Source organism: Triturus cristatus, chromosome 1_1 (assembly GCF_964204655.1).
Source record: "Triturus cristatus chromosome 1_1, aTriCri1.1, whole genome shotgun sequence".
Classification (NCBI taxonomy): Eukaryota; Metazoa; Chordata; class Amphibia; order Caudata; family Salamandridae; genus Triturus; species Triturus cristatus.
In genome coordinates, this window is record NC_140579.1 from 1,181,346,294 (window position 1) to 1,181,490,472 (window position 144,179).

Consider the following 144,179-nt stretch of genomic DNA (forward strand, 5'->3'; position numbering starts at 1 on the left):
CAGATATAGGTTTGAGATCACTATCACTGCAGACATTAATTCAGAGATAGGTGTGAAATCACTATCACTGCAGATATAGGTGTGAGATCACTCTCACTGCAGATATAGGTGTGAGATCACTATTGCTGCAGGTATAGGTGTGAGATCACTATCACTGCAGATATAGGTGTGAGATCACCACCAATGCAGATATAGGTGTGAGATCACTATCACTGCAGATATAGGTGTGAGATGACCATCACTGCAGATATAGGTGTGAGATCAGCATCACTGCAGATGTAGGTGTGAGATCACTATCACTGCAGATATAGGCGTGAGATCACCATCACTGCAGATATAGGTATGAGATTATTATTACTGTAGATATAGGTGTGAGATCACCATTACTTCAGATATAGGTGTGAGATCACTATCACTTCATATATAGGTGAGATCACCATCACTGCAGATATGGGTGAGAGATCACTATCACTGCAGAGATAGGTGTGAGCTCACTATCACTGCAGATATAGGTGTAAGATCACCATCACTGCAGATATAGGTGTGAGATCACTATCACTGCACGTATAGGTGTAAGATCACCATCACTGCAGAGATAGGTGTGAGATCACTATCACTGCAGATATAGGTGTAAGATCACCATCGCTGCAGATATAAGTGTGAGATCACTATCACTGCAGTGATAGGTGTGAGATCACTATCACTGCACGTATAGGTGTAAGATCACCATCACTGCAGAGATAGGTGAGAGATCACTATCACTGCAGATATAGGTGTAAGATCACCATCGCTGTAGATATACGTGTGAGATCACTATCGCTGCAGAGATAGGTGTGAGATCCCTATCACAGCAGATATAGGTGTAAGATCACCATCACTGCAGATATAGGTGAGAGATCTCTATCACTGCAGCTATTGGTTTGAGATCACTATCACTGCAGACATTACTTCAGATATAGGTGTGAGATCCCTATCACTGCAGATTTTGGTATGAGATCACCATCACTGCAGATATAGGTGTGAGATCACTATCACTGCCAGTATCGTTGTGAGATCACAATCACTGCTGATATAGGTGTGAGATCACTATCATGGCAGATATAAGTGTGAGATCTCTATCACTGTAGATATTGGTGTGAGATGACTATCACTGCAGATATAGGTTTGAGATCACTATCACTGCAGATATTAATTCAGAGATAGGTGTGAAATCACTATCACTGCAGATATAGGTGTGAGATCACTATCACTGCAGATATAGGTGTGAGATCACTATTGCTGCAGGTATAGGTGTGAGGTCACTATCACTGCAGATATAGGTGTGAGATCACCACCAATGCAGATATTGGTGTGAGATCACTATCACTGCAGATATAGGTGTGAGATCACCATCACTGCAGATAAAGGTGTGAGATCTCTATCACTGCAGATATTGGTGTGAGATCACCATCACTACAGATATTGGTGTGAGATCACTATCACTGCAGATATAGGTGTCAGAGCATCATCACTTCAGATATAGGTGTGAGATCACTATCACTGCACATATAGGTGTAAGATCACCATCACCGCAGAGATAGGTGTGAGATCACTATCACTGCAATTATAGGTGTAAGATCACCATCACTGCAGATATAAGTGTGAGATCACTATCACTGCAATTATAGGTGTAAGATCACCATCACTGTAGATATAAGTGTGAGATCACTATCACTGCTGAGATAGGTGTGCAGATATAGGTGTAAGATCACCATCACCACAGATATAGGTGTGAGATCTCTATCACTGTAGATATTGGTGTTAGATCACTATCACTGCAGCTATAGGTTTGAGATCACTATCACTGCAGATATTACTTCAGATATAGGTGTGAGATCCCTATCACTGCAGATTTAGGTATGAGATCACCATCACTGCAGATATAGGTGTGAGATCACCATCACTTCAGATATAGGTGTGAGATCATTATCACTGCAAATATAGGTGTGAGATCATCATTACTTGAGCCATAGGTGTGAGATCACTATCACTGCAGATACAGGTGTGAGATCACAATCACTGCTGATATAGGTGTGAGATCACTATCACGGCAGATATAGGTGTGAGATCTCTATCACTGTAGATATTGGTGTGAGATGACTATCACTGCAGATATAGGTTTGAGATCACTATCACTGCAGATATTAATTCAGAGATAGGTGTGAGATCACTATCACTGCAGATATAGGTGTGAGATCACTATCAGTGCATGTATAGGTGTAAGATCACCATCACTGCAGAGATAGGTGAGAGATCCCTATCACTGCAGATATAGGTGTAAGATCACCATCGCTGCAGATATACGTGTGAGATCACTATCACTGCAGAGATAGGCGTGAGATCCCTATCACAGCATATATAGGTGTAAGATCACCATCACTGCAGATATAGGTGTGAGATCTCTATCACTGTAGATATTGGTGTTAGATCACTATCACTGCAGCTATAGGTTTGAGATCACCATCACTACAGATATTGGTGTGAGATCACTATCACTGCAGATATAGGTGTCAGAGCATCATCACTTCAGATATAGGTGTGAGATCACTATCACTGCAGATATAGGTGTGAGATGACCATCATTGCAGATATAGGTGTGAGATCAGCATCACTGCAGATGTAGGTGTGAGATCACTATCACTGCAGAAATAGGCGTGAGATCACCATCACTGAAGATATAGGTATGAGATTAATATTACTGTAGATATAGGTGTGAGATCACCATTACTTCAGATATAGGTGTGAGATCACTCTCACTGCAGATATAGGTGTGAGATCACTATTGCTGCAGGTATAGGTGTGAGATCACTATCACTGCAGATATAGGTGTGAGATCACCACCAATGCAGATATAGGTGTGAGATCACTATCACTGCAGATATAGGTGTGAGATGACCATCACTGCAGATATAGGTGTGAGATCAGCATCACTGCAGATGTAGGTGTGAGATCACTATCACTGCAGATATAGGCGTGAGATCACCATCACTGCAGATATAGGTATGAGATTATTATTACTGTAGATATAGGTGTGAGATCACCATTACTTCAGATATAGGTGTGAGATCACTATCACTTCATATATAGGTGAGATCACCATCACTGCAGATATGGGTGAGAGATCACTATCACTGCAGAGATAGGTGTGAGCTCACTATCACTGCAGATATAGGTGTGAGATCACCATCACTGCAGATATTAATTCAGAGATAGGTGTGAGATCACTATCACTGCAGATATAGGTGTGAGATCACTATCACTGCAGATATAGGTGTGAGATCACTATTGCTGCAGGTATAGGTGTGAGATCACTATCACTGCAGATATAGTTGTGAGATCACCACCAATGCAGATATTGGTGTGAGATCACTATCACTGCAGATATAGGTGTAAGATCACCATCACTGCAGATAAAGGTGTGAGATCTCTATCACTGCAGATAGTGACGTGAGATCACCATCACTACAGATATTGGTGAGAAATCACTATCACTGCAGATATGGGTGTGAGATCACTATCACTGCAGAGATAGGCGTGAGATCACTATCACAGCAGATATAGGTGTGAGATCACAATCACTGCAGATATAGGTGTGAGATCTCTATCACTGTAGATATTGGTGTTAGATCACTATCACTGCAGATATAGGTTTGAGATCACTATCACTGCAGATATTACTTCAGATATAGGTATGATATCCCTATCACTGCAGATATAGGTGTGAGATCACCATTACTTCAGATATAGGTGTGAGATCACTGTCACTGCAGATTTAGGTGTGAGATCACCATCACTGCAGATATAGGTGTGAGAGCACTATTACTGCAGATATAGGTGCAAGATCACTATCACTGCAGATATATGTGTGAGATTGCCATCACTGCAGATATTGGTGTGAGATGACTATCACTGCAGATATAAGAGTGAGATCACTCTCACTGCAGATAAATATTTGAGATCTCTATCACTGTATATCACTTTCACTGCAGATATAGATGTGATATCACTATCACTGCAGATATAGGTGTGAGATTACCATTACTTCAGATACAGGTGTGAGATCACCATTACTTCAGAAATAGGCGTGAGATCACTATCACTGCAGATATGTGTGAGATCACAATCACTGCAGATATTGCTTCAGATACAGGTGTGACATCACAATCACTGCAGATATAGGTGAGATCAACATCACTGCAGATATAGGTGTGAGATCACTATTGCTGCAGATATAGGTGTGAGATCTCTATCACTGTAGATATTGGTGTTAGATCACTATCACTGCAGATATAGGTTTGAGATCACTATCACTGCAGATATTACTTCAGATATAGGTATGAGATCCCTATAACTGCAGATATAGGTGTGAGATCACCATTACTTCAGATATAGGTGTGAGATCACTGTCACTGCAGATTTAGGTGTGAGATCACCATCACTGCAGATATAGGTGTGAGAGCACTATTACTGCAGATATAGGTGCAAGATCACCATCACTGCAGATATAGGTGTGAGATCACCATCACTGCAGACATAGGTGTGAGATCATTATCACTGCAAATATAGGTGTGAGATCATCATTACTTGAGATATAGGTGTGAGATCACTATCACTGCAGATACAGGTGTGAGATCACCATCACTGCATATATAGGTGTGAGATCACCATCACTGCAGATATTGTTGTGAGATCACAATCACTGCTGATATAGGTGTGAGATCACTATCATGGCAGATATAAGTGTGAGATCTCTATCACTGTATATATTGGTGTGAGATGACTATCACTGCAGATATAGGTTTGAGATCACTATCACTGCAGACATTAATTCAGAGATAGGTGTGAAATCACTATCACTGCAGATATAGGTGTGAGATCACTCTCACTGCAGATATAGGTGTGAGATCACTATTGCTGCAGGTATAGGTGTGAGATCACTATCACTGCAGATATAGGTGTGAGATCACCACCAATGCAGATATAGGTGTGAGATCACTATCACTGCAGATATAGGTGTGAGATGACCATCACTGCAGATATAGGTGTGAGATCAGCATCACTGCAGATGTAGGTGTGAGATCACTATCACTGCAGATATAGGCGTGAGATCACCATCACTGCAGATATAGGTATGAGATTATTATTACTGTAGATATAGGTGTGAGATCACCATTACTTCAGATATAGGTGTGAGATCACTATCACTTCATATATAGGTGAGATCACCATCACTGCAGATATGGGTGAGAGATCACTATCACTGCAGAGATAGGTGTGAGCTCACTATCACTGCAGATATAGGTGTAAGATCACCATCACTGCAGATATAGGTGTGAGATCACTATCACTGCACGTATAGGTGTAAGATCACCATCACTGCAGAGATAGGTGTGAGATCACTATCACTGCAGATATAGGTGTAAGATCACCATCGCTGCAGATATAAGTGTGAGATCACTATCACTGCAGTGATAGGTGTGAGATCACTATCACTGCACGTATAGGTGTAAGATCACCATCACTGCAGAGATAGGTGAGAGATCACTATCACTGCAGATATAGGTGTAAGATCACCATCGCTGTAGATATACGTGTGAGATCACTATCGCTGCAGAGATAGGTGTGAGATCCCTATCACAGCAGATATAGGTGTAAGATCACCATCACTGCAGATATAGGTGAGAGATCTCTATCACTGCAGCTATTGGTTTGAGATCACTATCACTGCAGACATTACTTCAGATATAGGTGTGAGATCCCTATCACTGCAGATTTTGGTATGAGATCACCATCACTGCAGATATAGGTGTGAGATCACTATCACTGCCAGTATCGTTGTGAGATCACAATCACTGCTGATATAGGTGTGAGATCACTATCATGGCAGATATAAGTGTGAGATCTCTATCACTGTAGATATTGGTGTGAGATGACTATCACTGCAGATATAGGTTTGAGATCACTATCACTGCAGATATTAATTCAGAGATAGGTGTGAAATCACTATCACTGCAGATATAGGTGTGAGATCACTATCACTGCAGATATAGGTGTGAGATCACTATTGCTGCAGGTATAGGTGTGAGGTCACTATCACTGCAGATATAGGTGTGAGATCACCACCAATGCAGATATTGGTGTGAGATCACTATCACTGCAGATATAGGTGTGAGATCACCATCACTGCAGATAAAGGTGTGAGATCTCTATCACTGCAGATATTGGTGTGAGATCACCATCACTACAGATATTGGTGTGAGATCACTATCACTGCAGATATAGGTGTCAGAGCATCATCACTTCAGATATAGGTGTGAGATCACTATCACTGCACATATAGGTGTAAGATCACCATCACCGCAGAGATAGGTGTGAGATCACTATCACTGCAATTATAGGTGTAAGATCACCATCACTGCAGATATAAGTGTGAGATCACTATCACTGCAATTATAGGTGTAAGATCACCATCACTGTAGATATAAGTGTGAGATCACTATCACTGCTGAGATAGGTGTGCAGATATAGGTGTAAGATCACCATCACCACAGATATAGGTGTGAGATCGCTATCACTGTAGATATTGGTGTTAGATCACTATCACTGCAGCTATAGGTTTGAGATCACTATCACTGCAGATATTACTTCAGATATAGGTGTGAGATCCCTATCACTGCAGATTTAGGTATGAGATCACCATCACTGCAGATATAGGTGTGAGATCACCATCACTTCAGATATAGGTGTGAGATCATTATCACTGCAAATATAGGTGTGAGATCATCATTACTTGAGCCATAGGTGTGAGATCACTATCACTGCAGATACAGGTGTGAGATCACAATCACTGCTGATATAGGTGTGAGATCACTATCACGGCAGATATAGGTGTGAGATCTCTATCACTGTAGATATTAGTGTGAGATGACTATCACTGCAGATATAGGTTTGAGATCACTATCACTGCAGATATTAATTCAGAGATAGGTGTGAGATCACTATCACTGCAGATATAGGTGTGAGATCACTATCAGTGCATGTATAGGTGTAAGATCACCATCACTGCAGAGATAGGTGAGAGATCCCTATCACTGCAGATATAGGTGTAAGATCACCATCGCTGCAGATATACGTGTGAGATCACTATCACTGCAGAGATAGGCGTGAGATCCCTATCACAGCATATATAGGTGTAAGATCACCATCACTGCAGATATAGGTGTGAGATCTCTATCACTGTAGATATTGGTGTTAGATCACTATCACTGCAGCTATAGGTTTGAGATCACCATCACTACAGATATTGGTGTGAGATCACTATCACTGCAGATATAGGTGTCAGAGCATCATCACTTCAGATATAGGTGTGAGATCACTATCACTGCAGATATAGGTGTGAGATGACCATCATTGCAGATATAGGTGTGAGATCAGCATCACTGCAGATGTAGGTGTGAGATCACTATCACTGCAGAAATAGGCGTGAGATCACCATCACTGAAGATATAGGTATGAGATTAATATTACTGTAGATATAGGTGTGAGATCACCATTACTTCAGATATAGGTGTGAGATCACTCTCACTGCAGATATAGGTGTGAGATCACTATTGCTGCAGGTATAGGTGTGAGATCACTATCACTGCAGATATAGGTGTGAGATCACCACCAATGCAGATATAGGTGTGAGATCACTATCACTGCAGATATAGGTGTGAGATGACCATCACTGCAGATATAGGTGTGAGATCAGCATCACTGCAGATGTAGGTGTGAGATCACTATCACTGCAGATATAGGCGTGAGATCACCATCACTGCAGATATAGGTATGAGATTATTATTACTGTAGATATAGGTGTGAGATCACCATTACTTCAGATATAGGTGTGAGATCACTATCACTTCATATATAGGTGAGATCACCATCACTGCAGATATGGGTGAGAGATCACTATCACTGCAGAGATAGGTGTGAGCTCACTATCACTGCAGATATAGGTGTAAGATCACCATCACTGCAGATATAGGTGTGAGATCACTATCACTGCACGTATAGGTGTAAGATCACCATCACTGCAGAGATAGGTGTGAGATCACTATCACTGCAGATATAGGTGTAAGATCACCATCGCTGCAGATATAAGTGTGAGATCACTATCACTGCAGTGATAGGTGTGAGATCACTATCACTGCACGTATAGGTGTAAGATCACCATCACTGCAGAGATAGGTGAGAGATCACTATCACTGCAGATATAGGTGTAAGATCACCATCGCTGTAGATATACGTGTGAGATCACTATCGCTGCAGAGATAGGTGTGAGATCCCTATCACAGCAGATATAGGTGTAAGATCACCATCACTGCAGATATAGGTGAGAGATCTCTATCACTGCAGCTATTGGTTTGAGATCACTATCACTGCAGACATTACTTCAGATATAGGTGTGAGATCCCTATCACTGCAGATTTTGGTATGAGATCACCATCACTGCAGATATAGGTGTGAGATCACTATCACTGCCAGTATCGTTGTGAGATCACAATCACTGCTGATATAGGTGTGAGATCACTATCATGGCAGATATAAGTGTGAGATCTCTATCACTGTAGATATTGGTGTGAGATGACTATCACTGCAGATATAGGTTTGAGATCACTATCACTGCAGATATTAATTCAGAGATAGGTGTGAAATCACTATCACTGCAGATATAGGTGTGAGATCACTATCACTGCAGATATAGGTGTGAGATCACTATTGCTGCAGGTATAGGTGTGAGGTCACTATCACTGCAGATATAGGTGTGAGATCACCACCAATGCAGATATTGGTGTGAGATCACTATCACTGCAGATATAGGTGTGAGATCACCATCACTGCAGATAAAGGTGTGAGATCTCTATCACTGCAGATATAGGTGTGAGATCACTATCACTGCACATATAGGTGTAAGATCACCATCACCGCAGAGATAGGTGTGAGATCACTATCACTGCAATTATAGGTGTAAGATCACCATCACTGCAGATATAAGTGTGAGATCACTATCACTGCAATTATAGGTGTAAGATCTCCATCACTGTAGATATAAGTGTGAGATCACTATCACTGCTGAGATAGGTGTGCAGATATAGGTGTAAGATCACCATCACCACAGATATAGGTTTGAGATCTCTATCACTGTAGATATTGGTGTTAGATCACTATCACTGCAGCTATAGGTTTGAGATCACTATCACTGCAGATATTACTTCAGATATAGGTGTGAGATCCCTATCACTGCAGATTTAGGTATGAGATCACCATCACTGCAGATATAGGTGTGAGATCACCATCACTTCAGATAGAGGTGTGAGATCATTATCACTGCAAATATAGGTGTGAGATCATCATTACTTGAGCCATAGGTGTGAGATCACTATCACTGCAGATACAGGTGTGAGATCACAATCACTGCTGATATAGGTGTGAGATCACTATCACGGCAGATATAGGTGTGAGATCTCTATCACTGTAGATATTGGTGTGAGATGACTATCACTGCAGATATAGGTTTGAGATCACTATCACTGCAGATATTAATTCAGAGATAGGTGTGAGATCACTATCACTGCAGATATAGGTGTGAGATCACTATCAGTGCATGTATAGGTGTAAGATCACCATCACTGCAGAGATAGGTGAGAGATCCCTATCACTGCAGATATAGGTGTAAGATCACCATCGCTGCAGATATTCTTGTGAGATCACTATCACTGCAGAGATAGGCGTGAGATCCCTATCACAGCATATATAGGTGTAAGATCACCATCACTGCAGATATAGGTGTGAGATCTCTATCACTGTAGATATTGGTGTTAGATCACTATCACTGCAGCTATAGGTTTGAGATCACCATCACTACAGATATTGGTGTGAGATCACTATCACTGCAGATATAGGTGTCAGAGCATCATCACTTCAGATATAGGTGTGAGATCACTATCACTGCAGATATAGGTGTGAGATGACCATCATTGCAGATATAGGTGTGAGATCAGCATCACTGCAGATGTAGGTGTGAGATCACTATCACTGCAGAAATAGGCGTGAGATCACCATCACTGAAGATATAGGTATGAGATTAATATTACTGTAGATATAGGTGTGAGATCACCATTACTTCAGATATAGGTGTGAGATCACTATCACTGCATATATAGGTGAGATCACCATCACTGCAGATATGGGTGTGAGATCACTATCACTGCAGAGATGGGTGTGAGATCACTATCACTGCAGATATAGGTTTAAGATCACCATCACTGCAGATATGGGTGTGAGATCACTATCACTGCACGTATAGGTGTAGGATCACCATCACTGCAGAGATAGGTGAGAGATCACTATCACTGCAGATATAGGTGTAAGATCACCATCGCTGCAGATATACGTGTGAGATCACTATCACTGCAGAGATAGGCGTGAGATCCCTATCACAGCATATATAGGTGTAAGATCACCATCACTGCAGATATAGGTGTGAGATCTCTATCACTGTAGATATTGGTGTTAGATCACTATCACTGCAGCTATAGGTTTGAGATCACTATCACTGCAGACATTACTTCAGATATAGGTGTGAGATCCCTATCACTGCAGATTTAGGTATGAGATCACCATCACTGCAGATATAGGTGTGAGATCACCATCACTGCAGATATAGGTGTGAGATCATTATCACTGCAAATATAGGTGTGAGATCATCATTATTATCACTGCAAATATAGGTGTGAGATCATCATTACTTGAGATATAGGTGTGAGATCACTATCACTGCAGATACAGGTGTGAGATCACCATCACTGCAGATATAGGTGTGAGATCACCATCACAGCAGATATTGTTGTGAGATCACAATCACTGCTGATATAAGTGTGAGATCACTATCACGGCAGATATAGGTGTGAGATCTCTATCACTGTAGATATTGGTGTGAGATCACTATCACTGCAGATATAGGTTTGAGATCACTATCACTGCAGATGTTAATTCAGAGATAGGTGTGAGATCACAATCACTGCAGATATAGGTGTGAGATCACTATCACTGCACGTATAGGTGTAAGATCACCATCACTGCAGAGATAGGTGAGAGATCACTATCACTGCAGATATAGGTGTAAGATCACCATCGCTGTAGATATACGTGTGAGATCACTATCGCTGCAGAGATAGGTGTGAGATCCCTATCACAGCAGATATAGGTGTAAGATCACCATCACTGCAGATATAGGTGTGAGATCTATATCACTGTAGATATTGGTGTGAGATGACTATCACTGCAGATATAGGTTTGAGATCACTATCACTGCAGATATTAATTCAGAGATAGGTGTGAGATCACTATCACTGCAGATATAGGTGTGAGATCACTATCACTGCATGTATAGGTGTAAGATCACCATCACTGCAGAGATAGGTGAGAGATCACTATCACTGCAGATATAGGTGTAAGATCACCATCGCTGCAGATATACGTGTGAGATCACTATCACTGCAGAGATAGGTGTGAGATCCCTATCACAGGAGATATAGGTGTAAGATCACCATCACTGCAGATATAGGTGTGAGATCTCTATCACTGTAGATATTGGTGTTAGATCACTATCACTGCAGCTATAGGTTTGAGATCACTATCACTGCAGACATTACTTCAGATATAGGTGTGAGATCCCTATCACTGCAGATTTAGGTATGAGATCACCATCACTGCAGATATAGGTGTGAGATCTCTATCACTGCAGATAGTGGTGTGAGATCACCATCACTACAGATATTGGTGTGAGATCACTATCACTGCAGATATAGGTGTCAGAGCATCATCACTTCAGATATAGGTGTGAGATCACTATCACTGCAGATATAGGTGTGAGATGACCATCATTGCAGATATAGGTGGGAGATCAGCATCACTGCAGATGTAGGTGTGAGATCACTATCACTGCAGAAATAGGCGTGAGATCACTATCACTGCAGATATAGGTATGAGATTATTATTACTGTAGATATAGGTGTGAGATCACCATTACTTCAGATATAGGTGTGAGATCACTATCACTGCATATATAGGTGAGATCACCATCACTGCAGATATGGGTGTGAGATCACTATCACTGCAGAGATGGGTGTGAGATCACTATCACTGCAGATATAGGTGTAAGATCACCATCACTGCAGATATGGGTGTGAGATCACTATCACTGCACGTATAGGTGTAAGATCACCATCACTGCAGAGATAGGTGTGAGATCACTATCACTGCAGATATAGGTTTAAGATCACCATCACTGCAGATATGGGTGTGAGATCACTATCACTGCACGTATAGGTGTAGGATCACCATCACTGCAGAGATAGGTGAGAGATCACTATCACTGCAGATATAGGTGTAAGATCACCATCGCTGCAGATATACGTGTGAGATCACTATCACTGCAGAGATAGGCGTGAGATCCCTATCACAGCATATATAGGTGTAAGATCACCATCACTGCAGATATAGGTGTGAGATCTCTATCACTGTAGATATTGGTGTTAGATCACTATCACTGCAGCTATAGGTTTGAGATCACTATCACTGCAGACATTACTTCAGATATAGGTGTGAGATCCCTATCACTGCAGATTTAGGTATGAGATCACCATCACTGCAGATATAGGTGTGAGATCACCATCACTGCAGATATAGGTGTGAGATCATTATCACTGCAAATATAGGTGTGAGATCATCATTATTATCACTGCAAATATAGGTGTGAGATCATCATTACTTGAGATATAGGTGTGAGATCACTATCACTGCAGATACAGGTGTGAGATCACCATCACTGCAGATATAGGTGTGAGATCACCATCACAGCAGATATTGTTGTGAGATCACAATCACTGCTGATATAAGTGTGAGATCACTATCTTGGCAGATATAGGTGTGAGATCTCTATCACTGTAGATATTGGTGTGAGATCACTATCACTGCAGATATAGGTTTGAGATCACTATCACTGCAGATGTTAATTCAGAGATAGGTGTGAGATCACAATCACTGCACGTATAGGTGTAAGATCACCATCACTGCAGATATAGGTGTGAGATCACTATCACTGCACGTATAGGTGTAAGATCACCATCACTGCAGAGATAGGTGTGAGATCACTATCACTGCAGATATAGGTGTAAGATCACCATCGCTGCAGATATAAGTGTGAGATCACTATCACTGCAGTGATAGGTGTGAGATCACTATCACTGCACGTATAGGTGTAAGATCACCATCACTGCAGAGATAGGTGAGAGATCACTATCACTGCAGATATAGGTGTAAGATCACCATCGCTGTAGATATACGTGTGAGATCACTATCGCTGCAGAGATAGGTGTGAGATCCCTATCACAGCAGATATAGGTGTAAGATCACCATCACTGCAGATATAGGTGAGAGATCTCTATCACTGCAGCTATTGGTTTGAGATCACTATCACTGCAGACATTACTTCAGATATAGGTGTGAGATCCCTATCACTGCAGATTTTGGTATGAGATCACCATCACTGCAGATATAGGTGTGAGATCACTATCACTGCCAGTATCGTTGTGAGATCACAATCACTGCTGATATAGGTGTGAGATCACTATCATGGCAGATATAAGTGTGAGATCTCTATCACTGTAGATATTGGTGTGAGATGACTATCACTGCAGATATAGGTTTGAGATCACTATCACTGCAGATATTAATTCAGAGATAGGTGTGAAATCACTATCACTGCAGATATAGGTGTGAGATCACTATCACTGCAGATATAGGTGTGAGATCACTATTGCTGCAGGTATAGGTGTGAGGTCACTATCACTGCAGATATAGGTGTGAGATCACCACCAATGCAGATATTGGTGTGAGATCACTATCACTGCAGATATAGGTGTGAGATCACCATCACTGCAGATAAAGGTGTGAGATCTCTATCACTGCAGATATTGGTGTGAGATCACCATCACTACAGATATTGGTGTGAGATCACTATCACTGCAGATATAGGTGTCAGAGCATCATCACTTCAGATATAGGTGTGAGATCACTATCACTGCACATATAGGTGTAAGATCACCATCACCGCAGAGATAGGTGTGAGATCACTATCACTGCAATTATAGGTGTAAGATCACCATCACTGCAGATATAAGTGTGAGATCACTATCACTGCAATTATAGGTGTAAGATCACCATCACTGTAGATATAAGTGTGAGATCACTATCACTGCTGAGATAGGTGTGCAGATATAGGTGTAAGATCACCATCACCACAGATATAGGTGTGAGATCTCTATCACTGTAGATATTGGTGTTAGATCACTATCACTGCAGCTATAGGTTTGAGATCACTATCACTGCAGATATTACTTCAGATATAGGTGTGAGATCCCTATCACTGCAGATTTAGGTATGAGATCACCATCACTGCAGATATAGGTGTGAGATCACCATCACTTCAGATATAGGTGTGAGATCATTATCACTGCAAATATAGGTGTGAGATCATCATTACTTGAGCCATAGGTGTGAGATCACTATCACTGCAGATACAGGTGTGAGATCACAATCACTGCTGATATAGGTGTGAGATCACTATCACGGCAGATATAGGTGTGAGATCTCTATCACTGTAGATATTGGTGTGAGATGACTATCACTGCAGATATAGGTTTGAGATCACTATCACTGCAGATATTAATTCAGAGATAGGTGTGAGATCACTATCACTGCAGATATAGGTGTGAGATCACTATCAGTGCATGTATAGGTGTAAGATCACCATCACTGCAGAGATAGGTGAGAGATCCCTATCACTGCAGATATAGGTGTAAGATCACCATCGCTGCAGATATACGTGTGAGATCACTATCACTGCAGAGATAGGCGTGAGATCCCTATCACAGCATATATAGGTGTAAGATCACCATCACTGCAGATATAGGTGTGAGATCTCTATCACTGTAGATATTGGTGTTAGATCACTATCACTGCAGCTATAGGTTTGAGATCACCATCACTACAGATATTGGTGTGAGATCACTATCACTGCAGATATAGGTGTCAGAGCATCATCACTTCAGATATAGGTGTGAGATCACTATCACTGCAGATATAGGTGTGAGATGACCATCATTGCAGATATAGGTGTGAGATCAGCATCACTGCAGATGTAGGTGTGAGATCACTATCACTGCAGAAATAGGCGTGAGATCACCATCACTGAAGATATAGGTATGAGATTAATATTACTGTAGATATAGGTGTGAGATCACCATTACTTCAGATATAGGTGTGAGATCACTCTCACTGCAGATATAGGTGTGAGATCACTATTGCTGCAGGTATAGGTGTGAGATCACTATCACTGCAGATATAGGTGTGAGATCACCACCAATGCAGATATAGGTGTGAGATCACTATCACTGCAGATATAGGTGTGAGATGACCATCACTGCAGATATAGGTGTGAGATCAGCATCACTGCAGATGTAGGTGTGAGATCACTATCACTGCAGATATAGGCGTGAGATCACCATCACTGCAGATATAGGTATGAGATTATTATTACTGTAGATATAGGTGTGAGATCACCATTACTTCAGATATAGGTGTGAGATCACTATCACTTCATATATAGGTGAGATCACCATCACTGCAGATATGGGTGAGAGATCACTATCACTGCAGAGATAGGTGTGAGCTCACTATCACTGCAGATATAGGTGTGAGATCACCATCACTGCAGATATTAATTCAGAGATAGGTGTGAGATCACTATCACTGCAGATATAGGTGTGAGATCACTATCACTGCAGATATAGGTGTGAGATCACTATTGCTGCAGGTATAGGTGTGAGATCACTATCACTGCAGATATAGTTGTGAGATCACCACCAATGCAGATATTGGTGTGAGATCACTATCACTGCAGATATAGGTGTAAGATCACCATCACTGCAGATAAAGGTGTGAGATCTCTATCACTGCAGATAGTGACGTGAGATCACCATCACTACAGATATTGGTGAGAAATCACTATCACTGCAGATATGGGTGTGAGATCACTATCACTGCAGAGATAGGCGTGAGATCACTATCACAGCAGATATAGGTGTGAGATCACAATCACTGCAGATATAGGTGTGAGATCTCTATCACTGTAGATATTGGTGTTAGATCACTATCACTGCAGATATAGGTTTGAGATCACTATCACTGCAGATATTACTTCAGATATAGGTATGATATCCCTATCACTGCAGATATAGGTGTGAGATCACCATTACTTCAGATATAGGTGTGAGATCACTGTCACTGCAGATTTAGGTGTGAGATCACCATCACTGCAGATATAGGTGTGAGAGCACTATTACTGCAGATATAGGTGCAAGATCACTATCACTGCAGATATATGTGTGAGATTGCCATCACTGCAGATATTGGTGTGAGATGACTATCACTGCAGATATAAGAGTGAGATCACTCTCACTGCAGATAAATATTTGAGATCTCTATCACTGTATATCACTTTCACTGCAGATATAGATGTGATATCACTATCACTGCAGATATAGGTGTGAGATTACCATTACTTCAGATACAGGTGTGAGATCACCATTACTTCAGAAATAGGCGTGAGATCACTATCACTGCAGATATGTGTGAGATCACAATCACTGCAGATATTGCTTCAGATACAGGTGTGACATCACAATCACTGCAGATATAGGTGAGATCAACATCACTGCAGATATAGGTGTGAGATCACTATTGCTGCAGATATAGGTGTGAGATCTCTATCACTGTAGATATTGGTGTTAGATCACTATCACTGCAGATATAGGTTTGAGATCACTATCACTGCAGATATTACTTCAGATATAGGTATGAGATCCCTATAACTGCAGATATAGGTGTGAGATCACCATTACTTCAGATATAGGTGTGAGATCACTGTCACTGCAGATTTAGGTGTGAGATCACCATCACTGCAGATATAGGTGTGAGAGCACTATTACTGCAGATATAGGTGCAAGATCACCATCACTGCAGATATAGGTGTGAGATCACCATCACTGCAGACATAGGTGTGAGATCATTATCACTGCAAATATAGGTGTGAGATCATCATTACTTGAGATATAGGTGTGAGATCACTATCACTGCAGATACAGGTGTGAGATCACCATCACTGCATATATAGGTGTGAGATCACCATCACTGCAGATATTGTTGTGAGATCACAATCACTGCTGATATAGGTGTGAGATCACTATCATGGCAGATATAAGTGTGAGATCTCTATCACTGTATATATTGGTGTGAGATGACTATCACTGCAGATATAGGTTTGAGATCACTATCACTGCAGACATTAATTCAGAGATAGGTGTGAAATCACTATCACTGCAGATATAGGTGTGAGATCACTCTCACTGCAGATATAGGTGTGAGATCACTATTGCTGCAGGTATAGGTGTGAGATCACTATCACTGCAGATATAGGTGTGAGATCACCACCAATGCAGATATAGGTGTGAGATCACTATCACTGCAGATATAGGTGTGAGATGACCATCACTGCAGATATAGGTGTGAGATCAGCATCACTGCAGATGTAGGTGTGAGATCACTATCACTGCAGATATAGGCGTGAGATCACCATCACTGCAGATATAGGTATGAGATTATTATTACTGTAGATATAGGTGTGAGATCACCATTACTTCAGATATAGGTGTGAGATCACTATCACTTCATATATAGGTGAGATCACCATCACTGCAGATATGGGTGAGAGATCACTATCACTGCAGAGATAGGTGTGAGCTCACTATCACTGCAGATATAGGTGTAAGATCACCATCACTGCAGATATAGGTGTGAGATCACTATCACTGCACGTATAGGTGTAAGATCACCATCACTGCAGAGATAGGTGTGAGATCACTATCACTGCAGATATAGGTGTAAGATCACCATCGCTGCAGATATAAGTGTGAGATCACTATCACTGCAGTGATAGGTGTGAGATCACTATCACTGCACGTATAGGTGTAAGATCACCATCACTGCAGAGATAGGTGAGAGATCACTATCACTGCAGATATAGGTGTAAGATCACCATCGCTGTAGATATACGTGTGAGATCACTATCGCTGCAGAGATAGGTGTGAGATCCCTATCACAGCAGATATAGGTGTAAGATCACCATCACTGCAGATATAGGTGAGAGATCTCTATCACTGCAGCTATTGGTTTGAGATCACTATCACTGCAGACATTACTTCAGATATAGGTGTGAGATCCCTATCACTGCAGATTTTGGTATGAGATCACCATCACTGCAGATATAGGTGTGAGATCACTATCACTGCCAGTATCGTTGTGAGATCACAATCACTGCTGATATAGGTGTGAGATCACTATCATGGCAGATATAAGTGTGAGATCTCTATCACTGTAGATATTGGTGTGAGATGACTATCACTGCAGATATAGGTTTGAGATCACTATCACTGCAGATATTAATTCAGAGATAGGTGTGAAATCACTATCACTGCAGATATAGGTGTGAGATCACTATCACTGCAGATATAGGTGTGAGATCACTATTGCTGCAGGTATAGGTGTGAGGTCACTATCACTGCAGATATAGGTGTGAGATCACCACCAATGCAGATATTGGTGTGAGATCACTATCACTGCAGATATAGGTGTGAGATCACCATCACTGCAGATAAAGGTGTGAGATCTCTATCACTGCAGATATTGGTGTGAGATCACCATCACTACAGATATTGGTGTGAGATCACTATCACTGCAGATATAGGTGTCAGAGCATCATCACTTCAGATATAGGTGTGAGATCACTATCACTGCACATATAGGTGTAAGATCACCATCACCGCAGAGATAGGTGTGAGATCACTATCACTGCAATTATAGGTGTAAGATCACCATCACTGCAGATATAAGTGTGAGATCACTATCACTGCAATTATAGGTGTAAGATCACCATCACTGTAGATATAAGTGTGAGATCACTATCACTGCTGAGATAGGTGTGCAGATATAGGTGTAAGATCACCATCACCACAGATATAGGTGTGAGATCGCTATCACTGTAGATATTGGTGTTAGATCACTATCACTGCAGCTATAGGTTTGAGATCACTATCACTGCAGATATTACTTCAGATATAGGTGTGAGATCCCTATCACTGCAGATTTAGGTATGAGATCACCATCACTGCAGATATAGGTGTGAGATCACCATCACTTCAGATATAGGTGTGAGATCATTATCACTGCAAATATAGGTGTGAGATCATCATTACTTGAGCCATAGGTGTGAGATCACTATCACTGCAGATACAGGTGTGAGATCACAATCACTGCTGATATAGGTGTGAGATCACTATCACGGCAGATATAGGTGTGAGATCTCTATCACTGTAGATATTAGTGTGAGATGACTATCACTGCAGATATAGGTTTGAGATCACTATCACTGCAGATATTAATTCAGAGATAGGTGTGAGATCACTATCACTGCAGATATAGGTGTGAGATCACTATCAGTGCATGTATAGGTGTAAGATCACCATCACTGCAGAGATAGGTGAGAGATCCCTATCACTGCAGATATAGGTGTAAGATCACCATCGCTGCAGATATACGTGTGAGATCACTATCACTGCAGAGATAGGCGTGAGATCCCTATCACAGCATATATAGGTGTAAGATCACCATCACTGCAGATATAGGTGTGAGATCTCTATCACTGTAGATATTGGTGTTAGATCACTATCACTGCAGCTATAGGTTTGAGATCACCATCACTACAGATATTGGTGTGAGATCACTATCACTGCAGATATAGGTGTCAGAGCATCATCACTTCAGATATAGGTGTGAGATCACTATCACTGCAGATATAGGTGTGAGATGACCATCATTGCAGATATAGGTGTGAGATCAGCATCACTGCAGATGTAGGTGTGAGATCACTATCACTGCAGAAATAGGCGTGAGATCACCATCACTGAAGATATAGGTATGAGATTAATATTACTGTAGATATAGGTGTGAGATCACCATTACTTCAGATATAGGTGTGAGATCACTCTCACTGCAGATATAGGTGTGAGATCACTATTGCTGCAGGTATAGGTGTGAGATCACTATCACTGCAGATATAGGTGTGAGATCACCACCAATGCAGATATAGGTGTGAGATCACTATCACTGCAGATATAGGTGTGAGATGACCATCACTGCAGATATAGGTGTGAGATCAGCATCACTGCAGATGTAGGTGTGAGATCACTATCACTGCAGATATAGGCGTGAGATCACCATCACTGCAGATATAGGTATGAGATTATTATTACTGTAGATATAGGTGTGAGATCACCATTACTTCAGATATAGGTGTGAGATCACTATCACTTCATATATAGGTGAGATCACCATCACTGCAGATATGGGTGAGAGATCACTATCACTGCAGAGATAGGTGTGAGCTCACTATCACTGCAGATATAGGTGTAAGATCACCATCACTGCAGATATAGGTGTGAGATCACTATCACTGCACGTATAGGTGTAAGATCACCATCACTGCAGAGATAGGTGTGAGATCACTATCACTGCAGATATAGGTGTAAGATCACCATCGCTGCAGATATAAGTGTGAGATCACTATCACTGCAGTGATAGGTGTGAGATCACTATCACTGCACGTATAGGTGTAAGATCACCATCACTGCAGAGATAGGTGAGAGATCACTATCACTGCAGATATAGGTGTAAGATCACCATCGCTGTAGATATACGTGTGAGATCACTATCGCTGCAGAGATAGGTGTGAGATCCCTATCACAGCAGATATAGGTGTAAGATCACCATCACTGCAGATATAGGTGAGAGATCTCTATCACTGCAGCTATTGGTTTGAGATCACTATCACTGCAGACATTACTTCAGATATAGGTGTGAGATCCCTATCACTGCAGATTTTGGTATGAGATCACCATCACTGCAGATATAGGTGTGAGATCACTATCACTGCCAGTATCGTTGTGAGATCACAATCACTGCTGATATAGGTGTGAGATCACTATCATGGCAGATATAAGTGTGAGATCTCTATCACTGTAGATATTGGTGTGAGATGACTATCACTGCAGATATAGGTTTGAGATCACTATCACTGCAGATATTAATTCAGAGATAGGTGTGAAATCACTATCACTGCAGATATAGGTGTGAGATCACTATCACTGCAGATATAGGTGTGAGATCACTATTGCTGCAGGTATAGGTGTGAGGTCACTATCACTGCAGATATAGGTGTGAGATCACCACCAATGCAGATATTGGTGTGAGATCACTATCACTGCAGATATAGGTGTGAGATCACCATCACTGCAGATAAAGGTGTGAGATCTCTATCACTGCAGATATAGGTGTGAGATCACTATCACTGCACATATAGGTGTAAGATCACCATCACCGCAGAGATAGGTGTGAGATCACTATCACTGCAATTATAGGTGTAAGATCACCATCACTGCAGATATAAGTGTGAGATCACTATCACTGCAATTATAGGTGTAAGATCTCCATCACTGTAGATATAAGTGTGAGATCACTATCACTGCTGAGATAGGTGTGCAGATATAGGTGTAAGATCACCATCACCACAGATATAGGTTTGAGATCTCTATCACTGTAGATATTGGTGTTAGATCACTATCACTGCAGCTATAGGTTTGAGATCACTATCACTGCAGATATTACTTCAGATATAGGTGTGAGATCCCTATCACTGCAGATTTAGGTATGAGATCACCATCACTGCAGATATAGGTGTGAGATCACCATCACTTCAGATAGAGGTGTGAGATCATTATCACTGCAAATATAGGTGTGAGATCATCATTACTTGAGCCATAGGTGTGAGATCACTATCACTGCAGATACAGGTGTGAGATCACAATCACTGCTGATATAGGTGTGAGATCACTATCACGGCAGATATAGGTGTGAGATCTCTATCACTGTAGATATTGGTGTGAGATGACTATCACTGCAGATATAGGTTTGAGATCACTATCACTGCAGATATTAATTCAGAGATAGGTGTGAGATCACTATCACTGCAGATATAGGTGTGAGATCACTATCAGTGCATGTATAGGTGTAAGATCACCATCACTGCAGAGATAGGTGAGAGATCCCTATCACTGCAGATATAGGTGTAAGATCACCATCGCTGCAGATATTCTTGTGAGATCACTATCACTGCAGAGATAGGCGTGAGATCCCTATCACAGCATATATAGGTGTAAGATCACCATCACTGCAGATATAGGTGTGAGATCTCTATCACTGTAGATATTGGTGTTAGATCACTATCACTGCAGCTATAGGTTTGAGATCACCATCACTACAGATATTGGTGTGAGATCACTATCACTGCAGATATAGGTGTCAGAGCATCATCACTTCAGATATAGGTGTGAGATCACTATCACTGCAGATATAGGTGTGAGATGACCATCATTGCAGATATAGGTGTGAGATCAGCATCACTGCAGATGTAGGTGTGAGATCACTATCACTGCAGAAATAGGCGTGAGATCACCATCACTGAAGATATAGGTATGAGATTAATATTACTGTAGATATAGGTGTGAGATCACCATTACTTCAGATATAGGTGTGAGATCACTATCACTGCATATATAGGTGAGATCACCATCACTGCAGATATGGGTGTGAGATCACTATCACTGCAGAGATGGGTGTGAGATCACTATCACTGCAGATATAGGTTTAAGATCACCATCACTGCAGATATGGGTGTGAGATCACTATCACTGCACGTATAGGTGTAGGATCACCATCACTGCAGAGATAGGTGAGAGATCACTATCACTGCAGATATAGGTGTAAGATCACCATCGCTGCAGATATACGTGTGAGATCACTATCACTGCAGAGATAGGCGTGAGATCCCTATCACAGCATATATAGGTGTAAGATCACCATCACTGCAGATATAGGTGTGAGATCTCTATCACTGTAGATATTGGTGTTAGATCACTATCACTGCAGCTATAGGTTTGAGATCACTATCACTGCAGACATTACTTCAGATATAGGTGTGAGATCCCTATCACTGCAGATTTAGGTATGAGATCACCATCACTGCAGATATAGGTGTGAGATCACCATCACTGCAGATATAGGTGTGAGATCATTATCACTGCAAATATAGGTGTGAGATCATCATTATTATCACTGCAAATATAGGTGTGAGATCATCATTACTTGAGATATAGGTGTGAGATCACTATCACTGCAGATACAGGTGTGAGATCACCATCACTGCAGATATAGGTGTGAGATCACCATCACAGCAGATATTGTTGTGAGATCACAATCACTGCTGATATAAGTGTGAGATCACTATCACGGCAGATATAGGTGTGAGATCTCTATCACTGTAGATATTGGTGTGAGATCACTATCACTGCAGATATAGGTTTGAGATCACTATCACTGCAGATGTTAATTCAGAGATAGGTGTGAGATCACAATCACTGCAGATATAGGTGTGAGATCACTATCACTGCACGTATAGGTGTAAGATCACCATCACTGCAGAGATAGGTGAGAGATCACTATCACTGCAGATATAGGTGTAAGATCACCATCGCTGTAGATATACGTGTGAGATCACTATCGCTGCAGAGATAGGTGTGAGATCCCTATCACAGCAGATATAGGTGTAAGATCACCATCACTGCAGATATAGGTGTGAGATCTATATCACTGTAGATATTGGTGTGAGATGACTATCACTGCAGATATAGGTTTGAGATCACTATCACTGCAGATATTAATTCAGAGATAGGTGTGAGATCACTATCACTGCAGATATAGGTGTGAGATCACTATCACTGCATGTATAGGTGTAAGATCACCATCACTGCAGAGATAGGTGAGAGATCACTATCACTGCAGATATAGGTGTAAGATCACCATCGCTGCAGATATACGTGTGAGATCACTATCACTGCAGAGATAGGTGTGAGATCCCTATCACAGGAGATATAGGTGTAAGATCACCATCACTGCAGATATAGGTGTGAGATCTCTATCACTGTAGATATTGGTGTTAGATCACTATCACTGCAGCTATAGGTTTGAGATCACTATCACTGCAGACATTACTTCAGATATAGGTGTGAGATCCCTATCACTGCAGATTTAGGTATGAGATCACCATCACTGCAGATATAGGTGTGAGATCTCTATCACTGCAGATAGTGGTGTGAGATCACCATCACTACAGATATTGGTGTGAGATCACTATCACTGCAGATATAGGTGTCAGAGCATCATCACTTCAGATATAGGTGTGAGATCACTATCACTGCAGATATAGGTGTGAGATGACCATCATTGCAGATATAGGTGGGAGATCAGCATCACTGCAGATGTAGGTGTGAGATCACTATCACTGCAGAAATAGGCGTGAGATCACTATCACTGCAGATATAGGTATGAGATTATTATTACTGTAGATATAGGTGTGAGATCACCATTACTTCAGATATAGGTGTGAGATCACTATCACTGCATATATAGGTGAGATCACCATCACTGCAGATATGGGTGTGAGATCACTATCACTGCAGAGATGGGTGTGAGATCACTATCACTGCAGATATAGGTGTAAGATCACCATCACTGCAGATATGGGTGTGAGATCACTATCACTGCACGTATAGGTGTAAGATCACCATCACTGCAGAGATAGGTGTGAGATCACTATCACTGCATATATAGGTGAGATCACCATCACTGCAGATATGGGTGTGAGATCACTATCACTGCAGAGATGGGTGTGAGATCACTATCACTGCAGATATAGGTTTAAGATCACCATCACTGCAGATATGGGTGTGAGATCACTATCACTGCACGTATAGGTGTAGGATCACCATCACTGCAGAGATAGGTGAGAGATCACTATCACTGCAGATATAGGTGTAAGATCACCATCGCTGCAGATATACGTGTGAGATCACTATCACTGCAGAGATAGGCGTGAGATCCCTATCACAGCATATATAGGTGTAAGATCACCATCACTGCAGATATAGGTGTGAGATCTCTATCACTGTAGATATTGGTGTTAGATCACTATCACTGCAGCTATAGGTTTGAGATCACTATCACTGCAGACATTACTTCAGATATAGGTGTGAGATCCCTATCACTGCAGATTTAGGTATGAGATCACCATCACTGCAGATATAGGTGTGAGATCACCATCACTGCAGATATAGGTGTGAGATCATTATCACTGCAAATATAGGTGTGAGATCATCATTATTATCACTGCAAATATAGGTGTGAGATCATCATTACTTGAGATATAGGTGTGAGATCACTATCACTGCAGATACAGGTGTGAGATCACCATCACTGCAGATATAGGTGTGAGATCACCATCACAGCAGATATTGTTGTGAGATCACAATCACTGCTGATATAAGTGTGAGATCACTATCTTGGCAGATATAGGTGTGAGATCTCTATCACTGTAGATATTGGTGTGAGATCACTATCACTGCAGATATAGGTTTGAGATCACTATCACTGCAGATGTTAATTCAGAGATAGGTGTGAGATCACAATCACTGCACGTATAGGTGTAAGATCACCATCACTGCAGAGATAGGTGAGAGATCACTATCACTGCAGATATAGGTGTAAGATCACCATCGCTGTAGATATACGTGTGAGATCACTATCGCTGCAGAGATAGGTGTGAGATCCCTATCACAGCAGATATAGGTGTAAGATCACCATCACTGCAGATATAGGTGTGAGATCTATATCACTGTAGATATTGGTGTGAGATGACTATCACTGCAGATATAGGTTTGAGATCACTATCACTGCAGATATTAATTCAGAGATAGGTGTGAGATCACTATCACTGCAGATATAGGTGTGAGATCACTATCACTGCATGTATAGGTGTAAGATCACCATCACTGCAGAGATAGGTGAGAGATCACTATCACTGCAGATATAGGTGTAAGATCACCATCGCTGCAGATATACGTGTGAGATCACTATCACTGCAGAGATAGGTGTGAGATCCCTATCACAGGAGATATAGGTGTAAGATCACCATCACTGCAGATATAGGTGTGAGATCTCTATCACTGTAGATATTGGTGTTAGATCACCATCACTGCAGCTATAGGTTTGAGATCACTATCACTGCAGACATTACTTCAGATATAGGTGTGAGATCCCTATCACTGCAGATTTAGGTATGAGATCACCATCACTGCAGATATAGGTGTGAGATCACCATCACTGCAGATATAGGTGTGAGATCATTATCACTGCAAATGTAGGTGTGAGATCATCATTATTATCACTGCAAATATAGGTGTGAGATCATCATTACTTGAGATATAGGTGTGAGATCACTATCACTGCAGATACAGGTGTGAGATCACCATCACTGCAGATATAGGTGTGAGATCACCATCACAGCAGATATTGTTGTGATATCACTGCTGATATAGGTGTGAGATCACTATCATGGCAGATATAGGTGTGAGATCTCTATCACTGTAGATATTGGTGTGAGATCACTATCACTGCAGATATAGGTGTGAGATCACCATCACAGCAGATATTGTTGTGATATCACTGCTGATATAGGTGTGAGATCACTATCATGGCAGATATAGGTGTGAGATCTCTATCACTGTAGATATTGGTGTGAGATCACTATCACTGCAGATATAGGTTTGAGATCACTATCACTGCAGATGTTAATTCAGAGATAGGTGTGAGATCACAATCACTGCAGATATAGGTGTGAGATCACTATCACTGCACGTATAGGTGTAAGATCACCATCACTGCAGAGATAGGTGAGAGATCACTATCACTGCAGATATAGGTGTAAGATCACCATCGCTGTAGATATACGTGTGAGATCACTATCGCTGCAGAGATAGGTGTGAGATCCCTATCACAGCAGATATAGGTGTAAGATCACCATCACTGCAGATATAGGTGAGAGATCTCTATCACTGCAGCTATTGGTTTGAGATCACTATCACTGCAGACATTACTTCAGATATAGGTGTGAGATCCCTATCACTGCAGATTTTGGTATGAGATCACCATCACTGCAGATATAGGTGTGAGATCACTATCACTGCCAGTATCGTTGTGAGATCACAATCACTGCTGATATAGGTGTGAGATCACTATCATGGCAGATATAAGTGTGAGATCTCTATCACTGTAGATATTGGTGTGAGATGACTATCACTGCAGATATAGGTTTGAGATCACTATCACTGCAGATATTAATTCAGAGATAGGTGTGAAATCACTATCACTGCAGATATAGGTGTGAGATCACTATCACTGCAGATATAGGTGTGAGATCACTATTGCTGCAGGTATAGGTGTGAGGTCACTATCACTGCAGATATAGGTGTGAGATCACCACCAATGCAGATATTGGTGTGAGATCACTATCACTGCAGATATAGGTGTGAGATCACCATCACTGCAGATAAAGGTGTGAGATCTCTATCACTGCAGATATTGGTGTGAGATCACCATCACTACAGATATTGGTGTGAGATCACTATCACTGCAGATATAGGTGTCAGAGCATCATCACTTCAGATATAGGTGTGAGATCACTATCACTGCACATATAGGTGTAAGATCACCATCACCGCAGAGATAGGTGTGAGATCACTATCACTGCAATTATAGGTGTAAGATCACCATCACTGCAGATATAAGTGTGAGATCACTATCACTGCAATTATAGGTGTAAGATCACCATCACTGTAGATATAAGTGTGAGATCACTATCACTGCTGAGATAGGTGTGCAGATATAGGTGTAAGATCACCATCACCACAGATATAGGTGTGAGATCTCTATCACTGTAGATATTGGTGTTACATCACTATCACTGCAGCTATAGGTTTGAGATCACTATCACTGCAGATATTACTTCAGATATAGGTGTGAGATCCCTATCACTGCAGATTTAGGTATGAGATCACCATCACTGCAGATATAGGTGTGAGATCACCATCACTTCAGATATAGGTGTGAGATCATTATCACTGCAAATATAGGTGTGAGATCATCATTACTTGAGCCATAGGTGTGAGATCACTATCACTGCAGATACAGGTGTGAGATCACAATCACTGCTGATATAGGTGTGAGATCACTATCACGGCAGATATAGGTGTGAGATCTCTATCACTGTAGATATTGGTGTGAGATGACTATCACTGCAGATATAGGTTTGAGATCACTATCACTGCAGATATTAATTCAGAGATAGGTGTGAGATCACTATCACTGCAGATATAGGTGTGAGATCACTATCAGTGCATGTATAGGTGTAAGATCACCATCACTGCAGAGATAGGTGAGAGATCCCTATCACTGCAGATATAGGTGTAAGATCACCATCGCTGCAGATATACGTGTGAGATCACTATCACTGCAGAGATAGGCGTGAGATCCCTATCACAGCATATATAGGTGTAAGATCACCATCACTGCAGATATAGGTGTGAGATCTCTATCACTGTAGATATTGGTGTTAGATCACTATCACTGCAGCTATAGGTTTGAGATCACCATCACTACAGATATTGGTGTGAGATCACTATCACTGCAGATATAGGTGTCAGAGCATCATCACTTCAGATATAGGTGTGAGATCACTATCACTGCAGATATAGGTGTGAGATGACCATCATTGCAGATATAGGTGTGAGATCAGCATCACTGCAGATGTAGGTGTGAGATCACTATCACTGCAGAAATAGGCGTGAGATCACCATCACTGAAGATATAGGTATGAGATTATTATTACTGTAGATATAGGTGTGAGATCACCATTACTTCAGATATAGGTGTGAGATCACTATCACTGCATATATAGGTGAGATCACCATCACTGCAGATATGGGTGTGAGATCACTATCACTGCAGAGATGGGTGTGAGATCACTATCACTGCAGATATAGGTTTAAGATCACCATCACTGCAGATATGGGTGTGAGATCACTATCACTGCACGTATAGGTGTAGGATCACCATCACTGCAGAGATAGGTGAGAGATCACTATCACTGCAGATATAGGTGTAAGATCACCATCGCTGCAGATATACGTGTGAGATCACTATCACTGCAGAGATAGGCGTGAGATCCCTATCACAGCATATATAGGTGTAAGATCACCATCACTGCAGATATAGGTGTGAGATCTCTATCACTGTAGATATTGGTGTTAGATCACTATCACTGCAGCTATAGGTTTGAGATCACTATCACTGCAGACATTACTTCAGATATAGGTGTGAGATCCCTATCACTGCAGATTTAGGTATGAGATCACCATCACTGCAGATATAGGTGTGAGATCACCATCACTGCAGATATAGGTGTGAGATCATTATCACTGCAAATATAGGTGTGAGATCATCATTATTATCACTGCAAATATAGGTGTGAGATCATCATTACTTGAGATATAGGTGTGAGATCACTATCACTGCAGATACAGGTGTGAGATCACCATCACTGCAGATATAGGTGTGAGATCACCATCACAGCAGATATTGTTGTGAGATCACAATCACTGCTGATATAAGTGTGAGATCACTATCACGGCAGATATAGGTGTGAGATCTCTATCACTGTAGATATTGGTGTGAGATCACTATCACTGCAGATATAGGTTTGAGATCACTATCACTGCAGATGTTAATTCAGAGATAGGTGTGAGATCACAATCACTGCAGATATAGGTGTGAGATCACTATCACTGCACGTATAGGTGTAAGATCACCATCACTGCAGAGATAGGTGAGAGATCACTATCACTGCAGATATAGGTGTAAGATCACCATCGCTGTAGATATACGTGTGAGATCACTATCGCTGCAGAGATAGGTGTGAGATCCCTATCACAGCAGATATAGGTGTAAGATCACCATCACTGCAGATATAGGTGTAAGATCTATATCACTGTAGATATTGGTGTGAGATGACTATCACTGCAGATATAGGTTTGAGATCACTATCACTGCAGATATTAATTCAGAGATAGGTGTGAGATCACTATCACTGCAGATATAGGTGTGAGATCACTATCACTGCATGTATAGGTGTAAGATCACCATCACTGCAGAGATAGGTGAGAGATCACTATCACTGCAGATATAGGTGTAAGATCACCATCGCTGCAGATATACGTGTGAGATCACTATCACTGCAGAGATAGGTGTGAGATCCCTATCACAGGAGATATAGGTGTAAGATCACCATCACTGCAGATATAGGTGTGGGATCTCTATCACTGTAGATATTGGTGTTAGATCACTATCACTGCAGCTATAGGTTTGAGATCACTATCACTGCAGACATTACTTCAGATATAGGTGTGAGATCCCTATCACTGCAGATTTAGGTATGAGATCACCATCACTGCAGATATAGGTGTGAGATCTCTATCACTGCAGATAGTGGTGTGAGATCACCATCACTACAGATATTGGTGTGAGATCACTATCACTGCAGATATAGGTGTCAGAGCATCATCACTTCAGATATAGGTGTGAGATCACTATCACTGCAGATATAGGTGTGAGATGACCATCATTGCAGATATAGGTGGGAGATCAGCATCACTGCAGATGTAGGTGTGAGATCACTATCACTGCAGAAATAGGCGTGAGATCACTATCACTGCAGATATAGGTATGAGATTATTATTACTGTAGATATAGGTGTGAGATCACCATTACTTCAGATATAGGTGTGAGATCACTATCACTGCATATATAGGTGAGATCACCATCACTGCAGATATGGGTGTGAGATCACTATCACTGCAGAGATGGGTGTGAGATCACTATCACTGCAGATATAGGTGTAAGATCACCATCATTGCAGATATGGGTGTGAGATCACTATCACTGCACGTATAGGTGTAAGATCACCATCACTGCAGAGATAGGTGAGAGATCACTATCACTGCAAGTATAGGTGTAAGATCACCATTGCTGCAGATATACGTGTGAGATCACTATCACTGCAGAGATAGGCGTGAGATCCCTATCACAGCATATATAAGTGTAAGATCACCATCACTGCAGATATAGGTGTGAGATCACTATCACTGTAGATATTGGTGTTAGATCACCATCACTGCAGCTATAGGTTTGAGATCACTATCACTGCAGACATTACTTCAGATATAGGTGTGAGATCCCTATCATTGCAGATTTAGGTATGAGATCACCATCACTGCAGATATAGGTGTGAGATCACCATCACTGCAGATATAGGTGTGAGATCATTATCACTGCAAATGTAGGTGTGAGATCATCATTATTATCACTGCAAATATAGGTGTGAGATCATCATTACTTGAGATATAGGTGTGAGATCACTATCACTGCAGATACAGGTGTGAGATCACCATCACTGCAGATATAGGTGTGAGATCACCATCACAGCAGATATTGTTGTGATATCACTGCTGATATAGGTGTGAGATCACTATCACGGCAGATATAGGTGTGAGATCTCTATCACTGTAGATATTGGTGTGAGATCACTATCACTGCAGATATAGGTTTGAGATCACTATCACCGCAGATGTTAATTCAGAGATAGGTGTGAGATCACAATCACTGCAGATATAGGTGTGAGATCACTATCACTGCACGTATAGGTGTAAGATCACCATCACTGCAGAGATAGGTGAGAGATCACTATCACTGCAGATATAGGTGTAAGATCACCATCGCTGTAAATATACGTGTGAGATCACTATCGCTGCAGAGATAGGTGTGAGATCCCTATCACAGCAGATATAGGTGTAAGATCACCATCACTGCAGATATCGGTGTGAGATCTCTATCACTGCAGCTATTGGTTTGAGATCACTATCACTGCAGACATTACTTCAGATATAGGTGTGAGATCCCTATCACTGCAGATTTTGGTATGAGATCACCATCACTGCAGATATAGGTGTGAGATCACCATCACTGCAGATATAGGTGTGAGATCATTATCACTGCAAATATAGGTGTGAGATCATCATTACTTGAGATATAGGTGTGAGATCACTATCACTGCAAATACAGGTATGAGATCACCATCACTGCAGATATAGGTGTGAGATCACTATCACTGCAGATATTGTTGTGAGATCACAATCACTGCTGATATAGGTGTGAGATCACTATCACGGCAGAAATAGGTGTGAGATCTCTATCACTGTAGATATTGGTGTGAGATCACTATCACTGCAGATATAGGTTTGAGATCACTATCACTGCAGATATTAATTCAGAGATAGGTGTGAGATCACTATCACTGCAGATATAGGTGTGAGATCACTATCACTGCAGATATAGGTGTGAGATCACTATTGCTGCAGGTATAGTTGTGAGATCACTATCACTGCAGATATAGGTGTGAGATCACGACCAATGCAGATATTGGTGTGAGATCACTATCACAGCAGATATAGGTGTGAGATCACCATCACTGCAGATAAAGGTGTGAGATCTCTATCACTGCAGATAGTGGTGTGAGATCACCATCACTACAGATATTGGTGTGAAATCACTATCACTGCAGATATGGGTGTGAGATCACTATCACTGCAGAGATAGGCATGAGATCACTATCACAGCAGATATAGGTGTTAGATCACAATCACTGCAGATGTAGGTGTGAGATCTCTATCACTGTAGATATTGGTGTTAGATCACTATCACTGCAGATATAGGTTTGAGATAACTATCACTGCAGATATTACTTCAGATATAGGTATGAGATCCCTATCACTGCAGATATAGGTGTGAGATCACCATTACTTCAGATATAGGTGTGAGATCACTGTCACTGCAGATTTAGGTGTGAGATCACCATCACTGCAGATATAGGTGTGAGAGAACTATTACTGCAGATATAGGTGCAAGATCACTATCACTGCAGATATATGTGTGAGATTGCCATCACTGCAGATATTGGTGTGAGATGACTATCACTGCAGATATAAGAGTGAGATCACTCTCACTGCAGATAAAGATGTGAGATCTCTATCACTGTATATCACTTTCACTGCAGATATAGATGTGGGATCACTATCACTGCAGATATAGGTGTGAGATTACCATTACTTCAGATACAGGTGTGAGATCACCATTACTTCAGAAATAGGCGTGAGATCACTATCACTGCAGATATGTGTGAGATCACAATCACTGCAGATATTGCTTCAGATACAGATGTGACATCACAATCACTGCAGATATAGGTGAGATCAACATCACTGCAGATATAGGTATGAGATCACTATTGCTGCAGATATAGGTGTGAGATCACTATCTCTGCATAGATAGGTGTGAGCTCACTATCCCTGCAGATATTGGTGTTAGATCACTATCACTGCAGATATAGGTGTGAGAACACTATCACTGCAGCTATATGTGTGAGATCTCTTTCACTGCAAATATAGGTGTGAGATCATCATTACTTGAGATATAGGCGTGAGATCACTATCACTGCAGATACAGGTGTGAGATCACCATCACTGCAGATATAGGTGTGAGATCACCATCACTGCAGATATTGTTGTGAGATCACAATCACTGCTGATATAGGTGTGAGATCACTATCACGGCAGATATAGGTGTGAGATCTCTATCACTGTTGATATTGGTGTGAGATCACTGTCACTGCAGATATAGGTTTGAGATCACTATCACTGCAGATATTAATTCAGAGATAGGTGTGGGATCACTATCACTGCAGATATAGGTGTGAGATCACTATCACTGCAGATATAGGTGTGAGATCACTATTGCTGCAGGTATAGGTGTGAGATCACTATCACTGCAGATATAGGTGTGAGATCACCACCAATGCAGATATTGGTGTGAGATCACTATCACTGCAGATATAGGTGTGAGATCACCATCACTGCAGATAAAGGTGTGAGATCTCTATCACTGCAGATAGTGGTGTGAGATCACCATCACTACAGATATTGGTGAGAAATCACTATCACTGCAGATATGGGTGTGAGATCACTATCACTGCAGAGATAGGCGTGAGATCACTATCACAGCAGATATAGGTGTGAGATCACAATCACTGCAGATATAGGTGTGAGATCTCTATCACTGTAGATATTGGTGTTAGATCACTATCACTGCAGATATAGGTTTAAGATCACTATCACTGCAGATATTACTTCAGATATAGGTATGATATCCCTATCACTGCAGATATAGGTGTGAGATCACCATTACTTCAGATATAGGTGTGAGATCACTGTCACTGCAGATTTAGGTGTGAGGTCACCATCACTGCAGATATAGGTGTGAGAGCACTATTACTGCAGATATAGGTGCAAGATCACTATCACTGCAGATATATGTGTGAGATTGCCATCACTGCAGATATTGGTGTGAGATGACTATCACTGCAGATATAAGAGTGAGATCACTCTTACTGCAGATAAATATGTGAGATCTCTCTCACTGTATATCACTTTCACTGCAGATATAGATGTGATATCACTATCACTGCAGATATAGGTGTGAGATTACCATTACTTCAGATATAGGTGTGAGATCACCATTACTTCAGAAATAGGCGTGAGATCACTATCACTGCAGATATGTGTGAGATCACAATCACTGCAGATATTGCTTCAGATACAGGTGTGACATCACAATCACTGCAGATATAGGTGTGAGATCACCATCACTGCAGATATTGTTGTGAGATCACAATCACTGCTGATATAGGTGTGAGATCACTATCACGGCAGATATAGGTGTGAGATCTCTATCACTGTTGATATTGGTGTGAGATCACTGTCACTGCAGATATAGGTTTGAGATCACTATCACTGCAGATATTATTTCAGAGATAGGTGTGGGATCACTATCACTGCAGATATAGGTGTGAGATCACTATCACTGCAGATATAGATGTGAGATCACTATTGCTGCAGGTATAGGTGTGAGATCACTATCACTGCAGATATAGGTGTGAGATCACCACCAATGCAGATATTGGTGTGAGATCACTATCACTGCAGATATAGGTGTAATATCACCATCACTGCAGATAAAGGTGTGAGATCTCTATCACTGCAGATAGTGACGTGAGATCACCATCACTACAGATATTGGTGAGAAATCACTATCACTGCAGATATGGGTGTGAGATCACTATCACTGCAGAGATAGGCGTGAGATCACTATCACAGCAGATATAGGTGTGAGATCACAATCACTGCAGATATAGGTGTGAGATCTCTATCACTGTAGATATTGGTGTTAGATCACTATCACTGCAGATATAGGTTTGAGATCACTATCACTGCAGATATTACTTCAGATATAGGTATGATATCCCTATCACTGCAGATATAGGTGTGAGATCACCATTACTTCAGATATAGGTGTGAGATCACTGTCACTGCAGATTTAGGTGTGAGATCACCATCACTGCAGATATAGGTTTGAGAGCACTATTACTGCAGATATAGGTGCAAGATCACTATCACTGCAGATATATGTGTGAGATTGCCATCACTGCAGATATTGGTGTGAGATGACTATCACTGCAGATATAAGAGTGAGATCACTCTCACTGCAGATAAATATTTGAGATCTCTATCACTGTATATCACTTTCACTGCAGATATAGATGTGATATCACTATCACTGCAGATATAGGTGTGAGATTACCATTACTTCAGATACAGGTGTGAGATCACCATTACTTCAGAAATAGGCGTGAGATCACTATCACTGCAGATATGTGTGAGATCACAATCACTGCAGATATTGCTTCAGATACAGGTGTGACATCACAATCACTGCAGATATAGGTGAGATCAACATCACTGCAGATATAGGTGTGAGATCACTATTGCTGCAGATATAGGTGTGAGATCTCTATCACTGTAGATATTGGTGTTAGATCACTATCACTGCAGATATAGGTTTGAGATCACTATCACTGCAGATATTACTTCAGATATAGGTATGAGATCCCTATAACTGCAGATATAGGTGTGAGATCACCATTACTTCAGATATAGGTGTGAGATCACTGTCACTGCAGATTTAGGTGTGAGATCACCATCACTGCAGATATAGGTGTGAGAGCACTATTACTGCAGATATAGGTGCAAGATCACCATCACTGCAGATATAGGTGTGAGATCACCATCACTGCAGACATAGGTGTGAGATCATTATCACTGCAAATATAGGTGTGAGATCATCATTACTTGAGATATAGGTGTGAGATCACTATCACTGCAGATACAGGTGTGAGATCACCATCACTGCATATATAGGTGTGAGATCACCATCACTGCAGATATTGTTGTGAGATCACAATCACTGCTGATATAGGTGTGAGATCACTATCATGGCAGATATAAGTGTGAGATCTCTATCACTGTATATATTGGTGTGAGATGACTATCACTGCAGATATAGGTTTGAGATCACTATCACTGCAGATATTAATTCAGAGATAGGTGTGAAATCACTATCACTGCAGATATAGGTGTGAGATCACTCTCACTGCAGATATAGGTGTGAGATCACTATTGCTGCAGGTATAGGTGTGAGATCACTATCACTGCAGATATAGGTGTGAGATCACCACCAATGCAGATATAGGTGTGAGATCACTATCACTGCAGATATAGGTGTGAGATGACCATCACTGCAGATATAGGTGTGAGATCAGCATCACTGCAGATGTAGGTGTGAGATCACTATCACTGCAGATATAGGCGTGAGATCACCATCACTGCAGATATAGGTATGAGATTATTATTACTGTAGGTATAGGTGTGAGATCACCATTACTTCAGATATAGGTGTGAGATCACTATCACTTCATATATAGGTGAGATCACCATCACTGCAGATATGGGTGAGAGATCACTATCACTGCAGAGATAGGTGTGAGCTCACTATCACTGCAGATATAGGTGTAAGATCACCATCACTGCAGATATAGGTGTGAGATCACTATCACTGCACGTATAGGTGTAAGATCACCATCACTGCAGAGATAGGTGTGAGATCACTATCACTGCAGATATAGGTGTAAGATCACCATCGCTGCAGATATAAGTGTGAGATCACTATCACTGCAGTGATAGGTGTGAGATCACTATCACTGCACGTATAGGTGTAAGATCACCATCACTGCAGAGATAGGTGAGAGATCACTATCACTGCAGATATAGGTGTAAGATCACCATCGCTGTAGATATACGTGTGAGATCACTATCGCTGCAGAGATAGGTGTGAGATCCCTATCACAGCAGATATAGGTGTAAGATCACCATCACTGCAGATATAGGTGAGAGATCTCTATCACTGCAGCTATTGGTTTGAGATCACTATCACTGCAGACATTACTTCAGATATAGGTGTGAGATCCCTATCACTGCCAGTATCGTTGTGAGATCACAATCACTGCTGATATAGGTGTGAGATCACTATCATGGCAGATATAAGTGTGAGATCTCTATCACTGTAGATATTGGTGTGAGATGACTATCACTGCAGATATAGGTTTGAGATCACTATCACTGCAGATATTAATTCAGAGATAGGTGTGAAATCACTATCACTGCAGATATAGGTGTGAGATCACTATCACTGCAGATATAGGTGTGAGATCACTATTGCTGCAGGTATAGGTGTGAGGTCACTATCACTGCAGATATAGGTGTGAGATCACCACCAATGCAGATATTGGTGTGAGATCACTATCACTGCAGATATAGGTGTGAGATCACCATCACTGCAGATAAAGGTGTGAGATCTCTATCACTGCAGATATTGGTGTGAGATCACCATCACTACAGATATTGGTGTGAGATCACTATCACTGCAGATATAGGTGTCAGAGCATCATCACTTCAGATATAGGTGTGAGATCACTATCACTGCACATATAGGTGTAAGATCACCATCACTGCAGAGATAGGTGTGAGATCACTATCACTGCAATTATAGGTGTAAGATCACCATCACTGCAGATATAAGTGTGAGATCACTATCACTGCAATTATAGGTGTAAGATCACCATCACTGTAGATATAAGTGTGAGATCACTATCACTGCTGAGATAGGTGTGCAGATATAGGTGTAAGATCACCATCACCACAGATATAGGTGTGAGATCTCTATCACTGTAGATATTGGTGTTAGATCACTATCACTGCAGCTATAGGTTTGAGATCACTATCACTGCAGATATTACTTCACATATAGGTGTGAGATCCCTATCACTGCAGATTTAGGTATGAGATCACCATCACTGCAGATATAGGTGTGAGATCACCATCACTTCAGATATAGGTGTGAGATCATTATCACTGCAAATATAGGTGTGAGATCATCATTACTTGAGCCATAGGTGTGAGATCACTATCACTGCAGATACAGGTGTGAGATCACAATCACTGCTGATATAGGTGTGAGATCACTATCACGGCAGATATAGGTGTGAGATCTCTATCACTGTAGATATTGGTGTGAGATGACTATCACTGCAGATATAGGTTTGAGATCACTATCACTGCAGATATTAATTCAGAGATAGGTGTGAGATCACTATCACTGCAGATATAGGTGTGAGATCACTATCAGTGCATGTATAGGTGTAAGATCACCATCACTGCAGAGATAGGTGAGAGATCCCTATCACTGCAGATATAGGTGTAAGATCACCATCGCTGCAGATATACGTGTGAGATCACTATCACTGCAGAGATAGGCGTGAGATCCCTATCACAGCATATATAGGTGTAAGATCACCATCACTGCAGATATAGGTGTGAGATCTCTATCACTGTAGATATTGGTGTTAGATCACTATCACTGCAGCTATAGGTTTGAGATCACCATCACTACAGATATTGGTGTGAGATCACTATCACTGCAGATATAGGTGTCAGAGCATCATCACTTCAGATATAGGTGTGAGATCACTATCACTGCAGATATAGGTGTGAGATGACCATCATTGCAGATATAGGTGTGAGATCAGCATCACTGCAGATGTAGGTGTGAGATCACTATCACTGCAGAAATAGGCGTGAGATCACCATCACTGAAGATATAGGTATGAGATTAATATTACTGTAGATATAGGTGTGAGATCACCATTACTTCAGATATAGGTGTGAGATCACTCTCACTGCAGATATAGGTGTGAGATCACTATTGCTGCAGGTATAGGTGTGAGATCACTATCACTGCAGATATAGGTGTGAGATCACCACCAATGCAGATATAGGTGTGAGATCACTATCACTGCAGATATAGGTGTGAGATGACCATCACTGCAGATATAGGTGTGAGATCAGCATCACTGCAGATGTAGGTGTGAGATCACTATCACTGCAGATATAGGCGTGAGATCACCATCACTGCAGATATAGGTATGAGATTATTATTACTGTAGATATAGGTGTGAGATCACCATTACTTCAGATATAGGTGTGAGATCACTATCACTTCATATATAGGTGAGATCACCATCACTGCAGATATGGGTGAGAGATCACTATCACTGCAGAGATAGGTGTGAGCTCACTATCACTGCAGATATAGGTGTAAGATCACCATCACTGCAGATATAGGTGTGAGATCACTATCACTGCACGTATAGGTGTAAGATCACCATCACTGCAGAGATAGGTGTGAGATCACTATCACTGCAGATATAGGTGTAAGATCACCATCGCTGCAGATATAAGTGTGAGATCACTATCACTGCAGTGATAGGTGTGAGATCACTATCACTGCACGTATAGGTGTAAGATCACCATCACTGCAGAGATAGGTGAGAGATCACTATCACTGCAGATATAGGTGTAAGATCACCATCGCTGTAGATATACGTGTGAGATCACTATCGCTGCAGAGATAGGTGTGAGATCCCTATCACAGCAGATATAGGTGTAAGATCACCATCACTGCAGATATAGGTGAGAGATCTCTATCACTGCAGCTATTGGTTTGAGATCACTATCACTGCAGACATTACTTCAGATATAGGTGTGAGATCCCTATCACTGCAGATTTTGGTATGAGATCACCATCACTGCAGATATAGGTGTGAGATCACTATCACTGCCAGTATCGTTGTGAGATCACAATCACTGCTGATATAGGTGTGAGATCACTATCATGGCAGATATAAGTGTGAGATCTCTATCACTGTAGATATTGGTGTGAGATGACTATCACTGCAGATATAGGTTTGAGATCACTATCACTGCAGATATTAATTCAGAGATAGGTGTGAAATCACTATCACTGCAGATATAGGTGTGAGATCACTATCACTGCAGATATAGGTGTGAGATCACTATTGCTGCAGGTATAGGTGTGAGGTCACTATCACTGCAGATATAGGTGTGAGATCACCACCAATGCAGATATTGGTGTGAGATCACTATCACTGCAGATATAGGTGTGAGATCACCATCACTGCAGATAAAGGTGTGAGATCTCTATCACTGCAGATATAGGTGTGAGATAACTATCACTGCACATATAGGTGTAAGATCACCATCACCGCAGAGATAGGTGTGAGATCACTATCACTGCAATTATAGGTGTAAGATCACCATCACTGCAGATATAAGTGTGAGATCACTATCACTGCAATTATAGGTGTAAGATCTCCATCACTGTAGATATAAGTGTGAGATCACTATCACTGCTGAGATAGGTGTGCAGATATAGGTGTAAGATCACCATCACCACAGATATAGGTGTGAGATCTCTATCACTGTAGATATTGGTGTTAGATCACTATCACTGCAGCTATAGGTTTGAGATCACTATCACTGCAGATATTACTTCAGATATAGGTGTGAGATCCCTATCACTGCAGATTTAGGTATGAGATCACCATCACTGCAGATATAGGTGTGAGATCACCATCACTTCAGATAGAGGTGTGAGATCATTATCACTGCAAATATAGGTGTGAGATCATCATTACTTGAGCCATAGGTGTGAGATCACTATCACTGCAGATACAGGTGTGAGATCACAATCACTGCTGATATAGGTGTGAGATCACTATCACGGCAGATATAGGTGTGAGATCTCTATCACTGTAGATATTGGTGTGAGATGACTATCACTGCAGATATAGGTTTGAGATCACTATCACTGCAGATATTAATTCAGAGATAGGTGTGAGATCACTATCACTGCAGTGATAGGTGTGAGATCACTATCACTGCAAGTATAGGTGTAAGATCACCATCACTGCAGAGATAGGTGTGAGATCACTATCACTGCAGATATAGGTGTAAGATCACCATCGCTGCAGATATAAGTGTGAGATCACTATCACTGCAGTGATAGGTGTGAGATCACTATCACTGCACGTATAGGTGTAAGATCACCATCACTGCAGAGATAGGTGTGAGATCACTATCACTGCAGATATAGGTGTAAGATCACCATCACTGCAGATATAAGTGTGAGATCACTATCACTGCAGTGATAGGTGTGAGATCACTATCACAGCAGATATAGGAGTAAGATCACCATCACTGCAGATATAGGTGTGAGATCTCTATCACTGTAGATATTGGTGTTAGATCACTATCACTGCAGCTATAGGTTTGAGATCACCATCACTACAGATATTGGTGTGAGATCACTATCACTGCAGATATAGGTGTCAGAGCATCATCACTTCAGATATAGGTGTGAGATCACTATCACTGCAGATATAGGTGTGAGATGACCATCATTGCAGATATAGGTGTGAGATCAGCATCACTGCAGATGTAGGTGTGAGATCACTATCACTGCAGAAATAGGCGTGAGATCACCATCACTGAAGATATAGGTATGAGATTAATATTACTGTAGATATAGGTGTGAGATCACCATTACTTCAGATATAGGTGTGAGATCACTATCACTGCATATATAGGTGAGATCACCATCACTGCAGATATGGGTGTGAGATCACTATCACTGCAGAGATGGGTGTGAGATCACTATCACTGCAGATATAGGTTTAAGATCACCATCACTGCAGATATGGGTGTGAGATCACTATCACTGCACGTATAGGTGTAGGATCACCATCACTGCAGAGATAGGTGAGAGATCACTATCACTGCAGATATAGGTGTAAGATCACCATCGCTGCAGATATACGTGTGAGATCACTATCACTGCAGAGATAGGCATGAGATCCCTATCACAGCATATATAGGTGTAAGATCACCATCACTGCAGATATAGGTGTGAGATCTCTATCACTGTAGATATTGGTGTTAGATCACTATCACTGCAGCTATAGGTTTGAGATCACTATCACTGCAGACATTACTTCAGATATAGGTGTGAGATCCCTATCACTGCAGATTTAGGTATGAGATCACCATCACTGCAGATATAGGTGTGAGATCACCATCACTGCAGATATAGGTGTGAGATCATTATCACTGCAAATATAGGTGTGAGATCATCATTATTATCACTGCAAATATAGGTGTGAGATCATCATTACTTGAGATATAGGTGTGAGATCACTATCACTGCAGATACAGGTGTGAGATCACCATCACTGCAGATATAGGTGTGAGATCACCATCACAGCAGATATTGTTGTGAGATCACAATCACTGCTGATATAAGTGTGAGATCACTATCACGGCAGATATAGGTGTGAGATCTCTATCACTGTAGATATTGGTGTGAGATCACTATCACTGCAGATATAGGTTTGAGATCACTATCACTGCAGATGTTAATTCAGAGATAGGTGTGAGATCACAATCACTGCAGATATAGGTGTGAGATCACTATCACTGCACGTATAGGTGTAAGATCACCATCACTGCAGAGATAGGTGAGAGATCACTATCACTGCAGATATAGGTGTAAGATCACCATCGCTGTAGATATACGTGTGAGATCACTATCGCTGCAGAGATAGGTGTGAGATCCCTATCACAGCAGATATAGGTGTAAGATCACCATCACTGCAGATATAGGTGTGAGATCTATATCACTGTAGATATTGGTGTGAGATGACTATCACTGCAGATATAGGTTTGAGATCACTATCACTGCAGATATTAATTCAGAGATAGGTGTGAGATCACTATCACTGCAGATATAGGTGTGAGATCACTATCACTGCATGTATAGGTGTAAGATCACCATCACTGCAGAGATAGGTGAGAGATCACTATCACTGCAGATATAGGTGTAAGATCACCATCGCTGCAGATATACGTGTGAGATCACTATCACTGCAGAGATAGGTGTGAGATCCCTATCACAGGAGATATAGGTGTAAGATCACCATCACTGCAGATATAGGTGTGAGATCTCTATCACTGTAGATATTGGTGTTAGATCACTATCACTGCAGCTATAGGTTTGAGATCACTATCACTGCAGACATTACTTCAGATATAGGTGTGAGATCCCTATCACTGCAGATTTAGGTATGAGATCACCATCACTGCAGATATAGGTGTGAGATCTCTATCACTGCAGATAGTGGTGTGAGATCACCATCACTACAGATATTGGTGTGAGATCACTATCACTGCAGATATAGGTGTCAGAGCATCATCACTTCAGATATAGGTGTGAGATCACTATCACTGCAGATATAGGTGTGAGATGACCATCATTGCAGATATAGGTGGGAGATCAGCATCACTGCAGATGTAGGTGTGAGATCACTATCACTGCAGAAATAGGCGTGAGATCACTATCACTGCAGATATAGGTATGAGATTATTATTACTGTAGATATAGGTGTGAGATCACCATTACTTCAGATATAGGTGTGAGATCACTATCACTGCATATATAGGTGAGATCACCATCACTGCAGATATGGGTGTGAGATCACTATCACTGCAGAGATGGGTGTGAGATCACTATCACTGCAGATATAGGTGTAAGATCACCATCACTGCAGATATGGGTGTGAGATCACTATCACTGCACGTATAGGTGTAAGATCACCATCACTGCAGAGATAGGTGAGAGATCACTATCACTGCAAGTATAGGTGTAAGATCACCATCGCTGCAGATATACGTGTGAGATCACTATCACTGCAGAGATAGGCGTGAGATCCCTATCACAGCATATATAGGTGTAAGATCACCATCACTGCAGATATAGGTGTGAGATCTCTATCACTGTAGATATTGGTGTTAGATCACCATCACTGCAGCTATAGGTTTGAGATCACTATCACTGCAGACATTACTTCAGATATAGGTGTGAGATCCCTATCACTGCAGATTTAGGTATGAGATCACCATCACTGCAGATATAGGTGTGAGATCACCATCACTGCAGATATAGGTGTGAGATCATTATCATTGCAAATGTAGGTGTGAGATCATCATTATTATCACTGCAAATATAGGTGTGAGATCATCATTACTTGAGATATAGGTGTGAGATCACTATCACTGCAGATACAGGTGTGAGATCACCATCACTGCAGATATAGGTGTGAGATCACCATCACAGCAGATATTGTTGTGATATCACTGCTGATATAGGTGTGAGATCACTATCACGGCAGATATAGGTGTGAGATCTCTATCACTGTAGATATTGGTGTGAGATCACTATCACTGCAGATATAGGTGTGAGATCACTATCACTGCACGTATAGGTGTAAGATCACCATCACTGCAGAGATAGGTGAGAGATCACTATCACTGCAGATATAGGTGTAAGATCACCATCGCTGTAGATATACGTGTGAGATCACTATCGCTGCAGAGATAGGTGTGAGATCCCTATCACAGCAGATATAGGTGTAAGATCACCATCACTGCAGATATAGGTGTGAGATCTCTATCACTGCAGCTATTGGTTTGAGATCACTATCACTGCAGACATTACTTCAGATATAGGTGTGAGATCCCTAACACTGCAGATTTTGGTATGAGATCACCATCACTGCAGATATAGGTGTGAGATCACCATCACTGCAGATATAGGTGTGAGATCATTATCACTGCAAATATAGGTGTGAGATCATCATTACTTGAGATATAGGTGTGAGATCACTATCACTGCAAATACAGGTATGAGATCACCATCACTGCAGATATAGGTGTGAGATCACTATCACTGCAGATATTGTTGTGAGATCACAATCACTGCTGATATAGGTGTGAGATCACTATCACGGCAGATATAGGTGTGAGATCTCTATCACTGTAGATATTGGTGTGAGATCACTATCACTGCAGATATAGGTTTGAGATCACTATCACTGCAGATATTAATTCAGAGATAGGTGTGAGATCACTATCACTGCAGATATAGGTGTGAGATCACTATCACTGCAGATATAGGTGTGAGATCACTATTGCTGCAGGTATAGTTGTGAGATCACTATCACTGCAGATATAGCTGTGAGATCCCCACCAATGCAGATATTGGTGTGAGATCACTATCACTGCAGATATAGGTGTGAGATCACCATCACTGCAGATAAAGGTGTGAGATCTCTATCACTGCAGATAGTGGTGTGAGATCACCATCACTACAGATATTGGTGTGAAATCACTATCACTGCAGATATGGGTGTGCGATCACTATCACTGAAGAGATAGGCGTGAGATCACTATCACAGCAGATATAGGTGTGAGATCACAATCACTGCAGATGTAGGTGTGAGATCTCTATCACTGTAGATATTGGTGTTAGATCACTATCACTGCAGATATAGGTTTGAGATAACTATCACTGCAGATATTACTTCAGATATAGGTATGAGATCCCTATCACTGCAGATATAGGTGTGAGATCACCATTACTTCAGATATAGGTGTGAGATCACTGTCACTGCAGATTTAGGTGTGAGATCACCATCACTGCAGATATAGGTGTGAGAGAACTATTACTGCAGATATAGGTGCAAGATCACTATCACTGCAGATATATGTGTGAGATTGCCATCACTGCAGATATTGGTGTGAGATGACTATCACTGCAGATATAAGAGTGAGATCACTCTCACTGCAGATAAAGATGTGAGATCTCTATCACTGTATATCACTTTCACTGCAGATATAGATGTGAGATCACTATCACTGCAGATATAGGTGTGAGATTACCATTACTTCAGATACAGGTGTGAGATCACCATTACTTCAGAAATAGGCGTGAGATCACTATCACTGCAGATATGTGTGAGATCACAATCACTGCAGATATTGCTTCAGATACAGATGTGACATCACAATCACTGCAGATATAGGTGAGATCAACATCACTGCAGATATAGGTATGAGATCACTATTGCTGCAGATATAGGTGTGAGATCACTATCTCTGCATAGATAGGTGTGAGCTCACTATCCCTGCAGATATTGGTGTTAGATCACTATCACTGCAGATATAGGTGTGAGAACACTATCACTGCAGCTATAGGTGTGAGATCTCTTTCACTGCAAATATAGGTGTGAGATCACCATCACTGCAGATATTGTTGTGAGATCACAATCACTGCTGATATAGGTGTGAGATCACTATCACGGCAGATATAGGTGTGAGATCTCTATCACTGTTGATATTGGTGTGAGATCACTGTCACTGCAGATATAGGTTTGAGATCACTATCACTGCAGATATTAATTCAGAGATAGGTGTGGGATCACTATCACTGCAGATATAGGTGTGAGATCACTATCACTGCAGATATAGGTGTGAGATCACTATTGCTGCAGGTATAGGTGTGAGATCACTATCACTGCAGATATAGGTGTGAGATCACCACCAATGCAGATATTGGTGTGAGATCACTATCACTGCAGATATAGGTGTGAGATCACCATCACTGCAGATAAAGGTGTGAGATCTCTAGCACTGCAGATAGTGGTGTGAGATCACCATCACTACAGATATTGGTGAGAAATCACTATCACTGCAGATATGGGTGTGAGATCACTATCACTGCAGAGATAGGCGTGAGATCACTATCACAGCAGATATAGGTGTGAGATCACAATCACTGCAGATATAGGTGTGAGATCTCTATCACTGTAGATATTGGTGTTAGATCACTATCACTGCAGATATAGGTTTAAGATCACTATCACTGCAGATATTACTTCAGATATAGGTATGATATCCCTATCACTGCAGATATAGGTGTGAGATCACCATTACTTCAGATATAGGTGTGAGATCACTGTCACTGCAGATTTAGGTGTGAGATCACCATCACTGCAGATATAGGTGTGAGAGCACTATTACTGCAGATATAGGTGCAAGATCACTATCACTGCAGATATATGTGTGAGATTGCCATCACTGCAGATATTGGTGTGAGATGACTATCACTGCAGATATAAGAGTGAGATCACTCTTACTGCAGATAAATATGTGAGATCTCTATCACTGTATATCACTTTCACTGCAGATATAGATGTGATATCACTATCACTGCAGATATAGGTGTGAGATTACCATTACATCAGATATAGGTGTGAGATCACCATTACTTCAGAAATAGGCGTGAGATCACTATCACTGCAGATATGTGTGAGATCACAATCACTGCAGATATTGCTTCAGATACAGGTGTGACATCAGAATCACTGCAGATATAGGTGTGAGATCACCATCACTGCAGATATTGTTGTGAGATCACAATCACTGCTGATATAGGTGTGAGATCACTATCACGGCAGATATAGGTGTGAGATCTCTATCACTGTTGATATTGGTGTGAGATCACTGTCACTGCAGATATAGGTTTGAGATCACTATCACTGCAGATATTATTTCAGAGATTGGTGTGAGATCACTATCACTGCAGATATAGGTGTGAGATCACTATCACTGCAGATATAGGTGTGAGATCACTATTGCTGCAGGTATAGGTGTGAGATCACTATCACTGCAGATATAGGTGTGAGATCACCACCAATGCAGATATTGGTGTGAGATCACTATCACTGCAGATATAGGTGTGAGATCACCCTCACTGCAGATAAAGGTGTGAGATCTCTATCACTGCAGATAGTGACGTGAGATCACCATCACTACAGATATTGGTGAGAAATCACTATCACTGCAGATATGGGTGTGAGATCACTATCACTGCAGAGATAGGCGTGAGATCACTATCACAGCAGATATAGGTGTGAGATCACAATCACTGCAGATATAGGTGTGAGATCTCTATCACTGTAGATATTGGTGTTAGATCACTATCACTGCAGATATAGGTTTGAGATCACTATCACTGCAGATATTACTTCAGATATAGGTATGCTATCCCTATCACTGCATATATAGGTGTGAGATCACCATTACTTCAGATATAGGTGTGAGATCACTGTCACTGCAGATTTAGGTGTGAGATCACCATCACTGCAGATATAGGTGTGAGAGCACTATTACTGCAGATATAGGTGCAAGATCACTATCACTGCAGATATATGTGTGAGATTGCCATCACTGCAGATATTGGTGTGAGATGACTATCACTGCAGATATAAGAGTGAGATCACTCTCACTGCAGATAAATATTTGAGATCTCTATCACTGTATATCACTTTCACTGCAGATATAGATGTGATATCACTATCACTGCAGATATAGGTGTGAGATTACCATTACTTCAGATACAGGTGTGAGATCACCATTACTTCAGAAATAGGCGTGAGATCACTATCACTGCAGATATGTGTGAGATCACAATCACTGCAGATATTGCTTCAGATACAGGTGTGACATCACAATCACTGCAGATATAGGTGAGATCAACATCACTGCAGATATAGGTGTGAGATCACTATTGCTGCAGATATAGGTGTGAGATCTCTATCATTGTAGATATTGGTGCTAGATCACTATCACTGCAGATATAGGTTTGAGATCACTATCACTGCAGATATTACTTCAGATATAGGTATGAGATCCCTATAACTGCAGATATAGGTGTGAGATCACCATTACTTCAGATATAGGTGTGAGATCACTGTCACTGCAGATTTAGGTGTGAGATCGCCATCACTGCAGATATAGGTGTGAGAGCACTATTACTGCAGATATAGGTGCAAGATCACCATCACTGCAGATATAGGTGTGAGATCACCATCACTGCAGACATAGGTGTGAGATCATTATCACTGCAAATATAGGTGTGAGATCATCATTACTTGAGATATAGGTGTGAGATCACTATCACTGCAGATACAGGTGTGAGATCACCATCACTGCAGATATTGTTGTGAGATCACAATCACTGCTGATATAGGTGTGAGATCACTATCATGGCAGATATAAGTGTGAGATCTCTATCACTGTATATATTGGTGTGAGATGACTATCACTGCATGTGAGAAGTTGGCCTGGTATATGATGCTCACTAGTTAAAGTGATCACCTTGTACCATGCCAAGCAACCCTTATGGTGTGGTTGTAAGTCAACCTTTTCGGACTAGCTGCCCTAGTGGTAGCGTAGGCTAAGCAGTCTTTGAGGCTAAACTCGTGAAGCGTGTTAAGCCAGCTGTTTTACCAAATGCAACCCCCTTTTATACCACTGAAAGGACACCACACAGATATATATTCAAAATATATATGTATTTATTTCTCAAAGTAACCCCTAGTCTCTTTATGAGCACAGGAGCACAAATCGTCAAACAAGATTATCACAGAATACACAGAAGTTGCACGTTATATGGATAGGCCCTGGTGGCCACTCAAACCATATACTAAAATAGTGGTATAAGTACCACGAACAGAAAAGGGAAAAGGCCTAGGGCCTCTAGAATCGCTGGGCCTACAAGGAGCTAACGTCAGTTAGTGACCAGGAGGTCCACGGGTGGCGTGTGCAGAGCAAATAGTCACACGCGTGCTCCCATAGGTTTCAATGGGTGCGTAAAAAGTACAAAGTTACTGCAAAGAGGATCTTCCGGATGGACTAGGAACTCAAGATTTGGAACACAGGCACTAGAGATGTAATACTACACTTGGGCACAGGTGTGCCAGCTTTACCTCACCCACAGGAAGCGGGTGCATAGGCCTCGAAGTGCGTCGGGTTTCTTCTATCTGTTCCGTGGAGCTTGAAGACAAAGATGCTGCAGGCGGTCGGTCCGGGAGAGATGCAGTGGATCCAAGAGTGGATCGGAGATGTTGAAGACCTGTAAGCAGAGGGGACAGTGTTCACAGTCACTAGCCAGTGACCAGCGTGGCACCAGGTGGGTACCAGGCGATGTCGGGTGCAAACAGGTGATGAGGGGTAGCTTGTCTCCGCAGCCACGTGGTCCCTGGAGGTCGACGACGTCCAGGAGTCGGCTCACGAGCTGTCCCACGCAGGCTCTCGCTGTCGGCGGTGTCGGCAACTTGATCGAAGCAAACAAGCCTTGGCAAAAGCAATTGTAGGAGGATTCGGAAATCAGCTGTTGGTTCTGACCAGCAAGGTCAGAGGGATTGCTCCTTTGGAGGGGAGCAAGGGCCAGTCTGGAGCAACCAGACCAGCGGTGTTTGTCGTAGATTTCGTCGCCAAGATGGCCACTAGCCAGCGGGCCAGCAACTGGTTAGGCGCGTCGAGTGGCAAAATGCAGAAGGGCCCCACGCAGATCGTGGAGATGCTGGAGGGCTCACCTTTGGTGCAGATGCTGCTCGAGGGTTGGGCTTCTCAGGACCCAAAGCACAACTTGGAGGGAGCCTCGGTTGTTGCACTGGTCAGCTTGTCGTAGTCGTTCCAAGATGGCTGGCTCCACGTGTCTCGGTGCCTCCACGGGTCTCTTCTTCTCAGGGACTGTGGATCGGGCGGTGAGAGGTCTGGAGGTCCAGGTCTTGTCAGTCTCAGGGCTCGGGCTCCGGCGGGAGGCGGCGGCAAAGCAGACGTTGATTCGCTGGATGGTGCTTGCGTTAGCAAGGTGGTCACTCCCTGACCACAGGGGAGATTTTCTTCAGTCTTCTGTGCAGCAGAATGTCGAAGTTCCCGTCTTCTTCTTAGTTTCAAGTTGATTCCAGGATGTCTGAAGTCTTAGGACACAGCTCCTACCTTTAAGCGGATTCTAGGGGCCGGACTACCTGCTAGGTCCCTCCCTAAGGGTGGGACCAGGAAGGGGGGTGGTTACACCCCCAATCCTTTGTCCAGCTCGCCCCAGGCCCGGGACTGGTGTGCCCCAGGACCGGTTTGAACTGGCATATGCACCGAGGCTCCTTGTGAGCCACAGGCATGTCTGGTTTCTTTCAAGCCCTACCTGACCAATACACAAAATCCTGTCTGGGGTGGTGCACGCACCTCCCCTGGCAGGAAACCCTTTGTCCACACCTCCCAAGCTGGAAGGACTCCCAGCAGCAGGAGGGCAGACTTGTGTCTGTGGTGGCAGCATCCATTTTGTGGAGCTGAGGCTATGTCTGATTTTACCCGGGTTTCAGGTACTGTACATGTCGTGTCCCTCTAGAAGGGTGGAATGCTAACCCCGTCACCAGAATTGGCGAGGGGTTAGTATTCCAATTCGTATGACACCTTATTCGACATGTTTTGATAAAGCCAAACCAAAGATAGCATTTAACCGCGAGGTTCATAATGCACTTAAGAGTATATGGTATGACGATATCTGGAAACAGTAGAAGGAAGTTGTTCCGACCACTGCAGACAGGCTCAGCTCATGCCAGAGCACCATCTCACATGGAACCAAGCACTCTGCCTTCAGGATTGTTAAGGCCTGCCATAGGAGTGACTTATAGGTTACCAGGTGTCCCATTTAAGGTTAGGTATAGGTATACTACACCTAAGTAAGAGGTGATTACACCAACTTACCCCAGCTGAGTGATCAGCCAGTTGTGTCAGATTGTTAGGCCAAGCCTGGGGTGGCATAATACATGCTGCAGCCCTTGGCAGGCCTTGGGTACACCAATGCCCTGGGTACCTAGTGTACACTGGTACAGGGGCTGACAGGGTGATCCACTTCCAATTGGTTATGCACCTAGGGTGCATAGTTTTAATTTAGTAGAGAGAACAGCAGGCTGGGGGTCTGATTGGCAGGCCCACAGCCTCAATATGTCAAAAACCAGTGAAGCAAAAAGCAAAAATTTGGGGTGACCATAGGATAGCAGACCCTACTCTCCTACACAACCCCCCCCCCCAAACGCTGGGACATTAAACTAGCCTTGACCAGTCTCGTCTTCATGTCCTAAGTGGAAGTACCTGGAGAGACCATCTGCATTCCCATGGTCAGTACCTGGCCGGTGCTCCACTGTAAAGTCCATCCCCTGTAGGGAAATGGACCACCTAAGCAGTTTGGGGTTTTCACCCTTCATCTGATTTAGCCACAAGAGGGGCTTATGGTCGGTCTGAATCTTGAAGTGAGTGCCAAACAAGTATGGCCTCAGCTTCTTCAGGGCCCACACCACAGCAAAGGCCTCCCTCTCAATAGCTGACCAATTCTTCTCTCTGGGGGTCAACCTTCTGCTAATAAAAGCAATGGGTTGGTCTTGACCATCTACATTAAGTTGTGACAGCACAGCTCCCACACCCAACTCAGAAGCATCTGTTTGGACAATAAACTCTTTGGAGTAGTCAGGACTTTTCAGGATAGGTGCAGAGCACATGGCCTCCTTCAGGTCATCAAATGCCTTTTGACAGCTTACTGTCCACTGAACCTTTTTGGGCATCTTCTTGGATGTCAGATCATTAAGAGGAGTCACAATGGACCCATAGTTCTTAACAAACTTCCTGTAATACCCAGTCAAGCCCAAGAAAGCTCGAACTTGAGTCTGGGTGGTTGGAGGGGACCAGTCCTTGATGGATTGTATCTTACTCTCCAGTGGTTGAACTTGGCCTCCACCTACAAGGTGGCCCAAATATACAACCTTACTCTGCCCTATCTGGCACTTAGTGGCCTTGATAGTGAGGCCTGCCCTCTGCAGGGCCTCAAGAGCCTTCTTCAGGTGGATCAGGTGATCCTCCCAGGTGGAGCTAAAGACAGCAATGTCATCAAGATATGCTGCACAAAAGTCATCCAACCCAGTAAGGACTTGGTTCACCAGCCTTTGGAAGGTGGCAGGTGCATTCTTCAGACCAAAGGGCATCACCACAAACTGATAATGCCCACCTGGGGTTGAGAATGCTGTTTTGGCCTTAGACTCCTCAGCTAATCTGATTTGCCAATAGCCAGCTGTTAAGTCAAATGTGCTCAAAAACTTGGCAGAAGCTAGTTTGTCTATGAGCTCATCTGCCCTTGGAATAGGGTGTGCATCTGTCCTGGTGACAGCATTGAGTCCTCTGTAATCCACACAGAACCTCATCTCTCTCTTGCCATCTTTGGTGTGAGGTTTGGGGACCAGAACCACTGGGCTAGCCCAGGGGCTCTCTGAGGGTTCAATGACACCTAATTCCAGCATTTTATGTACCTCAGCCTTTATACAGTCCCTGACGTGGTCAGGTTGTCTGTAAAGCTTGTTCTTTACAGGCAGACTGTCACCAGTGTCCACAACATGGGTACACCAGTCAGTTTGACTAGGTATCAAGGAAAACATATGTGAAAATGATTGTAGAACCTGTCTACATTCAGTCTGCTGATGGGCAGTGAGGTTGCCTCCAAGGGTCACTCCTTCAACTGAGCCATCTTCAGGGTTCTGAGACAACAGGTCTGGGAGAGGGTCACTCTCTTCCTCCTGTCCCTCATCTGTAGCCATGAGCAAGCCCATGTCTGCCCTGTCAACATATGCTTTAAGCCTGTTAACATGGAGTACCCTGTGGGGACTCCTGGGAGTTCCTAGGTCCACCAAGTAGGTGACCTCTCCCTTCTTTTCCAGGATTGTATGGGGTCCAGACCATTTGTCTTGGAGTGCTGCTGGGGCCACTGGCTCCAACACCCATACCTTCTGTCCTGGCTGATACTCAACCAAGACAGCCTTTTGGTCATGCCAAGCTTTCTGTAAGGCCTGGCTTGCCTCAAGGTTTTTGGATGCCTTCTCCATATACTCAGCCATCCTGGAGCGGAGACCAAGTACATAGTCCACTATGTCTAGCTTAGGCTTTTTGAGAGGTAACTCCCATCCTTCCTTCACCAAACACAGTGGGCCACTCACAGGGTGCCCAAACAACAATTCAAAGGGGCTGTAGCCAACTCCTTTTTGTGGGACCTCTCTGTAAGCAAACAGAAGGCAGGGTAGAAGGATGTCCCATCTTCGCCTGAGCTTTTCAGGTAATCCTTTGATCATACCCTTTAGGGTCTTGTTGAATCTCTCAACAAGCCCATTGCATTGTGGGTGATAAGGGGTGGTGAACTTGTAGTTGACACCACATTCCTTCCACATAGCTGTCAAGTATCCTGACATAAAGTTGGTACCTCTGTCAGATACTACCTCCTTAGGAAACCCCACTCTGGAGAATACTCCCAGCAGGGCCCTGGCCACAACAGGTGCTGTAGTGGTCCTAAGGGGAATTGCCTCTGGATACCTGGTGGCATGATCCACTACCACCAGTATAAATCTGTGCCCAGATGCAGTGGGAGGATCCATGGGACCCACTATGTCTATTCCCACTCTTTCAAAGGGGACCCCCACCACAGGTAGTGGTATTAGGGGGGCCTTTGTTGTGCCACCTGATTTGCCACTGGCTTGGCAGGTGACACAGGAGCGACAAAACTCCTTTGTATCTTCATTCATATGAGGCCAGTGAAAGTGAGGGACAAGCCTGTCCCAGGTCTTGTTCTGGCCTAAGTGTCCTGCTAAAGGAATGTCATGGGCCAAGGTAAGAAGGAAGCCCCTAAATTGCAGAGGTATGACCAACCTCCTGGTTGCACCAGGCTTGGGGTCTCTAGCCTCTGAATAAAGGAGCCCTTCATCCCAATACACTTTATGGGTACCTTGAGCATTCCCAGCAGCCTCAGCAGCAGCCAGCTGTCTGAGGGGTTCAAGAGAGGGACAGGATAACTGAGCCTGCCTCAAGTCAGCCCTTGAAGGTCCCCCTGTCCCCAGAAACTCAACCTGATCAGGTTCAAGCTCTTCAGGGACAGTTCCTTCAGGGTCCTCTAGATCAGCTTCCTGGGAAGGCTGATCATCACTCTGAGGCAGGGGGGAAGGCACAGCCTTGACCCTCCTGTTCTTCTTCTTGGTAGGTGCTTGGTCCATTGTTCCAGGATCCAAGACCTGAGGTTCAGTGAGGCACTTTTTGGCCTGTGACCTGGTCACAGCAAGGACATGTGATGATATACCTAACATCTCTGCATGAGTCCTGTACTCCACTTCTGACCATAGAGAACTCTCTAGGTCATTGCCCAACAAACATTCTACTGGGAGGTCTGCACTAACCACAACCCTTTTGAGGCCAGTTACCCCTCCCCATGAGAAGTTAACAACTGCCACACTATGTGAAGTAGTGGCATTGCTGGCATTGGTCACCAGGTAGTTCTCACCTGGTATGTACTGTCCAGGGTCCACAAAGCCTGGTGTCACCATAGTGACACTGGCACATGTGTCCCTATAGGCTTGAGCCACTTTGTCATTAATTAAAGGAGTCTGTCTGTACTTGCCCAGGTTACTGGGGCTCACAGTCAGGGACAAATCAATGTCCCCATCACAGATCAAGACTGCCTGTGTAAGGGTTCTGTCTAAGTCAGAATCTCCTTCAGTTCCCATAGTGATTCCCACGACACCCTTTGTCTGGGGACCAACACTGCTAACAGTAGTACTGGGAGCAGGTGCCTTAGGGGCAACAGTGTTGGGGGCTCCACCCTTTTTGCAATCACTAGTCCAGTGAGTTGTATTTTTACAATGATTGCACCAGGGTTTCTTCTGACCTTCTTTCTTCTTCTTGGACTGTTGGGACCCACCCTCCTTAGCAGTAGTTTGGGGCCCTGTTGAAGACTTCTGGTCTTTAGGTTTCTGATCTCCACCCTTTTGGTCTGTTTTCTTCTGATCACCCCCTTGGCCCTGGTTCTGGTTCTTTTGCTTAACCCTGGTTCTGACCCATTTGTCTGCCTTCTTTCCCAATTCTTGGGGAGAGGTCAGATCAGAGTCAACCAAGTGTTGATGCAGTTGCTGGTTTTGACAGTTATTTGAAATCTGTTCTCTCATCATCAAATTATACAATCCTGTAAAATCAGATACCTTACTTCCCAGCAACCAACCCTCCAAAGCCTTAGTGGCACATTCAACATATTCAGACCAGTCCTGAGTCTGTGTCTTTTGGGTGTCTCTGAACATTAACCTGTACTGTTCAGTGGTTAAGCCTAACCCATCTACCAGAACACTCTTCAGGACTCTGTAGTTTCTGACATCCTCTTCTCTAACAGTGAGGAGTCTGTCTCTGCCTCTTCCTTCAAAGGAGAGCCAGAGGATTGCTGCCCACTGGTCTTCAGGAACCTGCTGTACTTTGCAGGCTCTATCAAGAGCAGTTATCCACTTGTGGATGTCATCCCCACTTTTGTAGGGGGGCACAACCTTAGACAGGTTCCTATTGTCAAAGACCCTATCTTTGTCCTTAGGGACAATGCTGCCACCAGTGGGTATAGACCCACTCTCTCTAGGTTGCCTAGCCTTGTTCAGTTTTTCTTCCATCAGGGCTACTTCTAGCTCCTGCTTCCTGATCCTCAGCTGGGCTTCCTGCATTCTGGCCTCATGTTCCCTCCTCTGAGGGGTGGTCATCCTTTTCCTGGAGTGACCTTGAGAGCCTCTAGAGCCATGAGAAGCATTGGAGTCACCTGAGTGATTCCTTTGCCTCCCAAGCCCTGTGTTAAGTCCACTGGGGAGATCCAATGGGGTGAACCCATTGTCAGTCCCCAATAGCCTTAGTTTAGCTGGGCCAAGTATAATACTTGGCACTGGGCTAGTTCTCCCTTCATCATCACTACTTTCTGTATCCTCACCACTTTCCTCCCCTGTAGTATGGTTCTCATCTAAGGGATGGCTATTGGAACTGGGTACCTCTGTAGTATCTTCAGAAGGGGGGCCTCCTGTTCCTGACCCTAAGGGGGCTAACTGGGAAGCTTTCTTGAGTGCTCTCTGATTCTCATCATTCTGTAAGAGCTCTCTGAGCTCAGCAGAGTTTGGGTTCTTGGGCTGTTTAAGGCCTCTAAGAGTTGCCAAATGCCTGAGCTCATTCTGATTAAGGGTAGCAAAGCTGGATGGTGCCCTCTGGGGGTCACTCTCAACAGAGATGGGTACAGTGGACCCCTCTGCCCCGGCCATTGCTCTTAAGTGTGGGTGGATGTGTTGTAATCTACCTACACTTGTGTTTACCTACTAAACCTATCTAGTAGTTGTAGTCAGGGTGTGCTACTCCCTTTGCTCTACAACAACTAAGTTCAGTAGAACTTATGTATATCTAATCTTGTTTTATATGTACCTACAGGTACCTATGTGATCTTTCAATTGGTAACCAAGAGATTACAATGGTAAAACACAGCAAGCTCAAATCCAACCGCTGCTCACCAATGTGAGAAGTTGGCCTGGTATATGATGCTCACTAGTTAAAGTGATCACCTTGTACCATGCCAAGCAACCCTTATGGTGTGGTTGTAAGTCAACCTTTTCGGACTAGCTGCCCTAGTGGTAGCGTAGGCTAAGCAGTCTTTGAGGCTAAACTCGTGAAGCGTGTTAAGCCAGCTGTTTTACCAAATGCAACCCCCTTTTATACCACTGAAAGGACACCACACAGATATATATTCAAAATATATATGTATTTATTTCTCAAAGTAACCCCTAGTCTCTTTATGAGCACAGGAGCACAAATCGTCAAACAAGATTATCACAGAATACACAGAAGTTGCACGTTATATGGATAGGCCCTGGTGGCCACTCAAACCATATACTAAAATAGTGGTATAAGTACCACGAACAGAAAAGGGAAAAGGCCTAGGGCCTCTAGAATCGCTGGGCCTACAAGGAGCTAACGTCAGTTAGTGACCAGGAGGTCCACGGGTGGCGTGTGCAGAGCAAATAGTCACACGCGTGCTCCCATAGGTTTCAATGGGTGCGTAAAAAGTACAAAGTTACTGCAAAGAGGATCTTCCGGATGGACTAGGAACTCAAGATTTGGAACACAGGCACTAGAGATGTAATACTACACTTGGGCACAGGTGTGCCAGCTTTACCTCACCCACAGGAAGCGGGTGCATAGGCCTCGAAGTGCGTCGGGTTTCTTCTATCTGTTCCGTGGAGCTTGAAGACAAAGATGCTGCAGGCGGTCGGTCCGGGAGAGATGCAGTGGATCCAAGAGTGGATCGGAGATGTTGAAGACCTGTAAGCAGAGGGGACAGTGTTCACAGTCACTAGCCAGTGACCAGCGTGGCACCAGGTGGGTACCAGGCGATGTCGGGTGCAAACAGGTGATGAGGGGTAGCTTGTCTCCGCAGCCACGTGGTCCCTGGAGGTCGACGACGTCCAGGAGTCGGCTCACGAGCTGTCCCACGCAGGCTCTCGCTGTCGGCGGTGTCGGCGACTTGATCGAAGCAAACAAGCCTTGGCAAAAGCAATTGTAGGAGGATTCGGAAATCAGCTGTTGGTTCTGACCAGCAAGGTCAGAGGGATTGCTCCTTTGGAGGGGAGCAAGGGCCAGTCTGGAGCAACCAGACCAGCGGTGTTTGTCGTAGATTTCGTCGCCAAGATGGCCACTAGCCAGCGGGCCAGCAACCGGTTAGGCGCGTCGAGTGGCAAAATGCAGAAGGGCCCCACGCAGATCGTGGAGATGCTGGAGGGCTCACCTTTGGTGCAGATGCTGCTCGAGGGTTGGGCTTCTCAGGACCCAAAGCACAACTTGGAGGGAGCCTCGGTTGTTGCACTGGTCAGCTTGACGTAGTCGTTCCAAGATGGCTGGCTCCACGTGTCTCGGTGCCTCCAAGGGAATCTCTTGTTCTCAGGGACTGTGGATCGGGCGGTGAGAGGTCTGGAGGTCCAGGTCTTGTCAGTCTCAGGGCTCGGGCTCCAGCGGGAGGCGGCGGCAAAGCAGACGTTGATTCGCTGGATGGTGCTTGCGTTAGCAAGGTGGTCACTCCCTGACCACAGGGGAGATTTTCTTCAGTCTTCTGTGCAGCAGAATGTCGAAGTTCCCGTCTTCTTCTTAGTTTCAAGTTGATTCCAGGATGTCTGAAGTCTTAGGACACAGCTCCTACCTTTAAGCGGATTCTAGGGGCCGGACTACCTGCTAGGTCCCTCCCTAAGGGTGGGACCAGGAAGGGGGGTGGTTACACCCCCAATCCTTTGTCCAGCTCGCCCCAGGCCCGGGACTGGTGTGCCCCAGGACCGGTTTGAACTGGCATATGCACCGAGGCTCCTTGTGAGCCACAGGCATGTCTGGTTTCTTTCAAGCCCTACCTGACCAATACACAAAATCCTGTCTGGGGTGGTGCACGCACCTCCCCTGGCAGGAAACCCTTTGTCCACACCTCCCAAGCTGGAAGGACTCCCAGCAGCAGGAGGGCAGACTTGTGTCTGTGGTGGCAGCATCCATTTTGTGGAGCTGAGGCTATGTCTGATTTTACCCGGGTTTCAGGTACTGTACATGTCGTGTCCCTCTAGAAGGGTGGAATGCTAACCCCGTCGCCAGAATTGGCGAGGGGTTAGTATTCCAATTCGTATGACACCTTACTCGACATGTTTTGATAAAGCCAAACCAAAGATAGCATTTAACCGCGAGGTTCATAATGCACTTAAGAGTATATGGTATGACGATATCTGGAAACAGTAGAAGGAAGTTGTTCCGACCACTGCAGACAGGCTCAGCTCATGCCAGAGCACCATCTCACATGGAACCAAGCACTCTGCCTTCAGGATTGTTAAGGCCTGCCATAGGAGTGACTTATAGGTTACCAGGTGTCCCATTTAAGGTTAGGTATAGGTATACTACACCTAAGTAAGAGGTGATTACACCAACTTACCCCAGCTGAGTGATCAGCCAGTTGTGTCAGATTGTTAGGCCAAACCTGGGGTGGCATAATACATGCTGCAGCCCTTGGCAGGCCTTGGGTACACCAATGCCCTGGGTACCTAGTGTACACTGGTACAGGGGCTGACAGGGTGATCCACTTCCAATTGGTTATGCACCTAGGGTGCATAGTTTTAATTTAGTAGAGAGAACAGCAGGCTGGGGGTCTGATTGGCAGGCCCACAGCCTCAATATGTCAAAAACCAGTGAAGCAAAAAGCAAAAATTTGGGGTGACCATAGGATAGCAGACCCTACTCTCCTACACTGCAGATATAGGTTTGAGATCACTATCACTGCAGATATTAATTCAGAGATAGGTGTGAAATCACTATCACTGCAGATATAGGTGTGAGATCACTCTCACTGCAGATATAGGTGTGAGATCACTATTGCTGCAGGTATAGGTGTGAGATCACTATCACTGCAGATATAGGTGTGAGATCACCACCAATGCAGATATAGGTGTGAGATCACTATCACTGCAGATATAGGTGTGAGATGACCATCACTGCAGATATAGGTGTGAGATCAGCATCACTGCAGATGTAGGTGTGAGATCACTATCACTGCAGATATAGGCGTGAGATCACCATCACTGCAGATATAGGTATGAGATTATTATTACTGTAGATATAGGTGTGAGATCACCATTACTTCAGATATAGGTGTGAGATCACTATCACTTCATATATAGGTGAGATCACCATCACTGCAGATATGGGTGAGAGATCACTATCACTGCAGAGATAGGTGTGAGCTCACTATCACTGCAGATATAGGTGTAAGATCACCATCACTGCAGATATAGGTGTGAGATCACTATCACTGCACGTATAGGTGTAAGATCACCATCACTGCAGAGATAGGTGTGAGATCACTATCACTGCAGATATAGGTGTAAGATCACCATCGCTGCAGATATAAGTGTGAGATCACTGCAGAGATAGGTGTGAGATCACTATCACAGCAGATATAGGAGTAAGATCACCATCACTGCAGATATAGGTGTGAGATCTCTATCACTGTAGATATTGGTGTTAGATCACTATCACTGCAGCTGTAGGTTTGAGATCACTATCACTGCAGATATTACTTCAGATATAGGTGTGAGATCCCTATCACTGCAGATTTAGGTATGAGATCACCATCACTGCAGATATAGGTGTGAGATCACCATCACTGCAGATATAGGTGTGAGATCATTATCACTGCAAATATAGGTGTGAGATCATCATTACTTGAGATATAGGTGTGAGATCACTATCACTGCAGATACAGGTGTGAGATCACCATCACTGCAGATATAGGTGTGAGATCACCATCACTGCAGATATTGTTGTGAGATCACAATCACTGCTGATATAGGTGTGAGATCACTATCATGGCAGATATAAGTGTGAGATCTCTATCACTGTAGATATTGGTGTGAGATGACTATCACTGCAGATATAGGTTTGAGATCACTATCACTGCAGATATTAATTCAGAGATAGGTGTGAAATCACTATCACTGCAGATATAGGTGTGAGATCACTATCACTGCAGATATAGGTGTGAGATCACTATTGCTGCAGGTATAGGTGTGAGATCACTATCACTGCAGATAGTGGTGTGAGATCACCACCAATGCAGATATTGGTGTGAGATCACTATCACTGCAGATATAGGTGTGAGATCACCATCACTGCAGATAAAGGTGTGAGATCTCTATCACTGCAGATATTGGTGTGAGATCACCATGACTACAGATATTGGTGTGACATCACTATCACTGCAGATATAGGTGTCAGAGCATCATCACTTCAGATATAGGTGTGAGATCACTATCACTGCAGATATAGGTGTGAGATGACCATCACTGCAGATATAGGTGTGAGATCACCATCACTGCAGATATAGGTGTGAGATCACCATCACTGCAGATATTGTTGTGAGATCACAATCACTGCTGATATAGGTGTGAGATCACTATCATGGCAGATATAAGTGTGAGATCTCTATCACTGTAGATATTGGTGTGAGATGACTATCACTGCAGATATAGGTTTGAGATCCCTATCACTGCAGACATTACTTCAGATATAGGTGTGAGATCCCTATCACTGCAGATTTTGGTATGAGATCACCATCACTGCAGATATAGGTGTGAGATCACCATCACTGCAGATATAGGTGTGAGATCATTATCACTGCAAATATAGGTGTGAGATCATCATTACTTGAGATATAGGTGTGAGATCACTATCACTGCAAATACAGGTATGAGATCACCATCACTGCAGATATAGGTGTGAGATCACTATCACTGCAGATATTGTTGTGAGATCACAATCACTGCTTATATAGGTGTGAGATCACTATCACGGCAGATATAGGTGTGAGATCTCTATCACTGTAGATATTGGTGTGAGATCACTATCACTGCAGATATAGGTTTGAGATCACTATCACTGCAGATATTAATTCAGAGATAGGTGTGAGATCACTATCACTGCAGATATAGGTGTGAGATCACTATCACTGCAGATATAGGTGTGAGATCACTATTGCTGCAGGTATAGTTGTGAGATCACTATCACTGCAGATATAGGTGTGAGATCACCACCAATGCAGATATTGGTGTGAGATCACTATCACTGCAGATATAGGTGTGAGATCACCATCACTGCAGATAAAGGTGTGAGATCTCTATCACTGCAGATAGTGGTGTGAGATCACCATCACTACAGATATTGGTGTGAAATCACTATCACTGCAGATATGGGTGTGAGATCACTATCACTGCAGAGATAGGCGTGAGATCACTATCACAGCAGATATAGGTGTGAGATCACAATCACTGCAGATGTAGGTGTGAGATCTCTATCACTGTAGATATTGGTGTTAGATCACTATCACTGCAGATATAGGTTTGAGATAACTATCACTGCAGATATTACTTCAGATATAGGTATGAGATCCCTATCACTGCAGATATAGGTGTGAGATCACCATTACTTCAGATATAGGTGTGAGAAAACTGTCACTGCAGATTTAGGTGTGAGATCACCATCACTGCAGATATAGGTGTGAGAGAACTATTACTGCAGATATAGGTGCAAGATCACTATCACTGCAGATATATGTGTGAGATTGCCATCACTGCAGATATTGGTGTGAGATGACTATCACTGCAGATATAAGAGTGAGATCACTCTCACTGCAGATAAAGATGTGAGATCTCTATCACTGTATATCACTTTCACTGCAGATATAGATGTGAGATCACTATCACTGCAGATATAGGTGTGAGATTACCATTACTTCAGATACAGGTGTGAGATCACCATTACTTCAGAAATAGGCATGAGATCACAATCACTGCAGATATGTGTGAGATCACAATCACTGCAGATATTGCTTCAGATACAGATGTGACATCACAATCACTGCAGATATAGGTGAGATCAACATCACTGCAGATATAGGTATGAGATCACTATTGCTGCAGATATAGGTGTGAGATCACTATCTCTGCATAGATAGGTGTGAGCTCACTATCCCTGCAGATAGCGGTGTTAGATCACTATCACTGCAGATATAGGTGTGAGAACACTATCACTGCAGCTATAGGTGTGAGATCTCTTTCACTGCAAATATAGGTGTGAGATCATCATTACTTGAGATATAGGCGTGAGATCACTATCACTGCAGATACAGGTGTGAGATCACCATCACTGCAGATATAGGTGTGAGATCACCATCACTGCAGATATTGTTGTGAGATCACAATCACTGCTGATATAGGTGTGAGATCACTATCACGGCAGATATAGGTGTGAGATCTCTATCACTGTTGATATTGGTGTGAGATCACTGTCACTGCAGATATAGGTTTGAGATCACTATCACTGCAGATATTAATTCAGAGATAGGTGTGGGATCACTATCACTGCAGATATAGGTGTGAGATCACTATCACTGCAGATATAGGTGTGAGATCACTATTGCTGCAGGTATAGGTGTGAGATCACTATCACTGCAGATATAGGTGTGAGATCACCACCAATGCAAATATTGGTGTGAGATCACTATCACTGCAGATATAGGTGTGAGATCACCATCACTGCAGATAAAGGTGTGAGATCTCTATCACTGCAGATAGTGGTGTGAGATCACCATCACTACAGATATTGGTGAGAAATCACTATCACTGCAGATATGGGTGTGAGATCACTATCACTGCAGAGATAGGCGTGAGATCACTATCACAGCAGATATAGGTGTGAGATCACAATCACTGCAGATATAGGTGTGAGATCTCTATCACTGTAGATATTGGTGTTAGATCACTATCACTGCAGATATAGGTTTAAGATCACTATCACTGCAGATATTACTTCAGATATAGGTATGATATCCATATCACTGCAGATATAGGTGTGAGATCACCATTACTTCAGATATAGGTGTGAGATCACTGTCACTGCAGATTTAGGTGTGAGATCACCATCACTGCAGATATAGGTGTGAGAGCACTATTACTGCAGATATAGGTGCAAGATCACTATCACTGCAGATATATGTGTGAGATTGCCATCACTGCAGATATTGGTGTGAGATGACTATCACTGCAGATATAAGAGTGAGATCACTCTTACTGCAGATAAATATGTGAGATCTCTATCACTGTATATCACTTTCACTGCAGATATAGATGTGATATCACTATCACTGCAGATATAGGTGTGAGATTACCATTACTTCAGATATAGGTGTGAGATCACCATTACTTCAGAAATAGGCGTGAGATCACTATCACTGCAGATATGTGTGAGATCACAATCACTGCAGATATTGCTTCAGATACAGGTGTGACATCACAATCACTGCAGATATAGGTGTGAGATCACCATCACTGCAGATATTGTTGTGAGATCACAATCACTGCTGATATAGGTGTGAGATCACTATCACGGCAGATATAGGTGTGAGATCTCTATCACTGTTGATATTGGTGTGAGATCACTGTCACTGCAGATATAGGTTTGAGATCACTATCACTGCAGATATTATTTCAGAGATTGGTGTGAGATCACTATCACTGCAGAGATGGGTGTGAGATCACTATCACTGCAGATATGGGTGTGAGATCACTATCACTGCACGTATAGGTGTAAGATCACTATCACTGCAGATATAGGTGTGAGATCACTATCACTGCAGATATAGGTGTGAGATCACTATTGCTGCAGGTATAGTTTTGAGATCACTATCACTGCAGATATAGGTGTGAGATCACCACCAATGCAGATATTGGTGTGAGATCACTATCACTGCAGATATAGGTGTGAGATCACCATCACTGCAGATAAAGGTGTGAGATCTCTATCACTGCAGATAGTGGTGTGAGATCACCATCACTACAGATATTGGTGTGAAATCACTATCACTGCAGATATGGGTGTGAGATCACTATCACTGCAGAGATAGGCGTGAGATCACTATCACAGCAGATATAGGTGTGAGATCACAATCACTGCAGATGTAGGTGTGAGATCTCTATCACTGTAGATATTGGTGTTAGATCACTATCACTGCAGATATAGGTTTGAGATAACTATCACTGCAGATATTACTTCAGATATAGGTATGAGATCCCTATCACTGCAGATATAGGTGTGAGATCACCATTACTTCAGATATAGGTGTGAGATCACTGTCACTGCAGATTTAGGTGTGAGATCACCATCACTGCAGATATAGGTGTGAGAGAACTATTACTGCAGATATAGGTGCAAGATCACTATCACTGCAGATATATGTGTGAGATTGCCATCACTGCAGATATTGGTGTGAGATGACTATCACTGCAGATATAAGAGTGAGATCACTCTCACTGCAGATAAAGATGTGAGATCTCTATCACTGTATATCACTTTCACTGCAGATATAGATGTGAGATCACTATCACTGCAGATATAGGTGTGAGATTACCATTACTTCAGATACAGGTGTGAGATCACCATTACTTCAGAAATAGGCATGAGATCACTATCACTGCAGATATGTGTGAGATCACAATCACTGCAGATATTGCTTCAGATACAGATGTGACATCACAATCACTGCAGATATAGGTGAGATCAGCATCACTGCAGATATAGGTATGAGATCACTATTGCTGCAGATATAGGTGTGAGATCACTATCTCTGCATAGATAGGTGTGAGCTCACTATCCCTGCAGATATTGGTGTTAGATCACTATCACTGCAGATATAGGTGTGAGAACACTATCACTGCAGCTATAGGTGTGAGATCTCTTTCACTGCAAATATAGGTGTGAGATCATCATTACTTGAGATATAGGCGTGAGATCACTATCACTGCAGATACAGGTGTGAGATCACCATCACTGCAGATATAGGTGTGAGATCACCATCACTGCAGATATTGTTGTGAGATCACAATCACTGCTGATATAGGTGTGAGATCACTATCACGGCAGATATAGGTGTGAGATCTCTATCACTGTTGATATTGGTGTGAGATCACTGTCACTGCAGATATAGGTGTGAGATCACTATCACTGCAGATATAGGTGTGAGATCACTATTGCTGCAGGTATAGGTGTGAGATCACTATCACTGCAGATATAGGTGTGAGATCACCACCAATGCAGATATTGGTGTGAGATCACTATCACTGCAGATATAGGTGTGAGATCACCATCACTGCAGATAAAGGTGTGAGATCTCTATCACTGCAGATAGTGGTGTGAGATCACCATCACTACAGATATTGGTGAGAAATCACTATCACTGCAGATATGGGTGTGAGATCACTATCACTGCAGAGATAGGCGTGAGATCACTATCACAGCAGATATAGGTGTGAGATCACAATCACTGCAGATATAGGTGTGAGATCTCTATCACTGTAGATATTGGTGTTAGATCACTATCACTGCAGATATAGGTTTAAGATCACTATCACTGCAGATATTACTTCAGATATAGGTATGATATCCCTATCACTGCAGATATAGGTGTGAGATCACCATTACTTCAGATATAGGTGTGAGATCACTGTCACTGCAGATTTAGGTGTGAGATCACCATCACTGCAGATATAGGTGTGAGAGCACTATTACTGCAGATATAGGTGCAAGATCACTATCACTGCAGATATATGTGCGAGATTGCCATCACTGCAGATATTGGTGTGAGATGACTATCACTGCAGATATAAGAGTGAGATCACTCTTACTGCAGATAAATATGTGAGATCTCTATCACTGTATATCACTTTCACTGCAGATATAGATGTGATATCACTATCACTGCAGATATAGGTGTGAGATTACCATTACTTCAGATATAGGTGTGAGATCACCATTACTTCAGAAATAGGCGTGAGATCACTATCACTGCAGATATGTGTGAGATCACAATCACTGCAGATATTGCTTCAGATACAGGTGTGACATCACAATCACTGCAGATATAGGTGTGAGATCACCATCACTGCAGATATTGTTGTGAGATCACAATCACTGCTGATATAGGTGTGAGATCACTATCACGGCAGATATAGGTGTGAGATCTCTATCACTGTTGATATTGGTGTGAGATCACTGTCACTGCAGATATAGGTTTGAGATCACTATCACTGCAGATATTATTTCAGAGATTGGTGTGAGATCACTATCACTGCAGATATAGGTGTGAGATCACTATCACTGCAGATATAGGTGTGAGATCACTATTGCTGCAGGTATAGGTGTGAGATCACTATCACTGCAGATATAGGTGTGAGATCACCACCAATGCAGATATTGGTGTGAGATCCCTATCACTGCAGATATAGGTGTGAGATCACCATCACTGCAGATAAAGGTGTGAGATCTATATCACTGTAGATATTGGTGTGAGATGACTATCACTGCAGATATAGGTTTGAGATCACTATCACTGCAGATATTAATTCAGAGATAGGTGTGAGATCACCATCACTGCAGATATAGGTGTGAGAGCACTATTACTGCAGATATAGGTGCAAGATCACTATCACTGCAGATATATGTGTGAGATTGCCATCACTGCAGATATTGGTGTGAGATGACTATCACTGCAGATATAAGAGTGAGATCACTCTCACTGCAGATAAATATTTGAGATCTCTATCACTGTATATCACTTTCACTGCAGATATAGATGTGATATCACTATCACTGCAGATATAGGTGTGAGATTACCATTACTTCAGATACAGGTGTGAGATCACCATTACTTCAGAAATAGGCGTGAGATCACTATCACTGCAGATATGTGTGAGATCACAATCACTGCAGATATTGCTTCAGATACAGGTGTGACATCACAATCACTGCAGATATAGGTGAGATCAACATCACTGCAGATATAGGTGTGAGATCACTATTGCTGCAGATATAGGTGTGAGATCTCTATCACTGTAGATATTGGTGTTAGATCACTATCACTGCAGATATAGGTTTGAGATCACTATCACTGCAGATATTACTTCAGATATAGGTATGAGATCCCTATAACTGCAGATATAGGTGTGAGATCACCATTACTTCAGATATAGGTGTGAGATCACTGTCACTGCAGATTTAGGTGTGAGATCACCATCACTGCAGATATAGGTGTGAGAGCACTATTACTGCAGATATAGGTGCAAGATCACCATCACTGCAGATATAGGTGTGAGATTACCATCACTGCAGACATAGGTGTGAGATCATTATCACTGCAAATATAGGTGTGAGATCATCATTACTTGAGATATAGGTGTGAGATCACTATCACTGCAGATACAGGTGTGAGATCACCATCACTGCAGATATAGGTGTGAGATCACCATCACTGCAGATATTGCTGTGAGATCACAATCACTGCTGATATAGGTGTGAGATCACTATCATGGCAGATATAAGTGTGAGATCTCTATCACTGTGTATATTGGTGTGAGATGACTATCACTGCAGATATAGGTTTGAGATCACTATCACTGCAGATATTAATTCAGAGATAGGTGTGAAATCACTATCACTGCAGATATAGGTGTGAGATCACTCTCACTGCAGATATAGGTGTGAGATCACTATTGCTGCAGGTATAGGTGTGAGATCACTATCACTGCAGATATAGGTTTGAGATCACCACCAATGCAGATATAGGTGTGAGATCACTATCACTGCAGATATAGGTGTGAAATGACCATCACTGCAGATATAGGTGTGAGATCAGCATCACTGCAGATGTAGGTGTGAGATCACTATCACTGCAGATATAGGCGTGAGATCACCATCACTGCAGATATAGGTATGAGATTATTATTACTGTAGATATAGGTGTGAGATCACCATTACTTCAGATATAGGTGTGAGATCACTATCACTTCATATATAGGTGAGATCACCATCACTGCAGATATGGGTGAGAGATCACTATCACTGCAAATATAGGTGTGAGATCACTATCACTGCACGTATAGGTGTAAGATCACCATCACTGCAGAGATAGGTGTGAGATCACTATCACTGCAGATATAGGTGTAAGATCACCATCGCTGCAGATATAAGTGTGAGATCACTATCACTGCAGAGATAGGTGTGAGATCACTATCACAGCAGATATAGGAGTAAGATCACCATCACTGCAGATATAGGTGTGAGATCTCTATCACTGTAGATATTGGTGTTAGATCACTATCACTGCAGCTATAGGTTTGAGATCACTATCACTGCAGATATTACTTCAGATATAGGTGTGAGATCCCTATCACTGCAGATTTAGGTATGAGATCACCATCACTGCAGATATAGGTGTGAGATCACCATCACTGCAGATATAGGTGTGAGATCATTATCACTGCAAATATAGGTGTGAGATCATCATTACTTGAGATATAGGTGTGAGATCACTATCACTGCAGATACAGGTGTGAGATCACCATCACTGCAGATATAGGTGTGAGATCACCATCACTGCATATATTGTTGTGAGATCACAATCACTGCTGATATAGGTGTGAGATCACTATCATGGCAGATATAAGTGTGAGATCTCTATCACTGTAGATATTGGTGTGAGATGACTATCACTGCAGATATAGGTTTGAGATCACTATCACTGCAGATATTAATTCAGAGATAGGTGTGAAATCACTATCACTGCAGATATAGGTGTGAGATCACTATCACTGCAGATATAGGTGTGAGATCACTATTGCTGCAGGTATAGGTGTGACATCACTATTGCTGTAGGTATAGGTGTGAGATCACTATCACTGCAGATATAGGTGTGAGATCACCATCACTGCAGATAGAGGTGTGAGATCTCTATCACTGCAGATATTGGTGTGAGATCACCATGACTACAGATATTGGTGTGACATCACTATCACTGCAGATATAGGTGTCAGAGCATCATCACTTCAGATATAGGTGTGAGATCACTATCACTGCAGATATAGGTGTGAGATGACCATCACTGCAGATATAGGTGTGAGATCACCATCACTGCAGATATAGGTGTGAGATCACCATCACTGCAGATATTGTTGTGAGATCACAATCACTGCTGATATAGGTGTGAGATCACTATCATGGCAGATATAAGTGTGAGATCTCTATCACTGTAGATATTGGTGTGAGATGACTATCACTGCAGATATAGGTTTGAGATCACTATCACTGCAGATATTAATTCAGAGATAGGTGTGAAATCACTATCACTGCAGATATAGGTATGAGATCACTATCACTGCAGATATAGGTGTGAGATCACTATTGCTGCAGGTATAGGTGTGAGATCACTATCACTGCAGATATAGGTGTGAGATCACCACCAATGCAGATATTGGTGTGAGATCACTATCACTGCAGATATAGGTGTGATATCACCATCACTGCAGATAAAGGTGTGAGATCTCTATCACTGCAGATATTGGTGTGAGATCACCATGACTACAGATATTGGTGTGACATCACTATCACTGCAGATATAGGTGTCAGAGCATCATCACTTCAGATATAGGTGTGAGATCACTATCACTGCAGATATAGGTGTGAGATGACCATCACTGCAGATATAGGTGTGAGATCAGCATCACTGCAGATGTAGGTGTGAGATCACTATCACTGCAGATATAGGCGTGAGATCACCATCACTGCAGATATAGGTATGAGATTATTATTACTGTAGATATAGGTGTGAGATCACCATTACTTCAGATATAGGTGTGAGATCACTATCACTGCATATATAGGTGAAATCACCATTACTGCAGATATGGGTGAGAGATCACTATCACTGCAGAGATGGGTGTGAGCTCACTATCACTGCAGATATAGGTGTGAGATCACTATCATGGCAGATATAAGTGTGAGATCTCTATCACTGTAGATATTGGTGTGAGATGACTATCACTGCAGATATAGGTTTGAGATCACTGCAGACATTACTTCAGATATAGGTGTGAGATCCCTATCACTGCAGATTTTGGTATGAGATCACCATCACTGCAGATATAGGTGTGAGATCACCATCACTGCAGATATAGGTGTGAGATCATTATCACTGCAAATATAGGTGTGAGATCATCATTACTTGAGATATAGGTGTGAGATCACTATCACTGCAAATACAGGTATGAGATCACCATCACTGCAGATATAGGTGTGAGATCACTATCACTGCAGATATTGTTGTGAGATCACAATCACTGCTGATATAGGTGTGAGATCAATATCACGGCAGATATAGGTGTGAGATCTCTATCACTGTAGATATTGGTGTGAGATCACTATCACTGCAGATATAGGTTTGAGATCACTATCACTGCAGATATTAATTCAGAGATAGGTGTGAGATCACTATCACTGCAGATATAGGTGTGAGATCACTATCACTGCAGATATAGGTGTGAGATCACTATTGCTGCAGGTATAGTTGTGAGATCACTATCACTGCAGATATAGGTGTGAGATCACCACCAATGCAGATATTGGTGTGAGATCACTATCACTGCAGATATAGGTGTGAGATCACCATCACTGCAGATAAAGGTGTGAGATCTCTATCACTGCAGATAGTGGTGTGAGATCACCATCACTACAGATATTGGTGTGAAATCACTATCACTGCAGATATGGGTGTGAGATCACTATCACTGCAGAGATAGGCGTGAGATCACTATCACAGCAGATATAGGTGTGAGATCACAATCACTGCAGATGTAGGTGTGAGATCTCTATCACTGTAGATATTGGTGTTAGATCACTATCACTGCAGCTATAGGTTTGAGATCACTATCACTGCAGATATTACTTCAGATATAGGTGTGAGATCGGTATCACTGCAGATTTAGGTATGAGATCACCATCACTGCAGATATAGGTGTGAGATCACTGTCACTGCAGATTTAGGTGTGAGATCACCATCACTGCAGATATAGGTGTGAGAGAACTATTACTGCAGATATAGGTGCAAGATCACTATCACTGCAGATATATGTGTGAGATTGCCATCACTGCAGATATTGGTGTGAGATGACTATCACTGCAGATATAAGAGTGAGATCACTCTCACTGCAGATAAAGATGTGAGATCTCTATCACTGTATATCACTTTCACTGCAGATATAGATGTGAGATCACTATCACTGCAGATATAGGTGTGAGATTACCATTACTTCAGATACAGGTGTGAGATCACCATTACTTCAGAAATAGGCATGAGATCACTATCACTGCAGATATGTGTGAGATCACAATCACTGCAGATATTGCTTCAGATACAGATGTGACATCACAATCACTGCAGATATAGGTGAGATCAACATCACTGCAGATATAGGTATGAGATCACTATTGCTGCAGATATAGGTGTGAGATCACTATCTCTGCATAGATAGGTGTGAGCTCACTATCCCTGCAGATATTGGTGTTAGATCATTATCACTGCAGATATAGGTGTGAGAACACTATCACTGCAGCTATAGGTGTGAGATCTCTTTCACTGCAAATATAGGTGTGAGATCATCATTACTTGAGATATAGGCGTGAGATCACTATCACTGCAGATACAGGTGTGAGATCACCATCACTGCAGATATAGGTGTGAGATCACCATCACTGCAGATATTGTTGTGAGATCACAATCACTGCTGATATAGGTGTGAGATCACTATCACGGCAGATATAGGTGTGAGATCTCTATCACTGTTGATATTGGTGTGAGATCACTGTCACTGCAGATATAGGTGTGAGATCACTATCACTGCAGATATAGGTGTGAGATCACTATTGCTGCAGGTATAGGTGTGAGATCACTATCACTGCAGATATAGGTGTGAGATCACCACCAATGCAGATATTGGTGTGAGATCACTATCACTGCAGATATAGGTGTGAGATCACCATCACTGCAGATAAAGGTGTGAGATCTCTATCACTGCAGATAGTGGTGTGAGATCACCATCACTACAGATATTGGTGAGAAATCACTATCACTGCAGATATGGGTGTGAGATCACTATCACTGCAGAGATAGGCGTGAGATCACTATCACAGCAGATATAGGTGTGAGATCACAATCACTGCAGATATAGGTGTGAGATCTCTATCACTGTAGATATTGGTGTTAGATCACTATCACTGCAGATATAGGTTTAAGATCACTATCACTGCAGATATTACTTCAGATATAGGTATGATATCCCTATCACTGCAGATATAGGTGTGAGATCACCATTACTTCAGATATAGGTGTGAGATCACTGTCACTGCAGATTTAGGTGTGAGATCACCATCACTGCAGATATAGGTGTGAGAGCACTATTACTGCAGATATAGGTGCAAGATCACTATCACTGCAGATATATGTGCGAGATTGCCATCACTGCAGATATTGGTGTGAGATGACTATCACTGCAGATATAAGAGTGAGATCACTCTTACTGCAGATAAATATGTGAGATCTCTATCACTGTATATCACTTTCACTGCAGATATAGATGTGATATCACTATCACTGCAGATATAGGTGTGAGATTACCATTACTTCAGATATAGGTGTGAGATCACCATTACTTCAGAAATAGGCGTGAGATCACTATCACTGCAGATATGTGTGAGATCACAATCACTGCAGATATTGCTTCAGATACAGGTGTGACATCACAATCACTGCAGATATAGGTGTGAGATCACCATCACTGCAGATATTGTTGTGAGATCACAATCACTGCTGATATAGGTGTGAGATCACTATCACGGCAGATATAGGTGTGAGATCTCTATCACTGTTGATATTGGTGTGAGATCACTGTCACTGCAGATATAGGTTTGAGATCACTATCACTGCAGATATTATTTCAGAGATTGGTGTGAGATCACTATCACTGCAGATATAGGTGTGAGATCACTATCACTGCAGATATAGGCGTGAGATCACTATTGCTGCAGGTATAGGTGTGAGATCACTATCACTGCAGATATAGGTGTGAGATCACCACCAATGCAGATATTGGTGTGAGATCCCTATCACTGCAGATATAGGTGTGAGATCACCATCACTGCAGATAAAGGTGTGAGATCTCTATCACTGCAGATAGTGATGTGAGATCACCATCACTACAGATATTGGTGAGAAATCACTATCACTGCAGATATGGGTGTGAGATCACTATCACTGCAGAGATAGGCGTGAGATCACTATCACAGCAGATATAGGTGTGAGATCACAATCACTGCAGATATAGGTGTGAGATCTCTATCACTGTAGATATTGGTGTTAGATCACTATCACTGCAGATATAGGTTTGAGATCACTATCACTGCAGATATTAATTCAGATATAGGTATGATATCCCTATCACTGCAGATATAGGTGTGAGATCACCATTACTTCAGATATAGGTGTGAGATCACTGTCACTGCAGATTTAGGTGTGAGATCACCATCACTGCAGATATAGGTGTGAGAGCACGATTACCTCAGATATAGGTGCAAGATCACTATCACTGCAGATATATGTGTGAGATTGCCATCACTGCAGATATTGGTGTGAGATGACTATCACTGCAATTATAAGAGTGAGATCACTCTCACTGCAGATAAATATTTGAGATCTCTATCACTGTATATCACTTTCACTGCAGATATAGATGTGATATCACTATCACTGCAGATATAGGTGTGAGATTACCATTACTTCAGATACAGGTGTGAGATCACCATTACTTCAGAAATAGGCGTGAGATCACTATCACTGCAGATATGTGTGAGATCACAATCACTGCAGATATTGCTTCAGATACAGGTGTGACATCACAATCACTGCAGATATAGGTGTGAGATCACTATTGCTGCAGATATAGGTGTGAGATCTCTATCACTGTAGATATTGGTGTTAGATCACTATCACTGCAGATATAGGTTTGAGATCACTATCACTGCAGATATTACTTCAGATATAGGTATGAGATCCCTATAACTGCAGATATAGGTGTGAGATCACCATTACTTCAGATATAGGTGTGAGATCACTGTCACTGCAGATTTAGGTGTGAGATCACCATCACTGCAGATATAGGTGTGAGAGCACTATTACTGCAGATATAGGTGCAAGATCACCATCACTGCAGATATAGGTGTGAGATTACCATCACTGCAGACATAGGTGTGAGATCATTATCACTGCAAATATCGGTGTGAGATCATCATTTCTTGAGATATAGGTGTGAGATCACTATCACTGCAGATACAGGTGTGAGATCACCATCACTGCAGATATAGGTGTGAGATCACCATCACTGCAGATATTGCTGTGAGATCACAATCACTGCTGATATAGGTGTGAGATCACTATCATGGCAGATATAAGTGTGAGATCTCTATCACTGTGTATATTGGTGTGAGATGACTATCACTGCAGATATAGGTTTGAGATCACTATCACTGCAGATATTAATTCAGAGATAGGTGTGAAATCACTATCACTGCAGATATAGGTGTGAGATCACTCTCACTGCAGATATAGGTTTGAGATCACCACCAATGCAGATATAGGTGTGAGATCACTATCACTGCAGATATAGGTGTGAGATGACCATCACTGCAGATATAGGTGTGAGATCAGCATCACTGCAGATGTAGGTGTGAGATCACTATCACTGCAGATATAGGCGTGAGATCACCATCACTGCAGATATAGGTATGAGATTATTATTACTGTAGATATAGGTGTGAGATCACCATTACTTCAGATATAGGTGTGAGATCACTATCACTTCATATATAGGTGAGATCACCATCACTGCAGATATGGGTGAGAGATCACTATCACTGCAGAGATAGGTGTGAGCTCACTATCACTGCAGATATAGGTGTAAGATCACCATCACTGCAGATATAGGTGTGAGATCACTATCACTGCACGTATAGGTGTAAGATCACCATCACTGCAGAGATAGGTGTGAGATCACTATCACTGCAGATATAGGTGTAAGATCACCATCGCTGCAGATATAAGTGTGAGATCACTATCACTGCAGAGATAGGTGTGAGATCACTATCACAGCAGATATAGGAGTAAGATCACCATCACTGCAGATATAGGTGTGAGATCTCTATCACTGTAGATATTGGTGTTAGATCACTATCACTGCAGCTATAGGTTTGAGATCACTATCACTGCAGATATTACTTCAGATATAGGTGTGAGATCCCTATCACTGCAGATTTAGGTATGAGATCACCATCACTGCAGATATAGGTGTGAGATCACCATCACTGCAGATATAGGTGTGAGATCATTATCACTGCAAATATAGGTGTGAGATCATCATTACTTGAGATATAGGTGTGAGATCACTATCACTGCAGATACAGGTGTGAGATCACCATCACTGCAGATATAGGTGTGAGATCACCATCACTGCAGATATTGTTGTGAGATCACAATCACTGCTGATATAGGTGTGAGATCACTATCATGGCAGATATAAGTGTGAGATCTCTATCACTGTAGATATTGGTGTGAGATGACTATCACTGCAGATATAGGTTTGAGATCACTATCACTGCAGATATTAATTCAGAGATAGGTGTGAAATCACTATCACTGCAGATATAGGTGTGAGATCACTATCACTGCAGATATAGGTGTGAGATCACTATTGCTGTAGGTATAGGTGTGAGATCACTATTGCTGCAGGTATAGGTGTGAGATCACTATCACTGCAGATATAGGTGTGAGATCACCACCAATGCAGATATTGGTGTGAGATCACTATCACTGCAGATATAGGTGTGAGATCACCATCACTGCAGATAAAGGTGTGGGATCTCTATCACTGCAGATATTGGTGTGAGATCACCATGACTACAGATATTGGTGTGACATCACTATCACTGCAGATATAGGTGTCAGAGCATCATCACTTCAGATATAGGTGTGAGATCACTATCACTGCAGATATAGGTGTGAGATGACCATCACTGCAGATATAGGTGTGAGATCACCATCACTGCAGATATAGGTGTGAGATCACCATCACTGCAGATATTGTTGTGAGATCACAATCACTGCTGATATAGGTGTGAGATCACTATCATGGCAGATATAAGTGTGAGATCTCTATCACTGTAGATATTGGTGTGAGATGACTATCACTGCAGATATAGGTTTGAGATCACTATCACTGCAGATATTAATTCAGAGATAGGTGTGAAATCACTATCACTGCAGATATAGGTATGAGATCACTATCACTGCAGATATAGGTGTGAGATCACTATTGCTGCAGGTATAGGTGTGAGATCACTATCACTGCAGATATAGGTGTGAGATCACCACCAATGCAGATATTGGTGTGAGATCACTATCACTGCAGATATAGGTGTGAGATCACCATCACTGCAGATAAAGGTGTGAGATCTCTATCACTGCAGATATTGGTGTGAGATCACCATGACTACAGATATTGGTGTGACATCACTATCACTGCAGATATAGGTGTCAGAGCATCATCACTTCAGATATAGGTGTGAGATCACTATCACTGCAGATATAGGTGTGAGATGACCATCACTGCAGATATAGGTGTGAGATCAGCATCACTGCAGATGTAGGTGTGAGATCACTATCACTGCAGATATAGGCGTGAGATCACCATCACTGCAGATATAGGTATGAGATTATTATTACTGTAGATATAGGTGTGAGATCACCATTACTTCAGATATAGGTGTGAGATCACTATCACTGCATATATAGGTGAAATCACCATTACTGCAGATATGGGTGAGAGATCACTATCACTGCAGAGATGGGTGTGAGCTCACTATCACTGCAGATATAGGCGTGAGATCACCATCACTGCAGACATAGGTATGAGATTATTATTACTGTAGATATAGGTGCGAGATCACCATTACTTGAGATATAGGTGTGAGATCACTATCACTGCATATATAGGTGAGATCACCATCACTGCAGATATGGGTGAGAGATCACTATCACTGCAGAGATGGGTGTGAGCTCAGTATCACTGCAGATATAGGTGTAAGATCACCATCACTGCAGATATAGGTGTGAGATCACTATCACTGCACGTATAGGTGTAAGATCACCATCACTGCAGAGATAGGTGTGAGATCACTATCACTGTAGATATAGGTGTAAGATCACCATCGCTGCAGATATAAGTGTGAGATCACTATCACTGCAGAGATAGGTGTGAGATCACTATCACAGCAGATATAGGAGTAAGATCACCATCACTGCAGATATAGGTGTGAGATCTCTATCACTGTAGATATTGGTGTTAGATCACTATCACTGCAGCTATAGGTTTGAGATCACTATCACTGCAGATATTACTTCAGATATAGGTGTGAGATCCCTATCACTGCAGATTTAGGTATGAGATCACCATCACTGCAGATATAGGTGTGAGGTCACCATCACTGCAGATATAGGTGTGAGATCATTATCACTGCAAATATAGGTGTGAGATCATCATTACTTGAGATATAGGTGTGAGATCACTATCACTGCAGATACAGGTGTGAGATCACCATCACTGCAGATATAGGTGTGAGATCACCATCACTGCAGATATTGTTGTGAGATCACAATCACTGCTCATATAGGTGTGAGATCACTATCATGGCAGATATAAGTGTGAGATCTCTATCACTGTAGATATTGGTGTGAGATGACTATCACTGCAGATATAGGTTTGAGATCACTATCACTGCAGATATTAATTCAGAGATAGGTGTGAAATCACTATCACTGCAGATATAGGTGTGAGATCAATATCACTGCAGATATAGGTGTGAGATCACTATTGCTGCAGGTATAGGTGTGAGGTCACTATCACTGCAGATATAGGTGTGAGATCACCACCAATGCAGATATTGGTGTGAGATCACTATCACTGCAGATAAAGGTGTGAGATCTCTATCACTGCAGATATTGGTGTGAGATCACCATCACTACAGATATTGGTGTGAGATCACTATCACTGCAGATATAGGTGTCAGAGCATCATCACTTCAGATATAGGTGTGAGATCACTATCACTGCACATATAGGTGTAAGATCACCATCACTGCAGAGATAGGTGTGAGATCACTATCACTGCAATTATAGGTGTAAGATCACCATCACTGCAGATATAAGTGTGAGATCACTATCACTGCAATTATAGGTGTAAGATCACAATCACTGCAGATATAAGTGTGAGATCACTATCACTGCTGAGATAGGTGTGAGATCACTATCACAGCAGATATAGATGTAAGATCACCATCACCGCAGATATAGGTGTGAGATCTCTATCACTGTAGATATTGGTGTTAGATCACTATCACTGCAGCTATAGGTTTGAGATCACTATCACTGCAGATATTACTTCAGATATAGGTGTGAGATCCCTATCACTGCAGATTTAGGTATGAGATCACCATCACTGCAGATATAGGTGTGAGATCACCATCACTGCAGATATAGGTGTGAGATCATTATCACTGCAAATTTAGGTGTGAGATCATCATTACTTGAGCTATAGGTGTGAGATCACTATCACTGCAGATACAGGTGTGAGATCACCATCACTGCAGATATTGTTGTGAGATCACAATCACTGCTGATATGGGTGTGAGATCACTATCACGGCAGATATAGGTGTGAGATCTCTATCACTGTAGATATTGGTGTGAGATGACTATCACTGCAGATATAGGTTTGAGATCACTATCACTGCAGATATTAATTCAGAGATAGGTGTGAGATCACTATCACTGCAGATATAGGTGTGAGATCACTATCACTGCATGTATAGGTGTAAGATCACCATCACTGCAGAGATAGGTGAGAGATCACTATCACTGCAGATATAGGTGTAAGATCACCATCACTGCAGATATAGGTGTGAGATCTCTATCACTGTAGATATTGGTGTTAGATCACTATCACTGCAGCTATAGGTTTGAGATCACTATCACTGCAGACATTACTTCAGATATGGGTGTGAGATCCCTATCACTGCAGATTTAGGTATGAGATCACCATCACTGCAGATATAGGTGTGAGATCACCATCACTGCAGATATTGGTGTGAGATCATTATCACTGCAAATATAGGTGTGAGATCATCATTACTTGAGATATATGCGTGAGATCACTATCACTGCAGATACAGGTGTGAGATCACCATCACTGCAGATATAGGTGTGAGATCACCATCAGTGCAGATATAGGTGTGAGATCACTATCACTGCAGATATGTGTGAGATCACAATCACTGCAGATATTGCTTCAGATACAGATGTGACATCACAATCACTGCAGATATAGGTGAGATCAACATCACTGCAGATATAGGTATGAGATCACTATTGCTGCAGATATAGGTGTGAGATCACTATCTCTGCACATATAGGTGTGAGCTCACTATCCCTGCAGATATTGGTGTTAGATCACTATCACTGCAGATATAGGTGTGAGATCACTATCACTGCAGATACAGGTGTGAGATCACCATCACTGCAGATATAGGTGTGAGATCACCATCACTGCAGATATTGTTGTGAGATCACAATCACTGCTGATATAGGTGTGAGATCACTATCACTGCAGATATAGGTTTGAGATCACTATCACTGCAGATATTAATTCAGAGATAGGTGTGAGATCACCACCAATGCAGATATTAGTGTGAGATCACTATCACTGCAGATATAGGTGTGAGATCACAATCACTGCAGATAAAGGTGTGAGATCTCTATCACTGCAGATAGTGGTGTGAGATCACCATCACTACAGATATTGGTGAGAAATCACTATCACTGCAGATATGGGTGTGAGATCACTATCACTGCAGAGATAGGCGTGAGATCACTATCACAGCAGATATAGGTGTGAGATCACAATCACTGCAGATATAGGTGTGAGATCTCTATCACTGTAGATATTGGTGTTAGATCACTATCACTGCAGATATAGGTTTGAGATCACTATCACTGCAGATATTACTTCAGATATAGGTATGAGATCCCTATCACTGCAGATATAGGTGTGAGATCACCATTACTTCAGATATAGGTGTGAGATCACTGTCACCGCAGATTTAGGTGTGAGATCACCATCACTGCAGATATAGGTGTGAGAGCACTATTACTGCAGATATAGGTGCAAGATCACTATCACTGCAGATATATGTGTGAGATTGCCATCACTGCAGATATTGGTGTGAGATGACTATCACTGCAGATATAAGAGTGAGATCACTCTCACTGCAGATAAATATGTGAGATCTCTATCACTGTATATCACTTTCACTGCAGATATAGATGTGATATCACTATCACTGCAGATATAGGTGTGAGATTACCATTACTTCAGATACAGGTGTGAGATCACCATTACTTCAGAAATAGGCGTGAGATCACTATCACTGCAGATATGTGTGAGATCACAATCACTGCAGATATTGCTTCAGATACAGGTGTGACATCACAATCACTGCAGATATAGGTGAGATCAACATCACTGCAGATATAGGTGTGAGATCACTATTGCTGCAGATATAGGTGTGAGATCTCAATCACTGTAGATATTGGTGTTAGATCACTATCACTGCAGATATAGGTTTGAGATCACTATCACTGCAGATATTACTTCAGATATAGGTATGAGATCCCTATAACTGCAGATATAGGTGTGAGATCACCATTACTTCAGATATAGGTGTGAGATCACTGTCACTGCAGATTTAGGTGTGAGATCACCATCACTGCAGATATAGGTGTGAGAGCACTATTACTGCAGATATAGGTGCAAGATCACTATCACTGCAGATATATGTGTGAGATTGCCATCACTGCAGATATTGGTGTGAGATGACTATCACTGCAGATATAAGAGTGAGATCACTCTCACTGCAGATAAATATGTGAGATCTCTATCACTGTATATCACTTTCACTGCAGATATAGGTGTGAGAACACTATCACTGCAGCTATAGGTGTGAGATCTCTTTCACTGCAAATATAGGTGTGAGATCATCATTACTTGAGATATAGGCGTGAGATCACTATCACTGCAGATACAGGTGTGAGATCACCATCACTGCAGATATAGGTGTGAGATCACCATCACTGCAGATATTGTTGTGAGATCACAATCACTGCTGATATAGGTGTGAGATCACTATCACGGCAGATATAGGTGTGAGATCTCTATCACTGTTGATATTGGTGTGAGATCACTGTCACTGCAGATATAGGTGTGAGATCACTATCACTGCAGATATAGGTGTGAGATCACTATTGCTGCAGGTATAGGTGTGAGATCACTATCACTGCAGATATAGGTGTGAGATCACCACCAATGCAGATATTGGTGTGAGATCACTATCACTGCAGATATAGGTGTGAGATCACCATCACTGCAGATAAAGGTGTGAGATCTCTATCACTGCAGATAGTGGTGTGAGATCACCATCACTACAGATATTGGTGAGAAATCACTATCACTGCAGATATGGGTGTGAGATCACTATCACTGCAGAGATAGGCGTGAGATCACTATCACAGCAGATATAGGTGTGAGATCACAATCACTGCAGATATAGGTGTGAGATCTCTATCACTGTAGATATTGGTGTTAGATCACTATCACTGCAGATATAGGTTTAAGATCACTATCACTGCAGATATTACTTCAGATATAGGTATGATATCCCTATCACTGCAGATATAGGTGTGAGATCACCATTACTTCAGATATAGGTGTGAGATCACTGTCACTGCAGATTTAGGTGTGAGATCACCATCACTGCAGATATAGGTGTGAGAGCACTATTACTGCAGATATAGGTGCAAGATCACTATCACTGCAGATATATGTGCGAGATTGCCATCACTGCAGATATTGGTGTGAGATGACTATCACTGCAGATATAAGAGTGAGATCACTCTTACTGCAGATAAATATGTGAGATCTCTATCACTGTATATCACTTTCACTGCAGATATAGATGTGATATCACTATCACTGCAGATATAGGTGTGAGATTACCATTACTTCAGATATAGGTGTGAGATCACCATTACTTCAGAAATAGGCGTGAGATCACTATCACTGCAGATATGTGTGAGATCACAATCACTGCAGATATTGCTTCAGATACAGGTGTGACATCACAATCACTGCAGATATAGGTGTGAGATCACCATCACTGCAGATATTGTTGTGAGATCACAATCACTGCTGATATAGGTGTGAGATCACTATCACGGCAGATATAGGTGTGAGATCTCTATCACTGTTGATATTGGTGTGAGATCACTGTCACTGCAGATATAGGTTTGAGATCACTATCACTGCAGATATTATTTCAGAGATTGGTGTGAGATCACTATCACTGCAGATATAGGTGTGAGATCACTATCACTGCAGATATAGGTGTGAGATCACTATTGCTGCAGGTATAGGTGTGAGATCACTATCACTGCAGATATAGGTGTGAGATCACCACCAATGCAGATATTGGTGTGAGATCCCTATCACTGCAGATATAGGTGTGAGATCACCATCACTGCAGATAAAGGTGTGAGATCTATATCACTGTAGATATTGGTGTGAGATGACTATCACTGCAGATATAGGTTTGAGATCACTATCACTGCAGATATTAATTCAGAGATAGGTGTGAGATCACCATCACTGCAGATATAGGTGTGAGAGCACTATTACTGCAGATATAGGTGCAAGATCACTATCACTGCAGATATATGTGTGAGATTGCCATCACTGCAGATATTGGTGTGAGATGACTATCACTGCAGATATAAGAGTGAGATCACTCTCACTGCAGATAAATATTTGAGATCTCTATCACTGTATATCACTTTCACTGCAGATATAGATGTGATATCACTATCACTGCAGATATAGGTGTGAGATTACCATTACTTCAGATACAGGTGTGAGATCACCATTACTTCAGAAATAGGCGTGAGATCACTATCACTGCAGATATGTGTGAGATCACAATCACTGCAGATATTGCTTCAGATACAGGTGTGACATCACAATCACTGCAGATATAGGTGAGATCAACATCACTGCAGATATAGGTGTGAGATCACTATTGCTGCAGATATAGGTGTGAGATCTCTATCACTGTAGATATTGGTGTTAGATCACTATCACTGCAGATATAGGTTTGAGATCACTATCACTGCAGATATTACTTCAGATATAGGTATGAGATCCCTATAACTGCAGATATAGGTGTGAGATCACCATTACTTCAGATATAGGTGTGAGATCACTGTCACTGCAGATTTAGGTGTGAGATCACCATCACTGCAGATATAGGTGTGAGAGCACTATTACTGCAGATATAGGTGCAAGATCACCATCACTGCAGATATAGGTGTGAGATTACCATCACTGCAGACATAGGTGTGAGATCATTATCACTGCAAATATAGGTGTGAGATCATCATTACTTGAGATATAGGTGTGAGATCACTATCACTGCAGATACAGGTGTGAGATCACCATCACTGCAGATATAGGTGTGAGATCACCATCACTGCAGATATTGCTGTGAGATCACAATCACTGCTGATATAGGTGTGAGATCACTATCATGGCAGATATAAGTGTGAGATCTCTATCACTGTGTATATTGGTGTGAGATGACTATCACTGCAGATATAGGTTTGAGATCACTATCACTGCAGATATTAATTCAGAGATAGGTGTGAAATCACTATCACTGCAGATATAGGTGTGAGATCACTCTCACTGCAGATATAGGTGTGAGATCACTATTGCTGCAGGTATAGGTGTGAGATCACTATCACTGCAGATATAGGTTTGAGATCACCACCAATGCAGATATAGGTGTGAGATCACTATCACTGCAGATATAGGTGTGAAATGACCATCACTGCAGATATAGGTGTGAGATCAGCATCACTGCAGATGTAGGTGTGAGATCACTATCACTGCAGATATAGGCGTGAGATCACCATCACTGCAGATATAGGTATGAGATTATTATTACTGTAGATATAGGTGTGAGATCACCATTACTTCAGATATAGGTGTGAGATCACTATCACTTCATATATAGGTGAGATCACCATCACTGCAGATATGGGTGAGAGATCACTATCACTGCAAATATAGGTGTGAGATCACTATCACTGCACGTATAGGTGTAAGATCACCATCACTGCAGAGATAGGTGTGAGATCACTATCACTGCAGATATAGGTGTAAGATCACCATCGCTGCAGATATAAGTGTGAGATCACTATCACTGCAGAGATAGGTGTGAGATCACTATCACAGCAGATATAGGAGTAAGATCACCATCACTGCAGATATAGGTGTGAGATCTCTATCACTGTAGATATTGGTGTTAGATCACTATCACTGCAGCTATAGGTTTGAGATCACTATCACTGCAGATATTACTTCAGATATAGGTGTGAGATCCCTATCACTGCAGATTTAGGTATGAGATCACCATCACTGCAGATATAGGTGTGAGATCACCATCACTGCAGATATAGGTGTGAGATCATTATCACTGCAAATATAGGTGTGAGATCATCATTACTTGAGATATAGGTGTGAGATCACTATCACTGCAGATACAGGTGTGAGATCACCATCACTGCAGATATAGGTGTGAGATCACCATCACTGCATATATTGTTGTGAGATCACAATCACTGCTGATATAGGTGTGAGATCACTATCATGGCAGATATAAGTGTGAGATCTCTATCACTGTAGATATTGGTGTGAGATGACTATCACTGCAGATATAGGTTTGAGATCACTATCACTGCAGATATTAATTCAGAGATAGGTGTGAAATCACTATCACTGCAGATATAGGTTTGAGATCACTATCACTGCAGATATAGGTGTGAGATCACTATTGCTGCAGGTATAGGTGTGAGATCACTATTGCTGTAGGTATAGGTGTGAGATCACTATCACTGCAGATATAGGTGTGAGATCACCATCACTGCAGATAGAGGTGTGAGATCTCTATCACTGCAGATATTGGTGTGAGATCACCATGACTACAGATATTGGTGTGACATCACTATCACTGCAGATATAGGTGTCAGAGCATCATCACTTCAGATATAGGTGTGAGATCACTATCACTGCAGATATAGGTGTGAGATGACCATCACTGCAGATATAGGTGTGAGATCACCATCACTGCAGATATAGGTGTGAGATCACCATCACTGCAGATATTGTTGTGAGATCACAATCACTGCTGATATAGGTGTGAGATCACTATCATGGCAGATATAAGTGTGAGATCTCTATCACTGTAGATATTGGTGTGAGATGACTATCACTGCAGATATAGGTTTGAGATCACTATCACTGCAGATATTAATTCAGAGATAGGTGTGAAATCACTATCACTGCAGATATAGGTATGAGATCACTATCACTGCAGATATAGGTGTGAGATCACTATTGCTGCAGGTATAGGTGTGAGATCACTATCACTGCAGATATAGGTGTGAGATCACCACCAATGCAGATATTGGTGTGAGATCACTATCACTGCAGATATAGGTGTGAGATCACCATCACTGCAGATAAAGGTGTGAGATCTCTATCACTGCAGATATTGGTGTGAGATCACCATGACTACAGATATTGGTGTGACATCACTATCACTGCAGATATAGGTGTCAGAGCATCATCACTTCAGATATAGGTGTGAGATCACTATCACTGCAGATATAGGTGTGAGATGACCATCACTGCAGATATAGGTGTGAGATCAGCATCACTGCAGATGTAGGTGTGAGATCACTATCACTGCAGATATAGGCGTGAGATCACCATCACTGCAGATATAGGTATGAGATTATTATTACTGTAGATATAGGTGTGAGATCACCATTACTTCAGATATAGGTGTGAGATCACTATCACTGCATATATAGGTGAAATCACCATTACTGCAGATATGGGTGAGAGATCACTATCACTGCAGAGATGGGTGTGAGCTCACTATCACTGCAGATATAGGTGTGAGATCACTATCATGGCAGATATAAGTGTGAGATCTCTATCACTGTAGATATTGGTGTGAGATGACTATCACTGCAGATATAGGTTTGAGATCACTATCACTGCAGACATTACTTCAGATATAGGTGTGAGATCCCTATCACTGCAGATTTTGGTATGAGATCACCATCACTGCAGATATAGGTGTGAGATCACCATCACTGCAGATATAGGTGTGAGATCATTATCACTGCAAATATAGGTGTGAGATCATCATTACTTGAGATATAGGTGTGAGATCACTATCACTGCAAATACAGGTATGAGATCACCATCACTGCAGATATAGGTGTGAGATCACTATCACTGCAGATATTGTTGTGAGATCACAATCACTGCTGATATAGGTGTGAGATCAATATCACGGCAGATATAGGTGTGAGATCTCTATCACTGTAGATATTGGTGTGAGATCACTATCACTGCAGATATAGGTTTGAGATCACTATCACTGCAGATATTAATTCAGAGATAGGTGTGAGATCACTATCACTGCAGATATAGGTGTGAGATCACTATCACTGCAGATATAGGTGTGAGATCACTATTGCTGCAGGTATAGTTGTGAGATCACTATCACTGCAGATATAGGTGTGAGATCACCACCAATGCAGATATTGGTGTGAGATCACTATCACTGCAGATATAGGTGTGAGATCACCATCACTGCAGATAAAGGTGTGAGATCTCTATCACTGCAGATAGTGGTGTGAGATCACCATCACTACAGATATTGGTGTGAAATCACTATCACTGCAGATATGGGTGTGAGATCACTATCACTGCAGAGATAGGCGTGAGATCACTATCACAGCAGATATAGGTGTGAGATCACAATCACTGCAGATGTAGGTGTGAGATCTCTATCACTGTAGATATTGGTGTTAGATCACTATCACTGCAGCTATAGGTTTGAGATCACTATCACTGCAGATATTACTTCAGATATAGGTGTGAGATCGGTATCACTGCAGATTTAGGTATGAGATCACCATCACTGCAGATATAGGTGTGAGATCACTGTCACTGCAGATTTAGGTGTGAGATCACCATCACTGCAGATATAGGTGTGAGAGAACTATTACTGCAGATATAGGTGCAAGATCACTATCACTGCAGATATATGTGTGAGATTGCCATCACTGCAGATATTGGTGTGAGATGACTATCACTGCAGATATAAGAGTGAGATCACTCTCACTGCAGATAAAGATGTGAGATCTCTATCACTGTATATCACTTTCACTGCAGATATAGATGTGAGATCACTATCACTGCAGATATAGGTGTGAGATTACCATTACTTCAGATACAGGTGTGAGATCACCATTACTTCAGAAATAGGCATGAGATCACTATCACTGCAGATATGTGTGAGATCACAATCACTGCAGATATTGCTTCAGATACAGATGTGACATCACAATCACTGCAGATATAGGTGAGATCAACATCACTGCAGATATAGGTATGAGATCACTATTGCTGCAGATATAGGTGTGAGATCACTATCTCTGCATAGATAGGTGTGAGCTCACTATCCCTGCAGATATTGGTGTTAGATCATTATCACTGCAGATATAGGTGTGAGAACACTATCACTGCAGCTATAGGTGTGAGATCTCTTTCACTGCAAATATAGGTGTGAGATCATCATTACTTGAGATATAGGCGTGAGATCACTATCACTGCAGATACAGGTGTGAGATCACCATCACTGCAGATATAGGTGTGAGATCACCATCACTGCAGATATTGTTGTGAGATCACAATCACTGCTGATATAGGTGTGAGATCACTATCACGGCAGATATAGGTGTGAGATCTCTATCACTGTTGATATTGGTGTGAGATCACTGTCACTGCAGATATAGGTGTGAGATCACTATCACTGCAGATATAGGTGTGATATCACTATTGCTGCAGGTATAGGTGTGAGATCACTATCACTGCAGATATAGGTGTGAGATCACCACCAATGCAGATATTGGTGTGAGATCACTATCACTGCAGATATAGGTGTGAGATCACCATCACTGCAGATAAAGGTGTGAGATCTCTATCACTGCAGATAGTGGTGTGAGATCACCATCACTACAGATATTGGTGAGAAATCACTATCACTGCAGATATGGGTGTGAGATCACTATCACTGCAGAGATAGGCGTGAGATCACTATCACAGCAGATATAGGTGTGAGATCACAATCACTGCAGATATAGGTGTGAGATCTCTATCACTGTAGATATTGGTGTTAGATCACTATCACTGCAGATATAGGTTTAAGATCACTATCACTGCAGATATTACTTCAGATATAGGTATGATATCCCTATCACTGCAGATATAGGTGTGAGATCACCATTACTTCAGATATAGGTGTGAGATCACTGTCACTGCAGATTTAGGTGTGAGATCACCATCACTGCAGATATAGGTGTGAGAGCACTATTACTGCAGATATAGGTGCAAGATCACTATCACTGCAGATATATGTGCGAGATTGCCATCACTGCAGATATTGGTGTGAGATGACTATCACTGCAGATATAAGAGTGAGATCACTCTTACTGCAGATAAATATGTGAGATCTCTATCACTGTATATCACTTTCACTGCAGATATAGATGTGATATCACTATCACTGCAGATATAGGTGTGAGATTACCATTACTTCAGATATAGGTGTGAGATCACCATTACTTCAGAAATAGGCGTGAGATCACTATCACTGCAGATATGTGTGAGATCACAATCACTGCAGATATTGCTTCAGATACAGGTGTGACATCACAATCACTGCAGATATAGGTGTGAGATCACCATCACTGCAGATATTGTTGTGAGATCACAATCACTGCTGATATAGGTGTGAGATCACTATCACGGCAGATATAGGTGTGAGATCTCTATCACTGTTGATATTGGTGTGAGATCACTGTCACTGCAGATATAGGTTTGAGATCACTATCACTGCAGATATTATTTCAGAGATTGGTGTGAGATCACTATCACTGCAGATATAGGTGTGAGATCACTATCACTGCAGATATAGGCGTGAGATCACTATTGCTGCAGGTATAGGTGTGAGATCACTATCACTGCAGATATAGGTGTGAGATCACCACCAATGCAGATATTGGTGTGAGATCCCTATCACTGCAGATATAGGTGTGAGATCACCATCACTGCAGATAAAGGTGTGAGATCTCTATCACTGCAGATAGTGATGTGAGATCACCATCACTACAGATATTGGTGAGAAATCACTATCACTGCAGATATGGGTGTGAGATCACTATCACTGCAGAGATAGGCGTGAGATCACTATCACAGCAGATATAGGTGTGAGATCACAATCACTGCAGATATAGGTGTGAGATCTCTATCACTGTAGATATTGGTGTTAGATCACTATCACTGCAGATATAGGTTTGAGATCACTATCACTGCAGATATTAATTCAGATATAGGTATGATATCCCTATCACTGCAGATATAGGTGTGAGATCACCATTACTTCAGATATAGGTGTGAGATCACTGTCACTGCAGATTTAGGTGTGAGATCACCATCACTGCAGATATAGGTGTGAGAGCACGATTACCTCAGATATAGGTGCAAGATCACTATCACTGCAGATATATGTGTGAGATTGCCATCACTGCAGATATTGGTGTGAGATGACTATCACTGCAATTATAAGAGTGAGATCACTCTCACTGCAGATAAATATTTGAGATCTCTATCACTGTATATCACTTTCACTGCAGATATAGATGTGATATCACTATCACTGCAGATATAGGTGTGAGATTACCATTACTTCAGATACAGGTGTGAGATCACCATTACTTCAGAAATAGGCGTGAGATCACTATCACTGCAGATATGTGTGAGATCACAATCACTGCAGATATTGCTTCAGATACAGGTGTGACATCACAATCACTGCAGATATAGGTGTGAGATCACTATTGCTGCAGATATAGGTGTGAGATCTCTATCACTGTAGATATTGGTGTTAGATCACTATCACTGCAGATATAGGTTTGAGATCACTATCACTGCAGATATTACTTCAGATATAGGTATGAGATCCCTATAACTGCAGATATAGGTGTGAGATCACCATTACTTCAGATATAGGTGTGAGATCACTGTCACTGCAGATTTAGGTGTGAGATCACCATCACTGCAGATATAGGTGTGAGAGCACTATTACTGCAGATATAGGTGCAAGATCACCATCACTGCAGATATAGGTGTGAGATCATTATCACTGCAAATATCGGTGTGAGATCATCATTTCTTGAGATATAGGTGTGAGATCACTATCACTGCAGATACAGGTGTGAGATCACCATCACTGCAGATATAGGTGTGAGATCACCATCACTGCAGATATTGCTGTGAGATCACAATCACTGCTGATATAGGTGTGAGATCACTATCATGGCAGATATAAGTGTGAGATCTCTATCACTGTGTATATTGGTGTGAGATGACTATCACTGCAGATATAGGTTTGAGATCACTATCACTGCAGATATTAATTCAGAGATAGGTGTGAAATCACTATCACTGCAGATATAGGTGTGAGATCACTCTCACTGCAGATATAGGTTTGAGATCACCACCAATGCAGATATAGGTGTGAGATCACTATCACTGCAGATATAGGTGTGAGATGACCATCACTGCAGATATAGGTGTGAGATCAGCATCACTGCAGATGTAGGTGTGAGATCACTATCACTGCAGATATAGGCGTGAGATCACCATCACTGCAGATATAGGTATGAGATTATTATTACTGTAGATATAGGTGTGAGATCACCATTACTTCAGATATAGGTGTGAGATCACTATCACTTCATATATAGGTGAGATCACCATCACTGCAGATATGGGTGAGAGATCACTATCACTGCAGAGATAGGTGTGAGCTCACTATCACTGCAGATATAGGTGTAAGATCACCATCACTGCAGATATAGGTGTGAGATCACTATCACTGCACGTATAGGTGTAAGATCACCATCACTGCAGAGATAGGTGTGAGATCACTATCACTGCAGATATAGGTGTAAGATCACCATCGCTGCAGATATAAGTGTGAGATCACTATCACTGCAGAGATAGGTGTGAGATCACTATCACAGCAGATATAGGAGTAAGATCACCATCACTGCAGATATAGGTGTGAGATCTCTATCACTGTAGATATTGGTGTTAGATCACTATCACTGCAGCTATAGGTTTGAGATCACTATCACTGCAGATATTACTTCAGATATAGGTGTGAGATCCCTATCACTGCAGATTTAGGTATGAGATCACCATCACTGCAGATATAGATGTGAGATCACCATCACTGCAGATATAGGTGTGAGATCATTATCACTGCAAATATAGGTGTGAGATCATCATTACTTGAGATATAGGTGTGAGATCACTATCACTGCAGATACAGGTGTGAGATCACCATCACTGCAGATATAGGTGTGAGATCACCATCACTGCAGATATTGTTGTGAGATCACAATCACTGCTGATATAGGTGTGAGATCACTATCATGGCAGATATAAGTGTGAGATCTCTATCACTGTAGATATTGGTGTGAGATGACTATCACTGCAGATATAGGTTTGAGATCACTATCACTGCAGATATTAATTCAGAGATAGGTGTGAAATCACTATCACTGCAGATATAGGTGTGAGATCACTATCACTGCAGATATAGGTGTGAGATCACTATTGCTGTAGGTATAGGTGTGAGATCACTATTGCTGCAGGTATAGGTGTGAGATCACTATCACTGCAGATATAGGTGTGAGATCACCACCAATGCAGATATTGGTGTGAGATCACTATCACTGCAGATATAGGTGTGAGATCACCATCACTGCAGATAAAGGTGTGAGATCTCTATCACTGCAGATATTGGTGTGAGATCACCATGACTACAGATATTGGTGTGACATCACTATCACTGCAGATATAGGTGTCAGAGCATCATCACTTCAGATATAGGTGTGAGATCACTATCACTGCAGATATAGGTGTGAGATGACCATCACTGCAGATATAGGTGTGAGATCACCATCACTGCAGATATAGGTGTGAGATCACCATCACTGCAGATATTGTTGTGAGATCACAATCACTGCTGATATAGGTGTGAGATCACTATCATGGCAGATATAAGTGTGAGATCTCTATCACTGTAGATATTGGTGTGAGATGACTATCACTGCAGATATAGGTTTGAGATCACTATCACTGCAGATATTAATTCAGAGATAGGTGTGAAATCACTATCACTGCAGATATAGGTATGAGATCACTATCACTGCAGATATAGGTGTGAGATCACTATTGCTGCAGGTATAGGTGTGAGATCACTATCACTGCAGATATAGGTGTGAGATCACCACCAATGCAGATATTGGTGTGAGATCACTATCACTGCAGATATAGGTGTGAGATCACCATCACTGCAGATAAAGGTGTGAGATCTCTATCACTGCAGATATTGGTGTGAGATCACCATGACTACAGATATTGGTGTGACATCACTATCACTGCAGATATAGGTGTCAGAGCATCATCACTTCAGATATAGGTGTGAGATCACTATCACTGCAGATATAGGTGTGAGATGACCATCACTGCAGATATAGGTGTGAGATCAGCATCACTGCAGATGTAGGTGTGAGATCACTATCACTGCAGATATAGGCGTGAGATCACCATCACTGCAGATATAGGTATGAGATTATTATTACTGTAGATATAGGTGTGAGATCACCATTACTTCAGATATAGGTGTGAGATCACTATCACTGCATATATAGGTGAAATCACCATTACTGCAGATATGGGTGAGAGATCACTATCACTGCAGAGATGGGTGTGAGCTCACTATCACTGCAGATATAGGCGTGAGATCACCATCACTGCAGACATAGGTATGAGATTATTATTACTGTAGATATAGGTGCGAGATCACCATTACTTGAGATATAGGTGTGAGATCACTATCACTGCATATATAGGTGAGATCACCATCACTGCAGATATGGGTGAGAGATCACTATCACTGCAGAGATGGGTGTGAGCTCAGTATCACTGCAGATATAGGTGTAAGATCACCATCACTGCAGATATAGGTGTGAGATCACTATCACTGCACGTATAGGTGTAAGATCACCATCACTGCAGAGATAGGTGTGAGATCACTATCACTGTAGATATAGGTGTAAGATCACCATCGCTGCAGATATAAGTGTGAGATCACTATCACTGCAGAGATAGGTGTGAGATCACTATCACAGCAGATATAGGAGTAAGATCACCATCACTGCAGATATAGGTGTGAGATCTCTATCACTGTAGATATTGGTGTTAGATCACTATCACTGCAGCTATAGGTTTGAGATCACTATCACTGCAGATATTACTTCAGATATAGGTGTGAGATCCCTATCACTGCAGATTTAGGTATGAGATCACCATCACTGCAGATATAGGTGTGAGGTCACCATCACTGCAGATATAGGTGTGAGATCATTATCACTGCAAATATAGGTGTGAGATCATCATTACTTGAGATATTGTTGTGAGATCACAATCACTGCTCATATAGGTGTGAGATCACTATCATGGCAGATATAAGTGTGAGATCTCTATCACTGTAGATATTGGTGTGAGATGACTATCACTGCAGATATAGGTTTGAGATCACTATCACTGCAGATATTAATTCAGAGATAGGTGTGAAATCACTATCACTGCAGATATAGGTGTGAGATCAATATCACTGCAGATATAGGTGTGAGATCACTATTGCTGCAGGTATAGGTGTGAGGTCACTATCACTGCAGATATAGGTGTGAGATCACCACCAATGCAGATATTGGTGTGAGATCACTATCACTGCAGATAAAGGTGTGAGATCTCTATCACTGCAGATATTGGTGTGAGATCACCATCACTACAGATATTGGTGTGAGATCACTATCACTGCAGATATAGGTGTCAGAGCATCATCACTTCAGATATAGGTGTGAGATCACTATCACTGCACATATAGGTGTAAGATCACCATCACTGCAGAGATAGGTGTGAGATCACTATCACTGCAATTATAGGTGTAAGATCACCATCACTGCAGATATAAGTGTGAGATCACTATCACTGCAATTATAGGTGTAAGATCACAATCACTGCAGATATAAGTGTGAGATCACTATCACTGCTGAGATAGGTGTGAGATCACTATCACAGCAGATATAGATGTAAGATCACCATCACCGCAGATATAGGTGTGAGATCTCTATCACTGTAGATATTGGTGTTAGATCACTATCACTGCAGCTATAGGTTTGAGATCACTATCACTGCAGATATTACTTCAGATATAGGTGTGAGATCCCTATCACTGCAGATTTAGGTATGAGATCACCATCACTGCAGATATAGGTGTGAGATCACCATCACTGCAGATATAGGTGTGAGATCATTATCACTGCAAATTTAGGTGTGAGATCATCATTACTTGAGCTATAGGTGTGAGATCACTATCACTGCAGATACAGGTGTGAGATCACCATCACTGCAGATATTGTTGTGAGATCACAATCACTGCTGATATGGGTGTGAGATCACTATCACGGCAGATATAGGTGTGAGATCTCTATCACTGTAGATATTGGTGTGAGATGACTATCACTGCAGATATAGGTTTGAGATCACTATCACTGCAGATATTAATTCAGAGATAGGTGTGAGATCACTATCACTGCAGATATAGGTGTGAGATCACTATCACTGCATGTATAGGTGTAAGATCACCATCACTGCAGAGATAGGTGAGAGATCACTATCACTGCAGATATAGGTGTAAGATCACCATCACTGCAGATATAGGTGTGAGATCTCTATCACTGTAGATATTGGTGTTAGATCACTATCACTGCAGCTATAGGTTTGAGATCACTATCACTGCAGACATTACTTCAGATATGGGTGTGAGATCCCTATCACTGCAGATTTAGGTATGAGATCACCATCACTGCAGATATAGGTGTGAGATCACCATCACTGCAGATATTGGTGTGAGATCATTATCACTGCAAATATAGGTGTGAGATCATCATTACTTGAGATATATGCGTGAGATCACTATCACTGCAGATACAGGTGTGAGATCACCATCACTGCAGATATAGGTGTGAGATCACCATCAGTGCAGATATAGGTGTGAGATCACTATCACTGCAGATATGTGTGAGATCACAATCACTGCAGATATTGCTTCAGATACAGATGTGACATCACAATCACTGCAGATATAGGTGAGATCAACATCACTGCAGATATAGGTATGAGATCACTATTGCTGCAGATATAGGTGTGAGATCACTATCTCTGCACATATAGGTGTGAGCTCACTATCCCTGCAGATATTGGTGTTAGATCACTATCACTGCAGATATAGGTGTGAGATCACTATCACTGCAGATACAGGTGTGAGATCACCATCACTGCAGATATAGGTGTGAGATCACCATCACTGCAGATATTGTTGTGAGATCACAATCACTGCTGATATAGGTGTGAGATCACTATCACTGCAGATATAGGTTTGAGATCACTATCACTGCAGATATTAATTCAGAGATAGGTGTGAGATCACTATCACTGCAGATATAGGTGTGAGATCACTATCACTGCAGATATAGGTATGAGATCACTATTGCTGCAGGTATAGGTGTGAGATCACTATCACTGCAGATATAGGTGTGAGATCACCACCAATGCAGATATTAGTGTGAGATCACTATCACTGCAGATATAGGTGTGAGATCACAATCACTGCAGATAAAGGTGTGAGATCTCTATCACTGCAGATAGTGGTGTGAGATCACCATCACTACAGATATTGGTGAGAAATCACTATCACTGCAGATATGGGTGTGAGATCACTATCACTGCAGAGATAGGCGTGAGATCACTATCACAGCAGATATAGGTGTGAGATCACAATCACTGCAGATATAGGTGTGAGATCTCTATCACTGTAGATATTGGTGTTAGATCACTATCACTGCAGATATAGGTTTGAGATCACTATCACTGCAGATATTACTTCAGATATAGGTATGAGATCCCTATCACTGCAGATATAGGTGTGAGATCACCATTACTTCAGATATAGGTGTGAGATCACTGTCACCGCAGATTTAGGTGTGAGATCACCATCACTGCAGATATAGGTGTGAGAGCACTATTACTGCAGATATAGGTGCAAGATCACTATCACTGCAGATATATGTGTGAGATTGCCATCACTGCAGATATTGGTATGAGATGACTATCACTGCAGATATAAGAGTGAGATCACTCTCACTGCAGATAAATATGTGAGATCTCTATCACTGTATATCACTTTCACTGCAGATATAGATGTGATATCACTATCACTGCAGATATAGGTGTGAGATTACCATTACTTCAGATACAGGTGTGAGATCACCATTACTTCAGAAATAGGCGTGAGATCACTATCACTGCAGATATGTGTGAGATCACAATCACTGCAGATATTGCTTCAGATACAGGTGTGACATCACAATCACTGCAGATATAGGTGAGATCAACATCACTGCAGATATAGGTGTGAGATCACTATTGCTGCAGATATAGGTGTGAGATCTCAATCACTGTAGATATTGGTGTTAGATCACTATCACTGCAGATATAGGTTTGAGATCACTATCACTGCAGATATTACTTCAGATATAGGTATGAGATCCCTATAACTGCAGATATAGGTGTGAGATCACCATTACTTCAGATATAGGTGTGAGATCACTGTCACTGCAGATTTAGGTGTGAGATCACCATCACTGCAGATATAGGTGTGAGAGCACTATTACTGCAGATATAGGTGCAAGATCACCATCACTGCAGATATAGGTGTGAGATCACCATCACTGCAGACATAGGTGTGAGATCATTATCACTGCAAATATAGGTGTGAGATCATCATTACTTGAGATATAGGTGTGAGATCACTATCACTGCAGATACAGGTGTGAGATCACCATCACTGCAGATATAGGTGTGAGATCACCATCACTGCAGATATTGTTGTGAGATCACAATCACTGCTGATATAGGTGTGAGATCACTATCATGGCAGATATAAGTGTGAGATCTCTATCACTGTATATATTGGTGTGAGATGACTATCACTGCAGATATAGGTTTGAGATTACTATCACTGCAGATATTAATTCAGAGATAGGTGTGAAATCACTATCACTGCAGATATAGGTGTGAGATCACTCTCACTGCAGATATAGGTGTGAGATCACTATTGCTGCAGGTATAGGTGTGAGATCACTATCACTGCAGATATAGGTGTGAGATCACCACCAATGCAGATATAGGTGTGAGATCACTATCACTGCAGATATAGGTGTGAGATGACCATCACTGCAGATATAGGTGTGAGATCAGCATCACTGCAGATGTAGGTGTGAGATCACTATCACTGCAGATATAGGCGTGAGATCACCATCACTGCAGATATAGGTATGAGATTATTATTACTGTAGATATAGGTGTGAGATCACCATTACTTCAGATATAGGTGTGAGATCACTATCACTTTATATATAGGTGAGATCACCATCACTGCAGATATGGGTGAGAGATCACTATCACTGCAGAGATAGGTGTGAGCTCACTATCACTGCAGATATAGGTGTTAGATCACCATCACTGCAGATATAGGTGTGAGATCACTATCACTGCACATATAGGTGTAAGATCACCATCACTGCAGAGATAGGTGTGAGATCACTATCACTGCAGATATAGGTGTAAGATCACCATCGCTGCAGATATAAGTGTGAGATCACTATCACTGCAGAGATAGGTGTGAGATCACTATCACAGCAGATATAGGAGTAAGATCACCATCACTGCAGATATAGGTGTGAGATCTCTATCACTGTAGATATTGGTGTTAGATCACTATCACTGCAGCTATAGGTTTGAGATCACTATCACTGCAGATATTACTTCAGATATAGGTGTGAGATCCCTATCACTGCAGATTTAGGTATGAGATCACCATCACTGCAGATATAGGTGTGAGATCACCATCACCGCAGATATAGGTGTGAGATCATTATCACTGCAAATATAGGTGTGAGATCATCATTACTTGAGATATAGGTGTGAGATCACTATCACTGCAGATACAGGTGTGAGATCACCATCACTGCAGATATAGGTGTGAGATCACCATCACTGCAGATATTGTTGTGAGATCACAATCACTGCTGATATAGGTGTGAGATCACTATCATGGCAGATATAAGTGTGAGATCTCTATCACTGTAGATATTGGTGTGAGATGACTATCACTGCAGATATAGGTTTGAGATCACTATCACTGCAGATATTAATTCAGAGATAGGTGTGAAATCACTATCACTGCAGATATAGGTGTGAGATCACTATCACTGCAGATATAGGTGTGAGATCACTATTGCTGCAGGTATAGGTGTGAGATCACTATCACTGCAGATATAGGTGTGAGATCACCACCAATGCAGATATTGGTGTGAGATCACTATCACTGCAGATATAGGTGTGAGATCACCATCACTGCAGATAAAGGTGTGAGATCTCTATCACTGCAGATATTGGTGTGAGATCACCATGACTACAGATATTGGTGTGACATCACTATCACTGCAGATATAGGTGTCAGAGCATCATCACTTCAGATATAGGTGTGAGATCACTATCACTGCAGATATAGGTGTGAGATGACCATCACTGCAGATATAGGTGTGAGATCAGCATCACTGCAGATGTAGGTGTGAGATCACTATCACTGCAGATATAGGCGTGAGATCACCATCACTGCAGATATAGGTATGAGATTATTATTACTGTAGATATAGGTGTGAGATCACCATTACTTCAGATATAGGTGTGAGATCACTATCACTGCATATATAGGTGAAATCACCATTACTGCAGATATGGGTGAGAGATCACTATCACTGCAGAGATGGGTGTGAGCTCACTATCACTGCAGATATAGGCGTGAGATCACCATCACTGCAGATATAGGTATGAGATTATTATTACTGTAGATATAGGTGTGAGATCACCATTACTTCAGATATAGGTGTGAGATCACTATCACTGCATATATAGGTGAGATCACCATCACTGCAGATATGGGTGAGAGATCACTATCACTGCAGAGATGGGTGTGAGCTCAGTATCACTGCAGATATAGGTGTAAGATCACCATCACTGCAGATATAGGTGTGAGATCACTATCACTGCACGTATAGGTGTAAGATCACCATCACTGCAGAGATAGGTGTGAGATCACTATCACTGCAGATATAGGTGTAAGATCACCATCGCTGCAGATATAAGTGTGAGATCACTATCACTGCAGAGATAGGTGTGAGATCACTATCACAGCAGATATAGGAGTAAGATCACCATCACTGCAGATATAGGTGTGAGATCTCTATCACTGTAGATATTGGTGTTAGATCACTATCACTGCAGCTATAGGTTTGAGATCACTATCACTGCAGATATTACTTCAGATATAGGTGTGAGATCCCTATCACTGCAGATTTAGGTATGAGATCACCATCACTGCTGATATAGGTGTGAGGTCACCATCACTGCAGATATAGGTGTGAGATCATTATCACTGCAAATATAGGTGTGAGATCATCATTACTTGAGATATAGGTGTGAGATCACTATCACTGCAGATACAGGTGTGAGATCACCATCACTGCAGATATAGGTGTGAGATCACCATCACTGCAGATATTGTTGTGAGATCACAATCACTGCTCATATAGGTGTGAGATCACTATCACTGCACGTATAGGTGTAAGATCACCATCACTGCAGAGATAGGTGTGAGATCACTATCACTGCAGATATAGGTGTAAGATCACCATCACTGCAGATATAAGTGTGAGATCACTATCACTGCAGTGATAGGTGTGAGATCACTATCACAGCAGATATAGGAGTAAGATCACCATCACTGCAGATATAGGTGTGAGATCTCTATCACTGTAGATATTGGTGTTAGATCACTATCACTGCAGCTATAGGTTTGAGATCACTATCACTGCAGATATTACTTCAGTTATAGGTGTGAGATCCCTATCACTGCAGATTTAGGTATGAGATCACCATCACTGCAGATATAGGTGTGAGGTCACCATCACTGCAGATATAGGTGTGAGATCATTATCACTGCAAATATAGGTGTGAGATCATCATTACTTGAGATATAGGTGTGAGATCACTATCACTGCAGATACAGGTGTGAGATCACCATCACTGCATATATATTTGTGAGATCACCATCACTGCAGATATTGTTGTGAGATCACAATCACTGCTGATATAGGTGTGAGATCACTATCATGGCAGATATAAGTGTGAGATCTCTATCACTGTAGATATTGGTGTGAGATGACTATCACTGCAGATATAGGTTTGAGATCACTATCACTGCAGATATTAATTCAGAGATAGGTGTGAAATCACTATCACTGCAGATATAGGTGTGAGATCACTATCACTGCAGATATAGGTGTGAGATCACTATTGCTGCAGGTATAGGTGTGAGATCACTATCACTGCAGATATAGGTGTGAGATCACCACCAATGCAGATATTGGTGTGAGATCACTATCACTGCAGATATAGGTGTGAGATCACCATCACTGCAGATAAAGGTGTGAGATCTCTATCACTGCAGATATTGGTGTGAGATCACCATGACTACAGATATTGGTGTGACATCACTATCACTGCAGATATAGGTGTCAGAGCATCATCACTTCAGATATAGGTGTGAGATTACTATCACTGCAGATATAGGTGTGAGATGACCATCACTGCAGATATAGGTGTGAGATCACCATCACTGCAGATATAGGTGTGAGATCACCATCACTGCAGATATTGTTGTGAGATCACAATCACTGCTGATATAGGTGTGAGATCACTATCATGGCAGATATAAGTGTGAGATCTCTATCACTGTAGATATTGGTGTGAGATGACTATCACTGCAGATATAGGTTTGAGATCACTATCACTGCAGATATTAATTCAGAGATAGGTGTGAAATCACTATCACTGCAGATATAGGTGTGAGATCACTATTGCTGCAGGTATAGGTGTGAGATCACTATCACTGCAGATATAGGTGTGAGATCACCACCAATGCAGATATTGGTGTGAGATCACTATCACTGCAGATATAGGTGTGAGATCACCATCACTGCAGATAAAGGTGTGAGATCTCTATCACTGCAGATATTGGTGTGAGATCACCATGACTACAGATATTGGTGTGACATCACTATCACTGCAGATATAGGTGTCAGAGCATCATCACTTCTGATATAGGTGTGAGATCACTATCACTGCAGATATAGGTGTGAGATGACCATCACTGCAGATATAGGTGTGAGATCAGCATCACTGCAGATGTAGGTGTGAGATCACTATCACTGCAGATATAGGCGTGAGATCACCATCACTGCAGATATAGGTATGAGATTATTATTACTGTAGATATAGGTGTGAGATCACCATTACTTCAGATATAGGTGTGAGATCACTATCACTGCATATATAGGTGAAATCACCATTACTGCAGATATGGGTGAGAGATCACTATCACTGCAGAGATGGGTGTGAGCTCACTATCACTGCAGATATAGGCGTGAGATCACCATCACTGCAGATATAGGTATGAGATTATTATTACTGTAGATATAGGTGTGAGATCACCATTACTTCAGATATAGGTGTGAGATCACTATCACTGCATATATAGGTGAGATTACCATCACTGCAGATATGGGTGAGAGATCACTATCACTGCAGAGATGGGTGTGAGCTCAGTATCACTGCAGATATAGGTGTAAGATCACCATCACTGCAGATATAGGTGTGAGATCACTATCACTGCACGTATAGGTGTAAGATCACCATCACTGCAGAGATAGGTGTGAGATCACCATCACTGCATATATTGTTGTGAGATCACAATCACTGCTGATATAGGTGTGAGATCACTATCATGGCAGATATAAGTGTGAGATCTCTATCACTGTAGATATTGGTGTGAGATGACTATCACTGCAGATATAGGTTTGAGATCACTATCACTGCAGATATTAATTCAGAGATAGGTGTGAAATCACTATCACTGCAGATATAGGTGTGAGATCACTATCACTGCAGATATAGGTGTGAGATCACTATTGCTGCAGGTATAGGTGTGAGATCACTATTGCTGCAGGTATAGGTGTGAGATCACTATCACTGCAGATATAGGTGTGAGATCACCACCAATGCAGATATTGGTGTGAGATCACTATCACTGCAGATATAGGTGTGAGATCACCATCACTGCAGATAAAGGTGTGAGATCTCTATCACTGCAGATATTGGTGTGAGATCACCATGACTACAGATATTGGTGTGACATCACTATCACTGCAGATATAGGTGTCAGAGCATCATCACTTCAGATATAGGTGTGAGATCACTATCACTGCAGATATAGGTGTGAGATGACCATCACTGCAGATATAGGTGTGAGATCACCATCACTGCAGATATAGGTGTGAGATCACCATCACTGCAGATATTGTTGTGAGATCACAATCACTGCTGATATAGGTGTGAGATCACTATCATGGCAGATATAAGTGTGAGATCTCTATCACTGTAGATATTGGTGTGAGATGACTATCACTGCAGATATAGGTTTGAGATCACTATCACTGCAGATATTAATTCAGAGATAGGTGTGAAATTACTATCACTGCAGATATAGGTATGAGATCACTATCACTGCAGATATAGGTGTGAGATCACTATTGCTGCAGGTATAGGTGTGAGATCACTATCACTGCAGATATAGGTGTGAGATCACCACCAATGCAGATATTGGTGTGAGATCACTATCACTGCAGATATAGGTGTGAGATCACCATCACTGCAGATAAAGGTGTGAGATCTCTATCACTGCAGATATTGGTGTGAGATCACCATGACTACAGATATTGGTGTGACATCACTATCACTGCAGATATAGGTGTCAGAGCATCATCACTTCAGATATAGGTGTGAGATCACTATCACTGCAGATATAGGTGTGAGATGACCATCACTGCAGATATAGGTGTGAGATCAGCATCACTGCAGATGTAGGTGTGAGATCACTATCACTGCAGATATAGGCATGAGATCACCATCACTGCAGATATAGGTATGAGATTATTATTACTGTAGATATAGGTGTGAGATCACCATTACTTCAGATATAGGTGTGAGATCACTATCACTGCATATATAGGTGAAATCACCATTACTGCAGATATGGGTGAGAGATCACTATCACTGCAGAGATGGGTGTGAGCTCACTATCACTGCAGATATAGGTGTGAGATCACTATCATGGCAGATATAAGTGTGAGATCTCTATCACTGTAGATATTGGTGTGAGATGACTATCACTGCAGATATAGGTTTGAGATCACTATCACTGCAGACATTACTTCAGATATAGGTGTGAGATCCCTATCACTGCAGATTTTGGTATGAGATCACCATCACTGCAGATATAGGTGTGAGATCACCATCACTGCAGATATAGGTGTGAGATCATTATCACTGCAAATATAGGTGTGAGATCATCATTACTTGAGATATAGGTGTGAGATCACTATCACTGCAAATACAGGTATGAGATCACCATCACTGCAGATATAGGTGTGAGATCACTATCACTGCAGATATTGTTGTGAGATCACAATCACTGCTGATATAGGTGTGAGATCAATATCACGGCAGATATAGGTGTGAGATCTCTATCACTGTAGATATTGGTGTGAGATCACTATCACTGCAGATATAGGTTTGAGATCACTATCACTGCAGATATTAATTCAGAGATAGGTGTGAGATCACTATCACTGCAGATATAGGTGTGAGATCACTATCACTGCAGATATAGGTGTGAGATCACCATCGCTGCAGATAAAGGTGTGAGATCTCTATCACTGCAGATAGTGGTGTGAGATCACCATCACTACAGATATTGGTGTGAAATCACTATCACTACAGATATGGGTGTGAGATCACTATCACTGCAGAGATAGGCGTGAGATCACTATCACAGCAGATATAGGTGTGAGATCACAATCACTGCAGAAGTAGGTGTGAGATCTCTATCACTGTAGATATTGGTGTTAGATCACTATCACTGCAGATATAGGTTTGAGATAACTATCACTGCAGATATTACTTCAGATATAGGTATGAGATCCCTATCACTGCAGATATAGGTGTGAGATCACCATTACTTCAGATATAGGTGTGAGATCACTGTCACTGCAGATTTAGGTGTGAGATCACCATCACTGCAGATATAGGTGTGAGAGAACTATTACTGCAGATATAGGTGCAAGATCACTATCACTGCAGATATATGTGTGAGATTGCCATCACTGCAGATATTGGTGTGAGATGACTATCACTGCAGATATAAGAGTGAGATCACTCTCACTGCAGATAAAGATGTGAGATCTCTATCACTGTATATCACTTTCACTGCAGATATAGATGTGAGATCACTATCACTGCAGATATAGGTGTGAGATTACCATTACTTCAGATACAGGTGTGAGATCACCATTACTTCAGAAATAGGCATGAGATCACTATCACTGCAGATATGTGTGAGATCACAATCACTACAGATATTGCTTCAGATACAGATGTGACATCACAATCACTGCAGATATAGGTGAGATCAACATCACTGCAGATATAGGTATGAGATCACTATTGCTGCAGATATAGGTGTGAGATCACTATCTCTGCATAGATAGGTGTGAGCTCACTATCCCTGCAGATATTGGTGTTAGATCACTATCACTGCAGATATAGGTGTGAGAACACTATCACTGCAGCTATAGGTGTGAGATCTCTTTCACTGCAAATATAGGTGTGAGATCATCATTACTTGAGATATAGGCGTGAGATCACTATCACTGCAGATACAGGTGTGAGATCACCATCACTGCAGATATAGGTGTGAGATCACCATCACTGCAGATATTGTTGTGAGATCACAATCACTGCTGATATAGGTGTGAGATCACTATCACGGCAGATATAGGTGTGAGATCTCTATCACTGTTGATATTGGTGTGAGATCACTGTCACTGCAGATATAGGTGTGAGATCACTATCACTGCAGATATAGGTGTGAGATCACTATTGCTGCAGGTATAGGTGTGAGATCACTATCACTGCAGATATAGGTGTGAGATCACCACCAATGCAGATATTGGTGTGAGATCACTATCACTGCAGATATAGGTGTGAGATCACCATCACTGCAGATAAAGGTGTGAGATCTCTATCACTGCAGATAGTGGTGTGAGATCACCATCACTACAGATATTGGTGAGAAATCACTATCACTGCAGATATGGGTGTGAGATCACTATCACTGCAGAGATAGGCGTGAGATCACTATCACAGCAGATATAGGTGTGAGATCACAATCACTGCAGATATAGGTGTGAGATCTCTATCACTGTAGATATTGGTGTTAGATCACTATCACTGCAGATATAGGTTTAAGATCACTATCACTGCAGATATTACTTCAGATATAGGTATGATATCCCTATCACTGCAGATATAGGTGTGAGATCACCATTACTTCAGATATAGGTGTGAGATCACTGTCACTGCAGATTTAGGTGTGAGATCACCATCACTGCAGATATAGGTGTGAGAGCACTATTACTGCAGATATAGGTGCAAGATCACTATCACTGCAGATATATGTGCGAGATTGCCATCACTGCAGATATTGGTGTGAGATGACTATCACTGCAGATATAAGAGTGAGATCACTCTTACTGCAGATAAATATGTGAGATCTCTATCACTGTATATCACTTTCACTGCAGATATAGATGTGATATCACTATCACTGCAGATATAGGTGTGAGATTACCATTACTTCAGATATAGGTGTGAGATCACCATTACTTCAGAAATAGGCGTGAGATCACTATCACTGCAGATATGTGTGAGATCACAATCACTGCAGATATTGCTTCAGATACAGGTGTGACATCACAATCACTGCAGATATAGGTGTGAGATCACCATCACTGCAGATATTGTTGTGAGATCACAATCACTGCTGATATAGGTGTGAGATCACTATCACGGCAGATATAGGTGTGAGATCTCTATCACTGTTGATATTGGTGTGAGATCACTGTCACTGCAGATATAGGTTTGAGATCACTATCACTGCAGATATTATTTCAGAGATTGGTGTGAGATCACTATCACTGCAGATATAGGTGTGAGATCACTATCACTGCAGATATAGGTGTGAGATCACTATTGCTGCAGGTATAGGTGTGAGATCACTATCACTGCAGATATAGGTGTGAGATCACCACCAATGCAGATATTGGTGTGAGATCCCTATCACTGCAGATATAGGTGTGAGATCACCATCACTGCAGATAAAGGTGTGAGATCTCTATCACTGCAGATAGTGATGTGAGATCACCATCACTACAGATATTGGTGAGAAATCACTATCACTGCAGATATGGGTGTGAGATCACTATCACTGCAGAGATAGGCGTGAGATCACTATCACAGCAGATATAGGTGTGAGATCACAATCACTGCAGATATAGGTGTGAGATCTCTATCACTGTAGATATTGGTGTTAGATCACTATCACTGCAGATATAGGTTTGAGATCACTATCACTGCAGATATTAATTCAGATATAGGTATGATATCCCTATCACTGCAGATATAGGTGTGAGATCACCATTACTTCAGATATAGGTGTGAGATCACTGTCACTGCAGATTTAGGTGTGAGATCACCATCACTGCAGATATAGGTGTGAGAGCACGATTACCTCAGATATAGGTGCAAGATCACTATCACTGCAGATATATGTGTGAGATTGCCATCACTGCAGATATTGGTGTGAGATGACTATCACTGCAATTATAAGAGTGAGATCACTCTCACTGCAGATAAATATTTGAGATCTCTATCACTGTATATCACTTTCACTGCAGATATAGATGTGATATCACTATCACTGCAGATATAGGTGTGAGATTACCATTACTTCAGATACAGGTGTGAGATCACCATTACTTCAGAAATAGGCGTGAGATCACTATCACTGCAGATATGTGTGAGATCACAATCACTGCAGATATTGCTTCAGATACAGGTGTGACATCACAATCACTGCAGATATAGGTGTGAGATCACTATTGCTGCAGATATAGGTGTGAGATCTCTATCACTGTAGATATTGGTGTTAGATCACTATCACTGCAGATATAGGTTTGAGATCACTATCACTGCAGATATTACTTCAGATATAGGTATGAGATCCCTATAACTGCAGATATAGGTGTGAGATCACCATTACTTCAGATATAGGTGTGAGATCACTGTCACTGCAGATTTAGGTGTGAGATCACCATCACTGCAGATATAGGTGTGAGAGCACTATTACTGCAGATATAGGTGCAAGATCACCATCACTGCAGATATAGGTGTGAGATTACCATCACTGCAGACATAGGTGTGAGATCATTATCACTGCAAATATCGGTGTGAGATCATCATTACTTGAGATATAGGTGTGAGATCACTATCACTGCAGATACAGGTGTGAGATCACCATCACTGCAGATATAGGTGTGAGATCACCATCACTGCAGATATTGCTGTGAGATCACAATCACTGCTGATATAGGTGTGAGATCACTATCATGGCAGATATAAGTGTGAGATCTCTATCACTGTGTATATTGGTGTGAGATGACTATCACTGCAGATATAGGTTTGAGATCACTATCACAGCAGATATTAATTCAGAGATAGGTGTGAAATCACTATCACTGCAGATATAGGTGTGAGATCACTCTCACTGCAGATATAGGTGTGAGATCACTATTGCTGCAGGTATAGGTGTGAGATCACTATCACTGCAGATATAGGTTTGAGATCACCACCAATGCAGATATAGGTGTGAGATCACTATCACTGCAGATATAGGTGTGAGATGACCATCACTGCAGATATAGGTGTGAGATCAGCATCACTGCAGATGTAGGTGTGAGAAAACTATCACTGCAGATATAGACGTGAGATCGCCATCACTGCAGATATAGGTATGAGATTATTATTACTGTAGATATAGGTGTGAGATCACCATTACTTCAGATATAGGTGTGAGATCACTATCACTTCATATATAGGTGAGATCACCATCACTGCAGATATGGGTGAGAGATCACTATCACTGCAGAGATAGGTGTGAGCTCACTATCACTGCAGATATAGGTGTAAGATCACCATCACTGCAGATATAGGTGTGAGATCACTATCACTGCACGTATAGGTGTAAGATCACCATCACTGCAGAGATAGGTGTGAGATCACTATCACTGCAGATATAGGTGTAAGATCACCATCGCTGCAGATATAAGTGTGAGATCACTATCACTGCAGAGATAGGTGTGAGATCACTATCACAGCAGATATAGGAGTAAGATCACCATCACTGCAGATATAGGTGTGAGATCTCTATCACTGTAGATATTGGTGTTAGATCACTATCACTGCAGCTATAGGTTTGAGATCACTATCACTGCAGATATTACTTCAGATATAGGTGTGAGATCCCTATCACTGCAGATTTAGGTATGAGATCACCATCACTGCAGATATAGGTGTGAGATCACCATCACTGCAGATATAGGTGTGAGATCATTATCACTGCAAATATAGGTGTGAGATCATCATTACTTGAGATATAGGTGTGAGATCACTATCACTGCAGATACAGGTGTGAGATCACCATCACTGCAGATATAGGTGTGAGATCACCATCACTGCAGATATTGTTGTGAGATCACAATCACTGCTGATATAGGTGTGAGATCACTATCATGGCAGATATAAGTGTGAGATCTCTATCACTGTAGATATTGGTGTGAGATGACTATCACTGCAGATATAGGTTTGAGATCACTATCACTGCAGATATTAATTCAGAGATAGGTGTGAAATCACTATCACTGCAGATATAGGTGTGAGATCACTATCACTGCAGATATAGGTGTGAGATCACTATTGCTGTAGGTATAGGTGTGAGATCACTATTGCTGCAGGTATAGGTGTGAGATCACTATCACTGCAGATATAGGTGTGAGATCACCACCAATGCAGATATTGGTGTGAGATCACTATCACTGCAGATATAGGTGTGAGATCACCATCACTGCAGATAAAGGTGTGAGATCTCTATCACTGCAGATATTGGTGTGAGATCACCATGACTACAGATATTGGTGTGACATCACTATCACTGCAGATATAGGTGTCAGAGCATCATCACTTCAGATATAGGTGTGAGATCACTATCACTGCAGATATAGGTGTGAGATGACCATCACTGCAGATATAGGTGTGAGATCACCATCACTGCAGATATAGGTGTGAGATCACCATCACTGCAGATATTGTTGTGAGATCACAATCACTGCTGATATAGGTGTGAGATCACTATCTCGGCAGATATAAGTGTGAGATCTCTATCACTGTAGATATTGGTGTGAGATGACTATCACTGCAGATATAGGTTTGAGATCACTATCACTGCAGATATTAATTCAGAGATAGGTGTGAAATCACTATCACTGCAGATATAGGTATGAGATCACTATCACTGCAGATATAGGTGTGAGATCACTATTGCTGCAGGTATAGGTGTGAGATCACTATCACTGCAGATATAGGTGTGAGATCACCACCAATGCAGATATTGGTGTGAGATCACTATCACTGCAGATATAGGTGTGAGATCACCATCACTGCAGATAAAGGTGTGAGATCTCTATCACTGCAGATATTGGTGTGAGATCACCATGACTACAGATATTGGTGTGACATCACTATCACTGCAGATATAGGTGTCAGAGCATCATCACTTCAGATATAGGTGTGAGATCACTATCACTGCAGATATAGGTGTGAGATGACCATCACTGCAGATATAGGTGTGAGATCAGCATCACTGCAGATGTAGGTGTGAGATCACTATCACTGCAGATATAGGCGTGAGATCACCATCACTGCAGATATAGGTATGAGATTATTATTACTGTAGATATAGGTGTGAGATCACCATTACTTCAGATATAGGTGTGAGATCACTATCACTGCATATATAGGTGAAATCACCATTACTGCAGATATGGGTGAGAGATCACTATCACTGCAGAGATGGGTGTGAGCTCACTATCACTGCAGATATAGGCGTGAGATCACCATCACTGCAGACATAGGTATGAGATTATTATTACTGTAGATATAGGTGCGAGATCACCATTACTTGAGATATAGGTGTGAGATCACTATCACTGCATATATAGGTGAGATCACCATCACTGCAGATATGGGTGAGAGATCACTATCACTGCAGAGATGGGTGTGAGCTCAGTATCACTGCAGATATAGGTGTAAGATCACCATCACTGCAGATATAGGTGTGAGATCACTATCACTGCACGTATAGGTGTAAGATCACCATCACTGCAGAGATAGGTGTGAGATCACTATCACTGTAGATATAGGTGTAAGATCACCATCGCTGCAGATATAAGTGTGAGATCACTATCACTGCAGAGATAGGTGTGAGATCACTATCACAGCAGATATAGGAGTAAGATCACCATCACTGCAGATATAGGTGTGAGATCTCTATCACTGTAGATATTGGTGTTAGATCACTATCACTGCAGCTATAGGTTTGAGATCACTATCACTGCAGATATTACTTCAGATATAGGTGTGAGATCCCTATCACTGCAGATTTAGGTATGAGATCACCATCACTGCAGATATAGGTGTGAGGTCACCATCACTGCAGATATAGGTGTGAGATCATTATCACTGCAAATATAGGTGTGAGATCATCATTACTTGAGATATAGGTGTGAGATCACTATCACTGCAGATACAGGTGTGAGATCACCATCACTGCAGATATAGGTGTGAGATCACCATCACTGCAGATATTGTTGTGAGATCACAATCACTGCTCATATAGGTGTGAGATCACTATCATGGCAGATATAAGTGTGAGATCTCTATCACTGTAGATATTGGTGTGAGATGACTATCACTGCAGATATAGGTTTGAGATCACTATCACTGCAGATATTAATTCAGAGATAGGTGTGAAATCACTAGCACTGCAGATATAGGTGTGAGATCAATATCACTGCAGATATAGGTGTGAGATCACTATTGCTGCAGGTATAGGTGTGAGGTCACTATCACTGCAGATATAGGTGTGAGATCACCACCAATGCAGATATTGGTGTGAGATCACTATCACTGCAGATAAAGGTGTGAGATCTCTATCACTGCAGATATTGGTGTGAGATCACCATCACTACAGATATTGGTGTGAGATCACTATCACTGCAGATATAGGTGTCAGAGCATCATCACTTCAGATATAGGTGTGAGATCACTATCACTGCACATATAGGTGTAAGATCACCATCACTGCAGAGATAGGTGTGAGATCACTATCACTGCAATTATAGGTGTAAGATCACCATCACTGCAGATATAAGTGTGAGATCACTATCACTGCAATTATAGGTGTAAGATCACAATCACTGCAGATATAAGTGTGAGATCACTATCACTGCTGAGATAGGTGTGAGATCACTATCACAGCAGATATAGGTGTAAGATCACCATCACCGCAGATATAGGTGTGAGATCTCTATCACTGTAGATATTGGTGTTAGATCACTATCACTGCAGCTATAGGTTTGAGATCACTATCACTGCAGATATTACTTCAGATATAGGTGTGAGATCCCTATCACTGCAGATTTAGGTATGAGATCACCATCACTGCAGATATAGGTGTGAGATCACCATCACTGCAGATATAGGTGTGAGATCATTATCACTGCAAATTTAGGTGTGAGATCATCATTACTTGAGCTATAGGTGTGAGATCACTATCACTGCATATACAGGTGTGAGATCACCATCACTGCAGATATTGTTGTGAGATCACAATCACTGCTGATATGGGTGTGAGATCACTATCACGGCAGATATAGGTGTGAGATCTCTATCACTGTAGATATTGGTGTGAGATGACTATCACTGCAGATATAGGTTTGAGATCACTATCACTGCAGATATTAATTCAGAGATAGGTGTGAGATCACTATCACTGCAGATATAGGTGTGAGATCACTATCACTGCATGTATAGGTGTAAGATCACCATCACTGCAGAGATAGGTGAGAGATCACTATCACTGCAGATATAGGTGTAAGATCACCATCGCTGCAGATATACGTGTGAGATCACTATCACTGCAGAGATAGGTGTGAGATCCCTATCACAGGAGATATAGGTGTAAGATCACCATCACTGCAGATATAGGTGTGAGATCTCTATCACTGTAGATATTGGTGTTAGATCACTATCACTGCAGCTATAGGTTTGAGATCACTATCACTGCAGACATTACTTCAGATATGGGTGTGAGATCCCTATCACTGCAGATTTAGGTATGAGATCACCATCACTGCAGATATAGGTGTGAGATCACCATCACTGCAGATATTGGTGTGAGATCATTATCACTGCAAATATAGGTGTGAGATCATCATTACTTGAGATATATGCGTGAGATCACTATCACTGCAGATACAGGTGTGAGATCACCATCACTGCAGATATAGGTGTGAGATCACCATCAGTGCAGATATAGGTGTGAGATCACTATCACTGCAGATATGTGTGAGATCACAATCACTGCAGATATTGCTTCAGATACAGATGTGACATCACAATCACTGCAGATATAGGTGAGATCAACATCACTGCAGATATAGGTATGAGATCACTATTGCTGCAGATATAGGTGTGAGATCACTATCTCTGCACATATAGGTGTGAGCTCACTATCCCTGCAGATATTGGTGTTAGATCACTATCACTGCAGATATAGGTGTGAGATCACTATCACTGCAGATACAGGTGTGAGATCACCATCACTGCAGATATAGGTGTGAGATCACCATCACTGCAGATATTGTTGTGAGATCACAATCACTGCTGATATAGGTGTGAGATCACTATCACTGCAGATGTAGGTTTGAGATCACTATCACTGCAGATATTAATTCAGAGATAGGTGTGAGATCACTATCACTGCAGATATAGGTGTGAGATCACTATCACTGCAGATATAGGTATGAGATCACTATTGCTGCAGGTATAGGTGTGAGATCACTATCACTGCAGATATAGGTGTGAGATCACCACCAATGCAGATATTAGTGTGAGATCACTATCACTGCAGATATAGGTGTGAGATCACAATCACTGCAGATAAAGGTGTGAGATCTCTATCACTGCAGATAGTGGTGTGAGATCACCATCACTACAGATATTGGTGAGAAATCACTATCACTGCAGATATGGGTGTGAGATCACTATCACTGCAGAGATAGGCGTGAGATCACTATCACAGCAGATATAGGTGTGAGATCACAATCACTGCAGATATAGGTGTGAGATCTCTATCACTGTAGATATTGGTGTTAGATCACTATCACTGCAGATATAGGTTTGAGATCACTATCACTGCAGATATTACTTCAGATATAGGTATGAGATCCCTATCACTGCAGATATAGGTGTGAGATCACCATTACTTCAGATATAGGTGTGAGATCACTGTCACCGCAGATTTAGGTGTGAGATCACCATCACTGCAGATATAGGTGTGAGAGCACTATTACTGCAGATATAGGTGCAAGATCACTATCACTGCAGATATATGTGTGAGATTGCCATCACTGCAGATATTGGTGTGAGATGACTATCACTGCAGATATAAGAGTGAGATCACTCTCACTGCAGATAAATATGTGAGATCTCTATCACTGTATATCACTTTCACTGCAGATATAGATGTGATATCACTATCACTGCAGATATAGGTGTGAGATTACCATTACTTCAGATACAGGTGTGAGATCACCATTACTTCAGAAATAGGCGTGAGATCACTATCACTGCAGATATGTGTGAGATCACAATCACTGCAGATATTGCTTCAGATACAGGTGTGACATCACAATCACTGCAGATATAGGTGAGATCAACATCACTGCAGATATAGGTGTGAGATCACTATTGCTGCAGATATAGGTGTGAGATCTCAATCACTGTAGATATTGGTGTTAGATCACTATCACTGCAGATATAGGTTTGAGATCACTATCACTGCAGATATTACTTCAGATATAGGTATGAGATCCCTATAACTGCAGATATAGGTGTGAGATCACCATTACTTCAGATATAGGTGTGAGATCACTGTCACTGCAGATTTAGGTGTGAGATCACCATCACTGCAGATATAGGTGTGAGAGCACTATTACTGCAGATATAGGTGCAAGATCACCATCACTGCAGATATAGGTGTGAGATCACCATCACTGCAGACATAGGTGTGAGATCATTATCACTGCAAATATAGGTGTGAGATCATCATTACTTGAGATATAGGTGTGAGATCACTATCACTGCAGATACAGGTGTGAGATCACCATCACTGCAGATATAGGTGTGAGATCACCATCACTGCAGATATTGTTGTGAGATCACAATCACTGCTGATATAGGTGTGAGATCACTATCATGGCAGATATAAGTGTGAGATCTCTATCACTGTATATATTGGTGTGAGATGACTATCACTGCAGATATAGGTTTGAGATTACTATCACTGCAGATATTAATTCAGAGATAGGTGTGAAATCACTATCACTGCAGATATAGGTGTGAGATCACTCTCACTGCAGATATAGGTGTGAGATCACTATTGCTGCAGGTATAGGTGTGAGATCACTATCACTGCAGATATAGGTGTGAGATCACCACCAATGCAGATATAGGTGTGAGATCACTATCACTGCAGATATAGGTGTGAGATGACCATCACTGCAGATATAGGTGTGAGATCAGCATCACTGCAGATGTAGGTGTGAGATCACTATCACTGCAGATATAGGCGTGAGATCACCATCACTGCAGATATAGGTATGAGATTATTATTACTGTAGATATAGGTGTGAGATCACCATTACTTCAGATATAGGTGTGAGATCACTATCACTTTATATATAGGTGAGATCACCATCACTGCAGATATGGGTGAGAGATCACTATCACTGCAGAGATAGGTGTGAGCTCACTATCACTGCAGATATAGGTGTTAGATCACCATCACTGCAGATATAGGTGTGAGATCACTATCACTGCACATATAGGTGTAAGATCACCATCACTGCAGAGATAGGTGTGAGATCACTATCACTGCAGATATAGGTGTAAGATCACCATCGCTGCAGATATAAGTGTGAGATCACTATCACTGCAGAGATAGGTGTGAGATCACTATCACAGCAGATATAGGAGTAAGATCACCATCACTGCAGATATAGGTGTGAGATCTCTATCACTGTAGATATTGGTGTTAGATCACTATCACTGCAGCTATAGGTTTGAGATCACTATCACTGCAGATATTACTTCAGATATAGGTGTGAGATCCCTATCACTGCAGATTTAGGTATGAGATCACCATCACTGCAGATATAGGTGTGAGATCACCATCACCGCAGATATAGGTGTGAGATCATTATCACTGCAAATATAGGTGTGAGATCATCATTACTTGAGATATAGGTGTGAGATCACTATCACTGCAGATACAGGTGTGAGATCACCATCACTGCAGATATAGGTGTGAGATCACCATCACTGCAGATATTGTTGTGAGATCACAATCACTGCTGATATAGGTGTGAGATCACTATCATGGCAGATATAAGTGTGAGATCTCTATCACTGTAGATATTGGTGTGAGATGACTATCACTGCAGATATAGGTTTGAGATCACTATCACTGCAGATATTAATTCAGAGATAGGTGTGAAATCACTATCACTGCAGATATAGGTGTGAGATCACTATCACTGCAGATATAGGTGTGAGATCACTATTGCTGCAGGTATAGGTGTGAGATCACTATCACTGCAGATATAGGTGTGAGATCACCACCAATGCAGATATTGGTGTGAGATCACTATCACTGCAGATATAGGTGTGAGATCACCATCACTGCAGATAAAGGTGTGAGATCTCTATCACTGCAGATATTGGTGTGAGATCACCATGACTACAGATATTGGTGTGACATCACTATCACTGCAGATATAGGTGTCAGAGCATCATCACTTCAGATATAGGTGTGAGATCACTATCACTGCAGATATAGGTGTGAGATGACCATCACTGCAGATATAGGTGTGAGATCAGCATCACTGCAGATGTAGGTGTGAGATCACTATCACTGCAGATATAGGCGTGAGATCACCATCACTGCAGATATAGGTATGAGATTATTATTACTGTAGATATAGGTGTGAGATCACCATTACTTCAGATATAGGTGTGAGATCACTATCATTGCATATATAGGTGAAATCACCATTACTGCAGATATGGGTGAGAGATCACTATCACTGCAGAGATGGGTGTGAGCTCACTATCACTGCAGATATAGGCGTGAGATCACCATCACTGCAGATATAGGTATGAGATTATTATTACTGTAGATATAGGTGTGAGATCACCATTACTTCAGATATAGGTGTGAGATCACTATCACTGCATATATAGGTGAGATCACCATCACTGCAGATATGGGTGAGAGATCACTATCACTGCAGAGATGGGTGTGAGCTCAGTATCACTGCAGATATAGGTGTAAGATCACCATCACTGCAGATATAGGTGTGAGATCACTATCACTGCACGTATAGGTGTAAGATCACCATCACTGCAGAGATAGGTGTGAGATCACTATCACTGCAGATATAGGTGTAAGATCACCATCGCTGCAGATATAAGTGTGAGATCACTATCACTGCAGAGATAGGTGTGAGATCACTATCACAGCAGATATAGGAGTAAGATCACCATCACTGCAGATATAGGTGTGAGATCTCTATCACTGTAGATATTGGTGTTAGATCACTATCACTGCAGCTATAGGTTTGAGATCACTATCACTGCAGATATTACTTCAGATATAGGTGTGAGATCCCTATCACTGCAGATTTAGGTATGAGATCACCATCACTGCAGATATAGGTGTGAGGTCACCATCACTGCAGATATAGGTGTGAGATCATTATCACTGCAAATATAGGTGTGAGATCATCATTACTTGAGATATAGGTGTGAGATCACTATCACTGCAGATACAGGTGTGAGATCACCATCACTGCAGATATAGGTGTGAGATCACCATCACTGCAGATATTGTTGTGAGATCACAATCACTGCTCATATAGGTGTGAGATCACTATCACTGCACGTATAGGTGTAAGATCACCATCACTGCAGAGATAGGTGTGAGATCACTATCACTGCAGATATAGGTGTAAGATCACCATCACTGCAGATATAAGTGTGAGATCACTATCACTGCAGTGATAGGTGTGAGATCACTATCACAGCAGATATAGGAGTAAGATCACCATCACTGCAGATATAGGTGTGAGATCTCTATCACTGTAGATATTGGTGTTAGATCACTATCACTGCAGCTATAGGTTTGAGATCACTATCACTGCAGATATTACTTCAGTTATAGGTGTGAGATCCCTATCACTGCAGATTTAGGTATGAGATCACCATCACTGCAGATATAGGTGTGAGGTCACCATCACTGCAGATATAGGTGTGAGATCATTATCACTGCAAATATAGGTGTGAGATCATCATTACTTGAGATATAGGTGTGAGATCACTATCACTGCAGATACAGGTGTGAGATCACCATCACTGCATATATATTTGTGAGATCACCATCACTGCAGATATTGTTGTGAGATCACAATCACTGCTGATATAGGTGTGAGATCACTATCATGGCAGATATAAGTGTGAGATCTCTATCACTGTAGATATTGGTGTGAGATGACTATCACTGCAGATATAGGTTTGAGATCACTATCACTGCAGATATTAATTCAGAGATAGGTGTGAAATCACTATCACTGCAGATATAGGTGTGAGATCACTATCACTGCAGATATAGGTGTGAGATCACTATTGCTGCAGGTATAGGTGTGAGATCACTATCACTGCAGATATAGGTGTGAGATCACCACCAATGCAGATATTGGTGTGAGATCACTATCACTGCAGATATAGGTGTGAGATCACCATCACTGCAGATAAAGGTGTGAGATCTCTATCACTGCAGATATTGGTGTGAGATCACCATGACTACAGATATTGGTGTGACATCACTATCACTGCAGATATAGGTGTCAGAGCATCATCACTTCAGATATAGGTGTGAGATCACTATCACTGCAGATATAGGTGTGAGATGACCATCACTGCAGATATAGGTGTGAGATCAGCATCACTGCAGATGTAGGTGTGAGATCACTATCACTGCAGATATAGGCGTGAGATCACCATCACTGCAGATATAGGTATGAGATTATTATTACTGTAGATATAGGTGTGAGATCACCATTACTTCAGATATAGGTGTGAGATCACTATCACTGCATATATAGGTGAAATCACCATTACTGCAGATATGGGTGAGAGATCACTATCACTGCAGAGATGGGTGTGAGCTCACTATCACTGCAGATATAGGCGTGAGATCACCATCACTGCAGATATAGGTATGAGATTATTATTACTGTAGATATAGGTGTGAGATCACCATTACTTCAGATATAGGTGTGAGATCACTATCACTGCATATATAGGTGAGATCACCATCACTGCAGATATGGGTGAGAGATCACTATCACTGCAGAGATGGGTGTGAGCTCAGTATCACTGCAGATATAGGTGTAAGATCACCATCACTGCAGATATAGGTGTAAGATCACCATCGCTGCAGATATAAGTGTGAGATCACTATCACTGCAGAGATAGGTGTGAGATCACTATCACAGCAGATATAGGAGTAAGATCACCATCACTGCAGATATAGGTGTGAGATCTCTATCACTGTAGATATTGGTGTTAGATCACTATCACTGCAGCTATAGGTTTGAGATCACTATCACTGCAGATATTACTTCAGATATAGGTGTGAGATCCCTATCACTGCAGATTTAGGTATGAGATCACCATCACTGCAGATATAGGTGTGAGATCACCATCACTGCAGATATAGGTGTGAGATCATTATCACTGCAAATATAGGTGTGAGATCATCATTACTTGAGATATAGGTGTGAGATCACTATCACTGCAGATACAGGTGTGAGATCACCATCACTGCAGATATAGGTGTGAGATCACCATCACTGCAGATATTGTTGTGAGATCACAATCACTGCTGATATAGGTGTGAGATCACTATCATGGCAGATATAAGTGTGAGATCTCTATCACTGTAGATATTGGTGTGAGATGACTATCACTGCAGATATAGGTTTGAGATCACTATCACTGCAGATATTAATTCAGAGATAGGTGTGAAATCACTATCACTGCAGATATAGGTGTGAGATCACTATCACTGCAGATATAGGTGTGAGATCACTATTGCTGTAGGTATAGGTGTGAGATCACTATTGCTGCAGGTATAGGTGTGAGATCACTATCACTGCAGATATAGGTGTGAGATCACCACCAATGCAGATATTGATGTGAGATCACTATCACTGCAGATATAGGTGTGAGATCACCATCACTGCAGATAAAGGTGTGAGATCTCTATCACTGCAGATATTGGTGTGAGATCACCATGACTACAGATATTGGTGTGACATCACTATCACTGCAGATATAGGTGTCAGAGCATCATCACTTCAGATATAGGTGTGAGATCACTATCACCGCAGATATAGGTGTGAGATGACCATCACTGCAGATATAGGTGTGAGATCACCATCACTGCAGATATAGGTGTGAGATCACCATCACTGCAGATATTGTTGTGAGATCACAATCACTGCTGATATAGGTGTGAGATCACTATCTCGGCAGATATAAGTGTGAGATCTCTATCACTGTAGATATTGGTGTGAGATGACTATCACTGCAGATATAGGTTTGAGATCACTATCACTGCAGATATTAATTCAGAGATAGGTGTGAAATCACTATCACTGCAGATATAGGTATGAGATCACTATCACTGCAGATATAGGTGTGAGATCACTATTGCTGCAGGTATAGGTGTGAGATCACTATCACTGCAGATATAGGTGTGAGATCACCACCAATGCAGATATTGGTGTGAGATCACTATCACTGCAGATATAGGTGTGAGATCACCATCACTGCAGATAAAGGTGTGAGATCTCTATCACTGCAGATATTGGTGTGAGATCACCATGACTACAGATATTGGTGTGACATCACTATCACTGCAGATATAGGTGTCAGAGCATCATCACTTCAGATATAGGTGTGAGATCACTATCACTGCAGATATAGGTGTGAGATGACCATCACTGCAGATATAGGTGTGAGATCAGCATCACTGCAGATGTAGGTGTGAGATCACTATCACTGCAGATATAGGCGTGAGATCACCATCACTGCAGATATAGGTATGAGATTATTATTACTGTAGATATAGGTGTGAGATCACCATTACTTCAGATATAGGTGTGAGATCACTATCACTGCATATATAGGTGAAATCACCATTACTGCAGATATGGGTGAGAGATCACTATCACTGCAGAGATGGGTGTGAGCTCACTATCACTGCAGATATAGGCGTGAGATCACCATCACTGCAGACATAGGTATGAGATTATTATTACTGTAGATATAGGTGCGAGATCACCATTACTTGAGATATAGGTGTGAGATCACTATCACTGCATATATAGGTGAGATCACCATCACTGCAGATATGGGTGAGAGATCACTATCACTGCAGAGATGGGTGTGAGCTCAGTATCACTGCAGATATAGGTGTAAGATCACCATCACTGCAGATATAGGTGTGAGATCACTATCACTGCACGTATAGGTGTAAGATCACCATCACTGCAGAGATAGGTGTGAGATCACTATCACTGTAGATATAGGTGTAAGATCACCATCGCTGCAGATATAAGTGTGAGATCACTATCACTGCAGAGATAGGTGTGAGATCACTATCACAGCAGATATAGGAGTAAGATCACCATCACTGCAGATATAGGTGTGAGATCTCTATCACTGTAGATATTGGTGTTAGATCACTATCACTGCAGCTATAGGTTTGAGATCACTATCACTGCAGATATTACTTCAGATATAGGTGTGAGATCCCTATCACTGCAGATTTAGGTATGAGATCACCATCACTGCAGATATAGGTGTGAGGTCACCATCACTGCAGATATAGGTGTGAGATCATTATCACTGCAAATATAGGTGTGAGATCATCATTACTTGAGATATAGGTGTGAGATCACTATCACTGCAGATACAGGTGTGAGATCACCATCACTGCAGATATAGGTGTGAGATCACCATCACTGCAGATATTGTTGTGAGATCACAATCACTGCTCATATAGGTGTGAGATCACTATCATGGCAGATATAAGTGTGAGATCTCTATCACTGTAGATATTGGTGTGAGATGACTATCACTGCAGATATAGGTTTGAGATCACTATCACTGCAGATATTAATTCAGAGATAGGTGTGAAATCACTAGCACTGCAGATATAGGTGTGAGATCAATATCACTGCAGATATAGGTGTGAGATCACTATTGCTGCAGGTATAGGTGTGAGGTCACTATCACTGCAGATATAGGTGTGAGATCACCACCAATGCAGATATTGGTGTGAGATCACTATCACTGCAGATAAAGGTGTGAGATCTCTATCACTGCAGATATTGGTGTGAGATCACCATCACTACAGATATTGGTGTGAGATCACTATCACTGCAGATATAGGTGTCAGAGCATCATCACTTCAGATATAGGTGTGAGATCACTATCACTGCACATATAGGTGTAAGATCACCATCACTGCAGAGATAGGTGTGAGATCACTATCACTGCAATTATAGGTGTAAGATCACCATCACTGCAGATATAAGTGTGAGATCACTATCACTGCAATTATAGGTGTAAGATCACAATCACTGCAGATATAAGTGTGAGATCACTATCACTGCTGAGATAGGTGTGAGATCACTATCACAGCAGATATAGGTGTAAGATCACCATCACCGCAGATATAGGTGTGAGATCTCTATCACTGTAGATATTGGTGTTAGATCACTATCACTGCAGCTATAGGTTTGAGATCACTATCACTGCAGATATTACTTCAGATATAGGTGTGAGATCCCTATCACTGCAGATTTAGGTATGAGATCACCATCACTGCAGATATAGGTGTGAGATCACCATCACTGCAGATATAGGTGTGAGATCATTATCACTGCAAATTTAGGTGTGAGATCATCATTACTTGAGCTATAGGTGTGAGATCACTATCACTGCATATACAGGTGTGAGATCACCATCACTGCAGATATTGTTGTGAGATCACAATCACTGCTGATATGGGTGTGAGATCACTATCACGGCAGATATAGGTGTGAGATCTCTATCACTGTAGATATTGGTGTGAGATGACTATCACTGCAGATATAGGTTTGAGATCACTATCACTGCAGATATTAATTCAGAGATAGGTGTGAGATCACTATCACTGCAGATATAGGTGTGAGATCACTATCACTGCATGTATAGGTGTAAGATCACCATCACTGCAGAGATAGGTGAGAGATCACTATCACTGCAGATATAGGTGTAAGATCACCATCGCTGCAGATATACGTGTGAGATCACTATCACTGCAGAGATAGGTGTGAGATCCCTATCACAGGAGATATAGGTGTAAGATCACCATCACTGCAGATATAGGTGTGAGATCTCTATCACTGTAGATATTGGTGTTAGATCACTATCACTGCAGCTATAGGTTTGAGATCACTATCACTGCAGACATTACTTCAGATATGGGTGTGAGATCCCTATCACTGCAGATTTAGGTATGAGATCACCATCACTGCAGATATAGGTGTGAGATCACCATCAATGCAGATATTGGTGTGAGATCATTATCACTGCAAATATAGGTGTGAGATCATCATTACTTGAGATATATGCGTGAGATCACTATCACTGCAGATACAGGTGTGAGATCACCATCACTGCAGATATAGGTGTGAGATCACCATCAGTGCAGATATAGGTGTGAGATCACTATCACTGCAGATATGTGTGAGATCACAATCACTGCAGATATTGCTTCAGATACAGATGTGACATCACAATCACTGCAGATATAGGTGAGATCAACATCACTGCAGATATAGGTATGAGATCACTATTGCTGCAGATATAGGTGTGAGATCACTATCTCTGCACATATAGGTGTGAGCTCACTATCCCTGCAGATATTGGTGTTAGATCACTATCACTGCAGATATAGGTGTGAGATCACTATCACTGCAGATACAGGTGTGAGATCACCATCACTGCAGATATAGGTGTGAGATCACCATCACTGCAGATATTGTTGTGAGATCACAATCACTGCTGATATAGGTGTGAGATCACTATCACTGCAGATATAGGTTTGAGATCACTATCACTGCAGATATTAATTCAGAGATAGGTGTGAGATCACTATCACTGCAGATATAGGTGTGAGATCACTATCACTGCAGATATAGGTATGAGATCACTATTGCTGCAGGTATAGGTGTGAGATCACTATCACTGCAGATATAGGTGTGAGATCACCACCAATGCAGATATTAGTGTGAGATCACTATCACTGCAGATATAGGTGTGAGATCACAATCACTGCAGATAAAGGTGTGAGATCTCTATCACTGCAGATAGTGGTGTGAGATCACCATCACTACAGATATTGGTGAGAAATCACTATCACTGCAGATATGGGTGTGAGATCACTATCACTGCAGAGATAGGCGTGAGATCACTATCACAGCAGATATAGGTGTGAGATCACAATCACTGCAGATATAGGTGTGAGATCTCTATCACTGTAGATATTGGTGTTAGATCACTATCACTGCAGATATAGGTTTGAGATCACTATCACTGCAGATATTACTTCAGATATAGGTATGAGATCCCTATCACTGCAGATATAGGTGTGAGATCACCATTACTTCAGATATAGGTGTGAGATCACTGTCACCGCAGATTTAGGTGTGAGATCACCATCACTGCAGATATAGGTGTGAGAGCACTATTACTGCAGATATAGGTGCAAGATCACTATCACTGCAGATATATGTGTGAGATTGCCATCACTGCAGATATTGGTGTGAGATGACTATCACTGCAGATATAAGAGTGAGATCACTCTCACTGCAGATAAATATGTGAGATCTCTATCACTGTATATCACTTTCACTGCAGATATAGATGTGATATCACTATCACTGCAGATATAGGTGTGAGATTACCATTACTTCAGATACAGGTGTGAGATCACCATTACTTCAGAAATAGGCGTGAGATCACTATCACTGCAGATATGTGTGAGATCAACATCACTGCAGATATAGGTGTGAGATCACTATTGCTGCAGATATAGGTGTGAGATCTCAATCACTGTAGATATTGGTGTTAGATCACTATCACTGCAGATATAGGTTTGAGATCACTATCACTGCAGATATTACTTCAGATATAGGTATGAGATCCCTATAACTGCAGATATAGGTGTGAGATCACCATTACTTCAGATATAGGTGTGAGATCACTGTCACTGCAGATTTAGGTGTGAGATCACCATCACTGCAGATATAGGTGTGAGAGCACTATTACTGCAGATATAGGTGCAAGATCACCATCACTGCAGATATAGGTGTGAGATCACCATCACTGCAGACATAGGTGTGAGATCATTATCACTGCAAATATAGGTGTGAGATCATCATTACTTGAGATATAGGTGTGAGATCACTATCACTGCAGATACAGGTGTGAGATCACCATCACTGCAGATATAGGTGTGAGATCACCATCACTGCAGATATTGTTGTGAGATCACAATCACTGCTGATATAGGTGTGAGATCACTATCATGGCAGATATAAGTGTGAGATCTCTATCACTGTATATATTGGTGTGAGATGACTATCACTGCAGATATAGGTTTGAGATTACTATCACTGCAGATATTAATTCAGAGATAGGTGTGAAATCACTATCACTGCAGATATAGGTGTGAGATCACTCTCACTGCAGATATAGGTGTGAGATCACTATTGCTGCAGGTATAGGTGTGAGATCACTATCACTGCAGATATAGGTGTGAGATCACCACCAATGCAGATATAGGTGTGAGATCACTATCACTGCAGATATAGGTGTGAGATGACCATCACTGCAGATATAGGTGTGAGATCAGCATCACTGCAGATGTAGGTGTGAGATCACTATCACTGCAGATATAGGCGTGAGATCACCATCACTGCAGATATAGGTATGAGATTATTATTACTGTAGATATAGGTGTGAGATCACCATTACTTCAGATATAGGTGTGAGATCACTATCACTTTATATATAGGTGAGATCACCATCACTGCAGATATGGGTGAGAGATCACTATCACTGCAGAGATAGGTGTGAGCTCACTATCACTGCAGATATAGGTGTTAGATCACCATCACTGCAGATATAGGTGTGAGATCACTATCACTGCACATATAGGTGTAAGATCACCATCACTGCAGAGATAGGTGTGAGATCACTATCACTGCAGATATAGGTGTAAGATCACCATCGCTGCAGATATAAGTGTGAGATCACTATCACTGCAGAGATAGGTGTGAGATCACTATCACAGCAGATATAGGAGTAAGATCACCATCACTGCAGATATAGGTGTGAGATCTCTATCACTGTAGATATTGGTGTTAGATCACTATCACTGCAGCTATAGGTTTGAGATCACTATCACTGCAGATATTACTTCAGATATAGGTGTGAGATCCCTATCACTGCAGATTTAGGTATGAGATCACCATCACTGCAGATATAGGTGTGAGATCACCATCACCGCAGATATAGGTGTGAGATCATTATCACTGCAAATATAGGTGTGAGATCATCATTACTTGAGATATAGGTGTGAGATCACTATCACTGCAGATACAGGTGTGAGATCACCATCACTGCAGATATAGGTGTGAGATCACCATCACTGCAGATATTGTTGTGAGATCACAATCACTGCTGATATAGGTGTGAGATCACTATCATGGCAGATATAAGTGTGAGATCTCTATCACTGTAGATATTGGTGTGAGATGACTATCACTGCAGATATAGGTTTGAGATCACTATCACTGCAGATATTAATTCAGAGATAGGTGTGAAATCACTATCACTGCAGATATAGGTGTGAGATCACTATCACTGCAGATATAGGTGTGAGATCACTATTGCTGCAGGTATAGGTGTGAGATCACTATCACTGCAGATATAGGTGTGAGATCACCACCAATGCAGATATTGGTGTGAGATCACTATCACTGCAGATATAGGTGTGAGATCACCATCACTGCAGATAAAGGTGTGAGATCTCTATCACTGCAGATATTGGTGTGAGATCACCATGACTACAGATATTGGTGTGACATCACTATCACTGCAGATATAGGTGTCAGAGCATCATCACTTCAGATATAGGTGTGAGATCACTATCACTGCAGATATAGGTGTGAGATGACCATCACTGCAGATATAGGTGTGAGATCAGCATCACTGCAGATGTAGGTGTGAGATCACTATCACTGCAGATATAGGCGTGAGATCACCATCACTGCAGATATAGGTATGAGATTATTATTACTGTAGATATAGGTGTGAGATCACCATTACTTCAGATATAGGTGTGAGATCACTATCATTGCATATATAGGTGAAATCACCATTACTGCAGATATGGGTGAGAGATCACTATCACTGCAGAGATGGGTGTGAGCTCACTATCACTGCAGATATAGGCGTGAGATCACCATCACTGCAGATATAGGTATGAGATTATTATTACTGTAGATATAGGTGTGAGATCACCATTACTTCAGATATAGGTGTGAGATCACTATCAGTGCATATATAGGTGAGATCACCATCACTGCAGATATGGGTGAGAGATCACTATCACTGCAGAGATGGGTGTGAGCTCAGTATCACTGCAGATATAGGTGTAAGATCACCATCACTGCAGATATAGGTGTGAGATCACTATCACTGCACGTATAGGTGTAAGATCACCATCACTGCAGAGATAGGTGTGAGATCACTATCACTGCAGATATAGGTGTAAGATCACCATCGCTGCAGATATAAGTGTGAGATCACTATCACTGCAGAGATAGGTGTGAGATCACTATCACAGCAGATATAGGAGTAAGATCACCATCACTGCAGATATAGGTGTGAGATCTCTATCACTGTAGATATTGGTGTTAGATCACTATCACTGCAGCTATAGGTTTGAGATCACTATCACTGCAGATATTACTTCAGATATAGGTGTGAGATCCCTATCACTGCAGATTTAGGTATGAGATCACCATCACTGCAGATATAGGTGTGAGGTCACCATCACTGCAGATATAGGTGTGAGATCATTATCACTGCAAATATAGGTGTGAGATCATCATTACTTGAGATATAGGTGTGAGATCACTATCACTGCAGATACAGGTGTGAGATCACCATCACTGCAGATATAGGTGTGAGATCACCATCACTGCAGATATTGTTGTGAGATCACAATCACTGCTCATATAGGTGTGAGATCACTATCACTGCACGTATAGGTGTAAGATCACCATCACTGCAGAGATAGGTGTGAGATCACTATCACTGCAGATATAGGTGTAAGATCACCATCACTGCAGATATAAGTGTGAGATCACTATCACTGCAGTGATAGGTGTGAGATCACTATCACAGCAGATATAGGAGTAAGATCACCATCACTGCAGATATAGGTGTGAGATCTCTATCACTGTAGATATTGGTGTTAGATCACTATCACTGCAGCTATAGGTTTGAGATCACTATCACTGCAGATATTACTTCAGTTATAGGTGTGAGATCCCTATCACTGCAGATTTAGGTATGAGATCACCATCACTGCAGATATAGGTGTGAGGTCACCATCACTGCAGATATAGGTGTGAGATCATTATCACTGCAAATATAGGTGTGAGATCATCATTACTTGAGATATAGGTGTGAGATCACTATCACTGCAGATACAGGTGTGAGATCACCATCACTGCATATATATTTGTGAGATCACCATCACTGCAGATATTGTTGTGAGATCACAATCACTGCTGATATAGGTGTGAGATCACTATCATGGCAGATATAAGTGTGAGATCTCTATCACTGTAGATATTGGTGTGAGATGACTATCACTGCAGATATAGGTTTGAGATCACTATCACTGCAGATATTAATTCAGAGATAGGTGTGAAATCACTATCACTGCAGATATAGGTGTGAGATCACTATCACTGCAGATATAGGTGTGAGATCACTATTGCTGCAGGTATAGGTGTGAGATCACTATCACTGCAGATATAGGTGTGAGATCACCACCAATGCAGATATTGGTGTGAGATCACTATCACTGCAGATATAGGTGTGAGATCACCATCACTGCAGATAAAGGTGTGAGATCTCTATCACTGCAGATATTGGTGTGAGATCACCATGACTACAGATATTGGTGTGACATCACTATCACTGCAGATATAGGTGTCAGAGCATCATCACTTCAGATATAGGTGTGAGATCACTATCACTGCAGATATAGGTGTGAGATGACCATCACTGCAGATATAGGTGTGAGATCAGCATCACTGCAGATGTAGGTGTGAGATCACTATCACTGCAGATATAGGCGTGAGATCACCATCACTGCAGATATAGGTATGAGATTATTATTACTGTAGATATAGGTGTGAGATCACCATTACTTCAGATATAGGTGTGAGATCACTATCACTGCATATATAGGTGAAATCACCATTACTGCAGATATGGGTGAGAGATCACTATCACTGCAGAGATGGGTGTGAGCTCACTATCACTGCAGATATAGGCGTGAGATCACCATCACTGCAGATATAGGTATGAGATTATTATTACTGTAGATATAGGTGTGAGATCACCATTACTTCAGATATAGGTGTGAGATCACTATCACTGCATATATAGGTGAGATCACCATCACTGCAGATATGGGTGAGAGATCACTATCACTGCAGAGATGGGTGTGAGCTCAGTATCACTGCAGATATAGGTGTAAGATCACCATCACTGCAGATATAGGTGTGAGATCACTATCACTGCACGTATAGGTGTAAGATCACCATCACTGCAGAGATAGGTGTGAGATCACTATCACTGCAGATATAGGTGTAAGATCACCATCGCTGCAGATATAAGTGTGAGATCACTATCACTGCAGAGATAGGTGTGAGATCACTATCACAGCAGATATAGGAGTAAGATCACCATCACTGCAGATATAGGTGTGAGATCTCTATCACTGTAGATATTGGTGTTAGATCACTATCACTGCAGCTATAGGTTTGAGATCACTATCACTGCAGATATTACTTCAGATATAGGTGTGAGATCCCTATCACTGCAGATTTAGGTATGAGATCACCATCACTGCAGATATAGGTGTGAGGTCACCATCACTGCAGATATAGGTGTGAGATCATTATCACTGCAAATATAGGTGTGAGATCATCATTACTTGAGATATAGGTGTGAGATCACTATCACTGCAGATACAGGTGTGAGATCACCATCACTGCAGATATAGGTGTGAGATCACCATCACTGCAGATATTGTTGTGAGATCACAATCACTGCTCATATAGGTGTGAGATCACTATCACTGCACGTATAGGTGTAAGATCACCATCACTGCAGAGATAGGTGTGAGATCACTATCACTGCAGATATAGGTGTAAGATCACCATCACTGCAGATATAAGTGTGAGATCACTATCACTGCAGTGATAGGTGTGAGATCACTATCACAGCAGATATAGGAGTAAGATCACCATCACTGCAGATATAGGTGTGAGATCTCTATCACTGTAGATATTGGTGTTAGATCACTATCACTGCAGCTATAGGTTTGAGATCACTATCACTGCAGATATTACTTCAGTTATAGGTGTGAGATCCCTATCACTGCAGATTTAGGTATGAGATCACCATCACTGCAGATATAGGTGTGAGGTCACCATCACTGCAGATATAGGTGTGAGATCATTATCACTGCAAATATAGGTGTGAGATCATCATTACTTGAGATATAGGTGTGAGATCACTATCACTGCAGATACAGGTGTGAGATCACCATCACTGCATATATATTTGTGAGATCACCATCACTGCAGATATTGTTGTGAGATCACAATCACTGCTGATATAGGTGTGAGATCACTATCATGGCAGATATAAGTGTGAGATCTCTATCACTGTAGATATTGGTGTGAGATGACTATCACTGCAGATATAGGTTTGAGATCACTATCACTGCAGATATTAATTCAGAGATAGGTGTGAAATCACTATCACTGCAGATATAGGTGTGAGATCACTATCACTGCAGATATAGGTGTGAGATCACTATTGCTGCAGGTATAGGTGTGAGATCACTATCACTGCAGATATAGGTGTGAGATCACCACCAATGCAGATATTGGTGTGAGATCACTATCACTGCAGATATAGGTGTGAGATCACCATCACTGCAGATAAAGGTGTGAGATCTCTATCACTGCAGATATTGGTGTGAGATCACCATGACTACAGATATTGGTGTGACATCACTATCACTGCAGATATAGGTGTCAGAGCATCATCACTTCAGATATAGGTGTGAGATTACTATCACTGCAGATATAGGTGTGAGATGACCATCACTGCAGATATAGGTGTGAGATCACCATCACTGCAGATATAGGTGTGAGATCACCATCACTGCAGATATTGTTGTGAGATCACAATCACTGCTGATATAGGTGTGAGATCACTATCATGGCAGATATAAGTGTGAGATCTCTATCACTGTAGATATTGGTGTGAGATGACTATCACTGCAGATATAGGTTTGAGATCACTATCACTGCAGATATTAATTCAGAGATAGGTGTGAAATCACTATCACTGCAGATATAGGTGTGAGATCACTATTGCTGCAGGTATAGGTGTGAGATCACTATCACTGCAGATATAGGTGTGAGATCACCACCAATGCAGATATTGGTGTGAGATCACTATCACTGCAGATATAGGTGTGAGATCACCATCACTGCAGATAAAGGTGTGAGATCTCTATCACTGCAGATATTGGTGTGAGATCACCATGACTACAGATATTGGTGTGACATCACTATCACTGCAGATATAGGTGTCAGAGCATCATCACTTCTGATATAGGTGTGAGATCACTATCACTGCAGATATAGGTGTGAGATGACCATCACTGCAGATATAGGTGTGAGATCAGCATCACTGCAGATGTAGGTGTGAGATCACTATCACTGCAGATATAGGCGTGAGATCACCATCACTGCAGATATAGGTATGAGATTATTATTACTGTAGATATAGGTGTGAGATCACCATTACTTCAGATATAGGTGTGAGATCACTATCACTGCATATATAGGTGAAATCACCATTACTGCAGATATGGGTGAGAGATCACTATCACTGCAGAGATGGGTGTGAGCTCACTATCACTGCAGATATAGGCGTGAGATCACCATCACTGCAGATATAGGTATGAGATTATTATTACTGTAGATATAGGTGTGAGATCACCATTACTTCAGATATAGGTGTGAGATCACTATCACTGCATATATAGGTGAGATCACCATCACTGCAGATATGGGTGAGAGATCACTATCACTGCAGAGATGGGTGTGAGCTCAGTATCACTGCAGATATAGGTGTAAGATCACCATCACTGCAGATATAGGTGTGAGATCACTATCACTGCACGTATAGGTGTAAGATCACCATCACTGCAGAGATAGGTGTGAGATCTCTATCACTGTAGATATTGGTGTTAGATCACTATCACTGCAGCTATAGGTTTGAGATCAATATCACTGCAGATATTACTTCAGATATAGGTGTGAGATCCCTATCACTGCAGATTTAGGTATGAGATCACCATCACTGCAGATATAGGTGTGAGGTCACCATCACTGCAGATATAGGTGTGAGATCATTATCACTGCAGATATAGGTGTGAGATCACCATCACTGCAGATAAAGGTGTGAGATCTCTATCACTGCAGATATTGGTGTGAGATCACCATGACTACAGATATTGGTGTGACATCACTATCACTGCAGATATAGGTGTCAGAGCATCATCACTTCAGATATAGGTGTGAGATCACTATCACTGCAGATATAGGTGTGAGATGACCATCACTGCAGATATAGGTGTGAGATCAGCATCACTGCAGATGTAGGTGTGAGATCACTATCACTGCAGATATAGGCGTGAGATCACCATCACTGCAGATATAGGTATGAGATTATTATTACTGTAGATATAGGTGTGAGATCACCATTACTTCAGATATAGGTGTGAGATCACTATCACTGCATATATAGGTGAAATCACCATTACTGCAGATATGGGTGAGAGATCACTATCACTGCAGAGATGGGTGTGAGCTCACTATCACTGCAGATATAGGCGTGAGATCACCATCACTGCAGATATAGGTATGAGATTATTATTACTGTAGATATAGGTGTGAGATCACCATTACTTCAGATATAGGTGTGAGATCACTATCACTGCATATATAGGTGAGATCACCATCACTGCAGATATGGGTGAGAGATCACTATTACTGCAGAGATGGGTGTGAGCTCAGTATCACTGCAGATATAGGTGTAAGATCACCATCACTGCAGATATAGGTGTGAGATCACTATCACTGCACGTATAGGTGTAAGATCACCATCACTGCAGAGATAGGTGTGAGATCACTATCACTGCAGATATAGGTGTAAGATCACCATCGCTGCAGATATAAGTGTGAAATCACTATCACTGCAGAGATAGGTGTGAGATCACTATCACAGCAGATATAGGAGTAAGATCACCATCACTGCAGATATAGGTGTGAGATCTCTATCACTGTAGATATTGGTGTTAGATCACTATCACTGCAGCTATAGGTTTGAGATCACTATCACTGCAGATATTACTTCAGATATAGGTGTGAGATCCCTATCACTGCAGATTTAGGTATGAGATCACCATCACTGCAGATATAGGTGTGAGGTCACCATCACTGCAGATATAGGTGTGAGATCATTATCACTGCAAATATAGGTGTGAGATCATCATTACTTGAGATATAGGTGTGAGATCACTATCACTGCAGATACAGGTGTGAGATCACCATCACTGCAGATATAGGTGTGAGATCACCATCACTGCAGATATTGTTGTGAGATCACAATCACTGCTCATATAGGTGTGAGATCACTATCACTGCACGTATAGGTGTAAGATCACCATCACTGCAGAGATAGGTGTGAGATCACTATCACTGCAGATATAGGTGTAAGATCACCATCACTGCAGATATAAGTGTGAGATCACTATCACTGCAGTGATAGGTGTGAGATCACTATCACAGCAGATATAGGAGTAAGATCACCATCACTGCAGATATAGGTGTGAGATCTCTATCACTGTAGATATTGGTGTTAGATCACTATCACTGCAGCTATAGGTTTGAGATCACTATCACTGCAGATATTACTTCAGTTATAGGTGTGAGATCCCTATCACTGCAGATTTAGGTATGAGATCACCATCACTGCAGATATAGGTGTGAGGTCACCATCACTGCAGATATAGGTGTGAGATCATTATCACTGCAAATATAGGTGTGAGATCATCATTACTTGAGATATAGGTGTGAGATCACTATCACTGCAGATACAGGTGTGAGATCACCATCACTGCATATATATTTGTGAGATCACCATCACTGCAGATATTGTTGTGAGATCACAATCACTGCTGATATAGGTGTGAGATCACTATCATGGCAGATATAAGTGTGAGATCTCTATCACTGTAGATATTGGTGTGAGATGACTATCACTGCAGATATAGGTTTGAGATCACTATCACTGCAGATATTAATTCAGAGATAGGTGTGAAATCACTATCACTGCAGATATAGGTGTGAGATCACTATCACTGCAGATATAGGTGTGAGATCACTATTGCTGCAGGTATAGGTGTGATATCACTATCACTGCAGATATAGGTGTGAGATCACCACCAATGCAGATATTGGTGTGAGATCACTATCACTGCAGATATAGGTGTGAGATCACCATCACTGCAGATAAAGGTGTGAGATCTCTATCACTGCAGATATTGGTGTGAGATCACCATGACTACAGATATTGGTGTGACATCACTATCACTGCAGATATAGGTGTCAGAGCATCATCACTTCAGATATAGGTGTGAGATTACTATCACTGCAGATATAGGTGTGAGATGACCATCACTGCAGATATAGGTGTGAGATCACCATCACTGCAGATATAGGTGTGAGATCACCATCACTGCAGATATTGTTGTGAGATCACAATCACTGCTGATATAGGTGTGAGATCACTATCATGGCAGATATAAGTGTGAGATCTCTATCACTGTAGATATTGGTGTGAGATGACTATCACTGCAGATATAGGTTTGAGATCACTATCACTGCAGATATTAATTCAGAGATAGGTGTGAAATCACTATCACTGCAGATATAGGTGTGAGATCACTATTGCTGCAGGTATAGGTGTGAGATCACTATCACTGCAGATATAGGTGTGAGATCACCACCAATGCAGATATTGGTGTGAGATCACTATCACTGCAGATATAGGTGTGAGATCACCATCACTGCAGATAAAGGTGTGAGATCTCTATCACTGCAGATATTGGTGTGAGATCACCATGACTACAGATATTGGTGTGACATCACTATCACTGCAGATATAGGTGTCAGAGCATCATCACTTCTGATATAGGTGTGAGATCACTATCACTGCAGATATAGGTGTGAGATGACCATCACTGCAGATATAGGTGTGAGATCAGCATCACTGCAGATGTAGGTGTGAGATCACTATCACTGCAGATATAGGCGTGAGATCACCATCACTGCAGATATAGGTATGAGATTATTATTACTGTAGATATAGGTGTGAGATCACCATTACTTCAGATATAGGTGTGAGATCACTATCACTGCATATATAGGTGAAATCACCATTACTGCAGATATGGGTGAGAGATCACTATCACTGCAGAGATGGGTGTGAGCTCACTATCACTGCAGATATAGGCGTGAGATCACCATCACTGCAGATATAGGTATGAGATTATTATTACTGTAGATATAGGTGTGAGATCACCATTACTTCAGATATAGGTGTGAGATCACTATCACTGCATATATAGGTGAGATCACCATCACTGCAGATATGGGTGAGAGATCACTATCACTGCAGAGATGGGTGTGAGCTCAGTATCACTGCAGATATAGGTGTAAGATCACCATCACTGCAGATATAGGTGTGAGATCACTATCACTGCACGTATAGGTGTAAGATCACCATCACTGCAGAGATAGGTGTGAGATCACTATCACTGCAGATATAGGTGTAAGATCACCATCGCTGCAGATATAAGTGTGAGATCACTATCACTGCAGAGATAGGTGTGAGATCACTATCACAGCAGATATAGGAGTAAGATCACCATCACTGCAGATATAGGTGTGAGATCTCTATCACTGTAGATATTGGTGTTAGATCACTATCACTGCAGCTATAGGTTTGAGATCAATATCACTGCAGATATTACTTCAGATATAGGTGTGAGATCCCTATCACTGCAGATTTAGGTATGAGATCACCATCACTGCAGATATAGGTGTGAGGTCACCATCACTGCAGATATAGGTGTGAGATCATTATCACTGCAAATATAGGTGTGAGATCATCATTACTTGAGATATAGGTGTGAGATCACTATCACTGCAGATACAGGTGTGAGATCACCATCACTGCAGATATAGGTGTGAGATCACCATCACTGCAGATATTGTTGTGAGATCACAATCACTGCTCATATAGGTGGGAGATCACTATCATGGCAGATATAAGTGTGAGATCTCTATCACTGTAGATATTGGTGTGAGATGACTATCACTGCAGATATAGGTTTGAGATCACTATCACTGCAGATATTAATTCAGAGATAGGTGTGAAATCAATATCACTGCAGATATAGGTGTGAGATCAATATCACTGCAGATATAGGTGTGAGATCACTATTGCTGCAGGTATAGGTGTGAGGTCACTATCACTGCAGATATAGGTGTGAGATCACCACCAATGCAGATATTGGTGTGAGATCACTATCACTGCAGATAAAGGTGTGAGATCTCTATCACTGCAGATATTGGTGTGAGATCACCATCACTACAGATATTGGTGTGAGATCACTATCACTGCAGATATAGGTGTCAGAGCATCATCACTTCAGATATAGGTGTGAGATCACTATCACTGCACATATAGGTGTAAGATCACCATCACTGCAGAGATAGGTGTGAGATCACTATCACTGCAATTATAGGTGTAAGATCACCATCACTGCAGATATAAGTGTGAGATCACTATCACTGCAATTATAGGTGTAAGATCACCATCACTGCAGATATAAGTGTGAGATCACTATCACTGCTGAGATAGGTGTGAGATCACTATCACAGCAGATATAGGTGTAAGATCACCATCACCGCAGATATAGGTGTGAGATCTCTATCACTGTAGATATTGGTGTTAGATCACTATCACTGCAGCTATAGGTTTGAGATCACTATCACTGCAGATATTACTTCAGATATAGGTGTGAGATCCCTATCACTGCAGATTTAGGTATGAGATCACCATCACTGCATATATAGGTGTGAGATCACCATCACTGCAGATATAGGTGTGAGATCATTATCACTGCAAATTTAGGTGTGAGATCATCATTACTTGAGCTATAGGTGTGAGATCACTATCACTGCAGATACAGGTGTGAGATCACCATCACTGCAGATATTGTTGTGAGATCACAATCACTGCTGATATGGGTGTGAGATCACTATCACGGCAGATATAGGTGTGAGATCTCTATCACTGTAGATATTGGTGTGAGATGACTATCACTGCAGATATAGGTTTGAGATCACTATCACTGCAGATATTAATTCAGAGATAGGTGTGAGATCACTATCACTGCAGATATAGGTGTGAGATCACTATCACTGCATGTATAGGTGTAAGATCACCATCACTGCAGAGATAGGTGAGAGATCACTATCACTGCAGATATAGGTGTAAGATCACCATCGCTGCAGATATACGTGTGAGATCACTATCACTGCAGAGATAGGTGTGAGATCCCTATCACAGGAGATATAGGTGTAAGATCACCATCACTGCAGATATAGGTGTGAGATCTCTATCACTGTAGATATTGGTGTTAGATCACTATCACTGCAGCTATAGGTTTGAGATCACTATCACTGCAGACATTACTTCAGATATGGGTGTGAGATCCCTATCACTGCAGATTTAGGTATGAGATCACCATCACTGCAGATATAGGTGTGAGATCACCATCACTGCAGATATTGGTGTGAGATCATTATCACTGCAAATATAGGTGTGAGATCATCATTACTTGAGATATATGTGTGAGATCACTATCACTGCAGATACAGGTGTGAGATCACCATCACTGCAGATATAGGTGTGAGATCACCATCAGTGCAGATATAGGTGTGAGATCACTATCACTGCAGATATGTGTGAGATCACAATCACTGCAGATATTGCTTCAGATACAGATGTGACATCACAATCACTGCAGATATAGGTGAGATCAACATCAATGCAGATATAGGTATGAGATCACTATTGCTGCAGATATAGGTGTGAGATCACTATCTCTGCATATATAGGTGTGAGCTCACTATCCCTGCAGATATTGGTGTTAGATCACTATCACTGCAGATATAGGTGTGAGATCACTATCACTGCAGATACAGGTGTGAGATCACCATCACTGCAGATATAGGTGTGAGATCACCATCACTGCAGATATTGTTGTGAGATCACAATCACTGCTGATATAGGTGTGAGATCACTATCACTGCAGATATAGGTTTGAGATCACTATCACTGCAGATATTAATTCAGAGATAGGTGTGAGATCACTATCACTGCAGATATAGGTGTGAGATCACTATCACTGCAGATATAGGTATGAGATCACTATTGCTGCAGGTATAGGTGTGAGATCACTATCACTGCAGATATAGGTGTGAGATCACCACCAATGCAGATATTAGTGTGAGATCACTATCACTGCAGATATAGGTGTGAGATCACAATCACTGCAGATAAAGGTGTGAGATCTCTATCACTGCAGATAGTGGTGTGAGATCACCATCACTACAGATATTGGTGAGAAATCACTATCACTGCAGATATGGGTGTGAGATCACTATCACTGCAGAGATAGGCGTGAGATCACTATCACAGCAGATATAGGTGTGAGATCACAATCACTGCAGATATAGGTGTGAGATCTCTATCACTGTAGATATTGGTGTTAGATCACTATCACTGCAGATATAGGTTTGAGATCACTATCACTGCAGATATTACTTCAGATATAGGTATGAGATCCCTATCACTGCAGATATAGGTGTGAGATCACCATTACTTCAGATATAGGTGTGAGATCACTGTCACCGCGGATTTAGGTGTGAGATCACCATCACTGCAGATATAGGTGTGAGAGCACTATTACTGCAGATATAGGTGCAAGATCACTATCACTGCAGATATATGTGTGAGATTGCCATCACTGCAGATATTGGTGTGAGATGACTATCACTGCAGATATAAGAGTGAGATCACTCTCACTGCAGATAAATATGTGAGATCTCTATCACTGTATATCACTTTCACTGCAGATATAGATGTGATATCACTATCACTGCAGATATAGGTGTGAGATTACCATTACTTCAGATACAGGTGTGAGATCACCATTACTTCAGAAATAGGCGTGAGATCACTATCACTGCAGATATGTGTGAGATCACAATCACTGCAGATATTGCTTCAGATACAGGTGTGACATCACAATCACTGCAGATATAGGTGAGATCAACATCACTGCAGATATAGGTGTGAGATCACTATTGCTGAAGATATAGGTGTGAGATCTCAATCACTGTAGATATTGGTGTTAGATCACTATCACTGCAGATATAGGTTTGAGATCACTATCACTGCAGATATTACTTCAGATATAGGTATGAGATCCCTATAACTGCAGATATAGGTGTGAGATCACCATTACTTCAGATATAGGTGTGAGATCACTGTCACTGCAGATTTAGGTGTGAGATCACCATCACTGCATATATAGGTGTGAGAGCACTATTACTGCAGATATAGGTGCAAGATCACCATCACTGCAGATATAGGTGTGAGATCACCATCACTGCAGAAATAGGTGTGAGATCATTATCACTGCAAATATAGGTGTGAGATCATCATTACTTGAGATATAGGTGTGAGATCACTATCACTGCAGATACAGGTGTGAGATCACCATCACTGCAGATATAGGTGTGAGATCACCATCACTGCAGATATTGTTGTGAGATCACAATCACTGCTGATATAGGTGTGAGATCACTATCATGGCAGATATAAGTGTGAGATCTCTATCACTGTATATATTGGTGTGAGATGACTATCACTGCAGATATAGGTTTGAGATCACTATCACTGCAGATATTAATTCAGAGATTGGTGTGAGATCACTATCACTGCAGATATAGGTGTGAGATCACTATCACTGCAGATATAGGTGTGAGATCACTATTGCTGCAGGTATAGTTGTGAGATCACTATCACTGCAGATATAGGTGTGAGATCACCACCAATGCAGATATTGGTGTGAGATCACTATCACTGCAGATATAGGTGTGAGATCACTATTGCTGCAGGTATAGGTGTGAGATCACTATCACTGCAGATATAGGTGTGAGATCACCACCAATGCAGATATAGGTGTGAGATCACTATCACTGCAGATATAGGTGTGAGATGACCATCACTGCAGATATAGGTGTGAGATCAGCATCACTGCAGATGTAGGTGTGAGATCACTATCACTGCAGATATAGGCATGAGATCACCATCACTGCAGATATAGGTGTGAGATCACCATCACTGCAGATATAGGTGTGAGATCATTATCACTGCAAATATAGGTGTGAGATCATCATTACTTGAGATATAGGTGTGAGATCACTATCACTGCAAATACAGGTATGAGATCACCATCACTGCAGATATAGGTGTGAGATCACTATCACTGCAGATATTGTTGTGAGATCACAATCACTGCTGATATAGGTGTGAGATCAATATCACGGCAGATATAGGTGTGAGATCTCTATCACTGTAGATATTGGTGTGAGATCACTATCACTGCAGATATAGGTTTGAGATCACTATCACTGCAGATATTAATTCAGAGATAGGTGTGAGATCACTATCACTGCAGATATAGGTGTGAGATCACTATCACTGCAGATATAGGTGTGAGATCACTATTGCTGCAGGTATAGTTGTGAGATCACTATCACTGCAGATATAGGTGTGAGATCACCACCAATGCAGATATTGGTGTGAGATCACTATCACTGCAGATGTAGGTGTGAGATCACCATCACTGCAGATAAAGGTGTGAGATCTCTATCACTGCAGATAGTGGTGTGAGATCACCATCACTACAGATATTGGTGTGAAATCACTATCACTGCAGATATGGGTGTGAGATCACTATCACTGCAGAGATAGGCGTGAGATCACTATCACAGCAGATATAGGTGTGAGATCACAATCACTGCAGATGTAGGTGTGAGATCTCTATCACTGTAGATATTGGTGTTAGATCACTATCACTGCAGATATAGGTTTGAGATAACTATCACTGCAGATATTACTTCAGATATAGGTATGAGATCCCTATCACTGCAGATATAGGTGTGAGATCACCATTACTTCAGATATAGGTGTGAGATCACTGTCACTGCAGATTTAGGTGTGAGATCACCATCACTGCAGATATAGGTGTGAGAGAACTATTACTGCAGATATAGGTGCAAGATCACTATCACTGCAGATATATGTGTGAGATTGCCATCACTGCAGATATTGGTGTGAGATGACTATCACTGCAGATATAAGAGTGAGATCACTCTCACTGCAGATAAAGATGTGAGATCTCTATCACTGTATATCACTTTCACTGCAGATATAGATGTGAGATCACTATCACTGCAGATATAGGTGTGAGATTACCATTACTTCAGATACAGGTGTGAGATCACCATTACTTCAGAAATAGGCATGAGATCACTATCACTGCAGATATGTGTGAGATCACAATCACTGCAGATATTGCTTCAGATACAGATGTGACATCACAATCACTGCAGATATAGGTGAGATCAACATCACTGCAGATATAGGTATGAGATCACTATTGCTGCAGATATAGGTGTGAGATCACTATCTCTGCATAGATAGGTGTGAGCTCACTATCCCTGCAGATATTGGTGTTAGATCACTATCACTGCAGATATAGGTGTGAGAACACTATCACTGCAGCTATAGGTGTGAGATCTCTTTCACTGCAA